The 131,784-nt window shown below is 41.7% G+C and overlaps 5 protein-coding genes, 1 non-coding gene and 1 pseudogene across 10 annotated transcripts; 3 read left to right on the top strand and 4 right to left on the bottom strand.

Moving 5' to 3' along the window:
- Nucleotides 1-10,709: 10,709 nt before the first annotated feature.
- EMC4 (ER membrane protein complex subunit 4) lies at nt 10,710-15,827 on the top strand. Its single transcript, XM_065871561.1, has 5 exons — nt 10,710-10,919; nt 11,255-11,369; nt 14,363-14,516; nt 14,835-14,995; nt 15,251-15,827. The coding sequence occupies exons 1-5, from the start codon at nt 10,834-10,836 to the stop codon at nt 15,284-15,286; spliced, it is 552 nt and encodes a 183-aa protein (XP_065727633.1). The 5' UTR covers nt 10,710-10,833; the 3' UTR covers nt 15,287-15,827.
- A 2,403-nt stretch (nt 15,828-18,230) lies between these two features.
- On the bottom strand, nt 18,231-103,365 carry SLC12A6 (solute carrier family 12 member 6). Of its 5 annotated transcripts, none has more exons than XM_065870835.1 (25): nt 103,095-103,365; nt 59,706-59,750; nt 43,042-43,136; nt 41,891-42,022; nt 40,974-41,120; nt 39,539-39,593; nt 38,920-39,050; nt 37,679-37,920; nt 35,367-35,581; nt 34,249-34,407; nt 33,973-34,071; nt 33,644-33,701; nt 30,655-30,829; nt 30,236-30,354; nt 28,922-29,020; nt 26,381-26,500; nt 25,273-25,377; nt 24,697-24,865; nt 23,182-23,377; nt 22,434-22,603; nt 21,372-21,503; nt 20,682-20,789; nt 20,297-20,481; nt 19,760-19,893; nt 18,231-18,566 (listed from the first exon to the last, which is right to left on the bottom strand). In XM_065870835.1, the coding sequence occupies exons 1-25, from the start codon at nt 103,363-103,365 to the stop codon at nt 18,475-18,477; spliced, it is 3,453 nt and encodes a 1,150-aa protein (XP_065726907.1). In that variant the 3' UTR covers nt 18,231-18,474. The 5 variants fall into 5 exon arrangements, with proteins under 5 accessions (XP_065726907.1, XP_065726909.1, XP_065726908.1 ...); XM_065870837.1 differs by lacking the exon at nt 103,095-103,365 and adding an exon at nt 85,547-85,670 and having other exon boundaries at nt 18,475-18,566; XM_065870836.1 differs by lacking the exon at nt 59,706-59,750 and having other exon boundaries at nt 18,475-18,566.
- On the top strand, nt 37,065-37,198 carry LOC136119595 (U4 spliceosomal RNA). The gene has a single exon (XR_010655576.1). It is a non-coding gene; the product is annotated as a U4 spliceosomal RNA (small nuclear RNA).
- On the bottom strand, nt 53,062-53,672 carry LOC136119354 (retinitis pigmentosa 9 protein pseudogene; annotated as a pseudogene).
- A 4,607-nt stretch (nt 103,366-107,972) lies between the features above and the next one.
- NOP10 (NOP10 ribonucleoprotein) lies at nt 107,973-108,717 on the bottom strand. Its single transcript, XM_065872236.1, has 2 exons — nt 108,664-108,717; nt 107,973-108,363 (listed from the first exon to the last, which is right to left on the bottom strand). The coding sequence occupies exons 1-2, from the start codon at nt 108,715-108,717 to the stop codon at nt 108,223-108,225; spliced, it is 195 nt and encodes a 64-aa protein (XP_065728308.1). The 3' UTR covers nt 107,973-108,222.
- A 2,035-nt stretch (nt 108,718-110,752) lies between these two features.
- NUTM1 (NUT midline carcinoma family member 1) lies at nt 110,753-120,672 on the top strand. Its single transcript, XM_065872032.1, has 7 exons — nt 110,753-110,768; nt 112,984-113,692; nt 115,737-115,865; nt 116,985-117,124; nt 117,634-117,920; nt 118,203-118,319; nt 118,669-120,672. The coding sequence occupies exons 1-7, from the start codon at nt 110,753-110,755 to the stop codon at nt 120,670-120,672; spliced, it is 3,402 nt and encodes a 1,133-aa protein (XP_065728104.1).
- A 1,054-nt stretch (nt 120,673-121,726) lies between these two features.
- LPCAT4 (lysophosphatidylcholine acyltransferase 4) lies at nt 121,727-129,407 on the bottom strand. Its single transcript, XM_065871189.1, has 14 exons — nt 129,175-129,407; nt 127,792-127,934; nt 127,029-127,249; nt 126,543-126,655; nt 126,359-126,419; nt 126,012-126,070; nt 125,779-125,813; nt 125,193-125,247; nt 124,982-125,064; nt 124,582-124,707; nt 124,118-124,250; nt 122,871-122,969; nt 122,368-122,533; nt 121,727-122,093 (listed from the first exon to the last, which is right to left on the bottom strand). Exons 1-14 carry the CDS (start codon nt 129,286-129,288, stop codon nt 121,939-121,941), a joined length of 1,563 nt encoding a protein of 520 aa, XP_065727261.1. The 5' UTR covers nt 129,289-129,407; the 3' UTR covers nt 121,727-121,938.
- Between the last annotated feature and the right edge of the window lie 2,377 nt (nt 129,408-131,784).

Below are 131,784 nucleotides of genomic sequence, written 5' to 3'. Positions count from 1 at the left end.
CACTGCTTTAGGCACTCTGTTCAGAACTCCCCAGGGCTACCTAAGTTGGGTTTAACGATATTTTTGCGGGCCCATCATGTGTCAGGCTGACATTGTACCAGGAGATAGCCTGGGGAAGCTCACAGTGGCTTGGACAAACAGGGAAAGAGATCATTCCAATACATTGTGGTGAATGCAATGATAAAAGGTATATCCTAGAGGCTGTGGGAGTTCAGAGCAATGGGAGGCCTGGCAGATAAACTAATCAGAGCTAAAATATCATTAGGTAATAATAACAATGTATTTTTCCCCTCTAGTAACAAGGTCCTTACTTACTTAATACAAAAAAATTAAGTAATGGTGAAAATTTCAGGCACTACTTTAGATTGATGGGAGAAATTTTTTTTTTTTTTTTTTTTTTGCGGTATGCCGGCCTCTCACTGTTGTGGCCTCTCCCGTTGCGGAGCACAGGCTCCGGACGCACAGGCTCAGCGGCCATGGCTCACGGGCCCAGCCGCTCCGCGGCATGTGGGATCTTCCCGGACCGGGGCACGAACCCGTGTCCCCTGCATCGGCAGGTGGACTCTCAACCACTGTGCCACCAGGGAAGCCCAGGAGAAATATTTTTAGGATATGTTTTGCATAAGCAATGCCTTTGCGAGCTTCTCAGATTGTACCAAGCACAAGCAGGCACATGCCGCTGTGTGGGGCCATGCCTGTCAACAGAGGGGACTGTTGAGAGAGTCCAGCAGGGTGAGTGAGTGAAGGGAGCAGAAGCCCTGGGTTCCAGTGGTGTGCAGTGTAGAACACTCCCGGAGTATAACTTCCACTAAGTGGGTGTGCTGTTTTTAAGAAAATAAAATTCAACACACATGGGTGAAGTCACTATCTCTCCAACTATTTCTTCATCACCATTGTCACAAACAGGAATTTCTCGATGACCCACTATACAAAAGGCACTGTGCTGGGCCCTCACCAGAAGAGGGTGAAGAGTCTAAGGAACAGTTCTTACCCTCAAGGAAGGCTGGGTGATGAGGTAAGACAAGTAACAGAGTCCTAGGACTCAGGGAATCTGCTGTGTTAACATAGAAGGATCTCAGCTCAAACAAGGTCCCAGGTTGTCTGAAGGCCAGAGGAGAACCTTGATGTTCTCATTTCTAGAGCTTCTTAGGGCAAGAGTCTCAGGCAGGTTCATCTTCAGACTCTAGTTCTGGGGTTTACATATCTCTGGCCCATCGTTCTCATGAGACTGCCAAATGTCAACATAACTTAAGGTGAAAATAAAGAAATTTGCCTTCATATTGCTATTTTTGAAATATATACCATTTTAGTGATGAAATGCAGGTCAGTTGTCTTCACTGATATTTTTCAGTCAATAAAGTTGAATTTTTTTTCCCCTTGGAGCGCAATCAAATTTTTGTTGTTGTTGTTAAGGGATTAAAAAAGAGTGCATTCCATACATATTTTTATTGTCCGTACACCACCAGCCCTTCACAGAAAGGTGGTTCCCCGCCAGCCCTCACAGTGGACAGTCTCCAAGGGAGTGCACCCCTCTAGCCATTCCCTCATTGCTTCCTTCTGACTGCCTTAGATATTCCCTCCATCTGAGTGAACAGGCAGCTGAATTAGCCTTTCTGCCCTACACTCCCCCTCTCACAGGGGTATGGACATCAGAGATGGTGTGTAGAATAACCCTGACTATAAACACCCATGTGAGAAAAGAACTTACATGCAAAGTTGTATGTACGCTTCTGAGTGGAGAGTCAGGGAAGGGATCATGCAGGAAGGCTGCAGTCGGGCCTGACAAGCTGGACAGGATTTTGACAGGCAGGGTGTTCCAGACAGACAGGGGAAGTACAAAATAAATTCCAGGACCGCCGTCTATCGCGGTTTGAATGGGGTGGGGAGAGCTCTGGGGAGTAGCAGGAGGAAAGACTGTCACCTGACAGTTGTGAATATCTGGAATAATCAGGCAAATGTGTTTGGGAAGGAAAAAAACTACTAGAAATCATTAAAAGTCTATTACTCACAGACAAGCACTGTCTCCATTCGAACATATGTTTTTTCAGATATTTTACTATGCAAATGTACCTACATTTAAGAAATGAGATCATATCCTTACAACTTTGTAAACTGCATTTTTATGATAAATATATTACATAGATCAATCCATGTAATATTAATTGAAATGCCAATCACTATAAGTGCACATAATAATATAAATGGCAGTTGAAACTTTAAGACACAAAACAACAAGGCATAGGCATTGAGCGGGGAAATGAGAATTAAATCAGTACTTTAGGAGGATTAATCTATCATCAGGATGCAAGATGACTAGTGGGAGGGAGGGAGCCCATGAGCCTTAGGTATGAAAATGTTGTCCTTTGGGCCGGAGGTTCAGGAAGCCAGAGCATTTACTGTGGTGATGCCATTCTCATCCCCTCAGACTGATGCCAGGCCTGGTAGAGGACTGAGCGTGAAGAGACGTAAAACACAATAGCTCATCCATTCCATAGCTAACTACATCTACTGCTCAGCCTCAGAGCCCTTGGAGAATTCCAGCTGACTTTGGCAGTCAAAGTGAGAAGTCAATCCCTTTTATTCTGCTCCTCCCTTCCCCACCTTCCTGTGCAGACTGTGGAAGGAAAGGATGGCAGTAGGGAAAGTTTCAGATAAGGCGATAGCAGTGGAAAGGAGCAAAGCTCACTCCCCGTTTGCAAGATTCATGGTCGTTTCAAATACAACCACGGTACAGATGCCTTGGTGGCAGAAGCAGCAGCAGCTTCCTAGATTTTGTTTGGCAGGTGGAAGGTGGGGGGCTGGGGGGGGGGACTGTTGAATGGTAGGGGATCCTCCTGTTAAAAACAGTTTGTTTTGGATGCAACTCTGTGGCACTTCGACAGCTGGAAAGCGGGTGATGGTATTTCCCTCCTTCCCCAAGTAGATTTCCTGCAATTACATACACTGTCACCTGGAAGATGGTAGGGGGCAGCATGTTAGAGCGGAAAGAACACTAGCTTTGGAGCAAGGCTCATCTCTATCAGAAGCCTTGATCACTGCCTTTGGGACCTTCTACACCATCTTTACCTTAACTGCAGAGGGAGGATAACTCTTCTCTTAGGGGATGTTGGGAAACAGGGTAACCTATGTAAAACACTCTAATAGTATATAGCACACTGATTGTGGCTGTCTCTCTGCAAAATATTCCCCACCCCCAACTTTACCTGTCCAGTGATTTTTCTAAGATAGAGAAGAACACAATTTGGTTGACTGCTGCCTTGGAAAAGCAGTCTTGGAACTAGACCAGTTCCAGGAGGGGGGCCAATGCTGCGGAGACAGACTCGCTGTGGTGCCGACAGCCTGGTAATCAGTATAGGGTATCTGAAAGTTATGACCTTTCACAAAACAAGTCCAGTCATGCAGTTGCTTGAGGGTTTGATACTCCGGGGCCCTCATAACAAACAGGCATAGCGGAGAGGAGTTCAAGGGCAGGGTGCAGGCAGGAAGGAAATGAAATGGGCAGGACAACAAGCATCAGAAGCAGGATAATGTCCTTGGGAAGGGGGCTTGAAAGGGCAAAGGAGGTCTACAGCCTCAAGAGACTGGAGCTACAGGAAGATCAATAAGACTGAAGTCCATTTCTTGGAGCCGGACACACGGTCAAACTACTCTGGCAGTAACAAAATTGAGTCTGACCCTAAACTGGCTATCCAAAATTAGCTGTGCTCTTCAGAACACCCGTTCTGCAAGATGTTGATACACTGAAAAGAGAGGGGAAAAGGGAGAAGAAAAAAAGGCTTCCTTGGCCAAAGAAGTTCAGTAACTGATGGATAAAACAAATATTTCTTTACTGTAGCATTTCTGAGTCTTTAAAATACTAACATTAATTGTGAATCTCTAAAAGAAAGGGAATTCCCTGGTGGTCCAGTGGTTAGGACTCCACGCTTTCACTGCCGAGTGCTCGGGTTCAACCCCTGGTGGGGGGAACTAAGATCCCACAAGCTGCATGGTGAGGTAGGTAGGTAAGTAAATAAATAAATAAATACAAATAGAAAGATAGAGCAGTGCTGCCCAAACTTACCTAAACTCTGAATCCTTTAAAGGCGAGAGCACACATATTCTACAGAAATAATCTGATCTACAAAGGGTAGCAGGACTAGTTCCAGTCCTGGGAAATGAGGTGTGGCTCCAGTTGTAGGCTGGTTGGGGAGGACTGCGGAAATTGGTGAGTGGCATCGTGGTGGTGCCTCATGATTGTGGCCAGAGCTGGATGAAAGCAACAGAAACTGAACATCTGGCAGAAGTATCAGAGTTTTTTTGAAAACTGAAAGATTCAGCTGGACTTTTTCCTTTGCCTTTTACAAAAATAAAAATATGGCCCTTCATGGAAGAGCATGTTATAAAACATATGTTAAATAAGTCAAAATATAAATCAAAAAATCTGGGAGAGTCTAAATCAAAATGTCCATGAAAATTATTACTGTTATCACTTTTTTGCATGGTAGGATTCGTTAATTCTCTTTTTTACTTATTTGTATTTTTTCATTTTATCTAATAAATGTCTTTTTTAATTAAAATAATTTTAAAAAATCACTTTACTAGGCTTCCCTGGTGGCGCAGTGGTTAAGAATCCACCTGCCAATGCAGGGGATACGGGTTCCAGCCCTGGTCGGGGAAGATCCCACATGCCGCGCGCGGAGCAACTAAGCCCATGCGCCACAACTACTAAGCCTGCACTCTAGAGCCCATGAGCCACAACTACTGAACCCGTGTGCCACAACTACCGAAGCCCGTGCACCTAAAGCCCATGCTCTGCAACGAGAAGCCACAGCAAGAAGCCCGCGCACCACAACGAAGAGTAGCCACCACTAGCTGCATCTAGAGAAAAGCCCGCATGCAGCAATGAAGACCCAATGCAGCCAAAAATAAATAAAATAAAATTTTTAAATCACTTTACTAATTTACAGCAATTAGGAAATTAAAATTGTGCAAATGTTTTAAAGTTTAGGATTTGATTTGGCAGCCTTGGCAATATTATTTTAGTATTTGCTATTATTTCCCACTTAAGCTAACCCTGGTTAGCCTAATTCATTTGAATGATTTCCTCTTTCAGAAGGAAACTTGTATTAGTTTCCTAGGACCATAGTAACAAAGTACCAGAAACTGGGTGGCTTAAAACAACAGAAATACAGTCTCTCACAGTTCTAGAGGCTGGAAAACCAAAACCAAGGTGTTGGCAGGGCCATGATCTTTCTGCACATTCTAGGCAAGAATCTTTCTTTCCTTGCCTCTTCCTAGCTTCTGGTGGCTCTGGCAATCGTCATCTTGTAGCTGCAGTACTCCAATATGCCTCCATTGTCACATGGACTTTTACCCCATGTATCTATCTGTGTGCCCTCTCCTCTGATAAGCATATCAGTTATTGCATTTAGAACCCACCCTAATCCAATATGACCTCATCTAAACTAACTACACCTGCAAAGTTCCTATTTCCAATTAAGGTCACATCCTGAGGTTCCAGGTGGATGTGAATTTTGGGGGGACACTATATAACTCACTATAAGACTAAAAATAATTTAGTCCACAACCTCTTAAAAGTGTAAATTAGCACATTTTGGAGGGCCTATTTTAATTTATTAATATTGTAACTGTATAACCTCTGTGGTAAGCAACCTTAATTGTATGACTCTCCTACAGAACTGTGTTGACAAATTACCCAGGGATGTTCATAGTAACACTTTTTTTGTAACAGTGACAAACGGGAACAACCTAAATGCCCATCAATTAGGGACTGGTTAACTAAGTTATCGTACATCCATGCCATGTATACTCTGTAGCCTTTAAAAAGAATGAGGTAGATCTGAGTGACAGACATGGAAGACATCCAAGATGGATTAAGTGAAAATACAAGTCAGTGCACAGTGTTTAATATGTTTCCACTTATGTAATAAACTTCTACAAATTAAACAATCCTACATTTATTTTATGTTTTAACGGATGACTATCTTTCAAAAGCACTTCACTAAACACAAAAGGTACTTATTGTTCTCCTTCAATTCTTCTGAATCCCACTTCATCCTTTTATTAGTCTGCTTGGGCTACCATAACAAAACACCACAGACTGAGTGGCTTTAACAACAGAAATTTAGTTTTTCACAGTTCTGGAGACAGGGAGGTCCAAGATCAAGGTGCTGCCTGATTCAGCTCCTGGTGAGACCTCTCTTTCTGGCTGTAGACAGCCACCTTCTCATTGTGTCCTCACATGGCAGAGTGACACAGCAAGTTCTCTTGTGTCTCTTCTTATAAGGACACCAATCCCAGTATGAGGGCCCTACCTTCATGACCTCATCTAACCCTAATTACCCCCCAGAGGCCCATCTCCAAATACATTGCGGGTTAGGGCTTCAACATATGAATTCTGCGAGGACAATCCTCCTTATAAAAAACTCAGGCTATAAAACAATGCTTTATAACGGAACCAATCGAGGCTTTTTAATATTAGCACGTAAGAAAAAATGCCACAAAGGACCTGGATTAGTCATTCAGATCCTTGGTGTAGAGACAGTTTAGCCCACCTCCAAGACAGCTGAAATTAATCACTAGCATGAATCCCGAGTAACTAAGTTTGAAGAAACATGTTAGGCTATCTGTGATGTATCATTATGACTTATGCTATGGTTGTCATTCTTAGCTTTCAATGGGATCTGTGGGAATGGCAATCCTCCCAGCTTCCTAAGCAAGTGCTGGAGGTAAGTGCTATAATGGGAACCTGTGAACTGCAGGTAAAATGTGAATTGCACAACAGTCTTCCTGAAATTAAAAAAAGGTAATTGCTAATGAAGAATGGTACTACTAACCAACATCTTTTCCCAGCACCATATTAGTTCATGTCACTGCTGACAGGAGCATTTCATGACACTGCAGAGCCATGAACCAGAAATTGAAAAATCTGTAATCTGCATAGAAATGGTGCAGATACCCAAGAGCTAGCAAGGTACGATCTTACTAAAAAAAAAAAAATTTTTTTTTCTTTTTTCACTAAAGAGGTTTGAAAATGCAAACAGACAAAACAGAGGAAAACGTTTCCTCTTGTTAAAACCCCATTACTGACATGGAATAAACTGCATCATGAATGGTGCAATAGGAAGGTGTTCCTTTTCAGAAGGCAATAATGATAGTAGAGTTAAATAACACAAATAAATGGAGATTGCAACAGAAGTCCATTTTATTTAAGCTGCCAAAAGGATTAGGAGCTTTTAGAGCACACTGGGGAAACTGGTTGGATGGCTGAGGATAGCCGAATAGATTTATTATAGGGACATTGTAAAATGGCAGAGACCAAAAACTTAAGACATAGCTGTAAAGCTTTTTTTCCTTTAAAGGGATCCATTCTCGCAAATCTGGTTGTGTGAAACAGAAATTTCTTTGTTCAAGTTTCAATCCAAATGCAACTGCTCTGAAGAGAATGGCATGAAGTATTAGAAATAGTCAGCTTCTCAGACTCCTAAAGAGGTTGGGGGGCGGGGTGGCAGGGGCGGGGAAGATATTTACAAAAACAAATACCAAAACTGCGCAGGTGGCACAAATTGTAAAAGTCAAACAAGGCAACTCATATGACCTGTGGAATCATGGTTTGCCTTCTCAGTTTCTTTCATTAAAATCATATTTGCTCAAAGCCACAAAGTAAAGGAAGTTTAACATTTATTTTTACAATTTCAGTATTTCTATTATTTTCTAATTCAAGTTTATCCCAGTGGGAGGCATAAAAGGAGGCTCTTAAAAACTAATGATTGCTTAAATTACTTTGTGTAAATTCATACCTTGTCATTTTAGAGCAACCAAACACTCCATGTCAGTGGTTCTCAGTACTTGCTGCAAAGGAGAATCACCTGGAGAGCCATACAAGAATACTGATGACCTTGCTCCACCCTAAGCAAATGAATTAGAATCTCTGTGGGTGTGGCCAAGGCATCAGTATTTTTTGAGGGCTCCCAAGATGAGTCTCCTTTGAATCCAGGACAGAACCATTCCACTTCTAGGTTTAGAATCATGTCATATTACAATTAATAACATTTATATTTCTCTAAATCCAAAAGTGGTACCCGCATAATGCAGAGAATTACTAAAAGTATGGGAAAGCACAATTTTAAAAAATGATATGAAATCCCATTATTCCTTAATGTGTTTATTCCTTAATGTGTCTTCTTTCTATGAATATACCATATATGAAAGAATAATATGCAAAATATGTATTCCAAAAAAATACATTTTAGAACTAGAAGGTACCCTAAGAAGTTATCTGGTACAAGTCCCTTATTTTATAGATGAAGAAATGTAGGCCAAGAGAGTTCCTACCTCTCTTAGGAGTTCATTTGGAGTCAGGATTAAACTATATGTTTCCCTTTACTTTTCTTACAAAACACATTTTTGTGCAAAAACTTGGATCCTCAAAAGTTTAATTCCAAGAGAAATGCAAATCAAAACTATAATGAGATATCATCTCACACCAGTCAGAATGGCCATCATCAAAAAATCTAGAAACAATGAATGCTGGAGAGGGTGTGGAGAAAAGGGAACACTCTTGCGCTGCTGGTGGGAATGTGAATTGGTTCAGCCACTATGGAGAACAGTATGGAGGTTCCTTAAAAAACTACAAATAGAACTACCATATGACCCAGCAATCCCACTACTGGGCATATACCCTGAGAAAACCAAAATTCAAAAAGAGTCATGTACCAAAATGTTCATTGCAGCTCTATTTACAATAGCCTGGAGATGGAAACAACCTAAGTGCCCATCATCGGATGAATGGATAAAGAAGATGCGGCACATATATACAATGGAATATTACTCAGCCTTAAAAAGAAACGAAATTGAGCTATTTGTAATGAGGTGGATAGACCTAGAGTCTGTCATATAGAGTGAAGTAAGTCAGAAAGAGAAAGACAAATACCGTATGCTAACACATATATATGGAATTTAAGAAAAAAAAATGTCATGAAGAACCTAGGGGTAAGACAGGAATAAAGAAAGACACAGACCTACTAGAGAATGGACTTGAGGATATGGGGAGGGGGAAGGGTGAGCTGTGACAAAGAGAGAGAGAGAGGCATGGACATATATACACTAACAAACGTAAGGTAGATGGCTAGTGGGAAGCAGCCGCATAGCACAGGGATATCAGCTCGGTGCTTTGTGGCCGCCTGGAGGGGTGGGATAGGGAGGGTGGGAGGGAGGGAGACGCAAGAGGGAAGAGATATGGGAACATATGTATATGTATAACTGATTCACTTTGTTATAAAGCAGAAACTAACACACCATTGTAAAGCAATTATACCCCAATAAAGATGTTAAAAAAAACACATTTTTATAGATTTTTAAACCTTAAAAAAAAAGTTTAATTCCAATCTGAAACTCCATTTCCATAAAGGATCTATTATTTCTAATGATATTCTAACAAACTTTAAAAAATATCAGTCAGATCTTTAAAGAGTGCCTTCTTCTTTCTCTTTAATTCTAGCACACATATAGCAAGTTGCCCTCTGTGTTCTATGGAACATTGATTCCACTGGACATTAACAGATGTGATAGAAAAAAAAAAAAGGCTTGTTATTCAGGCAGATTGGGAAACAAAATGAAAGGAGATTATTTACTGAATTATTTCTTGTGGTTTTAATGTTATACCAGTAGCACCGAGAATCTCTGGGATGTATGTGCAGAATACAATATCTCAAGCTTATCTGACCTTGGAACCTTTCCTCAGTTCAGTCTCAACATCTTCACGTTCTCTGGAACACGTTTTTAGCAAATAACACTATGAGGATTCCTAGAACAAAGGAATAAAAGACCTGGAGTACCCTTGCGACCAAAGAAACTTTGTTATAGCTTAAAAAATTTTATAGCAAGTAGGAGAGTACTTTACAAGGGAAGGAATATATGATTTGAATGGCAGTGACAGCAACATTGGTTATAAAAGGGAAAAAAACAGTACACAACTTAAAAACCCTATGATAGGTTTAATTATGATATAGGTATACAGTTGAATACAAAACCCGATCACCACGAATAATGTTGGAGATTAATGACATTAAAAAACACGTCATGCGCTTGTGGCGAGCACTCTATTCAACCTCAGAACAAGCCTCGAAAGCAGGTACATAAGTTAAGGTCTGAAACACAAAGAATCTAACTTGCCCAAAATCACGCAAGTAAGTAACGAAGCCAGAATTCAAACGGAGACCGTCTGGATCTTGAGCCCAAGAGCCTTAACATGCCCACTCTGCCTCCTAGGTTTGCTGCGGATCAGGGACACAACTATCTACGTCGCAGGGTTCCTGTGAGAATTAAATGAAATAATAGACATAAAGTTCCTGGTACACGGTGGACATTCAATACCCAGAAGCTACTAAATAACTCGCTCAAGGTCACACAATCCGTGGTGAAGCGAGGATTTAAACAGATTATTTGAATCTTGTGCTCCCGGGAACGGGTAAGAGCTCCAGACGCTTTTCAGGGCTTCAACCCCTAATGGAGAGTCAGTATGGACTTCCCTTTGTCCCATAAAACGCACCTCAGAGGTGAGGGAACACCCTGCAGGCCTTCTTCAGAAAGGAGGGAAGGCGCGGAAGACGCTTTAGGTACCTTTACATTCTTTTTTTCCCCTCCCACCTTCTGTAGCTCCGACCACACCCTTCGGTCAGACGCCTGACAATTTCCGGGACGGAAGTGACGTCTATAGTTACGCGCCGGACGTGGACTTGCAGAGTGAACCCCAGAAGTCGCGGACGCTGTTGGGCTTGAGGCCTGGCTGAGCTTTGGTCGGGAGCTCTGCAGCTTTGGGAGGCGGCCGTTGCCATGACGGCCCAGGGGAGCCTGGTGGCCAACCGAGGCCGGCGCTTCAAGTGGGCGATTGAGCTGAGCGGACCTGGAGGAGGCAGCAGGTGAGGTGCCTGGGCAAAGTTCGACATCAGAGCTCCCACCCCAGCACTACCCCAGAGGAATAGGACCTGAACCCTCAGGCCCAACTCCCTGAAAAGGATGGGTGGCCCAGAAACGACTCCTGGGGAGCTAGCGGCTTCTCTGCCACAGAGGTTTCTATGACCAAAGGATGCTTATTTCATTCCTCCCTACAGGCAACGGTCTGACGAACCCACGAGAGGGCTGGTCTAATCTGGGTAGATGCATGTGAGGATCTTTATTCCTGTGATTCGAACGGGAAATGTGGAATGTGAAGTGTGGAAGGCTGCAACCTTAGTTTCTTGGTTTTGGTCTCTAGGAGCCGAAGTGACCGGGGCGGTGGCCAGGGAGACTCGCTGTACCCAGTTGGTTACTTGGACAAGCAAGTGCCTGATACCAGCGTGCAAGAGACAGACCGGATCCTAGTGGAGAAGGTACAGAGGTATAGATGTCACTATAGTCCTTGGGCCAGTCCTGACCTACACACCCACCCTCTCCCACGCAGCACATGAATGTCTTACTGTAGATGGCCCTTATCCCGAATATTTGATAGCTAAACCGCTTGAGATTAGTGTTACATTAGTTGACATATCAGATCCAAAAGTGCTCAATAATTGTAAAAATAAAAGACGTTTGAACATAAGATATAAGGAAGTAGGTTGAAAATTAGCTACTGGTAGCAATGCGTTCCAGTTCAAGTCATCTTTTTCTACTGGAGTTCCCTTATACCACACAACCAACCAACACAACAGCCCGTTGCTTTTACCTTCAGAATAGATTCAAAATCTTAATTCTTATTGCTGTAATCTATCATCCTGGTCTAAGCCACTTCATCTTCTACCATTTTCCCCTTTGTGCACTCCTATAGTCAGAACGGCCTCCTTGCTGCTCCTTAAATATGCCAGGCAAGCTTCTATTTCAGGCTTTTTGTACTTGTTCTTTCCTTTTCCCCCAGATACCTTTATGATTTGCTGTCTCATCTCCTTTCAGTCTCTCACGTGTTACCTTCTTAGTGAAGTCTACCCTCATGGCACTCCCTATCTTTTCTTACTTTATATTTCTCCATATCATTCATATATATTTCTCCATATCATTCATATATAGTTTACTTATTTTATTATCTCTATTTTCACTCTTGTAAGCTCCCTGAGAGCAAGATTTTGTCTCCCAAGTCCCTCGAACAGTGCCTGGCACTTCCCTCTCAGCCTTAATATTGTTCAATATTAAATGAACTTTGATTCATGAAATGCAGTGATTTTCACAACATGAAAATGACAGAGCTGTTGTCAGTGATTTTCTTGATAAGTGTCCTGTCATTTTTCATCTTGGTACATCAAAGCATAATATGAATAATACATGATAGTAAGGTATTACTAAAATGGCGTGATTTTAAAGGCAGATTATTATAAAATATGTATTTTAGAGCAATTCTGTTGTATGGATGATTTGATATTTAAACTCTCAGATAGGGACTTCCCTGGTGGTCCAGTGGTAAAGACTCCATGCTTCCAAAGCAGGGGGCACAGGTTTGATCCCTGGTCAGGGAACTAAGATCCCACATGCTGCTCCGCAGGGCCAGAAAATTTTAAAAAAACAAGAATTCTATAAATAAACTCTCATATAAATGATCTGTGTAAATGACAGATAAGGGAACTGTTTACACATGGCCATTTCTTCCTTTATGTGAATAAACCCAAATGGACAGGGGTATATTATTCTGTTTATATAGATAGATTTACTTTAAATATTTTGTTAAGGATTTTTTTTTTTTGGCTGTGTTGGGTCTTGGTTGCTGTGCACGGGCTTTCTCTAGTTGCAGCGGTGGGGGGGCTACTCTTCATTGTGGCGCGCAGGCATCTCATCATGGTGGCTTCTCTCATTGTGGAGCACAGGCTCTAGGCATGCGGGCTTCAGTAGTTGTGGCACGTGGGCTCAGTAGTTGTGGCTCACGGGCTCTAGAGCACAGGCTCAGTAGTTGTGGCGCACGGGCTTAGTTGTTCTGTGGCATGTGGGATCTTCCCGGACCAGGGCTTGAACCCGTGTCCTCTGCATTGGCAGGTGGATTCTTAACCACTGTGCCACCAGGGAAGCCCCTAGGATTTTTGCATTTAGGTTCATGAGTGATACTGGTCTGTACACTTTTCTCATAATGTCATTGGCAGGTTTTGGTATTTATGAGGCCCCATATTACAGTAATGAATTCATTTTTTCTTCTCTGAGTTTGTATAAGATTGGCTTTATTTTTTCCTTAAATGTTAAGAATTTGCCAAGGGATACCATTCGGGCTTAATTATAGAGTTTCTTAAAGTTATAAGACTATTTAAATTTCCAACTTCTTATGCCATTTAGGTAAGTTGTTATTTTTTCTAGGAATTTAGCCATTTCCCCCAAATTCATAATATTGATCACTTTAATATATGGAAGACCTATAGAGATGTCCCTTTTTTCATTCTTGCTGTTGAATAGTTTGCTTTTTATTCATCAGGCTCACCAGTATTTTCTTAATCTTTTCGAAAAAACCTTTGGCTTTGTTGATTTTAAGAAAATTTCATTAATTTCTGCTCTCATTTTGATTTCTTTCCTTTCCATTTCCTTGGGTTTAATTTATTCTTTTTCTTACTTCTTGAAATAGATGCTTACTTTTATTTAGTCTTCTAATATGTATTTAAGGGTGTAAATTTCTCAAAGCTCTGTGTCCCAGTTTTAATATATGGTATTTGTTATCAGTTAACAATATTTGTTTTCCACTGAAATTTCTTCTTTGATTAGTGGATCATTTAGAGCACATTTTTTCACTCTAACACATAGGGGATTTTCTAGTTATCCTTGTTATTGATTCCTAGCTTAATTGCATTATAATCAAAGAATATGCTTTGTATGATTGGAGTTCTTTGAGTTATTGACACTTTCTCCACAGCTCAGTAAATTGTCAGTTTTTGTAAATGTCCTATGTGTGTTTGAAAAGAATGTGATTTCTGCACCTGTTGGGTGCAGTGTTCTATTTGTCAATTGGGTTAATAATATCATTCAGATCGTTCATATCTGGATTTGTCTGTTTGTTCTATTAGTTATTGAGGTATGCTAATCTACCACTATGTGGATTTATCTAGTTCTTCAGTTGCAGATGGGCCAGTGATAGATGCAGAAGTTTAAGAACAAAAATAGGGAAATCTTCTCTTTACCACAAGTCCTGGGGAAAAATGGTATTTGGGAAACCCATGGGGAAAAACAGAAATGGTGAAGATGCCTTATCTTTAGAAGAGCAAGCTTCCTGTGGCAAAGTGGGAGAAGGGCAGAGGTGGTGGAATTGAGGAGTCAGCTCACTCAGAAGCACGAAGTCGGGAATTGTGTTCATTTTACTTTAACACCAGTGATATAACGTAGGACTGAGGATAGTGATCAGAGGTTAAAACTGTGTTTGTTTTAGCGCTGCTGGGACATTGCCTTGGGTCCCCTGAAACAGATTCCCATGAACCTCTTCATCATGTACATGGCAGGCAATACTATCTCCATCTTCCCTACTATGATGGTGTGTATGATGGCTTGGCGACCCATTCAGGCACTTATGGCCATTTCAGCCAGTAAGTATTCTTGAAATAATAATCCTCCTTAAGCTTTAAGAATCAAAGGCAAATTCTTCGGCAGAACCCATTACGGGAAGTCTTTGGCACAGCTAGCTCTTGGCTAGTTGCAGTAGGAGTGTGTGCAGGGTGGTGATGGCAGTGGTGGTGGCATGGAGGAGGAAATGGTGCTTGTGGGTTTTTGTTCACCTTTAATGGTTCTATTTGTACTCTTACTATGGGACTGGACTGTCTGTGTTATATATATTAATATATGGCCTGATTCGTATTGAAAAAAGAAGTTTTTTTGGTTTTTGACACTTTCTGTTACCCCAACAGCTTTCAAGATGCTAGAAAGTTCAAGCCAGAAGTTTCTTCAGGGTTTGGTGTATCTCATTGGGAACCTTATGGGTTTGGCATTGGCTGTTTATAAGTGCCAGTCAATGGGACTCTTGCCTACACATGCATCAGATTGGTTAGCCTTCATTGAGCCCCCTGAGGTAAGGCAAAAGGAAAGTTAAATTTGGGGCAGATGTAATGTACAGTAAATAGTTGATCCATTTGATGGTGGGGGATCACAGTTGCTCTTAGAGCTCATTTCTTAAGAAATAAGATCCATTAGGAGTTTGGAAATTGTTATATTTTAAAGATAAAGCAAAGTAGAGCTTATGATTAAAGTATTAAGTACTTGATTCAGGAAGTTATTTCAGTTATTTCTCATTCACCATTAACCTATTCATTTTTTCTTTTTTCAGAGGATGGAGTTCAGTGGAGGAGGACTGCTTTTGTGAACCTGAGAAAGAAGCACGTGGTGCCTATGTATCTGGAGCTCATTTACAGCCGCCTTCATGCCCAGTGGCTCCTCCTCAGCATACCAACCTTTAACATTATCACTCACTGAAAAGGACCAAAAGGTCTCTTTTCTCCATGGTGAAGAGACAAATCCTAGAAAGACAATGTACATATCACTACAAACACACAAAAAAACGATACCACAACTCTTGACTGAAAATAAGGTAGAAAACTTTATTTGTTTCCAGTAGAGAGCAAAACAACAAATGAAACCATAACTCTGTAAACAAAAGAGTGGTTGCTGATAAATCAAGAGCTACAGCAGCATCTCCTTTTAATAAATTAAATGGTTGAGAACAGTGCTTTAAAAAAAAGTTGCACAAGTTTCCCTTAAATCTATCCTCCTTAATATTTCACTTCTGTCTAACACAAGCTGGGACATAAAAATTCTGTTGGAGATACTAGAGAAATGGGAGAAACTAATGCTGAATTCAGATTATACATGATGAAAAGAAAAATAAACCAGACCCAAAAAGCACATAAAATGCTTACAGTGTAATTGCTACTTTAATATCCACAAAAATGGATTTTTAACATGTTTAGGGAGAATGAGGATTCGCGGGATCTCAGGGGCCAAAGGAATCTGAGGCAACGGAAGATACAAAGTAGTGATCTTTCCCCTGCCAAAAGGAACTTGGCACCTGTCAGACAGATGCTGCAACTCAAACTTAAGCTTTTAAGATAGCTATAAAAGGCAGAGGGCCAGCAGTTGGAAAATGAATATTGTCATAACCTGCCCTGGTAAAGTCATAGCTAAGACTTAAAAGCTGGATCTCTTCAAAAGGCAGGAGGCGGTCTTTCCTTTCTCTTCCTGCATGAAACACAAAGCCCCTTCCCCTAAGGTGCATTCTCTCATCAAGTTTTCGGTATTGCTTTATTTGCAGTGATTAAAAGAGACAAGACAGTTTGCAGACAACATAAGCAACACATAGACATGAAATGCTCTAGACAGAGATGAGTTTAAATCTGGCCTAATAACCACTTCCCCATGTAACAGTGATTGTGTTTTAGGGCCTAAAGTAGGGGCTATATTAGTAGCCACTAATTCCATTATCCCTTTAAAGGATTCTTACAGAGCTCCAGCCACAAAAAGCTCTTCTAAAACTAACCTTACTTTCTGTCCATTTGGCCAGAGGTTTTGTGTAAATGTAAAGGAGTTCCTGGGCAAGCTGACCTTTACAGCATGGGTCTTTAATAGCTTGGGTCCTAGGGTACCTGTTCCACTACTGCTGGACTCAACTTAGCAATGGAGTGTTGCAATGAAAGTTGTAAACAATGCTTCTACCCTCTGCAGGAAGCAGCAGAAAAAAAAGACTTAAAAGATCTTGTCTGCCTTGCTACCTGACTGGGCTGGGACACTGAGAGAAGAACAAAGGGAATAAACCAAAATGACTCCGTTTCTTAAGCCATATTGAAGGGTTTTTCTCCTCTGTCCATAAGGGTCAGATGAATAGTCTGCAGACTATGGAGCAAGTCAGCTTGCTCCATATCCTACTGGTAATGAAAGAGTGGTACTATTTATCATTAATAAAATGAAATTCAAAAGCAGACATGAACACAGGCAAGATAGTTTCTTGGAATACCCTATCTATCCTGTACAATAAATGAAGATTTCACATATATGAAATTACCACTCAGTCACACAGGGCAGTTTCCCTATGCTCGAAAAGCAGGTGTTTTGTGATCATTAAGTTAGCAAATAAAAAGCTAAGCTTGCAGAAGCATTTCCTTGACACATTTAGAGCTTTCTGAAAACAAAACTGAAATAGAAGACTGTTACCTTGGATAATCTCTTAGTTCAGATCCAAGTTTCTGCAGTCAAAATGAAGAATAAAATTGAAAGGAAAAAAAAATGCTCATACTTAGTGCTGAGCTGCATGCCCTCAAGTCTTCATTACGGCTGGCTTTGGGAATGAGTCCACAGGTTTCCTAATGAAATAAGTTTCTTGAAATAGGCCAATGCCAATTGCATGCCACTTCAGTGAAGTAGGTAAGAAGAGTAGCAGCAGCTCAGTAACTTTGGCACTATGGAAGGAGTATGGCTATAAAGTTCGAATTCCACTGCTGGATTCTCCCTTTGAAGGATAATCCAAAGGTTTTAGCCAAGGATTTTAGCCAGTCTTCCTAGTGTGTGTGTTCTTAAGATTTTTGATCTGTGCCTATAACCCAGAGGGCATAAAAGGGAGAAGGAAAGGAGAACCTATTGGTCAATATGCATCATCATCTGCCTGTCTTAGATAACAGCTTATATATTTTGCCCATGTCTCATAGGTAACCACAGGCTGCATGTATGTAAATCTTGATAGCTACCTTTTGGAGTTCGCTTAGTTTGTCCATTTGCAAAGAACCTGAAAGAAATAATTTTTACTCAACCTTTTAAAAAACAGTTTCCATGGTAACAGTGCCTGTATTACAATCCTAACCACAGGATGGGTTTGAGAAATAGCTGAAATATACAACACAGTATGTGTACTTAAACATATTTTGGGGGAATCTTATTTTGGAGGAAGTAGGGGCTGCAGTTTCATGTTTCCATTTTTATATATTGGTACCCTAATGTAAAATTAGAGTCCTGGAGAGCAGTGGATACACTGACGAAAATTTTCATCTTGGCTTGCCATGGATGTCTCCACAAAGATGTTAGCTCCCCGTGTACTTGGCCATGAATTCTTTAGTATGATGTGGCTGTGTCTGGCTGTTACCCCCATGGTGTCATCATTGAATCATGACTTCTGAGACTCATCTGTAATGTTAGATGTGTACTTGTCTTTTGTCTTCAGTTGAATTTCTAGCATCCCTTTTGCCAATTCATTTTATTGGTTTAGCTTGTTAATTCTAACTTGCCTTTATCTGGTACGGGCATGGCTTGTAGGACTTGAGCGTTGTTCTGAGGTTGAGGGAATATCTGCTTCTTCCTTAAGGACAGCAGGTCATGTGGTAGCAAAGAGCAGATCTGTTTGTACTTTTCTGCACAAGTACTTGAGGCTCAGCTCATTAAGAGTTCAGCGTGATGTACACAGAACGCAGGTCTCTAGTTGATGGGAGTGGTAGTAAAGAGCTGGCACTTCCATGGAGGATGGAAACCTTTCTGGAAAGGTGAGGCCCAGCAGAGTCATTCAGGGGTAGATTATGAATAAATGGTGATCACTTCACTGCCACCACCTCGGACAAGAAGGACTCGCTCTAGTCCTTCAGTGAGCACTTCTAGGAACTCCATGTCTTCAGAATTTGTCAAGGAGACAAATAGGCAGAAGAGCACAATTTAAAACCTGGCCTCATGATAATCTGAGTTTATCTGACTACAAAGCTGCAAAATCAACATGCTTGTTTTAATTATTATATATTCAGAACTGGAGAAGTCTGAACTCTGGATTCAATCAAACTCTGAAGTAATCTGGGGATCTAGCCTCTTTGCATAAATAATACAAGACTCCCATTTGTTAGATTTTTTTTCTAAATGTTATTTTAAAATGGGGGAAACCCAGAAGTAATGTGTTATTACTACATAGCAAATAAGGCAGAAAGAAGAAAAAGCCACAACAGGGCAACTTGTAAGATTCCAGGAGAGAATCCCAGTAATTTCCAAGTGAACCTGCTCAAGTTAGATTTTTTTCTGCCAGTTCCTTTTTCTTTTTTTCTTCAAATATAGTTGATTTACTCTTTGTTTTCTTTTAACCTCTTTTCCTTAATGGTACTGGTGGGAATGGACCAGTCTGTGCCACTGCAGTGCTGAAGGGGTCCCATAAAAACAATCCTGGAATTAGGGTATGAAGAAGAACCTTATCTTTCCCCCTCAGAGGAGATTCCACTTCATCTGCCTCTCCCCTAACTCCATCCAAAAGAGAGAGGCTTTGCAAACTGGGACGAGCCTGGAAAGGAGAAGGGGCTGTGGGTGTTCCATCTCTAGGACTGTCAGAAAGGGTTCTATACACTGAATGTTGAAAGTCATGTTGCAAATATGCCACCTAAAAAGTCTCTTTAGGGTTCAGAGAGAACATCTTATACCCAACTCCCCTGAAGGAGAGTAGTATCACTAAGTAAGGATCCTTGCCTGAGACTTTTAACAGTCTTCCCTCCTCAAGAGAGGAAGTCATAGACAATAACTTTTACAGTTACTTAGTGTCCCATCTAAAACACAGGCTAAGGGCTTCCCTGGTGGCGCAGTGGTTGAGAGTCCGCCTGCCAATGCAGGGGACATGGGTTCGTGCCCCGGTCCGGGAAGATCCCACATGCCGCGGAGTGGCTGGGCCCGTGAGCCATGGCTGCTGAGCCTGTGCGTCTGGAGCCTGTGCTCCACAACGGCAGAGGCCACAACAGTGAGAGGCCCACGTACCGCCAAAAATAAATAAATAAATAAATAAAACACAGGCTAAGATTTTCCCTACTGGAAGTTTTGCTCTTGGAAAGGATACAGTTTTCATCACCCTCAGGGTTTCGGGGTGGCCCTGGCATATTCAACAAAACCAGCTTTGCTTCATGGGACTTGTTAACTATAACCTCATTGAGCTTCACTGCTGTATGCATCCGCCTCACATTGGACTGGTCCCTGGAAGGGAAGCGTGGTGGGGAAGAAACAGGGGGGTTAAGGCAAAGAGAAAACTAGGCATATCGTCAACTTTAAAAAACTTGAGATTTTAGAGATTTTTTGCTTTAACTATGATTGATGTAATGAACAAATGACTGATTGCCTTATAATATTGATATCATGGTTTTCTCATTCTACATTTTCTTGTTTTATACCAGGAACACAGTATGGACAGGAAGAAAGATGGTTAGCTTGTGTACAGTGTTAATTGGTAGCTGATAGGCATAGGCAAACAATAGAAAGATGGCTGGATTTGGGGTGAAATGAAGACTAGATTCTGTCCTGTGTATTCAGGCAGTGCCACACCTGTGGCACTAACTAGGATACTATGTTAAGTGATAAGCTTGTGAGTAGGAAAACTTACGGACGCATGTTAAGTAGGTCCTGGAATCCTTCCATTGACTTGGCCTTTTGCCCCCGGGATGCCATGTACTTGTCTTTCGTCCAGGTCATGTGCACCTTCTCCTGATAGGTCTCTGTCTCTTCATCCTCGTCAGAGCCAATGCTGGTCAATCGTAGCATTGAATTCCGATCTTTTACCAGCTGTGCCTGAGGAAGGCCCAACATAGCTGTGACTCTATACCCAATTTTCTCTCATGCTTCATCTTTAATTATTTTGAAATGTGGTTATAGTGGAATAACCAATAAAGCAATCAGGAAAGAATCTGTCATGCTGAGAACAATACTGTCATCCCTTTCAGTGACAGACTTCACAGGGCCAGGATTAGGTCAATGCAGCAAAATCTCACCTCTCTGTCCCGCTCTGTTTTGGATAGTCGCATGTGCCGGAGCATCTGGGACCTTTGCTCCATCATCAGGGTGCGCTCGTAAGTATAAGCTGATATGTCACTGTCATGCTGCCGTAGATATCACACGGAGTAGGCAATAAGCACAAACGAGAAAGAGCCATATATTTTCATTTCCACTTACTAAATTACACCAGAGAAAGTTATCACAACATCAACCTAGGTTTTAGTTTTTGTTCAGTCATTGAGCTATGTAAATATAATAATATTGTGGATTGTAGATCAAATCCAGAGCCCTGAGTCTTTTCCACAATCTAACCATGACATACGTGTTTCCTTGAAACACAAAACAAAAACCCCAGTCTTATTTTTTTTTTAATACTTACAAGTTGTTTTTTTAAAAAAGCTATGTGTGATTTTAGCACGAATATATGAACTGAAACTTAATAAAACTGTATTAAGCAGATAAGAATCTAGCAGAAATAGAAGGGCTATGGAACAAACAGGAAAGCAAAAATTTAAAACTACCACTAAATACACATCACATATGCATTGTACTTATCTAGATCAACATATGAGAGTTTTGTTGGAACTAAGGAATTAATCCACATTTGCAGCTGAGGAAATTCCCAAACCAGAAGAGGTTCTAGAATGACAGGGTAGTCTCTCCTATCTCAAACTCAGCTTTCTCACCATCTCCACCACTTCCACCTCTGCCTCAATGCGAAGGTGATACAGGAAGGTGGCCAGGTCCTTCTTCATCTGAATACTGTTGTCTTCTAGTTGGGCTACTGTGAAGATCCGTATGCTGCATTTTCGCCACACCTGAGAAAGTACCACATATACATGGAAAATTAAATGCAAGAAGGCAAAAAAGAGTTATTTCTTAAAATAAATGGCACTTTTGCCTAGAACAATCTTGTACAGTTTCAGGGTATATGTTCCTAGATTCTTACTTGCCATATTATTATTTATTTACTTATTTATTTATTTTACTTACTTGCTATATTATTGTTAGGGCAAAAGCTTGACCAAGGAACACACAAAATATAGTTTAAAGGAGTTCTTATTTCATGACAAGAAAAAAACTGGCAAAACAGAAAAGATGGCACATGATACATTAAGAGGGTGCTTTACTCAGATAGCATACTGATGACACTGTGCAGACTATAATATTTACTATTTTAAATTTCAGTCTTACCATAGGATGAACATAAATATGTATAAGATACACACACATCCTCTTAGGTTTCCAGTATTTTCGTCTTTTTCTTTTTCTTTTTTTTTTTTTGCAGTACGTGGGCCTCTCACTGCTGTGGCCTCTCCTGTTGTGGAGCACAGGCTCCGGACGCGCAGGCTCAGCGGCCATGGCTCACGGGCCCAGCCGCTCCGTGGCATGTGGGATCCTCCCGGACCGGGGCACGAACCCGTGTCCCCTGAATCGGCAGGCGGACTCTCAACCACTGTGCCACCAGGGAAGCCCCAGTCTTTTTTTTTTTTTTTAATTCACTTATTAATGTTTTTTTCCAAGGGCTCATATGGAGCTCTATTAATTTGCTGAATTTCCCTTGGAAATAGGTATCAACTACAAAGAAAACTATTTCTTATAACGTTGAATCTGGAATCACGGAAAGCCAAGAATAATCCCCAAGTTTTCCAAGCCCCAACACTATAGAATGAAAGGAAGACTCTCTGTCTAGTGAACCAGGACAGAAGTTAAGAGAGAAAGACTTTTTAAAAAAGGTGTCAGAATACCTTGTGCTGTTTCAGTAGGAATGGTAAGAGCATGAGCATCCCCCCGTCATGCACGATCCACCACACATCAATGTTGCCCTCAGAAAACTGCTCCACATTGCTGGGAAAGAAGGAGATGTTTTTAGCCACCAGCAGGGCCAGATGGGCAGCAGTTGTCACTCGAACTGTGCCTAGGGAGAAAACAGAGAGAATCAGGATAAGCAGAGATGAATCCTTAGGCTTACCTTGCTTCCTACCATGTCAGCAAAGAAAGGATAATGCCCATTGACAGTTCTTTGAGCAAGGTGTCCTATTTACACAGTAGGTTATACCAAATCAAGTAACGAAAATCATTAAGAAAAATTTGAATAGCTAACAGAATTAGACTGAGAACTATGATTTACATTACTAGGTGTATTCTGATTACTACATTTCTAAGTGGGGGATATGTGAATTGGGGAGATTTTGATGCTGACGAACAATTCTTCCAATTCCTGTGAGAATGTCAATGTGGGAGATCACACATGGAAATCTGGCAATTTCAGAGATAATTCCTAATGTAAGACTTGGCAAGATAAACAACTGATGAACATTATGTAAGGCTGGAGGGGGTGAAGAGAATCAGGTTATTACTAGCAGTAGTTATTTAGGTGCCCTTATGAGACTATGCTTCAGCAAGGACATCGTCTCTATTTTAGGAGGCTGGGGGGTGGGGTTAGGGTATATCCTCTATTTGAGCCCTCAGGATAGTATGAGAAATGTTTTGTACCAATAAAAGTCTTCCAAGCTCGAGCATCTTCACTCTGGCGCCAGCCATTTGGCCACCCCATCACCACTGTGTTGTGCTTCATGCCCCCAAGGCCACATGACTGGATGAGGTGGGAAATGCCCTCTCTCAGCTTGGCGGCCACCACCAGCTGGGAGAATCCTTTCACCTTCTCTGCCTCCATTAGATGCTTTATGGTCTGAAAGAGAGACAGAATCTCAACACTGAATTACTTCATCCTGGGTCTTTTAACTTCTTACTCCTTCTCTGTATTATATTCCCCTCCCCCTTCCAAACTCTGCATAAGATCTACAGAACAATTCAAAAAGTTTAATTTATCCCAATGAAATTTTATTATCCTTTGCCTTTTTCACTTGCTAAGTGCTTACTACATATGTAGGTAGTTGTCTACATGTACTGATAGTTCCTCTACCTTTTCCTCTCTTCTGCTTTTCTTTCTAACATACCAAACAAATTGAGAATAGGGATCGTCACAAAGTGAATATTCAATATTCCTTCTTAATTGCCCAGGGTGAGTGTGAACATAATCTCCTTCCTTCCTTAGTCCCAGTCTTGCCCTGACTCATATTACTAGAAATTCAATATGACGATTCAGTTTCAATTTAGAATTATCTCAGGTATGTTTTCTATTTTTGTTTTTGCTACTTCCACATCCCTTTTGATATTTTAATGGTGATTACTTGCGAAACTTGTATTTGTTTTACTATTCTTTTATTTATTCAAGCCAGTCTGGAGATAATATTTCATTTAGTCTTACTTCACTCTCTTGGTAGAAAGGTAGAGAGAATAATGGTGTAGAAAATGGATATGATTTTCCCAAAGGCACAGATTAAGTCAGCGGTGTAGCTAGGATAATTGGGGTCTCTTGATTTCCAATACCGTGCTTTTTATTTATTTTTGTGATCATTCTGGACTAATGTTTCTTCAGCATTTCTAGTTCTAGGGTTTCAAAGCATTCCAAAATGAAATCCAGTAAAATTTTTGAAATGTAACTGAAATTTCTCCAGGGTGAGTTCTATCATTTATAATAGAGTGAAATCTACTTTCTTCTTCAGGAAGAACTTTAATATCCCATAAGCTAATCAGAAGTAGCAAAGGAATCTTGGTCATGGCACCATGTAGATTAGCAAAGAGGAAGAAAATGTGCTCATCGCTCCTTGTTGTCACAAGATTGAGAGGAACCATCACCATAGTTCAAGGGATGATTTATTTACATGACTTCTCTTAGGGCTGAGTCAATGTCTGGAGTCTATTTGGAAATAGTGCTTAGCCTTGATAATCTTATAGTTTAGAAATGCTTTTTAAATGGGAAGAATAAATTATTATCTTCTAGTTCATCATAGTATTTGGGAGAATATGACCATTCAAGTCAGCACTATGAAGGACACCTCCTAGATCACTCAGGAAAGGGATTAATTTAGAAATCCGAGGTCTTATGACTCAACAGCACAAAACCATAAGCTAAATTCCACGAGGTCAATAAGCCTTGACTCTTACCTGCTCAGCAGCTAAAGCTTCACCATAGTTCTCCAGGAAGTTCCCCACGATGACAGAGCCCACAATAGTGAGACCCTTTCCTGCCTTAAGCTGTGAAGCAAAGGTGAGGAGGCGAGGATGCTTGACATGCAGGTCTTCATCTAGTTTCAGCAGTACAAGCAACTGAGGCCTGTAAAGAGGTTGGCGGGGAAGGGGGTGGGATGAGAAAACACTCTGGGGCTGGGGACAGAATGACAAGTCTACCCTTTAATTCAGGAGATCTGTATAAAACACGTACTTTGACAGAAGGAAGAGATTAGAGAAAATGATAGGGTGCGGCTGCACAGTTATTCTGAATTTTCCCAGTATTAGCTCAAATTGATCAGTCTTGAAGGAAGAATGAAAATGGTAGAAGTCTAGATCATATAGCACATGATTAAAAGGGAACAGAGGATCAAGAATTTAGAATCAGTCAAAGCATGTCCATTTCATGAATTCCTTGAGCCCCATGATTTCCTTATCCTGTAATCAATGAAGCACACCTTTCTGTGTGGTAACTCTGTGCCAAACACCACTAAGCTCTGTTGGTTTTTTTACCTCCAGTTTTTAGTGTGTGGAGGTCCTTCTTCCAGCCGAAGCAAAGCAAATCGGGCTGCACTGAGGGACAGCCCGCGGATACCATCACCCCATTCTTTCTCAGCTCTGGGAGAAAGAGGAGAAAAGAGCAGAGACAGATTTAAACCGTAAGTACAATCTCAAAAAACAGTTTACTTTTTCTTTATCTAAAAGTAACATACACACACAAGGTAGAATATTAAAGCTCATATTAATTATTTATATGATGCTCTCTATTAACATAATGAACCCACAGTAAGCAGATCAACACTACCCTTCACCAACACACTGCACTACACAACCGTTCAGAATAAAGGCTGGAAGGGTCACTTGACTTGTCCTGCGATGTAACTATTCAAAAGCAATAATGTAAAATAGCAATTTCGATTAGGAAGTTACTACAGATCCCAAGTTTAAATTATTTCAAAAATAATTGCAGAGAAAGCAAAACTCAATGTAATCTTCTAGATCAGAGTGTTATTTATTCCTAATTTGGGGACGTTGTTAGTGAAGTCTTAGTTGTTACAAAGTTATTCAGGACTAATTTATTTTCCATTTCAGACACAATTCCTTGCCTGAAGAGATAAGCAAGAATATTTATATTTGTGTTATACTTTGTTTTTTAATTTTAATTTTGTACTGGAGTATAGTTGATAACAATGTTGGGTTACTTTCAGGTGTACAGCAAAGTGATTCAGTTATACATATACGAGTATTGAGCAGAGTTCCCTGTGCTATACAGTAGGTCCTTGTTGGTTATTTTTTTTTTATTTCTACTGGAATATAGTTGATTTACAATGTTGTATTAGTTTCTGCTGTATGGCAAAGTATACTTTAATACTATCATTACTATTTCAGTACATCCTTTTAGTTATCTTTTCCCTGATCCATTCATACTTTCTCAACAGGTTCCCTTTATGATCAATGGCTTATGTCTGTAAGGTGACTAAGAGAATTAGGGGTACAAAATTTGGGTACAGATGAATGAAGTTTCCTGGATCCCTAATGCAATTTTCACCAGGCTGGCTCTAACCAAACTAGCCAGTTTCGATAGTTTTAGCAGCAATCAAGGTTGTATATCCAGACTTACCCTTGGTACTCGATGTACTTGTAGATCATACCAGCTATTACCATAGCTACGATGGCATAATACCAGGAAGAAATAAACATCAGAGCCAGACAGATACTCATTCCCATGAAAGAGAGGGCCCTAGAAAATTAAAAACAAAAAGAATTTTTTAAAATGTTTTTCTAAGCAGCTGCAAAAGAAATCTGTGCCAAAGGTGCTTCTTAAACTGGTGAGAAATTATTATTTTTAAAAATTCCAATATGTTGCAGATAGAACTTCTATAAAATGCAATAAAAAATGAATTACTAGAAAAACTGTTATATGCTTGGATGTTGTGACAATGTCAAATTGCTATAAAGTTTCTAAATGCTTTTTCTCAGTTTTTATAGTTGTCTTATCATGGACTAGCAACAATCAATAGATCTGCACTGAGCCCTGAACCACCCTTAGTGCTGATGTTTCCCATTGCTGGAAGAACATATAAATGAATAGGGTTGCTATGAAAGTCATCTGTAGTTATGAGGACAATTAATACCTACATGGGAAAGCAAAGATGGGACGTGTAGTCAAAATTATTAATAACTCTTTGATCTTTTTAAAAAAAGTATTTCACGTGAATATGACTAAAAACTTTATGAACATTTATTAACACAACTGCAGAACCCACTGGAAAAAATCTCCCATTAGTTTCTTTACTTTACATAAGGAACTTGGAAGAAAATAATGAAATTCTTGTTTTGATCAAATAGGTAGACAACTATGCTTACTGAAGTTGCTTTCTGTACAGAATGAACTTAGTTGTATGACAAATTTCAAAGAACAAATAGAACAGTTGTTAATCTGGAGAAAATTAGGATCTAATGAATGAAAATATAGAGTGTAAAGAGAAAGAGAAAAAGTAACAAAAGCAAAATAGTAACACAAAAAAAGTTCAGAATGAACTTTTTTTTTTTTTTTTTTGGTACGCGGGCCTCTCACTGTTGCGGCCTCTCCCGTTGAGGAGCACAGGCTCGGGACGCGCAGGCTCAGCGGCCATGGCTCACGGGCCCAGCCGCTCCGTGGCATGTGGGATCTTCCCAGACCGGGGCACGAACCCGTGCTCCCTGCATCGGCAGGTGGACTCTCAACCACTGTGCCACCAGGGAAGTCCCATAATGAACGTTTAACTAAAGTTAAAGCTAGAAAGAGGATTAGAGGTGTCAAGATCAGTTGAAGATCTAAATTTGTGCCAGATAAAGGTTACATCACTACCCACCACCGGTAAGTGAAACTAGAAAGGGATCAAGGAAAAAGTCGGCAAAGAGGAATGTAGCAACAGGTACATACAGGGCATATTAAAGAACCTCTAGCTGTGACAGAAAAGAAATGGAAAGAAATGGGATAGTAGCTAAAAACGTGGTGGCTCCTTTAGGACTGAGGAGACGTGAACACAACAGCAGCAGCTGTAGCAACATTTCATCGAGAGCTTTACTGTGTACCTGCACAGTGTATAGGCACTGTGCTCAGCGCTTTACATTATCTCAAAACAACCCTATGAGATAGATAATACTATTAGTCCCATTTTACAAATGAATAAAATGAAATTTTATGTGGTTATGTGCTTTGTTGAAAGTTACAAACTAGGAAATAGTAGAGCTGACACTTGAACTCAGGTCATCTGACTCCATAGCTCATACTCCTTTTTTTTAAATTTTTTTTTTAAAAAGTAATCAATTAATTAATTTTGGCTGGGCTGGGTCTTCGTTGCGGCACGCAGGCTTCTGTAGTTGTGGCACATGGGCTCTAGAGCACGCAGGCTCGATAGTTTAGGTGTGTGGGATCTTAGTTCCCCAACCAGGGATCGAACCCGGGCCTCCTGCATTGGGAGTGTGGAGTCTTAACCACTGGACCACCAGGAAGTCCCCTCATGCTCTTAACTAGTGAATGAAATCACATTAAGAAAGGGAGTCTGAGAATCAAAACTGATGAAAACTGATGCGAATATGAGGATAAATGGAAAGAAATGAAGCCCAGTGCTTAGCGAAGAGGGAAACAGGCAATCAGATATGCAAAGGGTAGGTTGTTTTAACCTGCAGAACACAGCAGCCTGGAAGTATTTATTTCACAGTTTTGATCTTTATTCTCAAGTGGGTATTATAAATTATTATAAAACCATATATAAAAAAAAAAACCGGGGCTTCCCTGGTGGCGCAGTGGTTGAGAGTCCGCCTGCCGATGCAGGGGACACGGGTTCGTGCCCCGGTCTGGGAGGATCCCACATGCCGCGGAGCGGCTGGGCCCGTGAGCCATGGCCGCTGAGCCTGCGCGTCCGGAGCCTGTCCTCCGCAACGGGAGAGGCCACAACAGTGAGAGGCCCGCGTAACGCATAAAAAAAAAAAAAAAAAAAAAAAAAACCACAGTAGGATGGTGGAAGTTCATGTGAGCACTGGAAGTTGCAACAGACAGTAGGAAATGGGTGACCAAGAAAAAATTGTATCGAGAACTCAGAATCTCCTAATTTTCTAGTTCAATGATGGGTTCTCTCCAAATGTGGTGAAGAAGAAGAAAAAAAAGCTGACTTACCAGTGGTAGTAGCGGAACCGGGGTCTCCAATTGGGTGTTCGAAGTAATGTTTGCAAGGCACATGCCAAGTTCACGAAGAGGTAACACATGAGAAAAAACCTGGCAGAATAAAAAAAGTAAGAGGAATGACTATTACTGTAAAATAATTCTTCAAAGGTTACTTTACATAACTCGAGAGATTTGCTATATTTAAGCCTTTGCTCTAGGCCACTAGCCTTTAATTAAGACTAGGGTGTAGAGGAACTTAACCTCCACACAAACCTGCTCAACCTCCGAAGTTCTCTCTCAGTGAAAGACACAACCACTCTTTCCCCGGTTCTTCTTGGGACAATCCCGGTTTCCTCTTCACTACTCAACCTTGTTCCAAATTCACTTATCAAGTCCTACGGATTCTACCTATTTACAAATCTCTAAACTTTTCCCCCCTCCTTTCCACCTCTACTTCTAAGAGCATAGTAGAGGCTCTCATTTCTTCTTTGTTGGATTAGTGAAATAAGCTTCCAGCTGGCACTCCCAGCTCAATTTTGGCCTCCTTCTAACCTCTCTTTTATACTGAATTGATCATTATGAAACAGAAACATGATAATTTTGTTCTCAAAGGATTACCCACTACTTTCAGGTAGAAGTTCCAGGTTCTTTGTGATCTGGCTCTACCTATTTCCCCGCTCTGCACCTCTCCAACCCGCAACCTCCCACTCGATCAAAGCCAAACCTTCACTTCTCCAGATGTGCTGCACTATTTCATCTCTCGGTTCCTTCACACACATTCCCTGCCTGGGATCTCTTTGACCCCTTCACTGATTAGCAATCCTTCAAGATACAAGTGTCACTTCTTCCAGAAAACCTTTCCTGAGTCTCAGTCTTTGGAGCTCATATAGTGCTCAGTATTCACCTTGACCACAGTACTCATCACACTAGACAGGGATCACTGGTTTCTTTATCTATCTACCACCAATTCTCTGAGGTTGTGTCTCAGCCACCTTATGCTTATTCTCAGCATACTGCCCAGTGCCAGGGAGGTAGTAAGTCATCAATAAGTCAATAAGTTGAATGACTAGTAGTAAAAGCTACAATCAGTTGATAACGAATCAGAAATGAAGGCAAAGAACTTTTGAAGTTATGCAGGTAGAAAGAAACCATGACAACTTATGAAGTTAGCCTTACATGAAAAGTCTCAGGAATATTTATTATTTAGGTGAAGTTACACCTATACTTGGTTCTCTCTGTTATCACTACTGTCACATGCCTGATGGAAATCAACATGTATTATACATCACATAAGCAAGAGTAAGTGAAAGAATAACTGGCTCTTACATGGAAAGAATTGGGGCCACAAGATCCAGGGAGGCAATAAGGATTCCCAGCTCTGCAATGACAGCAGTTAGAAGTAAAGCCCAGGTAGGTTCCCCATTGGCTTTGCTGTGACCAAACACCTGTACATAGAAGGGAAATATCAGACACAGGAGTGTGGGGAGGGTTTGAGTCAATGCTCCCTGATTCCTCTATGCTATGGTTTCACAGCTCTAAAAAATAATAATATTACAACTGTGGTAGCTTTTAAATGCCTTTACCCCACTCACATGTAAACTCATACTAGAGATTTAGAGGGTCTTGTGCTAAAAACCCACGTCTTCATATTATATGATCCAGTAATTCCTAAGCCTTATGAAGATCACACTGTTTCTTGTAAAACCTGGGAAAACAGGAAGAGGGCATAGGACAGGGTCACTCACCCTCAGAAAGGGTATGATGTTATCCTTGGCTATAGCCTGTAGCAGCCTCGGTGCACCTGTGAGACTCTGAAGTCCAGCCCCACACGTGGAGAAGAAGGAGCCAATAACAATCACCCACGGGGACGGCCAAGATAAGGTACCCACCACGAGATTACCTTTCACAGCATCCCCAAACCTGGGAGAGAAATCAGAGTGAGGAAATTTGACCTGGAAATAACTTTAGACGAAAAAACTAGACTGACATTCCCCCAATGTTTTCTATTTATAATTTTTAAAGAATCAAAATTGAGGTAGACATGAATAATAACAAATGTAAAGGTAGGTAGATCTGATCAAAAGGCACTAGTAGCCTATATTAAGAAAAAAAAATAACCTGTAGGGCCAGAAAATAAGCTAAGCTTTAATTAAAGCTTTCCCCCTCAAATTATCAAAATATCTACCCTGCAGAAAAACTGTAGAAGTATAGAAAAATACAAAAAAAGCAGGGAGGAAACCCATAATCATAACGTAACTGCTAACATTTTGCATACCTTGCATATTTTAGTGTTTACTGTTTTTAAAAACATAGATGAGACCATACTGCACCTATACTTCTGTACTCTTTTTAAAACTTATAAGCAATTTCCTATGTCATGAAAAACTCATGAATAAACATTTTTACACGTTTCTTTACATTATCATAATTTACATTATCCATTCCTCTAGTGTTGATTTTCTACTATAGAAAATACTGTGATTGACATCTTTATGCACATGTCCACATTCACATTTCAAATTTTTTTTCCTTATGGTAGATTCCTAAGAGGGAATAACTGCAACAAAAGGGATCAACATCGTTAAATATTTCAAAGCACTACCAAAGTGCCTTCCAGAAAGGGTATACTGGATTTATTCCCACTGGAAGTAGATGAAGGTTCATGTCTTATGGCACATACCTATTTCACACCAGCTCTGAGTATTAAAATTTTAAGTCACTGCTAACTTGATGGGTAAAACATGGTGTCTCATTGTTTAATTATTTATGGTTTTAATGATTTTTTACAATGTATCACACACACAAAAGAAATGTACAAAAACTAAATGCATATTTCAATAAATTTTCACAAAGCAAACATCCACGTAAAACATCCAGTCAAGAAACAGAACACACTGCCAGCACCCAAGATCCTCTCTTATGCCCACTCACCAGCTCTTTCTCCCTCCCCACTCTCCTAATTTTTAATGCTATATAGTTTTACCTGTTTTTAGACTTTAAATAAATGAAACAGTATATATCTTTTGTGTTTGGTTTCTTTGATTCAACATTGTGAAATTTTTCTTTTGGTACATAGCTGTGGTTCATTAATTTTCACTGCTGTATAGTTTTCCATCACATGAATACATAATTTATTCATTCTACTACGGATGGACATTTGGACTATTTCCAGATTTTGCCTCGTAAGAACAATTCCACTGAAAGAATCCTTGTGCACACTTCTTAATGCACACATGTATGCATTTGTGTTGGATATACCTAGCAGTGGAATTGCTGGTTCATCAGGTATGCATATGTTCAACTTTAGGAGATAATGTCCAACAGTTTTCTGAAGTGGTATTCTAATTTACACTTTCTATAATTTTTATATTATAATTTACCAAAGCTCTATAAACCCATTTTCAATCACAATCATATAGAAATAATAAACTGTGTTACTTATTTATTTTTGTTAACAATATTTATATAGCATCTATTAGAGTTCTTGTCCTCAAAGAATTCAATCTAGTATAGGGGACAGAAATATGAAATCAAGTAGCTGCAATACAGTATTTTAAGTGCAATAATACAATATGTTCAGTAGAGTGGCTGAACAAAGGGAGGAGCGGTTATCTATTGCGTGAGTCTGGGAAAGCTTCACAGGATAAAGGACACTTAGTCTAGTCTTAGAGGATGAATATAAGTCTGCCAGGTGGGAGTAACCCATCCTAAGCAAATAACATTGCTCCCACAAATATGTGGCTGGATGGAGAGTTGAAACAACAATATTTAACTCTGTGTTATGGCTGGAGCTTAGGGGTTTTTTGAGGGAACGGTGGGAGATGAGATCAGAAAGAGGTAGAGAGGGCAAGACCAAAGTAATGAGCATTAAGGGGCTTTGGCAGGCTCTGAGCAGGAAGGTTCTATGATCAAATTTTGTGTTTTAGAAAAATCATTCTGGTGACAGTGTAGAAGAAAGATTAGAAGGTAGTAAAACTGAAAGGGAGAGTATTACAATAATCTAGGCAAAAGATCCTGAAGGCCTGTACAGAGTGATGGGGATAAAGAAAGTGGAAAGGATGAGATCTAGAAAGAATGAAGGGTGAAATTTATAGGGCTTAGAAACCAACTGGATGAGGGAATTGATGGAAGAAGTCTAGGATGACACCTAGGTTTCTGTTTTGAGAAAGGGATGAATGGTAAGGCTATTAACTCCTTAAGATGGGGAAAAAGGGAAGAGATATAGCAGGTTTTAGAGGAAGAGTTTTCTAGAAATCTCTTGCAAAACATTTCTCTTTTTTTTTGTATTCACAGATGAAAGGAAAAACACTCAGCAGCCTTCATGAAGAAAATGAAGAAAGTAAGTTTCAAGATTTTATTTAGAATGCCAATCAGACACACTTATGTCTCATAGAGGAGATGCTAGAAACAATTTTTTAATTTTTATTTTTTATTATTTGCCCTCCTTTACTGTTAGTTTTCCAACAGCTCTCTTTACTGTACATAAAAGTCCTCATTATTCAGACAAATTCACTGCTTTATGAAGTCCTATATCCACTGCATCTTATACAACAACATACTGGCCCTTATTATACAGCTCCCTTTTGGGGACCTATATACATGTATTTTCTAATTGTTAGTTGTGATATATATCTCAGGTGGGTTTTGAGTTTATAACTGTCTTGGGGCTGTTTGGGATGATCAGACATAATGGAAGATAGACACACGATTGTTACAAAGAAATCAACTACTCACTTGTCTCTGAGAACAACACCTTCAATACATGCACCAAAAAGGACAACATTGCTTAAATCTATGATATTGAGAGTCAAGGAAACTGATGTTCACCTTCTAATATGAACACAAACACTCAGGAAACTTCTTCTATCAGTAAAATGAGTGGCTAAATTCACTTATCTCATAAATTCTTTCTTGAGTTTTAGAGATGAGGTGGGTAGATTATCTGATGTGAAGTGAGGTGGTAAAAAGCAGATATCTTTATTACCAGGATAAAAATACTGATCACCCTTGTTCTATGGCTGTTCCTATGACTAAGACTCAGACTGGATCCATCAAAAGGATACAAACAAAGGAGGTAGTCAGGATGGCGAGGATAGTGCCAATGGGAATAGACTTTTGAGCGTCTTTCAGATCTCCAGATCTGTTTGATCCAGCCATGATACCTTTAGAAAAGGAAAAAAGAACAAGTTAACTTCTTCAGTTCCTGGACACTTTTGATATTCACATTGCTATCAAAGACTACAGGCAAATCTGGGAATCCTGAGAATATAGTTTTGTGTAAGAAAAATCACTCCCTGGGTCTGATTGTTTGTAAAATAGGCAACAGCCCATCTGCTTACCTGTGACAGATGGAAAGAAGATCCCCACCAGAAGAGTGAAAGAGGTGGTAATGTCAACAAGGACATACTCATGGTTTAAGCTGCCTAAGACATCAGAAGATTTGGCTGAGGGCTTTTCAATAATCTCTCCCTTTGGTATATAATTACTCCAAAGATTCTCTGCAGTGGGAAAAAAGGGTATATAAGCAGCAGCACTATGGAAAGGACATAATTAGATAATGTTCTAGCCAACAACATTCTAAGTCAGATTCATCATTTATATAGCTTTTAAGGGTATGTTTGCTTCTACATGAGCACAGATATATGCACATATATATCATATAACAAAGCACACATAAATAAAAACCTAATGCCTTTTCTCATCTGGTTCAAATGTAATTTGACAAAATACTTTGGTACGTACAAATGCAGCTAAGTTTACCAATGCAAATTAGTAAAAGTTAAGCGAACTAAAGCTGAATGCCTTATAAAACCTATTTTTTTAAAAAAAAATTAGGCATCAATGCTATTTTGAACACCTTAGTGTAAACTTGCTTACGTGCAAAGAAATTTGTGGGCCAAACAGTTAAAATAGGAGTCACTTATGGAGAATTTCAGAAGTTTAGATGAGTTAGGAAAACATACATGTGGATGTGATGACATTAAAATAATTCTAGCTGTCACTGTGGAAAAACATTGGCAATTTTATAATAACACAGAGAATACTTTATTATCTTAAGTTAAAAAGTCATTTGCTCAGCTCTGCATTCAAGAGCAGTACATTTTAGCAGACAACACTGCAAGGGAGTCCTGAAAAAGGATAAAATCACAAACAGAAAAGCAGAAAGATGTTGAATTAAGAGCTGTGTGCTGAACTTAAGAAGGGAAGTGGCACCGTGGCAGTATTGATGGACAATAGATGAGTCTAAGATGGCAAAGTCTAGGGACTTCCCTGGAGGTCCAGTGGTTAAGTCTCCGTGCTTCCAACGCAGGGGATGTGGGTTCGATGCCTGGTTGGGGAACTAAGATCCCACAAGCCGCGTGGCATGACCAAAAAATAAAAATAAAGGCTCAACAAGATGGCAAAGCCCTCCTCAGAGAAAAATTTTAAAAATGTGTCCCCAATCCTCCCAACTCACCTGTAATGACACCGCTAGCCAATCCAGGGATGCCCTGGATTGAAGTGACATTATTGTGAACAAAGTATTCATCACAGGTGGCATTGAAAAACTGACTTGAATTACAGAAGAAGCCCCATAACTTTGACGGTACTGTCATGTTGTTAATTTCCTTAGTCTTCGAGCAAATATCAATGTGCCTTGATGAAAGGGTGCGGTTGCCCAGCATGCAGACCCTAAATGAAAACAAACAGGGAGAAGAAAGATGAAGCAAGGGGAAAAAAGTATTTTAAAAAAGAAAATAGGTTAGAAACAGGTTAGTATATAGGTATGCTCAAGAAAAAAAAATCTCATCTCTAAGAGTTTTTACTGTCATAGATGGTTAAAGAACTAATAATGACTAGCTCTGTGAATGGTGTCTTACGTTTTCTGCCAGTGTAATCCTTACAGCGACCTCACAAAATATGTACTAGTATTTCTACATTGTGGATGGAGGAACTGAAGTTTAGGGAGAAAAAGGAGTCTGCCCGAGGTCATACAGGTGGTAGGCAGTAGTGACAGAATTCAAATAGGAGAACTGTCTGAAGATGCTGTTCTGAGTCATCTTCCAGAATTTTTAGGTTATCAACCAATTGTTAGGTCTTAAAAGAATCTTAGAGTCCGTTTGTTCTTCTTCCATACACACACACACACACACACACACACACACACACACACACATACACACACACACACACAAATCCACCCCTTTCTCTTTGGCCTAAGAAAAAGCCTTATGTTCATAACAACTCCCTTGAAAATGTTATGCTAAAGGTCAGAGCTTCTGTCTTCTGTTTCAAGGAAGACAGCTTGGCTAGAATTAGGCCATCCGTCTATGGCCTAATAAAAAACTTTTTGAACTTAAGCCCAGACCCAGTAGGGGTGAGGGTAGTTAAGGATAATACAAATACAAACTGCTGATTTTATTTTTTTTCATTCACCCAGAGATATAAATATGAATAAAGGAATAATACACCCACAGTTAAAAATACCTCTCAGGAGGAAAAAAGCTTTTCAAATCTGCAAAATGATAGCATACATATGCAATAAGCCATGTACCCATTACTTAGCTTCAACAACTCTCAACATTTCCCAGTACTGTTTCATGCATTCCTCTAGGTTTTTTGGCTTGTTCTGCTGAAATATTTTAATGAAAATACCACACATCATGAACTTTTGCCCACCATAAAAGAGGAAAAGCATCAAAGGAGAACTTGAGGCAAAATGGAATTTCCCAAGTTAAGATACAGGCAGAATGTAGCCTTCAAGTGGGTCTCCAGTTGCTTGGCAGCCCCTAGACAAGCAGACTGAAAATTTATGATGGAATCTATTACTGACATCATTTAGCATAGCAGAAGAAACACTGAACTGGGAATCAGGAAATCACAGGATCCATTTTCTTGCTCTGACAATTATTAACTTTGGGGCAGGTCATTTAACTTCTATGGACCTGTTTTTTCATCTTCAAAAATCTATTTTTCTGTAATCAGGTTAAATCAACATAAGACTGATGAGTTTGATCCCTGAGTGATCAGGATGACTCTTCAAAGACAGTCACTGTAATAAGGTGACAAACACTCAGTGCCGTCTAGTCCCTATGCCACTAGTCAAATGGAAAACAGGTGAGCCTGTGAGTCACGCAGCTGTACAAATCCATTTCTACTTCAAAAAGTATACCTTAGCTTTGCGCAGTGGCAGTATCGTAGCCAATGAGGTTTATCTGAGGCGCGATTATTGCTAATTGAAAAAATATACCTTAAGGTACCTGTACTACTTATGGTATGTAATATAATATATATATATAAAGATATATATGCAAAAGATGTGACATTTATTTCCCTTTATTTTATGACTAGAAAGTTCATTACTGTACTAACAGCAGAACAAAAAAATTTAATTATATTTAGGTAGGAATCTAGGTTTCCTTGATCTCTTGATTCTTCATCAATAAAAGGAATCTAACCTTTAAATACTTTATAAAGGTTGCTGGCAAAACTACGCTGTTTGAAAAGGCCTTTATGAATAGTTCAAATATGCATAATCATTATCAGGAGGTTTTGAAAACCCACTATCTATATCCAAATGACTGCCGTGGCTTCCAGTTGTATACTTGGGACACAAGGAAGAGGATCAACACGACACAATTTGCTGGGAGGCTTCCCGCACAGATGCTAACTGGGCTTATCCAAGAGGGAAATCTCAGAGAAACTGTGAGATTCTGACTTGAAATGATCACATCACCAGGTACTGTTAATGACTACCAAATAATGATGGTTAGTCAGAGAGACACGTACGGGAAGTGTGGAGGGGCAAAAGAAGACTTGATGGCTCCAGCATAGATGGCCAAGATGGACACAATGACACAGGCCAGAAAGAGCGAGGCAAACTTGTTCACATAGCGTACACCGATGAATACCACCAATACCATGAGGACCAAGAAGGCTGTGCCATAGACACGCATGTTATTTAGCATGGCTGCTGACTCCTTGAGTGCATCGTCACTATGAAAGATGGCAGCTTGGGGGACAATATATACCTGTTAGGCAAAAGAAGCAGAAAATAAGGTCATTTCAAAATAATCAAATAAAAGGGCTGTTATAGTTTGCATTTACTTTCACGAAGGAAAGCAAAACTGAGACAGAAAATGACTGGAGACATAGCCTAATTCATATCTCGATCTAAAATGCCTACAGAAATGAGATATCATGGATTTTTTTTAAAGTCTACATGCCAGGGCTTCCCTGGTGGTGCAGTGGTTAAGAATCCGCCTGCTAATGCAGGGGACATGAGTTCAAGCCCTGGTCCAGGAAGATCCCAAATGCTGCGGAGTAACTAAGCCCGTGCACAACTACTGAGCCTGCGCTCTAGAGCCCAGGAGCCACAACTACTGAGCTCACGTGGCACAACTACTGAAGCCTGCGTGCCTAGAGCCTGTGTTCCACAACAAGAGAAGCCACCGCAATAAGAAGCCCGTGCACTGCAACGAAGAGCCAATGCAGCCAAAAATTTTAAAATAAATAAATAAATAAAATAAAGTCTATGTGCCATTCTGAATACTTACACTCCCAAATGGAAAAACAAGGAATGTGTTAATAATTTATTTAAAGTGTTATACAAAATAATTGTAATGATTATCTTGAGTCCTACTTCTGCTATCGTTACTTTAAATAGTAAGAAATATATCCTAGTGAATAAATAAATGAAAAACATTTTGTTTCATTGGGATAAAGACATCAAAAGAGATAAACTTTCTTTTACTTTTCCCCCACTAGCCAAAGTCTTGCCTCTGAGACTTTAACTTTTTGGTTGAGGTGGCAGGGTGCTGGTGATTTGGTGGAGGGGAAGGAGTAGGCAAGGCAAAAGATAACCTCAACCTTTCTTACTCATTCACAGTACAAGGTCAATAACAGGTTAGCAGTCAATCACTTGATTGATTCCTGTAGCTGATTTCTCAGAAGCTTTGATATCCAATGGCAAAATAAATCCAAATCTATATCTTTTCTATACTTTAGACCACAATTAAGTCATTACTCACCAGAAAAATTTCAATGGCACCAAGGATATACATGGCTGCTGCAAATGTGGTACCAAGATAAAAGCAGAGGCCAACAGCCCCACCAAACTCTGGGCCCAGTGCTCGGGAAATCATAAAGTATGAGCCCCCAGCTAAAAGGCAAAACAGAAGGTGAACAGGATAAAAAAAAAAGTATGTAAGTAACAGGAATGTAAACAAGTCGCATAAAAGGATAAATGTTTCAGGCTTTTTGAAAACCCTGAATATGATAAAAAGTAGATTTCCTGGTAGGGAGTAAAAAACGAAACCTGCATACTGCACATCTAATGTTACACATAAATCAGCACAATTTGTCAGTATTACTTAGAAAAATATCAGAGGATATTTACTACAGGCATGAGATAGATGAATAAAATATATATTCTAAGTAAAAGAAGCTAAGAATGCAGTAGAAATTACGGATTCTAGCTTAAAACATACAGAGAGTTTTAAAAGAAGGTATTCTAAAGTCAAATAGTGTTAGTGCCTGTGGCCACTAACTAAATAGTATTCTGTGCCTTGGAAGTTTGCACCTCTGGCTTTATAGTAGAAATATACAGTAATCAATGACAATCCCTGAAATCCAGCCTTAGCTACTGACCTGGCACCACTCCATTAGTGGCAATGGCACTCATGGAGATAGCAGTCAACATTGTCTGTAAAGAAAGAGAAAGGAGAAGACTGTTACTGTATAAAGACGACATTTCTGTACTACTTTCCCATCTGTGGACCTCAGAGCACTTATCAAATATTTAATTCTACCTACTTTTATGGAGGGAGTTGCCTGTCATACCAAATGGTATGCAAATGAGATGTGCTTCAACACGCTACACTAGTCACACTACTGGTGACTTGAGGACTCTGTTAAAACGCTCCTACATCGTAATCAGTAGGTTAGGTGCTATTGAGAACCACTGATCTCACCCTGGTCTCCTAGTTAAAAACTTGGTAAACAGATTGGAAACTGACTAAAGACTGGCTACAATAACAAGAATAATATTCAGTAAGAAGGGGAACCACTGAAGACTTCTGAGATCATGAGAACTGTATTTTAAAAACATTACCTGATAGCAGCAGAGTACAGAATGGATTGAAGATAGGAAGTAGATGGAGGCAGAGTGACTTGTTAGTAGGCTATTGTGGTAGTTCAGTGAGAGGTAAGGACTGCAGTGGTAGAAGTGGGAATATAAAGACAGCGTTGAACAAAAGAGATTTCAGAGGGAGACCTGACTGGCTTTGATAGCTGATGAGATATGAGAGGCAATCAAGGAGCCAAATACGGCCTTGAAGTTTCAAGACTAAGAAACGGGGGGAAAAAATGGTGGTACCATTAAGTTATTAATGATATGGACTATGTCCTCTTACCCTGCGTTACATGGCACTCAGTTGAGCACAGGGAGTGTATAATGGTGATAGTAATAAAAGAGGTCTGTAGACGGCTTAATAATAAAATAAAAATTTTTATAATAATCTATCAACTTACAATAAAATTGAGAGATGTGGCTGGGATACACAGATAAGAGGAGTTTAAATTAAAGGAAGACCAGAACGTTCTCAGTATAATGGAAAGAAGAACTGGAAAGAACACCCCAATTTCTGGGGAAGGGATAACGGATGAGACTGCAAAACAAAACGAATACCTCTTACCCGCAAACAACAACCAGCTTTGTTTATTGGTACCACACTGGAGTAGCACATCACATTTTCTAACATACTTTCTGTCACAACACTAGTGTTATCGAGTTCAAATGGTTTGTATTCTGAATTTTTTGAAGTCAGGGACAGTATCTTCTACTTCCTACAGAAGTCTTTCCTTGTAATTTTGAGTACATCATATTACAGATATAAGCAGTGAATAACTGACACTAAATAACTGAAAATCCTTTAGATTTTAGTATCAAAATAATCTCCCCTGTTGAGATCATGAGTCTTTCCCCAGTACGTATTCTTTCTTTTATGCCCAAATAGGTTAAGCATGATACTCTTGAGCTCTTGCAATGTTCCAGGTGATCTTCAGGGGCCAACTCAGGACTTACACAACAGCAGCAGATAAGGACAATTGCAAAGGCCTGCAGAACTCCAGCTGTGCCCACCACCCATGTAAGGCGTAGAAACAGGATCACTCCAAAAATATTTTGTAGACATGGGAGGTAAACACCCATGAAAGTACCCATTTGGGGGGTCTGGAAAGAAAGATGTTGACAAAAGAAAAAAATCATGTAGTCATCTAGAAGAGATGATTCATCCCTTTACTTTTATATAAAAACTTGTACCCTATCATTTTAATTGCAAAGCAGAGATGATATGTTTATGCAGCATTTTTAAATAGGCACATATAAAATCTCCATCTTAATAAATGTTTATCACCATACTTTTTATTATTCCTAGAGATATACATTTTAACTTTACATAGCTCTCCACATATTTTTACATAAGCATCTGATCACAAATAAACTTTTAAGTGCATCCCCAACAACTTAAAAATTTCTGTTCTTCAGGCCAATAGCTTTTTCTTTAAAAAAAAAAAAAAAGGATAATGATTTGATGGAATTCCTTCAGAATTTGGCATAAATCTTTCATAGTAGTTGGTAAACGTAGTTGATAAAATACATCTGAGGGTCGTTTTACTCCTGAACAACCAGAAAGCTTACTTGTAATATTCTTCCATATTTTCATGTTGAGAAAAACTGATATTTGGTCTTTGAAAAACCCAACAGCTTCACAACAGAAAGATGGCATCAGTAGATGGGTGTAGACACTTTTCTTTTGAAGTGCTATTCCCTCTCCCCGGAATGCCTGTCTCCCAGCTGCTAATTACACAGCTCACTCCCTCACGTGCCTGGCATATACCAAGCGTTCAGTAGTTCTTGAGCACAGAGCGATGCCCTGGACATTTCCTCCTTTCTTGTATATGGGGCTCTTTTTATTTGTCCTTGTTATTCCAAGGCCTCACCTTGGTGGGCTTCTTTTTCCCTTCAGTGATGTTCTCTGCCTCTTCATGTTCCTTTGCTCCTTGCGTCAGGTTAGTGTAATTGGCCAAGCGGCTGAGGAGAGAAGACACCTTTGGTCTGGTGTCCATTTCTTCCTATAGAGCCAGAAATAAGAAAGAAAGAAATACTGAAGAACACTGGGAATAAGCATCAAAATGATCCCTCTCCCAGAAAACTACAAAGTAAATAAGAAAAAATTTCACAGGTAAACATTTTAAGAAAATTTATCAATGAGACGTTATTCTCCCCCCATATTATAATATGTAATCAGGGCTACACACATTCTTATAAAATTCTTAAATGAAAAGCTTTATGATTCTTTCTAATAGCTTAACTTTACAGAAAACACAAAACCACACTGGCCCCTACAGACAACTGTAACCTCATAAAGAACACTGATAACATAATCTTTAACTACAGTACTACTAACAGTCTACTAACATTTATAGCTATTATTTATAGCACCAAGCATGGACAGGTCAATGAAAATCTTTTGTGACTGAACCAAATATTCACCTCAGACCTTTTCTTGAAGAAAGTTAAGAGAAAATATCATTTAAAAAATAGGAACACTGAGGAAAGTGGCACTTGAATCACTGTCAAAGTAAGACAATGCAGTGCTGGACTAAACCAGGCTCCTTTCAACAACCAGGACACAGATCCCCTCAGAGTCCACGCTACCTTAGTCGGATGAGACATTCAGGTCCTCTTAATCCAGCAGCCTGCTTCCCACCTTTATTTTTGGTTAGTAGTTCTAAGGTAAATGACATTCATCCCAAACACAGAGTCGAAAAATTTTGTACTTAGTAGATTATTACAACACAGAGATTTAAATACTAGTTAAATTAGACAGCAAGGTTATCCACATGCCTGTGATGTCAACATTCCTCTTTATTTCATAGAAATTTGACTCAATGGTTATTCATTAATTAGCAATAATTAGGTTATATAGATTAAATCAACTACAATGACAAGCTATAGTAAGTACTGTATTTTAACAGTTAGTTATTAAATTATCCAACCTGTACTGTTTTAAAACTAAATGGGGTGGAAAACAGCGATCTTGAAATTTCTGTTCCTGAAATCTCTGCCCTAGTTTTCTCCCAAATATTACCTCAAAGAGTGCCAAATTTTTATCAAAATATTCATCTCCTTCTTCATAATTGGAATTGTTAAGATAAGCATTTCGAGCTTTCTTATGTCCATCATCTGGAAAAAAATGTAAATCAAGTTAGTTTCTCATTGGTACTGAAGAAGCATCAGCACCAAATGTTCCCCCTGTAATGACAGAACCCATTTTCATATTCATATTTTCATCTGAGAATGGCAGAACTCAATCAGCATTGCTTGGAGAATGTGACTCCCTCTTGAACAGGAGCAAAAGCAAATTTCTAAGAAGTAAACATGGGTCATTCCTTTTCTTAACAATACGAAGACCTCTAGAAACACTATTCGTTTAAGATCCTAGCCTATAGAGACCCTACTCTTAATGTCACCCAAATCTAGGATGAAAAAAAAATAGTCACTGAGTACCTGCTCAGTGTACAACACTGTGCTAGACAAGGGCTACTTTCCACACTGTTGCTGTGGATAATGGCAATAAAAGCCCTCTGCCTTCAGGGCTATCTGACCTTTTATAAATGACATTTTTGTACAAACATTTGCCACCTATCTTTTTATGTTAAAAGAGGCACCCCACAAGAATTTGGTGAACCTGCTATAAGGAAAAAAAAAAAAGAGAGAGTGAGATTGGGTTCCCTAAAACAGTAGAGTTTCTGTTGTTTGAGTGCTTTCTTAACTTTGGTTCTTTATTGTAAAAGTTACATAGTTCTAATTGTCTGGCAGAAGAGAAAGAGAGAAAATTTTTAAAATTGTGTAAATGTCATTAAAAACTAAGATTTTAGGGACCTCGCTGGTGGTACACCAGTTAAGAGTCCGCGCTTCCTCTGTAGAGGGCATGGGCTCGATTCCTGGTCGGGGAACTAAGATCCCGAATGCAGCACGGTGCGGTCCAAAAACAACCCCCCCCCAAAACCCTAAGATTTTAAATATTGAAGAAACAGAGGTCAATACAAAAATTAAAGAAATTAATTTAAAGTCCTATAACCTTAAATATGTAAGATGAGCTTGGGAAATAGCCAACAAGCTATCAAAATAACTGAGTCATGTCAAAGGACAGAAGAACCAATCTGAAGGGGTTCTCACTGGCTAAAAATGGGATAATGTGAATATTAAAAATATATAATGCAATGAGGTCTTCCCTGGTGGCGCAGTGGTTGAGTCCGCCTGCCGATGCAGGGGACACGGGTTCGTGCCCTGGTCCAGGAAGATCCCACATGCCGGGGAGCGGCTGGGCCCGTGAGCCATGGCCGCTGAGCCTGCGCGTCCGGAGCCTGTGCTCCGCAAGGGGAGAGGCCATAACAGTGAGAGGCCCGCGTACTGCAAAAAAAACCAACTAGTCCCCTTCGCAGAGTTGCTATGGAAACAACATCGAAGTCTGAAAAATAATAAATGTAAAGAATTAAGCAATTATCCTGTCTTTCCTGTACCAACTGTATTTCACAGTAACTAAAGAAATTTTCATTATAGAAACATTCTGGCGAATAAATGCAGATGGAATGATATAATTAGAAAAAAATCACCCATTTTCCACCCCTAATAAAATAATGGTTATGAACAGTGATCATCAATGGTTGCTAAAACCATTAGGTGAAAAGCTGAGGCATAACCCACTAATCAATCTGGAACCCACTGATCAACCTGGAACTCACTGATCAATCTTAACATCACTAAAAGTGGGACAACACAATCTGCTAATGTAATACAATGAAAAATACACTGTGCAACTTATGATGTACTCTTACCCAAAGAATGGAAGCTGAATTTAACCAAGCCTCTAAATGTAACTACCAGTTCACATAAAAAAAAAGGAGGCACATATTAAACTTCACCACAAAGATGTAGTCATCAAATTCAGAATGTGGAAGATTCCACATGACAAATAATCTGATTTTGTCAACAAATAAATGGCATAAACGAAAACAGGCGAACTCATAAATTAAGAGACTTAAGATGACATACCACATCAATCGCAAGGTGTGAAACTTGTTAGAATCCTGACTCAAAACAAACGTCAGGAAACAGAGGAATATGAATATGGACTGGTTATTTTTTTAAAAATGGGTAAGTAAAATCATATGATGTCTGGAATTTTCTTTAAAATATTCTGGGGAAAAATCTGGTGGGCGCTTGAAAACAGATCTGCAACATTGCTGAAACTGGGTGGTGGGTTCACGGACGTTTATTATGCTATTCTATTTACTTTTCTGTACCTCTGGTAATTCCCATAATAAAAAGCCATAAAAAGAAATGCAATTATTTTCCTCTCTAATGCTTCCAGAAAATTCTAAAGAGAATCGCACAGCTAAAAATTATCACTTTTGAATAATTCATTTATTCAATTAATTCAATAAGTATTAAGTTCTCATATGTTGGGCACCACAACAGTAGACAAGGTAGTTAAAGACTGTACTTTCATTGTGCGTTTACTGAAGTCACGGAAGACAGAAAATAACTTTTAAAAAAGTGAAAAAAAAAAAAAAAAAGAATAATTGGGCTTCCCTGGTGGCGCAGTGGTTGAGAGTCCGCCTGCCGATGCAGGGGACATAGGTTCGTGCCCCGGTCCGGGAAGATCCCACATGCCGGGGAGTGGCTGGGCCCGTGAGCCATGGCCGCTGAGCCTGCGCGTCCGGAGCCTGTGCTTCGCAACGGGTGAGGCCACAACTGTGAGAGGCCCGCGTACCGCAAAAAAAAAAAAAAAAAGTGATAAGTTCCGTGAAGAAAATCAACCATGTACTGGGATAGATTATGACTGGGGATGGGAAGGACAGACAACTTTCGGTAAGATCTTTAGGGTGCTGGTAAGCAGGCTCTCCAGAATTATACTGATTTATAGTATTTGCCAATTTCTGTGGTGCAAATACTTACACATGCTAATTTCAAACTACTAATGTGAAGTCACTGAACGTGGTTTTGGGGAGAGATGCACGTAATTGGCTCTCATGAGCTGGTATGAGCTAGCGGGCTGCAGCATACCCTTGGCACAGGGTGGTCAGGAAAAATCTGCCTTTCAGGCAGAGGGACAGCAATTTTAAAAGATCCTAAAGCAGAAACAATCTTAATGGATTCATAAAACAAAATAGATAACATGGCTGAAATAGAGCTAGGAAAGGACAGAGTGCTTGGAGAGATAGGAAGAAGTCAGATCATGTAGTTAGCAAATGGATGGCTCTTCCGAATCCATTTATTGAGTAGTCCCTCCTTTTGCCACCGACCTATTCTATATAACACCATCACCATGGGGGCTGGGGCCGAGGAGAGAGTGATGTGAGAGTGTATTAATGTTATTTCCCTTATTGGGGGGGACAGGGGTATAGACATCATTTTTTCCTAAGTAAGGGATTAAAAAAGAAACAAAAAGTGGAAAAAACTGCAAACAACTTAGGGTGACAGAATAGTTCAAATATATCAATAATACCAATAATTATAATAAGGCAAACGGACAAGATTTACAAGTTAAAACATGAAGATTGACACACTGGATTAAACAACAAAATCCAGGCATACAGTGTTTACAAGAAACATAATATGCACACACAAAGGCTGAAAGTAAAGGAAAGAGATATATCAGGCAAATACTAACCAAAATAAAGCTGACACAGTTTTATTACTAGCAGATAAATTTTTCTTTGAGAAAAACTTTATTAGGGATGAGAGGATAACCATATAACAGAAGACTTAATTCACCAAGAAAGTATATAAATTTTAAACATACATCTATTGTTTATAGTTATCTCTTTCTGTGTAACAAATTACTCTTAAACACATTAAGCCACTCTTAATGTGGCTTAAACAACACATACTTATCATCTCAGTTAGTGGGAGCTAGGAATATGCACATGGCTTAGCAGGGTCCTCTGCTTCAGTCTCCTGTCATGGCTGTGGTCTCATTGGAAGGCCTGGGGAAGATCCTCGTCCAACCTTACTTACATAGTTGGCAGGAATCAGTTTTTTCAGGCTGTTGGTCAAGGGCCTTTCTCAGTTCCTTGCCACATGTGACTTTCCCTAGGGCAGCTTATAGCATGGCCACTGGATTCCCTCAAAGCAAGCCATCAAAGAGCCAGAGAGGGAGTACAAGACAGATGTCACAGTCTTTTTGAAAGTGATGTCACTTTTGCCATATTCTAATAATTAGAAGGAGTCATAAAGTCCAGCCCTCACTCAAAGGAGAGAGGATTACACAGGGCATGAATACCAGGAAGAAAGGATCAACAGAGTCAGTCTAAAAGGCTGCCTAGGGAGTTCCCTGGCAGTCTAGTGGTTAGGATTTGGCACTTTCACTGGTGTGGCCTGGGTTCAATCCCTGGTCAGGGAACTGAGATCCTGCAAGCCGAGGCGCAGCCAAAAAAAAATGCTGCCTACCATATCCACCCATCCATCCATTCGTCCACCCACCAATCCATCCATGCCTCAAAATATTTGAGGCAGGGGCTTCCCTGGTGGCGCAGTGGTTGAGAGTCCGCCTGCCGATGCAGGGGACGTGGGTTCGTGCCCCGGTCCGGGAGGATCCCACATGCCGCGGCAGCGGCTGGGCCCGTGAGCCATGGCCGCTGAGCCTGCGCGTCCGGAGCCTGTGCTCCACAACGGGAGAGGCCACAGCAGTGAGAGGCCCGAGTATGGCAAAAAAAAAAAAAAAAAAAATATTTGAGGCAAAAGGGACAGAATTATACCAAGAAATTAATAAATCTACCATCATACAGGGAGATTTTTAGCATACTTTTCTCAATAATTGATAGATGAAGCAGACAAAATAGCAAAGGTAAAGAAATCTGAATAACACAATGAATAACCTTGGCCTTAACGGAGATAGCATTCTGCATGCAAAATTAGAGACTATACATTTTAATCAAACATACGTGGAAAATTTACATATGGAAAGTTATCATGTACTAGATCTTAAAGACTGAACAAATTTCAAACAGGTATAATATAAGCCATGATCTTGGTGTATAACAACGAATTAGAATTTAATTACAAAAAAATAAATTTAAAAACGTTGTGAATTTAGAAATTAAAAAAAAACCCACACACTGCTTAACAATTCAAGGATCAAAGATTAAAACACTTAAAAATTGAATAACAATGAAAACACTACCTATTGAGACTTGTGATGCAACAAAAGTAGCACTTCAAAGGAAAGTCATTGCTTTAAAATTTTACATTAGCAAAGTAAAAAGAATAAAAATTATATGAGCCATGTACCTATTTTAAGAGGCTAGAAAGGAGAATAAATCCTAAGACAATAGAAGGAAAAAGATAATGATAACTATACCAGCTGTCTTTTGGTTAAATGTCCTTTTCTGTCTCTCAACTTTCCATTTTTCCTGGGTCCTTATGCCTTAGGTGGATCTCTTGTAAACAGCAAGTAGCTGTGTTTTTAAAAATTTGACAATCTGTCTTTTTAATAGTCAAGTCTATCGACCTTAGCAATTGATATATACAGACTGAACTCTACCATCTTTTTATTTCTCTTTGGCTTTCTTTCTCTATGATTCATTCTCATTTTCTCTCTGGATTTTCTGGTTTGTTTTCCCTTATTCCATTTCTTGTCTCTCCTCTCTTGGAGTTTCCACACTCTATTTCTATTCTTTTAGTCAGTTCCAACTCTCTCCTCCTGACTTACATAATATTACTATCTGACATTTCCAGGAGTCTTTTTTTTTTAACTACACAAACAAGACACTGAAATTATTTCATATTGACAACATTGACTTGGGTCAAGGTCCACATTTACCATTTCATTTGTTCAATATTCTTTGTTACATTTCAGAATACTAGTCTTCTGGGATCATTTTCCTTTTACTTGAAGTACATTCTTTAGAATTCCTTTAGAGGAGGGTTTCTCAAACTCAGTGCTGTGAAATTTCAGACAATATAATTATTTGTTGTGGGGGATTGTCCGGTGCATTTTAGGATGTTTAAGGGCATCCTTGGCCTCTAGTCACTAGATGCCAGTAGCATCTCTAATAGTGACAATCAAAAATGTCTCCAAACATCCTTTGGGGGACAAAATTGTCCCTAGTTGAAAACCAAGAGTTTAGAGCAAGTCTCACGGTAAAAAGCATTGTTGGCTTTTACTTAACTACAATTGTCTGTATTTTCCCCTTAATCCCAAGTGTCTTGCTAAACACAATTCTAGGATAATAAAATTTTTGCAAATACTTTAAGACATTAGTTTTGTTATCTGTTTGTTGAGAATTCTATCATTCTGTCGTTCCTTTGATGATCTGTTTTTTTTCTCTGCTGCATTCAAGATCTTTTCTTAGGTGTCCTGCAGCTTCATTAAGATACGTCTAGGTGTAGTTTTCTTTTTGTTCACAAACACCCTTCACCTGTTACTAATCTACTATTTAACACCTTCTTTTTTTTTTTTCTCAGTACGCGGTCCTCTCACTGTTGTGGCCTCTCCCGTTGCGGAGCAAAGGCTCCGGACGCGCGCACAGGCTCAGCGGCCATGGCTCACGGGCCTAGCTGCTCCGTGGCATGTGGGATCTTCCCAGACCGGGGCACGAACCTATGTCCCCTGCATTGGCAGGCGGATTCTTAACCACTGCGCCACCAGGGAAGCCTTTTTTTTTTTTAATGTAACCATACTTTTAATAAAATCCCACTGAACACCACCATGCATGACGCATTGTGTTAGAAGGTGAGCCTACAACATGAAACAAGATGGTCTCTGCCCTGAAGAATCTTCCAGACGTGGACAGGCACTAATTACCACAAATGTAGTGGCTTAAAGCAATATCCATCAACTTCCAGTCTCTGGTCTGGCATGTAAAGAGATTAGAAGTCTTCACTCTGTCCTAACCAGTAAAAAGCTGAACAAACTGATCATCAAATCTTCTTAAATCCAGCAGAGAATTGAGGTTACAGGGCAAACCGCTGACCCCAAAATTAGAGAGATGGGCAGATACAGAGTCAAAACTTACTGGAGCAGAAACCTCTGTGGGAATCAATGCCAGGATAGGATACTTTGCTGCCTGCCAGAAAAAAAGCTCTGGTTTTAAAATTCTCATGTGAGGGCTTCCCTGGTAGCACAGTGGTTAAGACTCCGCCTGCTAATGCAGGGGACACGGGTTCGAGCCCTGGTGCGGGAAGATCCCACATGCCGCGGAGCAACTAAGCCCGTGCACCACAACTACTGAACCTGTGCTCTACAGCCTGCGAGCCACAACTACTGAAGCCCACGTGCCACAACTACTGAAGCCCACGCGCCTAGACCCCGTGCTCCGCAACAGGAGAAGCCACCGCAATGAGAAGCCCGTGCACCGTAACGAAGAGCAGCCCCCGCTCGCTGCAATTAGAGAAAGCCCTCACACAGCAACAAAGACCCAACGCAGCCAAAAATAAATAAAAATAAAACAAATTTATATAAAAAAAATCTCGTGATTTGGTTCAGATCATCCAGTCACCGTTAAAAGGGCAAACTATCTTTTAACGTAATCTAATCACGGGAGTAAAATCCCTTAAAGTAACAGTTCTACAGGTTTGGTAGGAAACCTTGGGGCTATTTTATAATTTCGCCTACCACAACCATGATGGCAGGCTGAAAAGATACCTTGGTAAAGGGAGGTCTGGTGGCTTCTTTTGACTTCCTTAATAGTAGAGAGTACTGAGTTTGAGGAAAGAGGTTTTAGGATGAAGGAATTTGATTGACAGCGTTATGGGCTCAGCACTCTGGGAATTAGAGCAGAGGAGGAGGAGTTTGGTTTGAGGTTCTTTTGGGTAAGCTGGGCAGAAAAACCACAGGTCAAGGGAGATAACAGGCTTAACTGATGGACCACAGAATGTAGGCCAGAAATAGAAGACAGAGAAACCTGGAGTGAGGGAGAAGGGACAGGAGTTAACTCGCAGGGGCTACAGTGGATGGAGAGATTCTCATTAAAGCAGAAAGTGGAGAAAGGCTTTAGTAAGAGGTTAAACATTTAAATCAGTGGTCCTTCAAATCTGGTCCCTAAACTGACAGCATCAGCATCATTTGGGAACTTGTTAGAAAGGCAAATTCCACAGTCCATTCCAGAATTAGTACAATAAATCAGAAATTCTGAAACTAGGAGTAGGGCACGGGAATCTGTTTTAACAAGCACTCCAGGTCATTTTAATGCAGCATAAGCTCAAGAATCATTGATATTATTCTTCCATATTGTAATAGAATATGTTTATCATGAATGGGACTCCAGCAGGAGAAAGAAAATTCCTGGAAGGAGAATTTTCTGCTGCATGCTGAGCTAGAAATGCCAAGGATAAGTGTAAGGCATTGCTTGAACTAAATGGACTTAGGGTTTTCAGGAAGAACAAGTCCTGGGCCATTCCAGCCAATTGTGTTATCGAGATAAACTTTCCAAGGCCAAGACTAGGAGCTGTTACTGAGGAGAACTGGGAAGGAGTCAGCCTGGCCCTCATCGGTTATTCTTTAAAGAGGGGGGAATCCAACCCCTAGGAAAAAAGGCAGGAAGTGGGGACAGTGAGTTCCTGGGACCCTGAGTGATGAAAACAGCAAGAGACCCTGGTGGAGAGGGAAGACGCTTGCTCATGAGCAAAATCTGGCTCCACTTTGGCTCAGCAAGAACAGACGCCCTCTCCTAGATGCAGGAACCATCCCAACCTGCTGAGCTGCCTCAGCTGCAGCAGTCCAAGCCAGAAGTTCCCGTGCAGGCTGTGCTTAGCCAACAGGATGAGGATATATTTGGGGATGTGGGTAGCTGACCCAGTACAGTGATTCCTGTACCCTTATAAGTTTTCTGAATCAATTATTCTGGGAATAATAATAATCATGGGACAATGGCAATAAGCGCTAAGGAAGTTAAAGACATGATTGTTCATTGTTATTATAGGGTAGCCCTTCCCCCTAAAAAACTCCACCAAACATGACAGGGATTTATGAACTCAAGACTCCTGTGTGCAACAAAGATCAACATGCTTTACACTGCTGATTTAAAAAATGAAAAAAACAATGCAGACAAATGTGTATGGTATGCTAGTATTTGTGTTAAAAAAGAGAAAAAACATTTGCCTGTGATACACAAAACGTTTCTGTATGACTTCACAAGAAACTGGTAAAATGGATAGCCATTGGGAAAGGGAACTCAGTATCTGGGGAAGAGAAAAGGAAATTTTTTCATGATTAAACCTTATATACCTTTTATAATTTTTTTTTTGACCGCACCTCGTGGCTTGTAGGATCTCAGTTCCCTGACCAGGGATTGAACCTGGGCCACGGCGGTGAAAGGGCCGAGTTCTAACCACTGGACAGCCCAGGAATTCCCCTTACATACCTTTTAAATTTGGACCATGTAAGTATATTATTATGATTCAAAAATAAATGAGTATTTTTGTTTGTTTGTTTGTTTTGGGGTTTTTTTTGCGGTACACGGGCCTCACTGTTGTGGCCTCTTCCGTTGCGGAGCACAGGCCTCCAGACGCGCAGCCTCAGCGGCCATGGCTCACGGGCCCAGCCGCTCCGTGGCACGTGGGATCCTCCCAGACCGGGGCACGAACCCGTGTTCCCTGCATCGGCAGGCAGACTCTCAACCACTGCGCCACCAGGGAAGCCCAATGAGGACTTTTTAAATAAATAAAATAATGAGCTTTTATCCTTAGCAACAGAGGAAAGTCAAGCCTGAAATCTAAGGGCATTAAGTAGCCCCACCATGGAGGGTAGAAGCTGTGGCAGCACCTGGAAGAGCTTCCTCAGAGATTCCCTTAGTCTGGCCACCCTGCCAGAGGCATTTCTAAGGAATCATGACCCACAGTGATCTGCAGGGAGGAGAACGAGAAAAGCTTTCCAGCCCAAAATCAGCCGCTGTCCAGAGCTAGCACCTGGCAAGATACAACTCACTCTCCTGTGGCGATCACATCTTTACTGGAAGGTAGGTGAGAATTCACACCTGTGACACCAAATCTCCTCCTCTCTTGGTATTTCTCTCTCCTATTCCTCGCTGATTCCACAGTCCTCCGATCTTTGGCCACAGTGTTTGATTTTTGGGAAGAGAGTGTTGAACAAGCCAAGCTCTTGTCATTCTGAGTCTGAACTCTCATTTGGCTTAGACTTATGCTTTCATTTTTTCTTATGCTTTTCTTTCTTCTTTTTCTTGTGTTTCTCTTTACATTCTGAGGAACTGGAGCTGCTCCCATCTTCATCTGATGTTGAATCCTCCAGTAACTGTTTTAACTGTTGTATCCTTACGTCCTTTTCATGTCTTTTATTCTCTTGTATGATGTCATACATGGGATCTTCATGTGCTACTCTGAACTGTTCTAACTTTTGGTTGCCTTTGATTAAAAAAAAGGGCATTCTTTGTCGCCTGTTTGGTGACCATATCGTTTACAGCACCAACACTGCATGACTTTGACTTCTTTCCCCAGTGGCATCCAAAGTCCTTTGGTTGGTGCGTGGGCCACAAATTCCCTGGCATGTTCATTGCCTGGGACATCTGGTATACAGTCTTCTGGCTTAGTCTCATCTTCCTTGGTAAGCCCAGGAGGAGGTTTTTCATAAAAGGACTCCAGGTGCTTGAGCCGCTGCCACTTCTGCTCCCGGCGCAGCCTCAGCTCCTGCTCTGGAGGCTCCTGCGGCCGCTGTGCGCCCCCGGCCCCCAAGTCGTCGCACCCGGGCCGGGACGACATTGCGGCCCCGTGTGGGGCCGCGAAGACTTCATTTTTAAAATATCAGCAACTATTTGTTTTCCTTCGCTTTAAACAGTCTTTCATTCCTGAGTACCATGCTCATCTTCCTGCATCCTTCACTGATTTAGACATTTAATAGTGTTATATCCCAGACTCAACAGCATTTCATCCCTCTCGAGGGTTACAGGAGGAAATGAGGCCCAGCTTCAGCATATTACTTCCCTGCTGTTCAGTAGCACTATAATATTGTTGTTATAAAAATCTGACTTTACAAACATCCTGCCCCATCCCACTGCCCGCTGGTCTAAGCCACCTCCTCACAGCTCTGGCTTCCCTTGCTGCAGCCCCTGAACCTCTATGTTTGGGGCTTCTCTAGTCTCAGGTTTCAGGTGCAACTACCCTAACTTTCAGACACTTTGGTTCTGGAGGTTTCTGGCCCAACTTCCACTTGCTTGCTTGCTTAATTTTGGGGGGTGTGGGGGAGGGGTGGAAGAATGTCCCTGGAGATTTTGCCTGCATTTATGAAACCAGTGATGCCCTCCAGATTGTCTTACCCAGGGTCTACTTGTGGTGGTGTTTTGGAATGGGAGGGTCCAATAGACCTCCTGCTCAATTAGGAAAGGTCAGGGTTTTCTAGGCAAGGAGCAAAGCTCTCAACAGAAAGGCATGGATCAACCAGGTATGAAATCAGCAGTGGTTATACTGAAGGGCATGGATCAGTTCTTGGTCTGAATATCTTGGAAATCATGCTGCTTCCGATGTACAGCCTTCAGAAGTCTGGGTCACTACTATGACCCCAGGAAATCCCAAGTGGAATGGAAATTCTGGTTTCTGAATAGCAAATAACCCTTACTCTGCAAGAACTAAAAACCAAACCCATATCCTAGGGCTGTTTTAGAATTATGCAGAATCTTAAGATTCCTTTGGAGGATACCTACTGAGACTGGCCTCAGTAATGCTTTGAATTAAACAGCCCACCAGATCACTATTGTGCTTCTTTTTTCTCATTTTACCAACCATATAATGCTGATATTATTGGGAAACTTACTGGTGTTTCACTGTACAATTCAAATGAAACCTGATAGGAGTGCCACTGGCTCTATTGAACATTTCAGATTTCCATTTGTTATGGCATACTTTTTTTGCAAGTTGAAAAAGGGTATATACCAAATGTCTTGCTCTTTATAAGCATTTTATTGTTGTGGTGCTATTATTTCTATAATGTTGCTTTTTTTCAATTACCACTTATGCTACAACTTGGGCTTAGCTAAGATAAACCTCAGATTCCTCCCTTAGACTCCTGAACTTGTCTAATGGCCTTTGTTGGTCTGAGCTAGGCAGAACAAGAGCAGTAAGTGTACTTAATCTCCCTTGGCACAGGTTTGGGTCTGAACTATGTGACTAAGTGAACATGAAAGGTTGTCTCAAATGTTATAAATTATATTTTTGATTTTTAGTTTGGATCAAAAGCCAAATAAGAGGGCTACCCTGGTGGTGCAGTGGTTAAGAATCCACCCGCCAATGCAGGGAACACAGATTCAAGCCCTGGTCCAGGAAGATCTCACATGCCACGGAGCAGCTAAGCCCGTGTGCCACAACTGCTGAGCCTGTGCTCTAGAGCCCCTGACCCACAACTACTGAGCCCACACGCCACAACTACTGAAGCCCACGTGCCTAGAGCCCGTGCTCTTCAACAAGAGAAGCCACCGCAATGAGAAGCCCGTGCACCGCAACAAAGAGTACCCCCCGCTCGCTGCAACTAGAGAAAGCCTGCATGCAGCAACGAAGACCCAATGCAACAAAAAATAAATAAATATATATATATTTTTAAAAAGCCAAAGAAGAGGCACGTTACAACTGGTTGCTGTATCTCTCAATTAAGTCTACTGCTTTCTCTTTTTCTTTGCAATTTATTTGTTGAAGAACCTATGTCATGTGTTCAGTAAAGTTTCTGATGGTCTCCATTTTAATGAGCATCCATGTGATGTTGTTTAACATGTTGCTCTGTTTTCTTCTATTTCCTATAAATTTGTAATTGGGTCTAGAAGCTTAGCCACATTCAGTATTTTTATGGGGGAGGGAGGAAAACACCTTCAAAGTGGTATTTTGATCTTCCATCAGGAGGTACATGTCATCAGGTTGTCTTTCTTTTTGAGATACTAGCAACTGTTGATGATTAATGCCTAGATTCATTAATTTATGAGGAGTTACAAAATGGTGATATTCTGTTATTCTTCCTTAATTTATTAGCGGAAATATTTTTATAAAGAGACATTCCCTCTAATTTACTATTTGGTTACCCGTTGGTATAGTTAAAAACAAGATAAATACTTCATTCTTTCCTTTTAGACCAATTCTCAGAATAATAAATTGGTTTACTAGAATACTCCAATGGTGACCAGTTTTTTATGAACTCATGAATTTAAATACTGGTTATGTTTCAAATCAAATCCTTTTTCTGCATCTATTAAGATAATTATATGATGTTTTTCCTTCAATATGTTAATATACTAAATTATATAAATTGATTTTTAATGATAAACCAACTATGTATTTTTAGCAGAAACCCAACTGGTCACAGGAGTAATTTTTAAAAATACAGTTGACCCCTGAATAATGCTGGGGGTTAATCGAAGTATAACTTATAGTTGACTCTCCGTAACTGAGGTTCCTCCTCTACATCTGCAGGTTCAACCAACCAGGGACTGTGTAGTACTGTAGGATTTACTATTGAAAAAAATACAAGTATGGGCTTCCCTGGTGGCGCAGTGGTTGAGAGTCCGCCTGCCGATGCAGGGGACACGGGTTCGTGCCCAGGTCTGGGAAGATCCCACATGCCGCAGAGCGGCTGGGCCCGTGAGCCATGGCCGTTGAGCCTGCGCGTCCGGAGCCTGTGCTCCGCAACGGAAGAGGCCACAACAGTGAGAGGCCCGCGTACCGCAAAAAAACAAACAAACAAGTATAAGAGGACCAGTGAAGTTCAAACCCACATTGTAAGGGTCAACTGTATATTGCTTGATTCAAATTGCAAATATTTCATTTAGGATATTTGTATCTGTGTTCATAAGTAAAATTTGCCTATACTGTTCTCATACTGTCATTGTTAACTTTTGGTATCAAGGTTATGCAAGTCTCAAACTGAGTTGGGAGTGTTTACTTGTTTTTCTGTTCCTTGAGAGAAGCTGTAGAAGAGTGAAATGGTTTTTAAATTGAAAATTATACACACATAAGAGTTCATAAATCATAAGCCTACAGCTTAATTCTTTATCATGACTGAGTTTCACCCTTCTATACATCTCCTCAGCCTGACCCTGAGTTTTGCAAGAGATCTGATGAGTCAGTGGGAACAGTAGATACATTAAAATAACTTCTCTCTGCTGACAGGAAAAGAAAAGCATTTAGAAGGTTTAAAAGATCCTATTATAAACTCCCTTCAGCAGGCAAGGCAACTGAAGCAGTTTTTCAACTACTGGGCCAAATTATCCTAAATGAGGTTTTTACAGAATCTGGCAAGATTTTAATTCAAGCTACCAAAGCTTTTTCCGAGGAACTATAAGATGATCAGAAAATATAACAAAAATTATCTTTCACTCTTTTGCAAACTCCATATTTTTAAAAATAAACCAATAAGGGGAATTCCCTGGAGTTCCAGTGGTTAGGACTCCTCACGTTCATTGCCGAGGGCATAGGTTCAACCCCTGGTGGGGGAACTAAGATCCCACAAGCAGCGTGGCGTGGCCAAAAATAAATAAATTAATTAAAAATAAACCAGTAAGGATTTTGAGGCTGTAGTTAAATGTACTTAGGATGGGAGACAGAGGATGACAGTTATTAACAGCATGAGAAAAAAGAAGAATATAATTTGACTTAATGAACCTAGGAGACAGACAGGGTAGCAGGATGAACTTACCTAAACTGGATAAATCCCCAGGTTTATTTAAAATTGAACTCAATTGTAGGTTGCCAAATGAGATTAATGTCTGGAGTAGTCTTTTTGTAAATACTAGGGTTTTTAGCTAATACTGACTGAGAGAATTCTTCACGATCACATACTATTTCTTTTTGCCTACAATTAGTTAATCTACTATCTTTTACTACAAGTGCTTAATTGGAAACAAAACCCAGCTTAGTAACACTGGAACAGTACCAACTCCCCTGACTGTCCATTTCATTAACTAAGTCCTTCCCTCCCTCCATTACACACATGTTCCTGCTCAGACGATGAACCACTCTCCAAACATCTCTACCTATCAGGCATGTATCAGAGACAGAAGCAATTTAACAGTTTAGGGGGAAATCTACAAAAATCTTTCGATGAAATCTTAACCATTCCTGGTCCAAATATGAAATTTTTATACAGAGAAGACGAATTTTGAACAGTTTAAATAAACTATCCAATACAAAAATATAAAAAAGAGAATAGTGACAGCCTCAATACCACAAAGCTAAGACCCTGGTGATCACAATTCTAGCTACATGTTCATGTCAAATCATTTACTTAACAAATATTTATTGAGTGCCTAAGGTGTCAGTGTTCCAGCACATAAACTCACTCAAAGGAATGAGAATTAAGACCAGAAACTTAAGTCCTTAACATACAAAGAGCAAAAAAGGAATATCCCAGTTTCTTCAACTAATACTCTGAACCTATAATAAACAAACAAGTCAAGTACTTTCTCTATTTTGGACTTTTTGATACCTTATATTTCCCACAGCTGCTTTGCATATATTCTAACCATCAAAAGTTCAACAATGAATAAATCAAAATAAATTTCAAATCAAAAGACAGACACATAAAATAGCTGTTACTATATTTAAAAGTACTTAATTCACTCATAATTAAAGAGGTACAAATAAGAACTAGAGATGCCATTTCCACCTACTAGTTAAAGAAAAAATTTTAAGACTGATAATATCCACTTTTGATGATAGGGACCTGCGTATGCTTCCACATTCTTCATTGGTGGGTATAAGTTGATATATCTTCTTGAAAATATATATACCTTTTGACCAGGGAATCCCACTGTTAGGAATTTATCCTAAAAATATACTGGCAATGAGAATGCAAGGATATATGCACAAGATGTTCATTGCAACATAATTTGTAACAGTAAAACACCTTGAAATAACTTAAATGCTCATGAATAAAATTACAGTGTAGGAATAAATGAAATTCTATTCTACTACAAACAAAGACATGAGGCAAATCTTTATGTACTGATATGGGATGTCCAAGATAAAATATTAAGTGAAAAAAAAGGAAATCACAGAACAGTCTGTATAGCATAACTCCACTGATAGAAAAAGGAAGAAAGATAGTCATAGTATATAATACAAAAATGTGTAATAAAAAATTTCTATAAGAATTCACAAGAAAGTGTCAATAGCAAGTACCTTGGGGGAGTAGAAGGGAGGTCGTGGGGAGAAGACATACTTTAGAAGACCTTTCCTTTTTTTTATATGTACTTTTTGTATTGTCTGAATTCCTCACCAGAGTATGTTTTATTTTTATATTTAAAAAACTCATCAGTTCTGAGATGTGGAATTCTTGTCAAATTACAAGCTTAGTGCAATTTAAATAAATGATACCTAGAAGAAATCAATTCATTTCCATAACTTATTTCACAGATAAGGACTGGAACATCAATTTCTTGGGCTCGCTGAATGTTGTGCTGTTTATGAAGTACTTTCAGGAATGAAAATGAAGGTGATCATAAGATATTATAGAATATTATATCTTCTTTTCAAAATTATCTGGAAAAAAGAAGCTCTAACTCTTACAGACCTTTTTTTAAACCATAGACCATGTAAAATTACTTTTTAATGTAACTAAATTGAATCTTCACAATCAACTGCAGAAGTAGATTCCTAAAACTTACCAAGTTGGGAAGAGAAACAGCAAGAAAAAAAGCTGAGGAGGGAAAAGTAGAAAATGGGTACAGAAAATAGAATTAGAGAAGGGAGTAATGTCTCTTAGTATAAGCAGGAGAAGGGTGACTTTAGAGAGAGTCAGTTCCCACAGGAATACTATACCTAACAGCTGGCTGTGTTCCCCTGTGATGGAGTTCTGACTCGGGTCTGAAAAACAAACAATTGAAAAGAAAAGAAAAATGAATGACCAAAACAAATAATTTCTTAAGAATCAGCAACAAAAGTCAACCAAGGAAATAAGCAAAAAAAAAGTATGATGCTCAAGAAACATTAACGTAAGGATATTAAAAATAGAACTATTATAAAAAATAATTCCACAGCTTCCTCAAAAAATTAAACAACAGAATTACCATGTGACCCATGGTATACACCCAAAAGAATTGCTAACAGGGACTCAGATACTTGTACAACAATGTTTACAGCAGCATTATTCACAATAGTCAAAAGGTGGAAATAATCCAAGTGTCCTCCAAAGATGAATGGATAAACAAAATGTGGTACAGATGGTCTCTGACCTATGATGGTTTGACTTAAGATTTTTTGGTTTTATGATGGTGAAAAAGCAATATGCATTCAGCTGAAACCATACTTTGGATTGTGAATATATACACACATATTTATGTGTGTGGATATATATATACACACATATATATGTATACACATATATATACACATATGTATACACATATATACTGTTTTTTTTTTTTTTTTGGCTGCACCGCACAGCATGCGGTATCTCATTTCTCCAACCAGGGATCGAACCCTTGCACCCTGCAGTGGAAGCGCAGTCTTAATCACTGGACCACCAGGGAAGTCCCTAGATTTCAAATTTTGATCTTTTCCTAGGTTAGTGATTTGTAGTACAATACTCTCTTGTGATGCTGGGCAGTGCAGCGAGCTGCAGCTCCCAGTCAGCCATGCAATCAGGAGGATAAACAACCATTACAACCGTTCTGTACCCATACAACCATTCTGTTCTCTAATTTCAGTATTCAATAAGTTACATGAGATATTCAACACTTTGTTATAAAATAGTCTTTGTGCTATATGATTTTGCCCAACTGTAGGCTAATATAAGTGTTCTGAGCATGTTTAAGGTAGGCTAGACTAAGCTATGAAGTTCAGTAGGTTACGTATAGTAAATGCACTTCGACTTAATATTTTCAATTTAGGAAGGGTTTATCAGGACGTAACCCTACTGTAAGTCGAAGAAGATCTATCTATACATACAATGGGATATTATTCAGCCATAAAAAGGAATCAAGTTCGGATACATGCTACAACATGCATAAACCTTGAAAATATCACACTACGGGAAATAAGCCAGAAGCAGAACAAATACTGTATGATTCCATTTATATGAAATATCTAGAAAAGGCAAATGGGCAAACTTATAGAGACAGAAAGTAGATTAGAGGTTACCAGGGGCTGGGGAGTGTGGGGGGGAAATGGGGAGTGGGATGTTATTGCTTAATAAGTTGTAAAAAAATTTCTCAAATAGAACTGGAGGATATAAAATGGCGAGTCTCATCCATGTGCCCTCAGGAAGACAAAATTGAACTAAGAGGCTGATTTCCCATAAATGCCTGATTTATAGAAACAAAATTTTCTTAGATGATGGGGGGTTGATCTGAGGTTGCCTCCTATCAAACTTGGTAAGTTTCGCCAGAAGCATGAACAAGAGATGGCCCGGGTTGGGTTAGTCTCACAAAGTGGGCTGAAATGAGCCTTGTTTGTGTGACTAGACTGATTCTGTCTGCTCAGGAAGTTTTCAAGGCTGGTCTCTGTTTGTTTTTGATTTTAACTGACTCAAACTGAACTCTCCCCTCTTTACATTCCCTGCCCATAAATACAACCTACCCCAAACTTTCACCAGACTCACCTGTAGCTTGCTACAGTTTGCTTGTCCCAAATTGCAATTCCTCTGCTATTCCTGAATAAATTCATCTTTTCCAGCTTGCCTCAGTTTACCTCTTTATTTAGGTCAACAGAGAACAGACTTTCTGTTTGGGGTGATGAGAAATTTTGGAAATAGTGGTAATGGTTGTACAACATTGTGAATATAATTACTGTCACTGAATTGTGCACTAAAAAGTGGTTAAAATGGCAAATTTTGTGTTATATATATTTTATTACAATACAAAGTTAAACAAGTAATCACATAAATTTGGCCAAGCAATATTAGTTCCATAAAGTATAAGGATGATTCAGGGCCTATGACATGAATTACATTTTGTTTTTAATGACAAAGGAACATGTGGCCAGAGCAGTTGCAAGTCAAGACATAAGTAAAGCACTCATTACTACTAGCAGATATGTTATGATTTGACTTTCAGATAAAATGACTAAATTGGCTTTTATAAATATCTCTTTCTTCAGCAATCTATAATAAAATTAGTGACAATAAACCAAGTTCCTAATCCAAGATATACTGACAGTCACCATTTAACGACCAATCACTTGCTTATTTTAAAGGCTTGGAAAGCATTAAGGGCTAGATATGGAAAAGACTCTGAGCTGCACTTTCCTCAAAGAGTAAATCTCGGTCTTCCCTGGTGGCGCAGTGGTTAAGAATCCGCCTGCCAATGCAGGGGACACGGTTCAAGCCCTGGTCCGGGAAGATCCCACATGCCACGGAGCAGCTAAGTCCGTGCACCACAACTACTGAGCCTGTGCTCTACAGCCCGTGAACCACAACTACTGAGCCCGTGTGCCACAACTACTGAAACCCGCGTGCCTAGAGCCCATGTTCCTCAACAAGAGGAACCACCGTGATGAGAAGCCCACAAAATGCAACGAAGAGTAGCTCCCACTCGCCGCAACTAGAGAAAGCCCATGCGCGGCAACAAAGACCCAACGCAGCCAAAAATAAATGAATAAATAAATAAAATTTTTAAAAAAGAGTAGATCTCTTGAGATACTGAGGATTACATCTGGATTCCTTGAATGTGTTTAAGGAATATAAATAATTTTAGACTGGGGGTCTATGAACAATAGAAAAAAATTACATTCTCATTTTCACTAACCTCTAATTGAAGTTTAGTATTTTCTCCAAATATGATGTAGGCAACAAATTACATAAAAGTACCGGTGATTTTGTCAACAACAAATATCTGATATTTTCCTATCACATTATAGTTGTTGCATATATCTCATAATATCTTTTAGGTTCCACACTATTTTGAAATTATGGTAGTTATTAGAGGGGCTGCTAGCTTTAAGCAGGTTTAAAGACTGCCAAAGAGGTCCAAAATATAAAAAAGATTAAAAATTACTATTTGAGGGCTTCCCTGGTGGCGCAGTGGTTGAGAGTCCGCCTGCCGATGCAGGGGACACGGGTTCGTGCCCCGGTCCGGGAAGATCCCATATGCCGCGGAGCGGCTGGGCCCGTGAGCCATGGCCGCTGAGCCTGCGCGTCCGGAGCCTGTGCTCCGCAAAGGGAGAGGCCACAACAGTGAGAGGCCCACATACCACAAAAAAAAAAAAAATAAAATTAAATTAAATTAAAAATTACTATTTGAAACAAAATTCAAATAACATTTTCCGTGGTGTTTCTAAATATAAAATATATAAATATATATAATTAAATCTAACACTTTAAGCATCCCAGACAGAAAGAACCAATCAGAATACAAAACAAATTCTGATTTCTGATGTATATACTCTATATTATAGTGGAAGAAATAAGGTAAAAACCTGATTCCTATAACTAAAGTTTTAAATGCTATGTGAACATTTAATGATATATTTTTAGAAGATTTTCTTCATCTTAATTTGGTTTTAAAAAAGAATAATTCCAAATTTTTAAGATATTTTTGCCAATGTACTAGGAAAGTGAATTCCCAGTTTTTAATTTAAACTAGTTTTATTTCCTATCTAAATAAAGAATATAGGTTGTTCTTGTACATAAAACAAAAGTAGGACTAACAGTTGTATAGCATGTTAATGTATTAGATCGCTCTCTCTCTCTCTCTCTCTCCCCGCCCCCTCATGTAGGGGGAAAATTGGGCCCTATCATTATAGAGAAACAGGTACATAATAACATGAAAGGAAGAGCACAGAAAGAATCATATAAGTTCAGAACCAGATGAAACTTGGTCATCATCTAGATCTACTCCAGTGATTCCAAAGGCAAAGTTGCAGAAGAGTTATCAGCATCATCTATTCTCCCTAAAACTATACCCTTCTCAAGATTCTGATTCCCAGATACTGTCACTAATGGGAATGCCTTTATCTCTCAGGTGTGCTTTCAGAACAAAGTTGAGAACCTTGGATTTTAACATCTAAAGTTGAGAAGAATGCTTGGGTTAATGAGTGACCAAAGACATATCACACTACTGACAAAAGAGAAAGGTTGGAGATAGAGTCTTCATGTTTGAGAACCTATGTTCGTGTTTCTCAATACTCTGTAATTCTAATTTTTCTTGCTCTAAAATACAATAGCCTAAAACAAGTTATCTGGAATTGCCAGGGAATGTATCTATGAAAAAAAATAGAAAAACATCTCAGATAACTCAGACAGAATAGGTATGATTTTAGAGGGGGGTATATAAATGACTATTTTTCTTAAAAAGAATTACCATCTTCTTTTTTTCTTTCTTTTAATAACTTTTTCAGGGCTATTGTTTTTTAAAATTTTTGTTTATTTATTTTTGGCTGCATTGGGTCTTCATCACTGCGCGAGGGCTTTTCTCTGGTTGCGGCGCACGGGCTTCTCATTGCGGTGCCTTCTCTTGTTGCAGAGCACAGACTCTAGGAACATGGGCTTCAGTAGTTGTGGCATGCGGGCTCAGTAGTTGTGGCTCACGGGCTCCAGAGCACAGGCTCAGTAGTTGTGGCACATGGGCTTAGTTACCCTGTGGCATGTGAGATCTTCCCGGACCAGGGCTCGAACCCATGTCCCCTGCATTGGCAGGCAGATTCTTAACCACTGCGCCACCACGGAAGCCCAGAATTACCACCTTCTTTACTGTATATTTCCTTGCCTTCTGAGCTGTGCATACATGATGTATGTGCATTTTCTAGTCAAGCCAGGACTCTTCCTTGAACACTCTCCTATACAGTCAGTCCTCTGTTTCCGGGGAAGTGGAACCCATGGATTTGGAGGGCCTACCGTACTACGCCATTTTATATAAGGGATTTGAGCATCTGCGGATTTTGGTATTCAAGGGTGGGGGGCAGTCCTGGAACCAAACCCACCTGGATTCCGAGGGGTGACTGTATTTGAGATGAGTAGAAATAAGTCTACTGTATAGTTCCTCACAAGTTTTTTCATTTATTATAATTAAAGGAACGCAGGGCAATCTTTACCTGATACTTATTTGGTTATATGAAGACTAACCTCAAGGACCTGCAAATAAATGCTTCATTAATACATGTAAAAGCTGAAACAAGGGCAAATTTAAGCTCATGAACCCACCAGGATGAAACTAGCCATGCCTGTAAAAAAATCACAATTGGTAAATGGGTTTAAGTTGAAGGGCGTTTCTGGGCCCGCAATCCACATTGTGTATTCAACATGATAACAGTGCTCTGAGATGTGTCTGGGCACCTCCCTATCGTCCCATGTCTGAACTCTCCCATTTAACATTTTTCCTGCCTGTGTCACTAATGAGGGCACACCCAAGTTTGCCTAATACTGGGTGTTGGCCTAAATATTACTCAAAAGGATACTTGTTTTAACCAAATTACTTCCTGTAGTGGGAACAATGTGCCAATAATGTGACTATTTTAACCCTTTGATGGCCTTCCTAAATTAAGCCACTCCTAGGTCATAATACAACCAGATTATATACAAAAGCCTGTGATACTCTACAGGCAAAATGGTAGTTCAAATTAAAAATAGAAACATACACCTTTTCACAACAGGTAAATGCCATCAGAAAAATGAACTGAAACTATTTCCTCGTAACAGTAATGATATGGTAGTTTTACAAAATGGGCACTTGTTCAATGTATTTAGTTTATCCTGGGCAAACGGTAAAGAACAGAGATTTTATTTAATTTCTTGCCATGTGCCTTGGAGCACAGAGAGAAAAAAATGATTGTGGGTGGTATTCACTTGCAAAACTGCCTCTATAAATAGTTTTTCTGAAGAGCCTTATTATCTCCCTTAGTTTCCCCATAGCAATAGTCTTTTTCTGAATTTCCTTTGATAATCGCTTCATCTACTATTCTTGGCAGAGAATTTGAAGCAAATAAAGCTAGCCTATATCTTGCATCTAAAACTCAGTGTAAAAGGTTTAAGTCTTCATTAAAGATAGATCAGTAATTTCATTAAAATAATGCAATCAATAGTGGAAACTTTTGCCTAAACGTTTAGAAAAAGAAGTAGGTATGACCAAGGGCATATACATCAGGACAATTCGCTTATTATGCTACTGCCTATATTATCTAGACACACTACAAAAACTATTTAAAGATACCAGGACTTCCCTGGTGGTGCAGTGGTTAAGAATCCGCCTGCCAATGCAGGGGACACGGGTTTGAGCCCTGGTCCGGAAAGATCCCACATGCTGTGGAGCAAATAAGCCGGTGCGCCACAACTACTAAGCCTGCACTCTAGAGCCTGCAAGCCACAACTTAGAGAAAGCCCGTGTGCAGCAACGAAGAACCAACGCAACCAATAAATAAATAAATAAATAAAATTTAAAAAGAAAGAAATAAAGATACCAAATACCTGAAATCACCAGTCTTAACACATTTCTAATTTTCTGGACTCCAACTTTAAAAAAACCAAAGCAGCATCATCATAAGAAGCCACTGTGACTTGGAATTAGGCAAAGACGATTAAAGATGGAACCAAAGACAATTACTCTAACATTCACATTTATTAGATTCTGCCTCTCTATTATGAGTAGGTTTTAATTTTGGTGGGAAACTTAAGAGGGAAAACAAGTTGAAATAAGGTAAAATCGGAAAAGCTTATCCTCTTTACATAGATTTTTGAACTGACTGCAATGAGACTAGACAGACCTAAGAAAATTTACATGTGAGCAACTGGGTTTAAGTAAATAGATATGGGTGAAAAAAATCAGGCAATTTGAGGCAAAGTAATTAAGCAATAAGAAGGAAATGTAAACACTGCATACAAAGTTATTAAATCATTATTTATTTATGCTTCAAGCCTACGCCATAAAGGAAAGTCAAAAGATCCTTATTTGAACTTTTAATAGGAATATAATTTTTAAAAGGTATTTAGAAGTATCTGTCAAAAAAAGATAGTTTCTGCTGGAATTTATAGTTTAGTCCAAACTATCTGCCATGTAAATGATTTGTGTAGACAGCTAACCATGGAGAGAATAAGCAGGGGTAGCAGCACTGAACCATGGACTGTACTTCATGTATGGTGCATATTCCTTATTATTAATAGGGGTTTGGGGAGAAAATTATTTGGAGCAGGAACGTTAAATAAATTTGGCAAATCTATTTAATAGTCAAGTAGATTTCTATGTTTAATTTCTCAGACCCTCCAATATGCTAAAGGCTACCTATCTCCAAAGAAAAATATAATATTCATCATTCCTAAATATATCAGAAGAGATACCCTGCTTTTCATCAAACATCTTGCGTAATTAGTGTTCTACGGTATACACTTTGGGAAATGTTCAACTAATTCATATCAATATACTAAGGTTAAAAGAGAACTCCCGGGCTTCCCCGGTGGCGCAGTGGTTGAGAGTCCGCCTCCCGATGCAGGGGACACGGGTTCGTGCCCTGGTCCGGGAAGAGCAGCTGGGCCCGTGAACCATGGCCGCTGAGCCTGCACGTCCGGAGCCTGTGCTCCTCAACGGGAGAGGCCACAACAGTGAGAGGCCCGCGTACCGCAAAAGAAAATATATATATATAACTCCCTGAACCATCACTCCCATTTACTCATTCATTCACTCCGTAATACTCCCATTAAATCAGTATTTTCCAGATTTGCCTAGTTAAAAGAATCATCTAGAATATTTGTTAAACTACAAATCCCTGGGTCACATAACTAACCCTAATGACTTGATCTCATGGGAGGAGGCTGAGATTCTGCAGATTTATGAAGGGCCCCAGATGACTATTAGAAAGCTTCATTCATTCAACCATCCATCAGTTCAAATATCTGAGTGATTAATAAGTCCCAGGCATTGTTCTATGTAATAGGGATAGAGCAGTAAGTAAAAAAAGACAAATGTCCTATTCTCACGCAGATACGGGAAGATAAAGTATAAAAGAAAATTAAAATGAACTTATTTACAAAACAGAAATAGAGTCACAGATGTAGAAAACAAACTTACGGTTACCAAGTGGGAAAGCGGGGGAGGGATAAATTGGGGGCTTGGGATTGACATAGACACACTACTATATATAAAATAAATAACTAATAAGAACCTACTATATAGCACAGGTAACTCTACTCAATACTCTGCAATGACCTATATGAGAAAAGAATCCAAAAAAGAGTGGGTATATGTATACGTGTAACTGATTCAATTTGCTGTACACCTGCAACTAACAACATTTCAATCAACTATATGCCAATAAAAATTAATTTTAGCAAAAGAATAAAAGAAAATTAATAATCCAGATTATTTTCTTTATAACACTAGTCCAAAATTAAGGAGAGTGAATGGAGAGGCTATTTTGTTTTGTTTTGTTTTTTTCTTTTTGGAGAGGCTATTTTGGATTGGGTACACAGGGAAGATCTTTCTGACGAGGTAACCTTTAAGATGAGATTTGTATATAAAGGAGACAAACATGTGAGGATCTCGACAGAGACTGATCAGGGCATAAGAATAGCTACACAAAGGCCCTAGAATGGGAATAAGCTTGGCGTGTATGGGAAACATTAACATGGCTAAAACACAGTGAGTAGGAAAGCGGTTTTAAAAAAAAAGAAAGAAAGGTTAGCAAATTATACTGCAAATACATCTTGCAGTATTGCAGACCATGGTAAAGAGTGTGAAGTTTACCCTAAAAATGATATGAAATAGTTGGAAGGTTTTCAAAAGCAGTATGATAGGTCTGATTAATCTTTTAGAAGATGGAGACTGTTGGCTGAAGAGTGGATTGTGGAGGGAGAGAGAGCAGAAATGGGGGAAACAAGCAGGAGTCTACTGCAGAAATCTTAGAAAGATATGATCATGACTGTAGTGAAGATGGTGAAAGCTGAGAGGTTGATGATATCTTCTGGAACAAGAGCTCATGAGTTAGTCTTCGAAGCTAATATCCATTTTACTTTAAAATTTGTAGTTCTTTTCATGTTTTTACTCAATAAATATTTTTTGAGCACCTTCTACATGTGAAACACTGTTCTAATTACTAGAAATGTAGTAACAATATCCCTGCCATCAAAGAGCTTACATGCTAGTGGGGAAGAGACAAACAATAAACAAACAGCATACGTGTTAAGAGTAATAAGAGTTATAAAACAGAAAAAGAAAAGCAGAGTAAGAAGACAGAGGATTAGTGGGGGCATGGTTTGTGTGCCTATTTATAGTTTAGACACTGAATCTAAAAAAGATCTCTCAGCTCATGTGATAATTTGACCAGAAACTTGAAGTGAGGCCTCTAGCCATACAAATATCTGTAGGAAGAACATTGCGGGTAGAGGGAACAGTTAGTGCAAAGACCCTGGGGCAGGTACATGTTGGCCTGTTCAATAAACAGCAAGGAAGCTAAGTTACCAAACAGAAGAGCAAGGTAAAAGTGATAAGATGTGGGATAAGAGATGAATGTGTGTGTTGGCGGAGGGGCACAGATCATATGGGGCCTTGTAGGACATAGTAGGGACTTACCATTTTCCTTTGAGTGAGCTAAAAAGCCACTGGAAGGTTTTGATTTATGTTTTAATATGACCACTCTAGCTGCTGTCTGGAAAATAGATTGCAGGAGGCAAGTGAGGAGGTAGAAAATAGAAGGCTTTCACAATGGTCCCAGAAAAGATAATGGTAGCATGGATCAACTCAGTGGTAGTGGAGGTGCTGAGAAGTGATTAGATGCTGAGTATGTTTCAATGGAAGGATTCACAAGATTAGTATGCTGATGGATTGGATATGGGGTAGAGGAGAAAGATAGGAGTCAAAGTTTTTTCCAAAGCAATTAGATGAACAGAGATGCCATTTTCTGAGCTGTGGAAGACTGGGAGAAGAGCAGTGCTGGTGATGAGGAATGCAGGTGGTGAAAGGAGGTCCTCTGTGATAGCTGTGCAGCTGTTCCGGAGAAAACACGAGGCATAAAGAAAAGACAACACAGGATTTGGAAGCAGATAAAGCTCAGGTGAGATCCCAGCTCTACCACATGTTATTCACGTAACTCTGGGAAAATGATATAATTTCTTAGCCTTAATTTACTATCTATGCAACGGGAATAAAACTACACCACAGAAAATTACTGTGAGGATTAGAGACAGTAGATACGCATTAAATTCTAACTATAAAGATAACTGAGATGAGCCATGGAATGATCCTCAAGAGAAATAATAAAAGTTGTAACGCTGCAAATAATCATGGTAAAAATTAGAATTTAGGTAGCTGGAGATATTTCTTGGAACTTTAAACATTTTGCAATTGTACAATAGTACTGAGGAAAATATAGAAGTAATGCGGGTGAACCCTTGGGTTCACTGGCTTAAAATTGTATGGGCACATGGTATTAATCGTTTGATTCACCCAACTTATTTCAAAATTTGATACATTTATAGTTTGGACTAAATATGCATTAACACATGATTTGAGATTTTTAGATGAGTACAATAGTAATTACCCAAGAGTGCCTGTACTACATTTCCCATACAAGTTTATTAATGACATCAACTCAAACAATAATAATTTAATTCAGTAAGTTTTAAAGATACCTAAAACTGTTAGATACTGTGAGGAATAAAAGAATGAGTATATTTCCTGACATTAAGACGCTCATAATCTGGTGGAAGAGTCAAATTCAACATAAAAAACTATGAAAGAGGGACTTCCCTGGTGGCACAGTGGTTAAGAATCTGCCTGCCAATGCAGGGCACATGGGTTCGATCCCTAGTCCAGGAAGATCCCACATGCCGCAGAGCAACTAAGCCTGCGCACCACAACTACTGAGCCTGCACTCAAGAGCCTCTGAGCCACAACTACTGAGCCCTCATGCCACAACTACTGAAGCCTGCACACGTAGAGTCTGCGCTCCGCAACAAGAGAAGCCACCGCCATGAGAAGCCCGCGCACTGCAACGAAGAGTAGCCCCCACTCGCCACAACTAGAGAAAGCCCATGTGCAGCAAGGAAGACCCAACACAGCTATAAATTAATTAATTAATTAATTAAAAATACTATAAAAGAACCCCTCCCCCACTCTGGGCATGAGAAAGTAAAGAGAAGCCCATGCAGTTATGGACAGAGTCAGGGCTGAAAGGGTAGAGATATCAGGAAGAGATAAAGATCACCTACCTAGGATGGTAAATATGGTTCCATTTTTACTATTTGAAAACGTTTAGTAACCACACTATTTCACTTTCTTTATTTTGATTACTTCTGTAAGAATACAAGCATTCATAAATATTTATCATAATTTTACACTAAAAGTTGATTAAAATCATTTGTTCTAAACATCTTGGCAGGTTTTTTTTGTTTGTTTGTTTTGTGATACGCGGGCCTCTCACTGTTGTGGCCTCTCCCGTTGCAGAGCACAGGCTCCGGACGCACAGGCTCGTCGGCCACGGCTCACGGGCCCAGCCGCTCCGCGGCATGTGGGATCTTCCCAGACCGGGGCACGAACCCGTGTCCCCTGCATCGGCAGGCGGACTCTCAACCACTGCGCCACCAGGGAAGCCCTCTTGGTAAGTTTTTATAACTGTGATTTTAGATTATCAGGACGTGATTCCACCTTCTCCCTACACCCCTACCATTAACCCTGTTACCCGGGAGTTAAAGCAGTTTATCAAATAGAATTTTCTTATGTCTGTTCTAGAATATCTGTAACATCTCTTCAAAACTCAACGATCTCTTTTTTAACAGGCTCAGAGCCTCTGCTTGGCAACAGTATCTAGCAAGATTAAAATCATTTATATTACATCTATTTTTAGTTTATATTTTATTTCTAGAGTGGCAAGCACTGCTGGTATTTCATTTGGTGACAAAGTTTCTTATATAAAGGAAAGCAGAAAAGCACTGACAGTGTAGGGAAAAAAAGAATGCAAAAATGATACATAAAAATGGAAAGATTATAAAGATAGTCTTTAAGTGGCTCAATTTAGGGAATTTTTCCTACTATCATCATACCAAACCTATACAACAACCTTGTGAGGAAGAATTATTCCCATGTTCCAGAAGAAACTAGCTCAGAAAACGGAAATGATTTGCCCAAGCTGATAACCTGTGGTATTGCCTTTAGTGCTGCAAGGGTCCAAAGGAGAAGAGTAACATGGACTGAGACAGCAGGAGCTTTAAGTAAAACTTTTAAAAACCTTAAAAATCATGGAGAACTCAAAATCATAGGAGAGGAATAAACACGGCACATGTCTGGGATCGTCTTGGAAGAGCTGGGTCCTATCAGGAAAAGTCTTGACATCTAAGGAAGATGAAAAACAACTAAAATTCTCTGTGTGGAAGTCTAAAAATAAAAGTGGTATTTTAGGTAAGAAAATAAGAGTGTAATATGTGAATGAAATGAATTCCAGATTTATCAGAGATCAGCAGGCATGATCATTGCTAGGCCACTGTAGTTTTTCCATGTGCTAACACGCATCTCTAGCATGGTCTGTCTCTAGGTGGTTGTTATTATTAGTATTAGTTCAACCAATACTCTGAAAGCCCACTCTATGTCAGGTGCTGTGCTAGGCACTACAGATACCAAAAGAGTAACCCTTTGTTCTCAAGAATTTCGAGAGGAAATATGTAAATAATTATGAAAATAAAAATAATTGTTATAGTATAGGTACAAATACTGTGGGAATCAAAAAGGAAGTTAAACAAAATAAAGTGGTGATCAGGGATGATGTCAAGGGGATAACTGAGCTAAATCTTGAAGGATGGGTAGTTTATCAAAAAGCAGAATGGGTGAGAGAAAATGGACAAGGGGAGACATTCTAGTCAGAGGGATTGACAATGAGGACATAGCTACTTGAGAAGTTCTGGAGATAACATAGGAAATATACACATAATAATATACCTGTATACAATATTAGGTATATATTATACCTAATACATAATGGTATATAATGTTATATTAGTCTATAATACCATACATATAAATAAATGTATTGTACCTAATATATAATATATACCTAATTGATAGGAAAGGAGATTTTAAAAATTGATTTAAAAAGTGGGTAAGATAAGAAGCAGAACCAGTCAGCATATATGTTTCCAACTTTTGATTCTTCCCCTTTCTCATTCATCAATTGTGGCTTCCACACCAACTCTTCTTTCCATTACCCCGCAACCATTTAGAGTCTCATTCTTCACACCTTGGACCATTAAAATAGTCAATTATTCTCCCTGCCACCGATTCTCCTATCGTCAAACAATCCTGCATTTTCCTCCCTAATAATTCTGCCTTTATCAGGTTGCTTTATTGTTTTAAAAATAAACACTTTCAAAGATCTCCAAGTTAAAGTGCCAGGAGTGCCCAACCATTTTGTGAAGAGACGATCATTCTCACTTCTTGTTTATATATATCGTGACATCATGTGTGGGGTACTGATTCAAGTCCCTCCACGGAAAGGAAAGGGTTGCCTTTGCAGGCTCTGTCTCCGCTCCTACTGTCAGTTTTCAGGCTGGGAGTAGTAGTGGTAATGGTGGTGGTAGCAGAGGCTAATGGCTTAAACAGCCATAAATAGATCCCGGTTTACTTGTTTGAATCCCTTGGCTTATAGGATGAACTCCAAAAACCTAATCCTGGCTTTCAAGTCCCTTTATAATCTAGCACTAGTTTACTCCTCTCTAACCTTATCATTTGCTGTTTTTAGTCATGAACTCTCTGCTCCACACTCTCTGGAATGCTTTGAGCCTTGATTCTAGACGCATGCATCTTTGTTTGTATCCCTTTTTCATTGAAAAATTCCCTCTCTTTTGTCTCCACTTACCTGACTGCTATATCTTTCAAAGGCTCAATTCAAATGCTTCTTCTTCCTTAGCCCCACCCTGAGGTTTAATCTTCTAAAAGGTTTAATCTTCCTCTGAACTGTTGGGTATATACTGCCTTGTATTGTCTTTTAATTAACAAACCTATTAATTCAACAAATAAGTTTTGTTAAAACTCTTCTAAAATATATGGGAGTAAATCCACTGGAAGTTGAAGGGCTCATGTGAGATGAACATGGTTGTGATTTTAATGCAGTTTATAACACTTGGAAGATAGCAAGAATAATAGCAAAAAGCAGATTTAATGAAGCTCACAGTATAAAGATAAAGACAGTTTCTTAGACCAAATCCACAAACTGATTAGCCAAGAAAAGTATAAATGACAGAAGAGGGCAGTACTCACACAGTTAAAAATCATAGAAAAACATCACCAAGAAGTACAAAGAGGAAAAGATTGTTTGGGGATTGTTGCAAACATTCAAGAGATCGTTGATACCTCACGTCCTTCTTTGGCTTTATGGATGATCCAAATTATTTTTCACGCACTGTAGACAAACATATTTCATGTTTTCTTCATTTTACAATAAAAGATGGTTTTGGAAGGATAAGGCCTGACCATATAGACTACCTCCTTAACAAAAAGGGAAGGGAATTGACCCAAACATTCAAATTCTAAGGAGCTACAGAGCTAAGGAATTAAGAAGCTGAAGCTTTGCATTATGGGGACTAAGAGGATATGGTAAACATTTCTGATATTTTAAGAGTCTTTATTGATTTTATGTCATTGGTAAAAGGACAACTGCTTAATGCAAGCTGAATTTAACATTTTCTAGATTTTCAAACATACAGAGAAATTAAAATAGAAACTACTGTACATGCTGCAATTTAAAAAGTCTGTTTCTAGTGTGTATGTATGTGAATATACATATGAACACATACATATATGTGTTTTGATTAGTAAATGTGTAATGATCTTCTATAATTTAAAAAATATATATAAATATGGAATCTTACAGTATGTAACCTTTTATTTTGAGACTGGCTGCTTTCATTCAGCATAAGGCCTTCGAGATTCATGCAAGTTGGTTGTATCATGTACCAGTACTTAGTCCCTTTATTTAAAAACATTTATTGAGATACACTTTACATACCATATAATTCACCCACTTAGTGTTCAATTCAATGTTTCTTAATATATTCACATTGTTGTGCAACTATCACCACAATCTAATTTTACATTTTAGTTCCCCTGTCCCCTTCCAAGAATGCCTGTACCCATTAGCAGTCAATCTCCATTTCACTCCCACCTTGCCCAGTCCACAGCAACGAAGAATCTACTTTTTTTGTCTCCATAAATTTGCCTATTCTGGACATTTCATATAAATGAAATCATATGTGGTCTTTTGTGACTGGCTTCTTTCATTTTGCATAACACTTTCAAGGTTCTTCTATATAGTAGCAATGCATCTGTATTTCATTTGCTTTTACTGTCAGATAATACCCCATTATATGGATATACCACATTTTATTTATCTATTTATCACTTAGTGGACATTTGGGTTGTTTCTATCATTGGGGCTATCATGGATAATGCTGCAATGAACATTCCTGTACTATTTCTTGTGTGGACATATATTCTCATTTTGAGTATATACCTAGAAGTGGAACTGCAAGATCATATGGTAACTCTATATTTAACTTCTTGAAGGACTGCCAAACTGTTTTTCAAAGTGGTTGCACCATTTTATGTTCCCACCTAAGTATATAAGGGTCTCAATTTTTCCACATCCTTGTCAACACTTTTTATTGTCCATTTTTTTTTATCAGAACCATCCTAGTGGATGTGAAGTGGCACCTCACTGTGGTTTTGATGTGCATTTCCCTGATGACTAATGTGCTTACTGGCACTTTTTCCTCTCATCTCCATTTGGAAAGCTCTTACCTCTTTTTCCTCCCACAATTTTGAGGTTTTGCTTTGACTTATTTAGTACTTTTACATCATAAATATTATTGAATTGTTCCCTGAAGTATGTCCCTTTTGATTAGAGTCCTTACTTAGCATTCATATAACATTCCCAAAGAGTCTGTCATTTTCCACTTTTTCTATCCCTTTCATTTTTATTTGGTTAAAAACCTTTCTTAAATATTCTCAGAGAGGTTAAGCGGGTAATACACTCTCTAAAGTTACATTTATGACGTAGTTCCCCCTTGTAGAGGGGATGATATCTTCACTGCAAATAGGGATTTCTGATTATAGCCTTTTTCTCTTGGTAATCTATGGATACTCTTCCACTGTCTCCTAATTCCCAGTGTTGTGGATTAGAATTCTGATGTGAGCCTTATACTTTATAGGTATACCATGTTCTGTCTGGAAGCCTCCAAAATGAATCCCTGGAGTTCAAAAATTTTACCAGGATAAGCCTAGGTGTGTTTTTTCCAACACTGAGGTCTTTCCTGGAACATCAATCTGCATAATAAACTCTTTCTTTAGCTCAGGAAAAATTTATTTATTTATTTAATTACTGCTTCTCTTCCATTTGTTCCTTTTTCTGTAAATTATATTAGCCACGTTAGGTGTCCTGAATCTATTCTCCAAGTCTCTTATTTTTTTTCAATCTATTGGTATTTTTGGCTCTGGGCGTCGACTCTTCCAGGCCATTAAATGATCATATTCATTCCTTTATTTAATAATTATGTACTGGGTGCTTACCATGTGCAAGACTGTGTTCTAGACATTGGGCATTGACGAAAGATCAGCAGGTATATGAGAGAAAATATTCCTGCTCTTATTGTGCTTACATTTTAGTGGAGAGTTTTTTTTAAGTGTATGTGCATGGATTGAAAGTCAGGTGGTAATAAGTATTTAGATGGGAAATCATGCTTTTGCTCCATAAGTTTTTTTTGTACTTCACTTGAACTTCCTTAAGTGCTCCTATTGTTTATTATTTTCATATTCAAGTTACCGTCTCCTCTGGCATTTCTATTTAGTTGGTCTACTGCATTGTTTAAGTGCTTTTTCTCTTTCTGGTTGCCTGGCTTCCCCAGATGAGTACTTTTTCTTTGTTACTTCAGAGGGGCTTAGGTTTCATTGTTGGAGGACCACCGGTAGGAGCAGTCTCAAGAGAACAGAAAGGCAAAGCAGCCTCTACCCCTGTAGATGGGCAGGGCAGCAGGCCAGCTGCCAGCCCTGTGGAGGCCCAGGAGGAAGGCTCCCGGCTCTCAGGTCTCTTTACATCTCCCATCCTCAGGGATAGGGAGATAGCAGTCCCTGCCTCTTTCCCTTTCTCCCCACTAGGGGAGTCCATGGATCTCTACCAAGCCAAGCTCTTTTCTGGATCTGCCATTCTTATCCTCACTCTGAGGGTCTTCCAGCCCTTGAGAAACAAGTCCTGGGTCAGCTCTCCCTGATAGAGCTCCCACAGAGCTCAGGCCTCACTTGTTCATCAGGTCCAGGGGTCATCTGGCTCAAGAGTGGCAGATACAGGCTGGAATTAGTAACAGAAGGATAGGGAGATTTCACCTTCCCAGAACCCTCTCTGAAAAGTAAGTCCTGGTTACAGACTAATCCTAAAAACATTCAAATCTTGGCAAAGAAGTCAACATTTTAAAAAGCCTCTGCGAGGTCCAGAGGGTTGTATCATGTTCAGCTACTGTCCTAAATGTTAAACTCTGAGAAATAAGGAAGACCTTAATGTTAGTTGGATTTAAAGGATATTGACTGGATGGATGAATCTCAGTTACGTTTTATAAAAGCAACCAGACAAAAGAAAGTGCATACTGTATGATTCCATTCATATAAAATTATGGAAAATGAAAACTAATGTACTATAGTGACAGAAAGCAGATCAGTGGTTGCCTGGGGGCCAGGGAATTAGGTGAGTGGGTTATAAAAGGGTAAGAGGCAACTTCTAGAGGTGATGAAAATGTTATCTTGACTATGATAATTGTTCCAGGAGTGTTATGTTAAAACTCATCAAACTGTACACTTCAAATATGTGCAGTTTATTTTGTCAATTATACCTCAATAAAACTTTAAAAGAAGTGGTTTTTTTGTTTGTTTGTTTTTTGGGCTTTTTTTGGCCATGCCCTGTGGCTTGCAGAATCTTAGTTCCCCAACCAGGGATCGAACCCGTGTTCCCTGCAGTGGAAGCGCAGAGTCCCAACCACTGGGCCACCAGGGAATTCCCAAAAGGAGTACTGACTGGGAAAAACATTTGTAATTTACATCACTAAGGGCTGATATCCCTAAATATAAAGAAAATCTAAAAATAAAGAAAAACACTAACAGGTAAGAGAAAACAGAAAGTTACTGAGCTTTTGAGAGTTTGAAATTTTCCATAATAAAAAATACGTATAATTTTCCAAAAAATATTAAAACACTGTCCCTCACCCTCATACAATACACAATACAATTGAAGAGATACAAATATACTTACAAAGCTATCACATGTTTGGAGCACACTGCAACGTATATTTGAGTGGTGATGAATACTGAATGATGAAATGATCAAAGCTGGGGTAGAGGATCAGGCAAGTCATCCTGGAGGAAATGAGTATGAGCCTAGTCTTGAGGTAATGTGGGTTTGTGTAATTTTTTAATGGCAGACAGGGAGTAGAAAGCAGAAGAGAGTTCATATGAAGAAAAATATATGGACAAAGGCAATGTGGTGGTGGAAAATGAAGATAGTTTCTGAAAAGGACTCGGTTCACCATTTCTAATACAACCATGTAAATCTCTTGTCACAAAAAGGTTATATGATGCAGTGTAAAGAACACACAGGAAAGGAAATAAGATCCAGTTCAGTGTATGAGGGTTTGGAATGGATCAAAATCATTTATGTTATTTATGTACCACATTCAATCTTGGCCATGTCTATGCTCTACCTATATTAGTATTTTTCTTTAAACAGACTTGTGTTTTTATCTAGATTCATTCTAAATAAGATCCACGAAATGAAATATTACAATTTTTTCTAATACACTAAAATAAACACATCTTTCATGGCTTTAGCAGATTTATTCTTAAAGTTATATTAAAATTTAATTCTTTCACTTACTCCATATGCTCATTTTCCTCCTCACCAATAACCCTTAGGTGCATCTCCCTTGAAAGTCAAGGAGTGGAGGGCTACTAAAAGACTGTCAGATTGAGCCAGGTTCCTTACCTGTTCATATCTCTCAATTTTTAGCATCATTTGATAGAATATCCTACATTTGGAAATATTCTACACCAAATAAAAAAGCAATCCAACACATGAAACTTAGAAGCAACAAGTAACTTTCAATTAATTTTGAAAAATCCACGAAGACAAAAGAAATAGAACCTAAGAAGCATTAGTAACTACTGAGAAAATAGAGCAGCCTACTTCAGAAAACATAACATGTTTAAACGTGTGTTTAAAGTAGAGAGACAGTGTGGTGTGATGACAAGAAAAACTGTTTTAAGGTCACAGAGACCTTACTTTGAATTCCACATTTACCACTTAAACAAACTACTTAAATTTCTTGGCACTTCGCTTTCTTCATCTCTAAAATGATGATAATAGTTACCTGTCCTGGTTGTTGTGAGGATTAAATAAGCCAATATTCGTAAAGCATCTGTAGGTGGTCAACAATTATTACTATAGTACTGATGACATTTTTACTTGTTTCCTCTTTCAACCTGGCAAAATCAAGAGATGCTACAGTCTTTAAACTTACCAGCTTATAATCAATTTTGTAACCTATGCTGTATGTCCAAATTCAGTTGGAAATTTGAAAACCTTTTGAATACTTTACAATATGCTAAAATTACACTCAATAAGTTTTTATAATCCTAAACTAAATGTTGCTTTGAGTATAGAATATAAAAATATTAAGCAATATGTATGTGTATATATTATGGAGAAATTTTATCTTTATCAATTTAAACCGGTTCTACTCTGGTATATTTCCGTTTTTTTTTTTTTTTTTTTTGGCCACACCACACTGCATGTGGGATCTTAGTTCCCTGACCAGGGATGGAAACCGCGCCCCTTGCATTGGAAGTGTGAAGTCTTAATCAGCGGACTGCCAGGGAAGTCCCTGGTATATTTCCTGTGGGGCAAAGCATGGAGTCTTTTTTTTTTTTTTAATAAATAAAATAAATAAATTTATTTAAAAAAAAGAATACAAACATACTTTTATTTTCTCCCATTCTTTAAAAAAACAAAACAAAAACCTCTTGTCTTCCACTTGACAAACTGGGAACAATCTGAATATTGAAAATAATCATTATCCTAACTAATTGTAATATAAAACATAAATAAAAACCTTAAGCCCATAATGATACTCAAAAACAAGGAAGAATTAAAACAAAACAAAAAACCCCCTTGGTCACTACTGTGGCACCTACTCCATAATTATTTATTCTGAAAATACAGGAAAATAATTAAGGTTTATCCAGCCTGATTAAGATGAACTTCAGCTCAAAAGCATGTAGTGTTAATCACTGGGCCGCCAGGAAAATCCCTGGTATATTTTCTATGCAGCACGAGTAGCTGAGTACACAGAGGGTCAGTATGTTAAGCAAGAAAAATCTGGGGAGTGAGAGATTCTAAAAAAATCGGTGATAAATTGTGAATCACTATATTGTACACCTGTAACTTATATAATATTGTACATCAACTATACTTCAACCAAAAAACCCTAAATAAACAAAAAATTGGTGACAACAGTATTGAAATGGGGAACGAAAGTGTTGTCACTTTCATTGTCTGTGCATAACATGAATATGACAAAGAAGGGTTAACGATCTAACCAAAGTTTTACGATGTACAGAACTGAAGGCAATCAGTCTCAAATTTGTATTGTATTAAGGTCTTAGATAGAGTTAAAAAAAAAACATGGTGAAAAGAATTGGGAAGATATTTCGGGAGCTGTTAGTCTTTCTGACAATGATGGAATATTGGGGGGCGGGGCAGGGGGCAGAAAAACATGCCTCATGAAGCCGAGTTTAAGGATAAACTTTTGACCCCTGAGATTTTAAAATATGCAGATCTGAATTTCTGTTAGTTGTGTTGATAAAAAAAAAAAACCCATGTGAATAGTTAAAAAGCTTTTAAATCTTTACTACAGAAAAGATCTTTTTATCAATACAAAGAAGCTCTTCAGTTGTCTATTTCAACTTCTTTTAATATTAGTAAATAAAAAGGTAGACATATCACCTTCCTTAGGACATAAACTTTCACGGGTAACAAGCAGAACTAATGTTTAGGTAACAGTTTAACATCTTGAGGGTTCTTAATAAAATTTAAACTCCATTTAACATGAAATCTCTCTCCATAGTATGCACTCATGCCATTTGGATTACTAAGAGTTAATGTTTGGAGATGCTGTTCAATATAAAGTTCCCTTCTTTTCTGTTATAGGTTCGTCTCTGAAAATTTCCTTATAAATCTTTCAATCTGCTATCTGTATCACGTGAAGGCAAGTCCAGCAGTTAAAATCTGCCCAATCCATAGACACTATAAGATCTGATGAGGGAATTCCCTGGTGGTCTAGTGGTTAGGACTCGGCGCTTTCACTGTGGAGGCCCAGGTTCAACCCCTGGTCGGGGGACTAAAATCCCACAAGCCGCACAGTGTGGGGTAAAAAAAAAAAAAAAAAAAAAAAATCTGATGAATGAGGGAGATCTGGAACAATTATTACACAGAAATATTTAAACTCAATAAATATTTAAATAAATGAATGAATGTAACATTTATACCTGATTAAGTAAACGCAATAAACAGTAAAACTCTTGCATTATTCCTGTAAAAAAAAAAATCACAGGGCTTCCCTGGTGGCGCAGTGGTTGAGAGTCCGCCTGCCGATGCAGGGGACACAGGTTCGTGCCCTGGTCCACGAAGATCCCACATGCCGCGGAGCGGCTGGGCCTGTGAGCCATGGCCGCTGAGCCTGCGCGTCCGGTGCCTGTGCTCCACAATGGGAGAGGCCACAACAGTGAGAGGCTCACGTACCGCAAAAAAAAAAAAAAAAATCACAGATTTCATAATGTTTACATCAAACAGTATGACCCATGCACATTAAGAGATAAAGCAACTTTCTCTTATTTTTCAAAAGCCAGGACTTGGCATCATGGTGAGATGGGAAGCACATAAAATTTAGTAATTTTGAACACAGGCTCTGCTACTACTCACCATGTAGCTTTAGGCAAGTTGCTGTCAACAGCCTCAGTTTCGTTATCTCTGAAAAGGTAATAACAGGGACTTCCCTGGTGGCGCAGTGGTTAAGACTCCCCAGCTCCCAATGCAGAGGGCCCGGGTTCGATCCCTGGTCAGGGAACTAGATTCCACATGCATGCTGCAACTAAAGAGCCAGTGAGCCACAACTAAGGAGGCTTCATGCCGCCACTTAGAGCCGGCTAAATAAAATAAATATTAAAAAAATAAATAAAACCACCACAACAGGGATTTTAAAAAAAAGGCAATAACACCCACTATCCCACAGAATGGGGAGAGGATAAAATTGATTAACACTTCACTAAGTAGCCTCATCCCTTAGCTCTCTTTACCACATGACCATGTGCTAACTACTTTAAACTTCTGTTTCCCACATGCTCTACACCTTCCTCTTATTCCTTCTAATTGTTCCTACTGCTTGCAATCTCCTTGTCTAGACCTGCCTTCAAGAATCAGTTGTGTCCCATCCTCTGAGATACCTGTCCAGGGTCCCCTCTGGGGAATATTATAATCCTCTCCAGAATGTGTGATCCAAAACGGTTTCCTTTTGTTTTTATTAAACTATTAATCACAATATAATAAGTAAACGGTAGCTCTTATTTTTGAGTGTTGTGTCACACACGTGTTAAGTGCTTTATGTTCATTTTCCCATTAATTCACAACCACCCCGTGAAGTAAGTAGTACTGTTATTCCTTTTATCAATGAGTAAAGTAAGGCTTAGAAAAGTTAAATAACTTGCCCAAAGTCACTCAAGTAATAATTAATACATATTATCACTGCTACTAATTAGTAATAATTAGTAGGACTGGGATTCAAAGCCAGGTGCATGGCTCCAAAGCCATTCTGCTGCCTTTGGTGGGGAACTTATACTTCCTTTGCCTTCGTAGCCTTAGGAAAAAAGTACACCTGGCATGAACATGTGTTTAGTGAATAAAAAAAGGAAAAGAACAAGTCTGTACACTGAGTTGCCTATTGTGTGTAATTCACCTGGACGTGGAGGTACAAAATTATCCAACAAGATCTCTACCCTCAAGCAGCCTACGGTCAGTCTATCTGGGAGAGAGACTAGTGAACAGGTGATTGCAATACCGTGTGGTACATGCTATTTCTAAGGACAGGCTTCAGAGAAAACATAGGAGAGGGCACCTAAACTGGACGGGAGGAGGAATATAGTCAAGAAAGATGTTAGGTTAAGTCTGAGTTTCTGCTTTTCCCTTCAAAACCAAAATTAAGTAGGATTTTACTAGACTGGCATTCTAGTAGCTAGCATGGTAGGGATGAATGTACTTTTTGTTAAAACTGAAGTATAGTTGACTTACAGTATTATATTAGTTTCAGGTGTACAACATAGTGATTTGATATTTTTATACATTACAAAAGGATCACCACAACGTACATCTTTTTAAAATTAGTTTAGATTACGTCTACATTTATATTTCTATTTTATCTCAAATTACCTGTCTAGTTCAAATAAATATCATCTTCTAAAAAAACACATTTTAAAGGATGATCTGCTTTCTAAATATGTTCAATTTATATGACAGTACATCATATTTTTCTCTCCTCACAAAGGAGAAACAATAAAAAAAAGGGACTGGTTCCATAACTGGCTAGTATGAGAAGTGCTTGCAACAAAACCACAATCCATTTAGGATTTTTAACTCAGAAGAACAAGTGGATACAACTTATCACATCTCAAGTAACTGCTCCAAAACCACTATCTATCCTCAAGAACATTTTACTAAGCAAAAACCAAACCAAAACAAAACAAAAACAAAAAAACACAAACAAAAAAAACTGAGGTTTTCCCCATATACGTTTCCTTCCTTTCCCCCCCCCCACCCCGTCTAATTTAACCCTACAATAATGGTATACAATTTAGATAATGGATTTCCATCAGTTGTTCACTTACCAAACAATAGTTCATGCAAGTGGATACTTTCTGGGCTGTCATGGAAAACGCCAAAATAAAAGGCCTTATTAAATTCGAGTTAGATTATATCTGTCACTTCTTCCTTGTCCAAAACAATTACTATGAAAGAAAATAAATTAAGCCTAGCACCGTCACTTATTACAATGTTGGTTGCTATAAAATTTTTTTTCCAGTTTTCTAGGTGGTTACTAATAGATTAAATGATTTCAACACTGTTCTAATCTGAAGAAAGCAGATTTCCCCAAACATTATGAGACCAGTAAGGATGAAATAATAAAATAAAGTAGAGGTGATAAGGAATGCACTTGTTTGCGTTTTGTGGGATTAGTGAGACAACAGCAAAAACAAAAGCTTAATGGGATTAAAATCTAAGGACAGCAAACACAAACAATCAAGAAAGTGCAGCTTCGAACACACAATCACAAAAGAGAACCTAACTTCTTTAACCTAGAGTTTGCAGAGAATCGGGTTCAAGTACAAAGTAGGTTAACCTTCTTTTCTTTTTTTTTAATTGAAGTATAGTTGATTTACAATGTGTTATTTTCATCTGTACAGCACGATTCAGTTTATATATATATATATATACACACTTTTATATGTATTCTTTTTCAGATTCTTTTCCCTTATAGGTTATTACAAAATATTGAGTATAATTCTCTGTGCTACACCGTAGGTCCTTGTTGAGGTTAACCTTACTTTCAACTTATCACCCTATTTATTTAGCAAAATGAAAAATAACCTGGTGGGGAAAAAAAATAACCTGGTGGACAAAGTTTCCACAAAACCTTTCTTATCTTCCCCTAGTAAATTCTCTCACTAAAAGGAAAAGATAAACGGAACTTTTCTTGATAAGCCTTATCTTTAAGTTACAGATTTTTAAAAATTCATGAATGCTTGCTAGGACAAGAGAGGGTCAACAGCAGTTTACAGCAAAGAACTGTGATGTTACTTGCTACAGGGGACAGTTACAATCATGAAATCCAAAGGAATTGTAAGAGATTTTTATTCCCTTAACCTTTATTCACGCACTAGAAGAGTTTTCGACAATTTATGAAACTTACAGACTTAAAATATAAAGGGCTTCAAACTATGGCTGTATTTAATACCATAATGTTAACTCAGATTTTAATGGCATGTTAAAAATTCAAAACCACAATTCCCCCCAGTAAATGTAACTATTACCATTTAGAGAAAATAATAGGGATAATCACATTTGTCAAATTTATTAAACCTGAAGCTATGTTAGTCACCATAATGACCTACTGTACTTTTGTTCTTTCATTAAAGAATTCTCAGACCATTCACTATTGAATTACTGTTTAACTGGGAAACTGAGGCAAAATACTGAATAACTTGCAAAGTCACAAGTGCAAAGTCCACTGTACAAAACTACTGAACCAGGCTCCCTGTTTATGTACTCTTCCAGATATAATTTAAACTGAGCAAAAGATGAATTCTAAATTCCGCATAAATTGCCTCTAACTGTGCCTTTCTTTTTGCTTGAAAACGCTTTTCATACATTGCCACCGATTCAGTTTCACCTGTAGGCAATGAACACAGAACTCATTGTGGGGAAAAACAAACCAGAATGTGAAAAAAGTAAGATAAGTTATCAGATATACAAGGGAGTGAAACAGTTGATTGAAAAGTACTTTAACCACAATACCTTTTCTCCATTCTTAAAAGAGGCATTTTGAATATTTTAGTTACTATTTCTTTCAAGAAAACCCCCAGTTTCCCAGTGCTCCCACATTGAGTACTCACCTGATTCATCTGAAGGCTGAATCCGGGCTTTTATTTCTGCTAAGCTGGGCTCCCCCTCTTGGGAGACCGATGCTGCTGCCCCCTCCTCTGTATCCTCTACCTTAGTCACGGTGAAGTGCGGCATTGCTGTAGTTAGGAACCCGTGCTCTCCCTATATTTAAGCTTCCTTCCAGTCTACCTTCCCTGCCTACCTCTTCCTTGCTGTGCCCTTTCCGACTCTGATCACTGTCCACAGGAGACCTAGTCTGGGAATCGGGAAGTACTTTCAGCTCACGTGACCTACAGCCCCAAGGGAGTGGAACCTAGAAGACACGCCTTCCACAGTGTTTACCATTCACTTAAAAGGATTAAGCACTCCACCTCTTGCTTATTATTATTAAACTCTAAGAATCCCAAGAACTGTTTAGGCTGCTTTCCCAGAGCTGCCAATGGCTGGAGAGTGGGCAGAATGCATGGAACTCCGCCCACTCTGTGCTCACCCTCCTGTTTCCTTAAGTTATTTGCACGTCAGTATCTCAACCTCTACTCTCATATCTCACAGGAGAAAGAAGATTAAGGAACAGTTCATTTTGTAAACTTTTCGTTTTAAAGAAAGACTTACATTAATTTAGAAAATCAAACTATTTGTAAGCTTCTGTTGTTGCTTTATTTCAAAGCATACTGAAACTACTCATACAAATCAATACAAGTTTTTTCTTATCTTTCAGATAAGAACATTCACTTGGCAAGTATTTAATGAATATCTATATATTTTATACAAGATATAGTTCTAGATGCTATAGTGTATACAAGGACATCCAAGAAGAGACATTAACTTTCCCGAAAGTCCAAGTTGTTTAAAAGAGCAAAATATTTTTAAAGGGAAGAGTTCAGAATTTTTTGTACTGTACAGAGTTTAAACATTGTGTTTTAAAGAAAAAAAAACAAGAAAATCCCTGATTAAGAGGTGTACAGTTCCTTCAGCACACACTTAAAATAACATACTTAACTTTATCAGATAACTGTGTTCTCAGTTGATGACTTTAACTACAGGGTATAAGGCCCTATCTCTGCACCTAGACAAGGGAGTTCAGTAACTTGAGCTCCGTGCTATTTTCCATTAATGATGTAATATGAGGGCTTTGTTGTTAGTAACACCTGACAAACAAGACTGCACTAAATTTAAAGAAGAATGATGGTTTATAATCCCCATTTATTCCAGTATATACCACTTCTTAAAGAGAATGAAGCCAATAGTTGTTAAAGACCTACTCTGTGCTCTGCATTGCACTAGAAACTTTCTGTTATGATCTCATTTAATCATCACAGCAACAGAAACATTAGGCTAGGAACTTGCCCAAAGTCACAGAGTTTGTAAATGGTGAAGCCTCACTTAAAAACCTCTAATACTCTTGTTGGTAGGCAGCATAGAAGTTTCATAGAAAGAAAACTCATATACACTTACCTCATTTTATTTCATGGGCTCCTGTTTAACACTGGTTTGTAATCTTGGCAGCACCATTGGTATCACCTGGGGAGATTTTAGAACAACTAATGCCTGGTCCCATCCCAGCTATTCTGATATAATTCCTCTGGAGTAGAATCTGGGCAATAGGACCTGTAAAAGTTCCCTCAGGTGGTTCTAACAGGCAGCCAAGGTTGAGAACTATCAATACTATAAGAGAAACGTTTGTCACTTGAGAAGCCTTTGAAACTGCTTTTTATCTCTGATAGAAACTAAATCAGGTGTGGTAGTGCCCTTGGTGATTTTTCCATATTTACAACTCAGGTAGCTACTCTGCTGATTTACTCAAAGGAACTACCAAATTGTCAGAGTTCAACATTATATTCTAGGTTCCAAATTTATTAATACTTTAGTGCCATTGGATATTTCCAATGGGATCTTACTTTTCATATTTAATTTATTAAGAGAGTTGAACTGTGGCTAATCTTTTATAGTCAGTGGACAGAAACAATGACTCATGCTTATAAATCTATGTACAGCTTGTACACATAAGCCTATGTACAAATGTTATCCTGTCACCTCTCCCCTCTAAAAAAAAACCCCAAACTAAGCAAGTAGGAATGTAACAAATTCCTGTTAAAATGATGAGTAATTTATTTACCAACTTAAGAGAGAGCCAACTTACCAATAGTTCTCTCCTAGACTGGACTGTAGATAACAGTGCAGGGGCATAAAATATTCAAGGCAAGTTTAAAGTAATATAGAAAACGTTGGGGGCGGGGAAAGTGGCAAAGAAGAGATGTGTAAGTGCTATATAGGAACAGTGGTTAGACAGAGAAGGTGGGATATAAGAAACAGCTATTTAAAGTACAACAAACTACCACAAAGAGTATACCATTCCACAGCCACCATGATGGCTAAAACTGGTAAGACTGACAATTTTGGTGAGAATGTGGAATGAAAGGAACTTCCATACATCGTTACTGGAGTGTAAATTGGTTCACCCACTTTGGAAAGGGGTCTGGTACCTTCCCCTATAATCCAACAATTGCACTCCTCGGTATTTACCCCCCTGAATGAAAATAGTATAAGAATGTTCACAGCAGTTTATTAACAACAGGCCAAAACTGGAAACCCAAGCGTATAGCCACAGGAGAATGGATAAACTCTGATATATTCATACAAAGGATTACTATTCAGCTATAAAAAGGAATGAACTAGTGTGATACCTACAACAATATAGGTGAATCTCAGAAACATTATGCTAGGTGAAAGAAGCATACATAAACAAAAGTTTTTGTTTATGTTTTTTTTGTTAAGAGTACTTAAACAAAAGAGTACATAATATATGGAGCCACTAATAGGAAGTTTTAGAGCTGGCAAAAGTACTGTGGTGCAAAAACAACAGGATAATGGTTGCCTTTGGGGGAATGGAAGTGGAGACGGGGCATGAGAGAACTTCGCAGAGTGATGGTAATATTCCACATCTTGATAGAGTTTAAAGTTCCACAGGTATATGCATTTGTCAAAATTCTGCCAATCTTCACTTAAAATTTGTGTATTTGGGCTTCCCTGGTGGTGCAGTGGTTGAGAGTCCGCCTGCCGATGCAGGGGACACGGGTTTATGCCCCGGCCCGGGAAGATCCCACATGCCGCGGAGCGGCTGGGCCCGTGAGCCACGGCCGCTGGGCCTGCGCGTCCGGAGCCTGTGCTCCACAACGGGAGAGACTGCAACAGTGAGAGCCCTGCATACCGCAAAAAAAAAAAAATTGTGTATTTCATGGTATGAAAAGTTTAACTCAAAAGAAAAAAAGCTGCAAACAGATACTGAATTCTAACTAACAATCTGATTTTGAAGTATTTGGGAAAAATGAACTGATATCTGCAATTTGAACCTTGAAATCTTGAAATGCATATACTAAGATAAATGGATAGATATATGACAGGAGAAGTATTATAAAATACTAATGATAGATTCTGGGTGGTGAGTATACAAGTGTTCACTCTAAGTCTTGCAATTTTCTGTATTTCTGAAATTTTTCATAATAAAATGTTGAAAAAATACAATAAACTGACACCATTATGAAAATGAATAGGCAAGTCAAAGACTGGGAGAAAATATTCATAAAACATATGCTTGGGCTTCCCTGGTGGCGCAGTGGTTGAGAGTCCGCCTGCTGATGCAGAGGACGCGGGTTCGTGCCCTGGTCAAGAAAGATCCCACATGCCGCGAAGCGGCTGGGCCCATGAGCCATGTCCGCTGAGCCTGTGCGTCCAGAGCCTGTGCTCCGCAACGGGAGAGGCCACAACAGTGAGAGGCCCACGTACGGCAAAAAAACCCCAAAATCAAAAAAACATATGCTTGACAAAGGACTTGTATTTTGAGTATACAAAAATCCCCTACAAGTTAATAATAAAAAGACAACTCAACAGAAAATGAGCAAGGGCTTCCCTGGTGGAACAGAGGTTAAGAATCTGCCTGCCAATGTAGGGGACACAGGTTCGAGCCCTGGTCCGGGAAGATCCCACATGCCGCGGAGCAACTAAGCCCGTGCACCACAACTACTGAGCCTGCGATCTAGAGCCCATGGGCCACAACTACTGAGCCTGGGGGCTACAACTACTGAGCCCACATGCCACAACTACTGAAGCCCGTGCACCTAGAGCCCATGCTCCATAACAAGAGAAGCCACCACAATGAGAAGTCTGCACACCGCAACAAAGAGTAGCCCCTGCTCGCCACAACTACAGAAAGCCTGTGCGCAGCAACGAAGACCCAACACAGCCAAAAATAAATAAATAAAATAAATTTTAAAAAAAGAAAATGAACAAAAGATTCAAACAGACAATTCACAAAGGAAGCTATACACATGGCTAATAGCACTTGAAAAACTGCTCAGTGGCCATCAAGGAAATGCAAATTAAAATCACAATTAAAACTGTTGGCAAGGGGCTTCCCTGGTGGTGCAGTGGTTAAGAATCCGCCTGCCAATGCAGGGGATATGGGTTCGAGCTCTGGTCCGGGAAGATCCCACATGCAGTGGAGCAAATAAGTCCATACACCATAACTACTGAGCCTGCGCTCTAGAGTCAGCAAGCCACAGCTACTGACCCCACGTGCTACAACTACTGAAGCCCGCACGCCTAGAGCCTGTGCTCCACAACAAGAGAAGCCACTGCAATGAGAAGCCCACGCAACACAAAGAAGAGCGGCCCCCACTTGCCACCACTAGAGAAAGCCTGCGCACAGCAACAAAGACCCAACACAGCCAAAAATAAATAAATAAATCTATAAAAAAAATTGTTGGCAAGGATGTAGAGCAAATGTTGGTGTGATGACTTTGGAAGAATGTCTGGCAGTTTTGTGGGGGTTTTTTGCAGTACCCGGGCCTCTCACTGTTGTGGCCTCTCCCGTTGCGGAGCACAGGCTCCGGATGCACAGGCTCAGCGGCCATGGCTCACGGGCCCAGCGGCTCCGTGGCATATGGGATCTTCCCAGACCGGGGCACGAACCCACGTCCCCCCTGCATCGGCAGATGGACTCTCAACCACTGCGCCACCAGGGAAGCCCTGGCAGTTTTTTAATAAGTTTAAACATACACTTACACTATGACCCAACAATTCCTTTTTTTTGTTGTTGCTTTTTGTTTTTTGCGGTACGTGGGCCTCTCACTGTTGTGGCCTCTCCCGTTGCGGAACTCAGCGGCCATGGCTCACGGGCCCAGCCGCTCCGCAGCATGTGGGATCTTTCCAGACCGGAGCACGAACCCGCGTCCCCTGCATCCGCAGGCAGACTCTCAACCACTGCGCCACCAGGGAAGCCCCAGCAATTCCTTTTCTAGGTATCTACCCAAGAGAAATAAAAGCTAAGTCCACAAAAAAACTTTTGAACATGTATGTTTTTAGCAGCTTTATTCATAACAGCCCAAACAGGAAAGAGCCTAGGTATCCATCACAAGATAAACAACCTATAGTATATTCATACAATAGACTATTACCCAACAATAACCAGGAATGAACTACTGATACATTCAACAACATGGTTGAATCTCAAAAACATTAGAAATTATACATCACACATTAATTATACGCACACTGAAGTGCTTAGGTGTGAAGCACATTGATGTCTGCAACTTACTTTGAAATGCTTCAAAAATGGATGGATCAATGGAAGGAATGAATATGTGATAAAACAAATATAGCATGGATTTCCCTGGTGGCGCAGTGGTTAAGACTTGGTGCTCCCAATGCACGGGGCCTGGGTTCGATGATCCCTGGTCAGGGAACTAGATCCCACATTCATGCCTCAACTAAGGGAGCCCGCCGGCTGCAACTAAACTAAGACCCGGTGCAACCAAATAAATTTAATTACTTAATTAAAATGTGGGTTTTTAAAAAAAAAACAAATATACCACAATGGTTTTTTTTTGTTTTTTTTTTTTTGGTGGTACGCAGGCCTCTCACTGTTGTGGCCTCTCGCGTTGCGGAGCACGGGCTCCGGACGCGCAGGCTCAGCGGCCATGGCTCACGGGCCCAGCCGCTCCGCGGCATGTGGGATCTTCTCGGACTGGGGCGTGAACCCGTGTCCCCTGCATCGGCAGGCAGACTCTCAACCACTGCGCCACCAGGGAAGCCCAGCACAATGTTAATTGTAGCATCTGGAGGCTATGGATATGGGTGTTCATCATACAATCTTTCAACTTCTGTATATGTTTGAAATTTTTCATTAAAAAATGTCAGAAAAAAATACAATGAACTGAATGAAGTTTACTGAAATCTAAAAAACTTTGGATCTGAGTATAAAACAAGTCACTTATGGTCAAATTTCACTTCACATAAATTCAGGCAGCTGCATAAATGCTTTTCCTGATTCTAGAGTGTTGAATATTGTTTGAAATGAGAGTCATCATACAGGCTTGAAATATTTATAGTTTCACATTAAAAAAAAAAAAAAAACCCAAGGAATTCCCTGGGGTCCAGTGGTTGGGACTTCACGCTTCTACTGCCAGGGGCCCAGGTTCCCAGGTTCGATCCCTGGTCGGACAACTGAGATCCTGCATGGCATATGGCCAAAGAAACAAACAAAAACAAAAAACAAAAACAAAACAAAAAACCCCACCACAACTGAATCACTTTGCTGTGCAGCAGAAATTAACACGAGATTGTAAATCAGCTATACTTAAATAAAATAAAATTTTAAAAAATCTATGGTATTTTGAAGCAGTAAGATATGAGGCCAGCCTACGGCAAAAAGGGCATTTCTTATAGTATTACTTCCACAGTGCTTTATACATTAGGCTAAATATTATACATATTATATTTATTTTATTAGTCTCAGTAAAACACTTGTGACTATACTGTGTCTGTATTTTTAAAAAAGCATGCCCATTCTTTAAAAGAATGTGTCTACTTTGGGTAATATTTTGAAAGTACAATTTACCATTCTACACTATTCTATTATTAATTTTTAATCATGGCTAACAATTTAATTTTTCATCATGGCTAACAATTCATGATAACCAGCATTTTATTTTATTCAACCCATTTATTAAAAAAATGAAGACAAACTAGGTTCAGTGAAAAGACTGAAACAAGGGAAAGTCAGTGGGAAATTATTTTCGACATAAGGATTCTCTATCAGTTTTTAATATTTTGTTATATGCCATCACTAAAAACCATTCAATTTTAAAGCAAATCATATATGTATTTCCTCTTGGTTTGCAGAAACTGAGAACTGTATTGTACAAAAGTTATGCAAATTATCTAGAACCACACAATCTCATTGCAAATTATCTCTGGTAAAGGACTATTTTTCTCTAAATTTCCAGTTCTTTGTGGGCTAAAAATTTTGAAAAAAAACCCAATAATAATTTTAAAAATTACTAGAAAATGAAAAATATACAAAACACAAATTCCAATTTTTATTATTAGATTCAATAGACATAAACCTGCTTTAACAAACTGCTATGCAAGTTTCTAAAAACTCTGAATTTCTGAACTCATCTCCTCACAGACATAATAAATAGCTCATGGTCCAGCACCGTCTGCATACAACACTGAATGGCTCTGTTAGAGAATGATCTAAACATTCTGCTAGAAGAGAATGAGCAGTTCATTACCTAAATTTAGAGATATAGTTGGAGCCTGAAAAGTATACAGATTCTCATTATGTATATACAAATTTCCTATTTACCGTATTCAGCAAAACCTTTTTCTCCTTCAGACACTGGGACAGTAAATATTAATTTAAAATATAAAAATGATCACAAACTAAATCTTGCCTTACTATGTAGACAATTATAAAAAGACTTAAATGAATCAATTACTTTGATGAGGACCAACTATCATGGATAGTAAGGACTTAAAACTTCTAAATCTCAAAATTACATAAAATTGTCTATGAATAGATTTTTATAAAATGGCATGAATGATGAATAATGTATTTTGGGACTAACGACTGAAAGACAGTAAATACATAAAAGACATTATTTTCTAATGGATTCGTAATATTGTAGGGTAAGGATGACAAAGAGTTCTCCAAATCAAAACATCAGAAAAATCTATTCTTTACTGAGGCTGAAGGAATCATGCATTTATTCAATATATATTTGAGTGTTCACTATGTGCCAGGAAACAGGAATACAATGGAGAACAAGACACTGCTCCTGCCCTCAAGGAGTTCACAGTCTTATTATCCAATTAACTACACAATAAAAGGCAATATAAAACAATATACTGTAATACAGTATAAGCATAGAAAGAATCTTGAGAGCACAACACAGCACTACCTTGCCCAGTTACTTCTACAGGGACCTAAAGTTGTGAGTCTTCACTAGAGGAAAGAATGTAGTAGGATAGTTGATAGCTAGCTAATTTGCTAGCTACGCCTTCCATTTTGGCTACTGATCCAAATTCTAAAGAAGACATTATCAAAAGCCTCTGAGTACTTAGAGCCCTCTGCTTCTACTGTTAACTTTTTCACAATATTGCAATTCCCTGTATAAGACTGCTCACCTCAATGTCATCATACCCTAGGTATGATAGGACCCAAGAATCACCAACCAGAGGTAGCACTGGCAGCTACTAACATGGACTACTCAGTAACTCAGAATCTCATTTCTGATGTATGACATTTCATTCTTTTACTATGAAATACACTGTATGGGCTTCTAGTCAAGGCTACCAATACTGTATAGAAAATTAAACTGATGTTAAGCACCATACTGTCAAAACTTAGGACATATTTCTAAAAAATGTAGAGAAAGGAAAATGAAAACATAATTTGAAACAAAATTTCCTTGTTAATTTTCACCTCAGAGAACAAGTATTTTTATAAGTTATTGCTTCCTTCCTCCCCTGAAACAAAACTCCATTTTAAAATAGATCTACTGAGACAGGGGTCAAAATATGAATATTCATTAACTTTAGGTGGACTAATGTAACTAAATCAGTAACTATTCATGTAATTCAGCACTATTATACTGCCCTAGTTATCTGAGATCATTTGTGTAAAAGACAGTAAAATACACATTGTTAGGCCAGATTTCTTGTTAGGAACACAGAACCTTAAGTTATTCTGGAAACATGTCATTTTACTACTTTTTTAGAAAAACCATTTTCTTTCATGCCCCCAATCCCAGGCAAAATAATTGCAAAAATGTACCCAGAAGATAAAGACTGCATTTCCTTATGCTTGCTCTATTATACATTTGAAGCTGAATAAATGTTTCAACAGAGCCAGCCACCATTAGCAGAGGAAGTGTAATGACAATAATACTGGTGTTAGAATCACAAACACTGGGTTCAAATCACTATTCTTCAATTTATTACTTGTATGACCCTGGGCAGGTTACTTAACCTTATGAGCTTCAGCTTTTTCCTGGAGAAGAAATCCACCTTAGCTCAGAAGAAAATGACTTTTTTTTTTTTAAATGAAAAAGTATCAGAACTGATGATTTTTCAGCAAAGGAAAGAATTAACCTCATCTAATAGGCAAGCCTGTTCTCTATTTCCTATTAATTCCTAAAATTTTACTTGGAAATTAGAACACTGCTAAATTAGAAAAAAAATAAATCAGGGGGCTTCCCTGCTGGCGCAGTGGGTGGGAATCTGCCTGCCAATGCAGGGGACACGGGTTCGATCCCTGGCCTGGGAAGATTCCCACATGCCGCGGAGCAACTAAGCCCGTGTGCCACAACTACTGAGCCCGCGCGCCTAGAGCCGGTGCTCTGCAACAAGTGAAGCCACGACAATGAGAAGCCCGCACACCACTCGCTGCAACTAGAGAAAGCCGGCGCACAGAACAAAGACCCAACACAGCCAAAAATAAAAACAAATAAATAAATAAATTTATTTTAAAAAATAAAAATCAAAAGCAGAATTTTTTACATGCACCTTGGGATGTAAATTAACTGTTGTGAAAATAAGTATTATTTCTGGATATAAAAAAACGAGCTTAAATATTAAAAGCAAATGCTCTCAAAATAAAGATAAATTTCAGTTGATTCAATTATCATAGCTCCTCGAAGTGAAAAGGTACATGTGTATACAAGAGTTTTAAACTTCTTAGTGTTTTCTTTTTGTAAAATTAGCAATATGAAAAATGAATACCCTTACCCCAAAAGGGAAAACAGTCTTGTCTGGTAAAATGGAAGAAATTTAGGCGCCACTTTGCCAAAAATTAAAGCTATCTACCAAATGGTTCCAACTGTAAACAGATGAATGCTATCAACTGAATATCTTGCACGGATTTCTCAAGGCCATATGAAATGTAATAAGGCTTAGCAATGCAGTAACAAAAATACAAAGCAGAAGACTGAAACCCAGCTCTCAGTTAAAATAATACGAAATTTTAAAAAGAAAAAAACAAAAAACTAAAGTTAGGATTAAGACCGAAGTATACCTGCCATTTCCTAACAACTTAATACAGCTTTTGTTTTCTATTTCTGTCCTTTCCAAGTACAAAAACTTAGATTCTAAGGAAAAAAAAAAAAGTTTTAGACCTTACATTTTTTCAGTTAAAACATCCAGTGGTAATTTCAAATTTTCAAGTTTTACATAGCCTCTCAGATTGACTTATTAATTGTACAATATTGGTTTGATTCTGAAATCTTGTTAACTGTGAATTCCACCCGTGATTTTACAGTAGCTTAAAATTCTTCAAAAGTAAAATGCACTTGAATATCAGAAATGTTAAAAATATGACATGTACACCTTAGAACTGAGCAAATATGGTAATAATATTTCCTATTAATCAACTATTAAACTTCTGCAGTTAAAGCAAGGTGCTGTGTGTGTGGTATTGTATGTTCTTCAGTCTTGTGCTCATATCTTTATACATAATTGCAGGGATTCTACAAAGTACACCAAAGCATTAATAACAGGGTTTTAATGGGGAATATCTTCTTGGTTTTCCATATACTTAAAAAATTTCATTAAAATAATACATTGTTTTACACAATCATAAAATAAAATGCTTTCATGATTCCTACAATACGGCTCTCCAAATTTTCATACCTACTGCTAAGAAACACATCACCAAGAACTTAAACACATAAAATCTGCACTATTCTGAGTCAACAAGCCCACCAGATGCAGCTGTGCAGATTACATCAGACCAAAAGGGCAAGAGGGTTGGGGGAACTGAAATCCAGTTTGCCCTTCTCCAGTGAAGCTTGCAAGGGGTCTGGCTGGTCCAGAAGTATTTATTACGCAGAGGAGGCAAAAGGAGCACCACGATTCAAAAGTTTACAGCAAATATCGTCCTTCTAGGTCAGTACAAATTGCCTTAAACGTCAGTATTAGAAACGTTCCCCTTATTCTAAGAGACTTAACATTAGAAAAGCATGACTTTTATAAGATTCTTAGGTACCCAGGAGTGTCCTCTTCCTTCTTTTCCATTCCAGTACAGGTAATATCAAAGCAAAGTTTATGAGAATCTGGGATCAAGAAACATGCCTCTGACAGGAAAAGAATGAGGCCCCTCATGGAAAGAATTAGTGAGGATATAGAAGAGACCACCCAAGATAAAAGACAATAAGTTGAAGCAATCACTCTTCCAATCACTAATATTTAATCAAATATCTAGAGTATTCTAGGACAGAATCTATAAAAGAAAGTCCTTTCTATTAAAGTAGCTTTCTGGGGCTTCCCTGGTGGCGCAGTGGTTAAGAATCCACCTGCCAATGCAGGGAACACGGGTTCGAGCCCCGGTCCGGGAAGATCCCACATGCCGCGGAGCAACTAAGTCCGTGCGCCACAACTACTGAGCCTGCGCTCTAGAGCCCGCGAGCCACAACTACTGAAGCCCGCGCGCCTAGAGCCCATGCTCTGCAACAAGAGAAGCCACCGCAATGAGAAGCCCGCGCACCGCAACGAAGAGTAGACCCTGCTCGCTGCAATCAGAGAAAGCCGGCGCGCAGCAACAAAGACCCAATGCAGCCAAAAATTAATAAATAAATAAAATTAATTTAAATAAATAAATAAAGTAACTTTCTGGGTTGCAGTCCAACCTTTTAAAAGCTTGTATTACAGATATTTTCAAATATACACAAAATCAGAGAAAACAGTAAAATGAATCCTCATTAATCCAATTCAACCAATTATAAATGTTTCCCAATCGTATCTATCTCTCCTCAACTGTTTTGTGGCGTGGGGGGAGGGAGGGTGGAGTACACTTCGTTTCACCTGTAAATATGTCAATATGTATCTCTACAGATAAGGGCTTTATATTACCACAATGTCAAAAATGTACCTAAGAAAATTCACAATAATTCCTTAGTATTTTTTAACACCAAGTACGTGGTCAAATTTCCCTGATTTTCTCAAAAGTGGCTTTTTACAGTTGTTTTGTTCACATCTGGATCCAAAGAAATTCCACACATTGCATTTGGTTGATCAGCTTTTTATCTGTAACAGCTCCCCCACCCCCACCCCTTTGCTCTCTCCTCCACTCCATGCCATTTATTTGTTGAAAAGTCTAGTTATTCAATAAAAGTTCCCACATTCTGGATTTAGCTGATTGCTACTTGTGGTGTAAAGTAGTATATTATAAAGTTTAATCATTGGCTTTGCAGTATGGAGGAGAGGGGGAAAAAACAGATGTGGTCTGTAACCAAAACGCTTCACACAAGTGCTACTTGTCTTTAAAAAAAAGTAGGGGGAGGAATCGAGCTTGGAAAAAAAAAATGTATCAGAGGATGCTATCAGGAAAGCTAAGAAGGTGCCAAATCCATGTGTTTTTACAAAACTATCCATTTTACTATGTTACACAATGTTAGTTACAGCTCTCTGTTAGTGTGTCAAAGTGAAATGGTAGTATTCAATAACCATATAATATGAAAGGTATATTTAAAAGAAAGGTAATAGTCACCTGCAATTGGCAATACAATGTAATTCACTTATTTTTGCTTGGGGCAAAAAACTAGAATTTTTTTCCAAAAGTATAAAAAGATTGCTTGGTACTTTGAAACATGCTTTTATGAAAAATAAAAAGATAGCTTTGCAACATTATTCTGATTCTTAGTCAAACGTTATTTAACCCTAGCATGAGAGATTGATGTGTCCTACGAATAACCCACAGAATTGGTAGACCAGCAGAGTGGGCTAAACGTCCATGTGTACTATAATGGCACCAAGTGCAGATAAATACTCTGTAAGACCTACTGGCATTTAAGGAAAAGCCTGCTGGGCCTTGTCCACTTGGTGAACTTCTGCTTACCCTTTGCAACCCACCTCAGGTAGGAAAGTTCTTCCCATGCATATAAGATTAATCCCTCTTCCCTTCTGAGCTATGGTCTCCAACTCTGGCTGAAGAGTTTTTAAATACTGTGGACAAAGAATGTTGCCTGCCATATCAGTGAACAAAGGATGTTGAGGCCATCGAGCCATCAGTCATTGCAGCCACCCACCCGCAATGGTGCACCCTGAGGGAATTCAAGATGGAGAAAAACAGGATACTGGCCCTAGATAGCTAAGGCTCATCTTAAAGGAATAATTTCAATAAGCCCAGAGTCCTGCATCTTCTCATACACAGAACAGCACTAAATTCAATAACTTGAGATGTCTGGTTTTCTTTAATTAGCAGTAATCTTTTGATGTTTCCACGACTTGGTATTTTTTTTGCAAAAACTCCTGTATATCCTGGCTCCTGCCTTACATCTTCACAACAGTCCCTCAGAGCTGTATGAGAGGTTGTCTTATCGAGGGCTTAAGTCCTCAGTAAGTCTGTCAAGTAAAACGTAATTCTCAACTTTTAGGTTGTGCATTTTTTTCAGTCGACAGCATTATGCTATTCAGGTCCCTGTCCTCAAGAACCTACAGCCTAACAGAGGAAGATAATATGTAAACAAACAAATAAAAAAACAAAATTCAGTGAAATAGGTGCTCTAGTAGTAGTCTGTATAAGAGATATAGGGACTTAAAGAACTGATCTGATCTATCTGGGTGTCGGGTTGAATGAGAAAAGGTTTCAGAGGTGGCTCCATGAAGGAAGGGCTTATCTAAATAATTTTTGCATCTCTACCAGCTAACATCCCTCAGTAAAACTTGGTGACAGCCAGCCTCCAAGTTGGTACACTTAGAGGGCCTGACTCAACTGGCTTTTATTTTTACTCCACTTCAGAAACCCACTCCCAAGGAGGCACACTCGAACATGTTAACACTGGAACTGCCCCACCTCTGAATCCATTAACCCTAACATTCATCTATCTGATCACAGTCTTCAATCCCTCTACATCATTCACTATCACTTTTACCTCGTCAAGTCCTCCAGTCTCTCGGTGTCTCCATTTTACCTCAGTTCATCATTTTCCTTAACTATACTTTTCTACCGTATTATTCTAAAATTGGCTGTATTTTTCTTGTTTTTGTATTTTGATGTATACTTCTATTCCTGCACTTATCATACAGCATTATAATTTATATGAAAATTTGTTTGCTTTCTCTATTAGATCAAAACTTTCCTTAGAACAGTAATTGGATTCTTTTTCTCAGTCCTGCATCCTTAGCACCCAGAACAGAGCCTGGCCCATAATAATTGATCAGTAAATGTTGGTGCAAGTGTTCTTGTCATTTTCACCACTATTGCCATGAGCGCTCCAAAGGCAGAACCTATATTTTACCTGAGCATTTCCTATAGTTCCTACTGGAGTGCCTCACACACATCAGAGCCTCAGGGAGCATTTGTTGAATTGTAAAAGGTTGAAATGTTATTAGAAAATGTATAAGACATATAAAAATATGTTCTCTTCTCTATTTTGGTATTATTATTTTAACAATCATTTAAGTTAACCAAATGGTTATGAGGCAAATGTAAACAATGTTCATCATGGCAGAGGCAAAATGATGTAATGAAAAGCCCTGGACAGAAGTCAGGAGGCCTGCATTTCAGTCTTGGCTCTGCCACTCATGATCTACAAATAACTATCTCTGTAAGCCTTAGTTTCCTCATTTATTAAAATGGGCTTTGACCAGAATTTGATTCTTGATCATCTGAGGTTCCCTAACTAACATGCTATGGCTCATAAAACTTTTAAAATTACAAAAGTGATACACTCTCAATATAAAAGATTGTACATGCCCTACTGAATTGTTTAGATAAAGGAAAATTCCCACTCTCCACCCTATTTTCATAACTGTCCAGAGGTATCCACTCTCAGCAGTTCCTTCTGTACCTTTAAGGCATTCTTCGTGCATAAGCAAGTACAGTGCTAAGATCGCTGATTTTATTTACCAACTTGACAGTCTCATAAGTTCTAATGGAACCTTGACAAAATGAAAAAGAACTATAAACACTTTGATAGCAGAAAGATAATTACTACTCAAAAGGCCAACAGTAGAAAAAAATTAAAACACAGATAGAAATAAATATTTAAAATTTCTTGTGTTACCCCACCTTGGTTGTGCAATGTAATGTGAATAAAAGGTATATGACACGATAAGAAACTTAAGGTGGGAAGAAATGTGGGAGGCATGGGAATTGTGGGGAAAGGAGAGAGAATGATACCAATGTCACAACCACTGAAGGATGTAAAAAGGGTCCCCCCACCAAAAAAAAAAATCACAAAATTCTAAATGGTAAAATAGCAAACACAATTCTGAAATACATTATGAACTTAAGGATAGAGTCCACTGTAGAAGAGGAAGTAGTTGTTTTCCTATACTAAATCCAACCCAGAGACAAATGTAGATTAACACGTCCTTGATTTTCTTGACAACAGCATCCTTTGAAGATCAACATCTAAGTCCAGTAAGGGTATCTGCATATTACAAAGCCATAGGTGAAATAATTACATTTCTAACCAGTTCCCTCTGATGGTGTGGAAAATATATCACAGGATGATCATCATAAGAAATTTTTTAAAAGACAATAAGAGAAAAATAGGTCATTGGGAAAGTAGGAAACTTGATTCCCAAGAATACTCTAGGGAAAAGTGCGATCTAATGGCTGGATTGTTAATTTCCCTTTCTCTAGTACCAGAGACTATTTAAACATTAAGGAAGATGTTAGGTAGAGAGCCAAGCTTTAACTTCTGTACCCAGCTAAACGAGATAGATTTTACCTACACACGTCCCCAGTTTTACCTTATGGTGTAAAGCAATACCACTCTAGACCTTAAAGAATGCTTATAGATAAGGACAGAAGCCTAGACAAGGATCCCGTTTCTGCAAGGCTAACTAACACATTACTGAAATAAGTCCACTTTTAAAAACAGAATAAAAATACAATTCCATAATATATAAGTCACAAACCCAACAACATTTAACTATAAATTACCTAATGACAATTACAGCATTAAAAAAATTAACACTTACAGTCTTATCTGGTATTTTTACAACCTAAATAGAGTATGATGTGTAAAAACTAAAACTACAATTTAGAATTAATTTGTAAGAAGAGAAAATGATGAATTATTATTTATTCCATAATGTAATTTTAACACCATGGTACCTAGTGTAAAGTCTGCCAAGAAGTTGAAAATTGTTAAAAGTCCAAGAATCGACCTGTAATGTCTTCATAAAAAAAAAGATTAGCCAAGGATAAGTGAATTCCAGGACTATAAACTTTACCAAATCTACCTTGTCTCCAGACATTAAAAAACAGAAATAAGGAACTAAAATCATTCTGGTTTCCTGCACCCTTTAGGTTACGAGGAACAATATTTCCTGACACCGGAAAATGGCAATTCAGTGGCTGAAGCTACGGTTTTCAAGAAGTTTTCATTACCTGACAGATCTACGTTAGTTAGAACATAGCATAAAACTAAATATATAAAGCAGTACGGCACTTCTCAAACTTTTCTACTTCAGAGTCCGAAAAATGTTATGACCTCTCTGTTTTATCTCATCACCTCTTTCTCACTAAACCCAATGAAAACCTCCAAGCCCGCAGACACAAATTGGTTTAGGAAGCTGAACGTCTGCAGTGGTCAATATAAGTCAGAAGTAGCTTGTGTGCTACTTCCTGACTACAAAGTCTCAGCACTCAGTACATTCCATCTAAGCTTCAAAGTGAAGAAATTATGTGGGAATCAGAAATCTCCATTTGACAGGATAGCCCCCTCAGATCTACCCAGCCTCACCCTGAGTGAGCTGTGCTACTCGAACCACTGTCTCTGTAAAATATAATTTTTTAAAAAGAATTTTGTGATACAGTATCTGAAGTCTTTACAGGAAAGCCAGTAACTAAGATATGATCAATAACTACTCCTCATAACTGGCCTTAAAAGCAAACTGTAACAGTTGGAACCCCAAAGACAACTCTCCACTAAATTTTACAATTTAGGATTCTCCATGCTGGAAAATTGTTTAATTCTTTGATATTCATCCTTAACCAAAATACCCATTTCAATTCTAAGAATACAAGAATGAGGAAGTCAAAACATACATCTACTTTCCTTCTTGTCATATACCTTCGCACACGCCAAATTACTATTGCAGAGATCCACTATAACCATTATTCCAAAGGGTTCCTAAGCATCTCAAAAAGAGGTACCTTGGTTCCTGATGATTATTCTATAATGGAAAAATGATTTCCCAGTATATTGTCATCCTGGACAAATAAGCCAGTAATGGAAATATTTTGTTGTCTGTGTTTCTACTTACCCTCAGTAACATCCTGGTGGTTAGAAGTCCGGTCACTAGCTGGATCCAGTGCAACAGTCGCCAGTGAACTGGTGGCTCCAGACATCTCACTTATAGGCTCACTACGGCTTGTTTCAGGTACACTTTCCCGGGAGCTAAATCTTACCCGGGAACTGGATCGAGAACTGAGGTCCGGGCTGGTGTCTGACAAACCTGGAATGTCATCGATCTTTGTTGGTGTCACCATGAACCGAACTGAAGCCATCTTGGTGGTGTTTTCTGAAGGATGCATTTTTCTTTTTCTTTTCCTTTATAAGGACAAAGAAAAAAGAAAAAACCCTGCAAAACCCTTCCTCCTATGCTAGCAATTTTGGTTGCAAAAATAGAAAAGATAACTTAAAAAAAAAAACTCTCAATTACCTTGATTTACACCACACAAAAAGCCACTATATATGACTCCTTCTACTCAGAATTCAAGCCGCCTGTCCTAAAAAGTGCACTACCAGCAGCTGAAAAATATTTAAGGAAAAAAAAAAAAGACAAACGATGACAATCTCGTGTAACTTCGTTCCTTCAGAATGAAGAGCTATCTTAGTCATCTCGCCTGGTCCAGGGATGCGGGCAGACAGCCATGGTCTCAGAGAAGCAGGTGACGAAGCCTTTCTCTCCTCGACCTTAAGGTTTCTGCCGAGGTAGTTAGTCCCTTATCTGTAAATGTCCCACGACTAGATGAGCAAAGTGCGCAGAGGCCCACCCTTATCAGGCGAATATAGACAGTATAGATCAGATTGCGAAACGGTGTACACCCGACCACCTGTTGTGTATCAGGTGAATACCCCACAGGTCTGGCTGGGAGGAAATGTGTGTAGAGCCACCCGATGTTTTTGAGGCCGATAATCCACTTGGGTCTGGTGGGAGAGGTGAGCATGCATAACGGGAAAAATATCGCACACTATGGATGGAGGAGAATGAGACAAGGGTGAGGAGAGGAGGTTGCAGGGTCAAAGCGGATTCCTGCCTCCGAGAGGTCTGCGGGGGTGGCCCTCCCGCTCTTCTGGCAGAAAGGTCCCTGGGATCTGGGAGGAGGCGGCTAGCGGATCGAGACTCCGCGGACTGCAGTTCAGGGTCGTGGCAGGTAGCTGCTAGTCCATCGAGCCCCCGATCGGTTTGCTGGGTTTCTCCTGCGTGTGACAGGACGAGCCACCCCTTTGCCGGAGACGCTTTCCTCCCCTACCAGGGCCCCGGCGCAAGGTCAGCCCCTTCGCTGTTCTTCCTTCGGGCCCTAACAGAAGAGGAGACGGCCTCGCAGGCTGGCCCTGGCTGAGCAGGAGGGAGCGGCGAGGATGAGGGTAGGAGGAGGTCGCAGGTGCGGGATCCCGGCGCCAGCTGATTCGGATGCGCGCGCAGCTGTTGTTTACCAGCGGGTAACTGTTTCCGAGCCGCGGCGGGCGCCGGGGGGCTCGGGCTGCCGGGGAGGGAGCCTCCTCCCCGGTCAGATGCCAGAGCAGCAGTTACGTGACCTCGCCGCCCCCGGCCCCGGGCCCGGCGGGCTGTGCCGGCGGCGCCGCAGCCCCTCCCTTTCCTCCCCGCTCGTTCCTCATTCGAGGTTAACGGTCTGAAGAGAAACCTGGGGGTGCGGTCGGAGGGCGTTACAGTCCCACGAGCACCCGAAAGCCCCGCCCAGTCTCTGCAGCCCGCGAAGTGGCGGAGAGGGCTCCGCGCATGCGCTCGCCCGGGTCGCAGCGGGACTGGCGGACAAGGGGCGGGGCCGAGCGTGGGAGGCCCGGAGCATGACGGGAATTGTAGTTGGGTATGGGGTCCTGAGCTGCCTTTATCTGAGAAAACAAACGCTTTTCGCTCTTGGTCCTGCTGTGTTGTGGTCTTGCTGTGTTGCACAAACTCATTCTGGAGGTAGGCGATGCCCCTCAGACCCTCAGAAACCATCTCTCTTTACTAAGAGTGTCCCTGAAAATACCACTCATAATTTCTTTAAAAATTACAAACCTCTCAATACCATATATCTCCAATATATGGTATATATTGGGTATGACCCTCATTGGAGTTTTTATGTAGTGGTCTATTATAAAGCATTGTATGCTCAAATTTATACATAGTTTGGGCTACCTTTTTTTTTCTTGTCCTTTAAAAAAGTGCTGTTTCTTTTTACAATGTATACATTTATCAAATCATCACAGTTGTACACCTTAAATATATACAGTTTTGTCAATTTTACCTCAAACTGGAAAAAAAAATGCTGTATTCATTTTCTAGTCAGACTGAAACCTTCATTAAAGAAAGCGTCTTTAATTTTAGACCTGGAGAAGCCATTGAGATACTTTCTCTTGACTCCATTCAGTGTTTTCCCTACTACTGCCACCAGAATATTTTTCTTAGAATGTTTATTTAAAGCATGAATAGAGGTGTTCAATAAATTTGACTCATCAATGTTTTGTTTGAAAATTATTTCCTAGAGCTTTGATCAGACATTAATTTTATTTTTTCATTGAATTACAGTTGATTTACAACGCTGTGCCAATCTCTGCTGTACAGCAAAGTGACTCTGTTATACACATAGAGACATCCTTTTTTTAATATTCTTTTCCATTATAGTTTATCAAGGATGTTGAATATAGTTCCCTGTGCTATACCACAGGACCTTGTTATTTACCCAGACATTTAAATTCAACAATCTGGGCCCTGGCTTTGTCTGGGTCCTTGCTCAGCACAAGTGGAAATGTTTAAGATCATCCCTAGTAATAGATCACAACTGTATTTAAGATGTGAGCCAGTAAATTCCCTTTTATCAAATGACACACAAAGTCCAATGTCCGGTTTAAAAGATCCAGGTAACAGAATGGAAACTAAATTCCTATTTAAAATGTAAATCTCCTCAAAGCTTGATTCGTTATAAAGCCTGTGATTATTCATTCAGCCTTACAGCTTTCTTACTTGAGGAAGGAAGACATTTACTGAGGGATCAGTTTTCTCCTCAGGCATGCCTGCTGTTCATTCAAATCTTACAGACTTTCCCTTCATTTAAAAAAAAAATCCTGGATTTCTACAACATCGAATTTTGTTTCATACCACAGTGTATTTTCATTCACTTTATACTATACTTCTTAAGACTCTTCTCCCATTTCTGAGCACATCACACAATGTGCTCAGACCTAGGAGATCTCTTAAGGAAAAAAATTTTTGGTATATTCACACCAATTTGCCTTTCCATTACAGTCTACACAATAAGTAGCATGGAAAATGATAATCCTTTTTTTGGTGGGGGGGTAACTTATAAAGACAAAATCACAGTCAACATTTTAAAAAAATGATAGCATTCGTTTACTGACTTCGGTTCTTTTCTTTTTTATTTTGGCCATGCCAGATCTTAGCTCCCCGACCAGGGATCGAACCTGAACCCCCCAACAGTGGAAGCTCAGAGTCCTAACCACTGGACTGCCAGGGAACTCCCCTGACTTTAGTTCTTAAAAAAACTTCCATAGCAGATACTTTTCCTAGTCATTTGCAGAATTTCTAACATTTCTTTGATCATTAACCCCTAATAGGATAGGATGACTCTTTAAAATCCCTCAGATTCTATGCTAAGAACCTTGTTCAGTGAACAGGCTAAGAAATAAAAAATTGCTTGACAGGAAATAATTATCTCATTTCACCATTCTCATAAATTTAAGTAACTGATTGAAAATCATGTCTTCTATTAACTATGACCCAAGTCTAGAGATGTTTTTTTCTCAGCAGTCAACAACTATCCTGAACTTTTCTGCCAGGACAGTCAGACATCAGAGTCCATGAGAAACATATTTACTCCTTTCCAGGGCCAGTCTTGATAAATCAAATTTGTGCTGATTTAAGTTACATCTGCTTCTGGAGTCTAGAATCTTTGATATTGTAGAAAAAGAAGATTGTATCATTGGAATGCAAACTTCAGAAAGCAATTTAAAAATCAGTGGCACTAAGCAAACATTCAAATTCAATGTCAAAGGCCATGAATGAGAAGACTGGGAAATACTGACTTGATTAACTTGATAAGGAAAGGAAGAGGCTAGCATTTCTTGAATGCCTATATATGATATTTTCCCTCATCTTCCCTCTAATATGAAGTAATTGGATTAAAATTTTATGGGTGCTCCATAATAGAAGCTCAAGTCCTAAGAAATCTTCCAGGATTTAAAAAAAAAAAAAAAAATTAACCCCCAAGAGTAGTTTGAAAAACAACAAAAATCCCTGCTCGAATCTCTCATACCTCATCTTCTAAATTAAAATCCATGTAGAGTTCCACATACCAGCTAGCTACCAGAAAGAATATAAAGTTAGGTGTACATAAGAGAGAACTAAAAGCCTGGGAATATTTCCAGAGGGGTGGTAAATAAAGGCATTCCTATTCACAACGGTTGGACAAACACTGTAGGTACATTAAGCTCCACCACTGAACCCTATCAATATTAGAGTTAAAAGAGCAATTAGAAATGATGAGAAAAATGGAACTAAACAGATTGACTTTCTCAAAGGTATTCAGAGAGGGGAGAATCCTGGTCTCCTGGCTTCCAATTCAATGCCTTTTCTCTACAATATAGCTGCTGTTATTTTTCAAGCAACTCTTCCATTTTCAGTCAGATGTCATTTCAACGGACAAAAAAATTACTTAAGTGAGCACACACGGGTATTTTTAGTGGATGCTGACAGCTGCACAGGAGTCTTTCTCAAGCTCTCTTCCCCATCCCCAGCACGCTTCTAAGACTCAAAGCACAGCACTGCTCCTGCTACAGAAGCCACCAAAGTTTCTCTTCCAAGTGGTCTTTTGTACCCCTGGGGCACTCTTCCCTCTCATCTCCCTCGTTTTCGTTTTTAAACCACTCCTTTCTTCCCACAACATACAAAATAAGAGCTCTTTCAAATCATTTTAATAACCTGGCAGTGATTCAAAGTATGCAAAGAAGATTCAAACATCTTCCCTTTAAAGGGGATGCTACCATGATGGCCTCACCACAAGCATAATCAAAGGCAAGGATGAGACCGGATGCAAGGAGCAAGGGTCGTAGCAAGACTTCAAGGCTCACAGATGGAAGAGCTTGGTTTCAGAAAGTCTCCTGAGGGCTAGCAGGCGGCAGAAGAGACGTGAAATTTCAAGAGATCCTCAGAGGACGGGGCGCGGTTGCTGGGTCATGAGCACCTTGAAGCGTTTCTTGATGGTGACTCGGTGTCGAGAGTATTTGTCGTCTGGGGAGAACCGAGCAGGGTGGGCCGAGCAGGTCTGCTGTCCCATAGGGTCAAGCTTCTGCTCGAGGAGGAAAGAGAGAACATAATCTCAGTACTGGAGTCGTGGGAAAACCCAATCACTGGCGTCGTGAGGGAAATGGAGGCTGGGATGGGGAGGAGGCCGCGCGAAAAGGGTAAACATGAAGACAGGAGCCGCGACTGCTCAGATCAAGAAGCCACACACTCCTGCCTCTACCACGCCTGGCTTCTGGGCTTTCCGGTCCCCCCACCCACCTCGGCAACTGACGGGCTCGTCTCGACCGTTCCTCCCAACGACATTTCTCGCCATGTCCATATACAACCTGTTTCCTCCTCTCACCTTCAGCGTGTAGACCCGGTCTCCTTCCTCGTTGAGGTAATACTGGAGAAACATGACCACACAGAAGCGTGAGCTTCTCATTCAGTTTGCAGCGCTTCTTAACTGAAGGCCTCACGTGTCAATTTCCTTCCGGGATAGCCGGGAAGTCTCGCTCTCAAAGCGCGCCGGGAAATGTAGTCCAGTTTATGCCTTTCTCCAGCAGGTCAGAATGGGGGCGCACTAGCGCAGGAGTTGGCCGGTGGCAACCCAGTCGCAACCTTGCGGGCGGGCGTTCTAAGACACGTGGAGTGTGCCCACTGTGTGCCAGACACTTCTAGGCATTGGAGGGGGGTGGGGATGGACACAGATTGAACATTAATGAATAGAATCTTGTCTTTATCTCAAAATTCACACCCATTTCAGAGGCAATGGGTTTCTAGCACCTGGAGAAACCGGGACTCCAGGATCCAGAGCCCCTCTTACCTCAGGGAAGAAAGAAGAAGCGTTTCTTCCCTCCCCGATTTTACATCCGGTTCCCTCGCCCTATTTCAAAGTATTGGCGGCAAAGAGTGCATGATGGGTATTCAATATTCTGTACGAAGAAAGCGTGAAGTTATTTTGTGAAACTCGTGAAGTATGTTTTAGTGGTCGACCTAGGATTCAAACTCAGGTCTCTACCACAAATTCAACGTTCTTTCTTATAGTGGTGAGTAGCTAATAATAGCATAATAAGATGCACCTCCTAGAGGTATTGCGAATTTTTAAAAGAACGTACAATTTCTCCTTATAGGACTCTAGTTTAAAGAAATGAAAATTGGAACCCACATATCATTAGAAAGGTGATCATTGCCGTACTATTTATAACGGCAGAAACATTGTAACATATATTAATTTTATTAACAGAAAAACCGGAAAGCTTTTTTTTTTTTTAAGCGTATAGCTTCTGTTTACTTGTAGTTGCATAAAATACCTCTGCAAGGATTCAGAAGAAATCTGGTTTCCTCTGGGATAAAGAACTCGGTTCCAGAGGAAAGGAGTGGAGGGAGACTTGCTGTGTATGCCATTTTGCGTAGTTTGACTTTTTAACCGTGCTGATGTATTATTACCCGTTTAAAAAATTAAAATTATTGGGCTTCCTTGGTGGCGCAGTGGTTGAGAGTCCGCCTGCCGATGCAGGGGATGCCGGTTCGTGCCCCGGTCCAGAAAGATCCCTTATGTCGCGGAGCGGCTGGGCCTGTAAGCCATGGCCGCTGAGCCTGCGCGTCCGGAGCCATGTGCTCCGCAATGGGAGAGGCCACAACAGTGAGAGGCCCGCGTAACACCGCCCCCCCCAAAAAATTAAAATTATTTAACAAAAATTTAAAACAACAAAAATAATTTAACAGACGAAAAGAAGGACATTTTGGTCTTGAAATTTTAGGCTGAATGGCAGCCAAGGGTAAGGCTAAGCCTTCTGTGGACTGCAGAGCTCATGGTAGTGGTTTATTTGGGAACTGCAGGACAGCTTTCCAAGGAAATGATATGCATACAGTAATTCAACACCCTTGATCTTCTGAGACAACCCTAATTTCAAGCATTCTGTTCCCTTGATCCTTAAATATACAGACTAGGTACTCTGAATTTGGTTTAGAAAATACAGCCAACATTGAATTGTCAAGAGTTTGCCACAACCTGCTATTAATAGGAAGTCAGGTACCAGAACTGGGTGTAATTGAAAGGCACAAAACTAGATATATTGGTAAAGAATTGTATAGGGGACAGGGATGTAAAACTGTGCGGTTGGGAATCTGAGAAAGAATTTGCAAGTTGTCCTAAAGAGATACACAATTGGGTTGCCATACTCTGGTTTGGAGGGAATTCCTGGTTACTGCCTACATACCAGAGCCCTTCATGGAATATCTCCCTAACCTCACCCTATATTCCCCCTCCCCTACCCCACTGCAGAATGCCTTGAATCCTAGATTCTAGTTCTGTTTTGATCTGATCTTTACCCTCCCTTCCTTGGATCCTTGTGTATCTGCTGGAGCCAGGTTACTCTCTGGGTCCTGTACCTGACTGTCTCATTCTGGAGGCTTCCAGACAGCCGCGGTTAGTGCCCAAACCTGAGAGGATGTCTTCAGATGGAGGTGAGTCTGCAGGTGGGGGGAAGGTCCCTGCCACCTGCTCCCCCCTTGGAGATTCAAAACTTGACACTTTACGTGGGGACCAGCTCTCTGGGCTGACCTCGAGGGATGTGAGAACACTAGACCCCGTCAAAGGCATCACACTTGGGGAGGCTGGGGAAGGAGATCGTGCCATTAGGACTATGGGTTGGGGAAGGAAGAGGGCCTCCTGGGTGGCAGATCAAAGTGCCTCAGAGGAAAGTGCTGAGTAGAGAGAAGGGATGGTAGTTAGCAACTTACTTCTCTGGAAGAGGGATTCCTTCAACATGTGTTTGTGTGGCACGGGCAGGGGTGTGTGGTACGAGGGACACAGAGGGTTTCAAAGGGAAGACCCAAGTTCTGGTGTTTTCTTTAGGCAATTGGAGGCTGCTCTAGAATTTTGCCCTGAGAGAACTGAGCTGGGGCTGCTCTCGCTCTTATTGGGTGGGGGGGAATGGAAGCCTTGGCTAGAAAACTCTTCAGTGGGGTCATCTGTTGCCAAGTCTGTAGAGAAATGTCCTCTCGGAAGGTAGACCAGAAGGTGCTGTAAGTGCCTCTGCTTAGAGCCTCTTGGCTCCTTGCAGCCCCAGCGAGGGCTTCTCTTCTAGTTCAGGGAGCAGTTTTCCTTGCTTTCCCAGGGCCAGGGGAAGTGGGTCACTCCAGCAGGGATGAGAACTGGGGCTTCCCTGAGATGCTGTGTCTTTCTACCTTTTGTGGAACTCAGGCCTTCAGACCCATTTCACTGTGTTCCATACTTCCGGGAGTATTCCTGGCCCTCTGCTCTGTGGTTGAGGTGAAGGGTTTGCTCGTATTCCATGTCTCCTTCATGAACAGGAAGCAGTGGAAGCTGAATATTGTTAGTTTGCCAGTGGAATATACTTTATAAGAGGGGGAGGAGAGTAGCATGAAATTAGGCAGATGATCTTCTACTACTATTATTAAAAGTCCTGGGCTTCCCTGGTGGCACAGTGGTTGAGAGTCTGCCTGCTGATGCAGGGTACACGGGTTTGAGCCCTGGTCTGGGAGGATCCCACATGCCGCGGAGCAGCTAGGCCCGTGAGCCACAACTACTGAGTCTGCGCATCTGGAGCCTGTGCTCCGCAACAAGAGAGGCCGCTATAGTGAGAGGCCCATGCACCGCGATGAAGAGTGGCCCCCGCTTGCCACAACTAGAGAAAGCCCTGGCACAGAATTGAAGACCCAACACAGCAAAAATAAATAAATTAATTAATTAATAAACTCCTACCCCCAACATCTTAAAACATAAAAAATAAAAATAAAAAAAAGTCCTAGGAGACACACATCCTGATTAATTAAGTACACGTTTTATGTATTTATCCCTGGTGTCTTTGACTAGAGTCCACATAGCCCCTGAACTGTGTTTCAGACTTCATTGTCAGTGCCTTGTTCAAAAGTGGACCCTAGGGCTTCCCTGGTGGCGCAGTGGTTGAGAGTCTGCCTGCCGATGCAGGGGACACGGGTTCGTGCCCCGGTCCGGGAGGATCCCACGTGCCGCGGAGCGGCTGGGCCCGTGAGCCATGGCCGCTGAGCCTGCGCGTCCGGAGCCTGTGCTCCGCAATGGGAGAGGCCGCAGCAGTGAGAGGCCCGCGTACCGCAAAAAAAAAAAAAAAAAAAGTGGACCCTAAATTTCTGATATTAGGTGTTCCAAGCAGAAGGATCACAGATAACGTTTTAATAGGTCCCGCATCTCCTTAAAGCTCTGGAAACCTCCTCCCCACACCGCCTTCCCCTTACCCATTTCCTGGCTCTTATCTCTAGTCATTCCTGGCTGTTATGTAACAAAATTCCTGGGAACAAAACATCTAATGCACACACACACCCTTCCTGGGAACAGTGCTTCTGTGCCTGGTGGCAGGGACCACAGAGCAGCTGGGAGCAGAATCCAGGTGGTGTGAGGGTGTTTGGAATGTACCCGTATGCTGGGTGGCATGTGTTATGGGGTATGAACTTGTGGGCCCAAGGGTCCTTGCAGCTTGCTTCCCTAGCGCACTAATTCTCAGCAGGGAGTAAGGGACATCAGAAATACTTGGGGGACATTTGCAAACTATACATGTCCCCCCTCCCTTACCTGTTGGGAATCAGGGCTCTGATTCTTCAGGGACTAGGGTGGAACACAGATGACCTAGCTTCTGGTCTCCTCTTCTCCTACTCCAGCCCCTTGTTTTCTTTGTCTCTGCAGCGTCTCCATTGCCAGGACCCGACATGACCATGAAACCGGGCGCTGCCCTGTCTCCTTTCACTGCACTTCCCTTCCCCCAGCCTGGTCCTGGACCACCAGACCAACCACCCTGGGGGCCGCCCTCGCAGCACCCTGTGCCTTCGGCACTCTCTCCAGGCAACCCTCTGGTGCTCTCTGCATTCCCCAGCCCGTTGTTGGTGACAGGGGATGGGGGCCCTGGCCCCAGTGGAGCTGGAGCTGGCAAGGTCACTGTCAAAGTCAAGACAGAAGGAGGGCCAGCTGAGCCCTCCCAAACTCAGAACTTTATCCTAACTCAGGCCGCCCTCAATTGGACTGCCTCAGGTGCTCCCTTCGGGGGCCCTGAGAGTCCTGCCCCCAGATTCCTGACAGCCTCTAATGTGAAGACCCTTCTGCCCCTGAAAGCAGTTGGGGTGAGCCAGGAGGGCCTCCCAGGCCTTCCTACTCAGGCTCCATTACCAGCTGCCCAACTGGCCCCCATCGTGCCCCCGGAAAAGGCTTCGCCAGGGCCGCATGGGGCAACTGGGGAAGGAGGTCCTGCGGCTGCCCGATCCAAGCCCTCACTGGATGACCTCTCTTATACGTCCAAGGGTGTTTATGAGAATTTCCAATGCTGGCAGCGCTACAGAGCGTTGGCAAGGAGGCACTTATCCCAAAGTCCTGATGCAGAGGCCCTTTCCTGCTTTCTTATGTAAGTGGAGAGACCTGAGATTCATTATTCTAGAGGCTTTTAAATAAGGAGGATTTGGGGATGGACAAAAGAGGTTAGGCTATTTAGGAATACTTGAGGGCAGGTGATGAGGGTGCTGGAGATGCTATGATAATGAAAATAATAACGACGACGGCAACAACGATAACAAGCCTCTTTACCCACGTGCCAGATGATAACGAGCTTTCAGGTGTCTTCTCTCAAGTGATCTTCACAACCCTGTGAGTTCAGGCAGGCATTTTTATGGTCATCCTCATTTATGGATGAGAAGACAGAAGCTCAGAGCAGTGATTGGAACTTGGGCCTCTGATACTGAGTGCCAGGCCCCTCCCGTTCTATTTTACTACCTTTTGACATGGAGTTGAGCTGTCCAAACCGACCAGGATGAGGAGTGCTGGGAGGGGAGAACAGTGCGCAGCCGGGCTGAGGAGCTTGTGTGCCACCCTCTCTACCACCCCACGTTTTTTTGTTTTTGTTGTTTTGGCCATGCTTCGCGGCTTGCGGGATCTTATTTTCTCAACCAGGGATCGAACCCGGGCCCATGGCAGTGAAAGCACCGAGTCCTAACCACTGGACTGCCAGAGAATTCCCCACACTGCCCCCTGTTTTATTCAGGAGAATTCAAGTTGAAATAGGGAGATGGTAGAGCTTGCTTAGTGGTCGAGGACCAAGGCCCCACCACTCACTAGACTTGTCATCCTGGGCCCTGGCATTTACTATCTTTGCCCTCAGTTTTCTCATCTAGAAAGGGGATGATGATACCCACCTCAGAGGGTTGCTGAAGAGATGAAATGAGTTGATGTATGTGAAGTACTCAGCAGAGCGCCTGGCACAGAGAATGCTTCATTAAATGGCAGCTGCTATTGTTATTATTAAAAGGCAATCTAGAAGAGGAGAAGAGCTCACAAAGGGCCAAAATGTCTGTGTGAGTGGATGCTTGGCCTGGGAGCCCAGGGTCATAGGCTGTTATGTTTATAAAGCAAAGTCATTGACCATCTGGGGAATTTTCTTCCCACCAAGACCCTCCGTCTCTCTCGACTGCATTGTACTCCCAGCATTCTGTGTAAACCACCGTAGAACGCACGCCACATCTTACTGGACTTAAAAAAAAGCAACTGTACCTGTTGTTCCTCCGGTGGCTGAACCCCTATAGGAATCCCCCCTTCCATCCTGACTCTGGAGTGAATAAATCAAAAGGCTCCCCCAAAGTCCTTGGTGTAGATCACCGTACCGACTTCCCGCTTTCTGCAGACAGCTCTGGGTTCTCTCTTGGAGGCTGGCAGGCTGAATTTCTAACTCCTGGCCTATTTCTGTTCTCCACGTTCAGGGGCTCTGGGCAGGGTCTCCCCCAAAGTGCGGTCCAGACCCTCTGCCACAGTCACCCGGGAGGCTGGTAAGACGCTCAGAACTGGGATTCTGGGGCGCTGGAATCCATGGTTATAACAAGCTTCCCCAGGTGATTCTACACAATAATGATTGAGGACTCATGGGAAGTCAGAAAGGCAAAAATGCATCATAAAGAGCTCAAAGAGTATTGATATTTGCCTGTGACGGGTATCCCAGAGGTAAAAAAACACTTAAAAACCAACAAATAAAAACACCACACAGCCTTTAATTAGATTCATTTGGGTTAGGGAGTGCCTTTTTAAAAATGTAAGAGCCATTGGGCAGGGTTCAGCCTACTTTACAATGAATCCCACTAATTGAGTAACATGAGTGCTTTCTTCCTCGTGTTTTGTTGAGGACAGCACTGTGAGAATTCAGGGTAGTTGATTTTAAAGGGTGGGAAGACGAACCGTCTGATTTTGTGCGAGGTTTGTAAATTTCAGTGGGAAGAAAGGCCAGTGCGGTGAATGGATGGATGTGAGGTTGGGGGTCTGGGATCTAATCAGCAGTGGGATGTGACAGGGACCGTGGGGCATGTTTGATCTGATGAGGGGCCGGGGGTGTGCACTGAGGTGGGTGTCAGGGCAGGTGGGAGGGGGGGTACACTTGTAGACTGTGACTGACCCAATGGGGGTTTTAGCCCAGTGCTTCGTTCCCCGGCCCTGCGGAAGCCCACTATGACCGTGGAGGAGGGACTGCCAAGGGCTGTGCAGAAGTGGGAACATACCAGCAACTTTGACCGGATGATCTTTTATGAGATGGCAGAAAAGTGAGTCCCACCAACCCTCATCCTCCCCAGGGGGGCTGTGTGGCTGAGGGGTGGGAGCAGGTAAGAGAGGCTTGGGTCTGGGATGTGGATGGTTACTATAAGGGATGCTGGAGGAGAGGTGTAGACTAGCATAGGGTCTCCTGGATCCTCACTGCTTCTTCCACCATCTTGACTCTTGGGCTTTTCTATCCTATCTCCTCTTGGAAGCTCTCCCTTCTCCAGACCTTGAGTTGTATAGGGGCCTTGATATTGAAGCTCTTAGGATGGAATTGGAGCCCGGTTGGTGTCAAAAGTCCATGCTGAAGGGACCCTAGCAATGAGGAGGTAAGCTCTACTAGGCAGGTTCTTTCCTGTCTCGCAGACCAGGTAGCAAGTGACTACTGATGCAGACCTTGGGGCCACCACTCCTCTGGAAATAGTTTAGCCCGTCCTCTTAGGGAGGGGCTGGTTCTTGAAGAGGTTTGTCAGGGCAAGGTCCTGGATACCCAGAGTGGTCTTCTGGCTCATATCCCCCATTTCTCCATGATAATCTCCTCGGTTAAAAAAGTAACTCAGGAAAATGAACCCTTCCCTCCAAGCTTAACTATCACTTTCTCCCCCAAATCTGGACCCAAACCTCCTAGATTTACCCTTCCAAGACCCCAGTCCCAGCCTCAGGACTCCTGGATCTCAGCGCTGCTTCCTGGTGGGAACCTGCCTTAAATTGCAACCCAGGCCCTGCTTTGGGATTTCAGGCATCCTTTATGGTTGTAGGCAGGGGCAGAGGAGGCCTTGAGGAGCGGCCCACGTGTGGGATCTTGCCAGGTTGTGGCATAGGCCTGACTGAATTCAACAAACCTGTATTAATCGCTGCTGTATACCCTCACCGATGCTGGGTGAGATAGCGTATGAAGAAGCCATGCATAGCTCTGTCCTGTGAAGCTTACAAGCTCTAGATTGTTTTCTTAACAAGCTTCCTAAGTGATGATTGCAGGTAGGGGGGCTATGTGGAGACCTTGTGAGTTTTCCCCAGAACTGTTATTCGGCTCTCTGTGAGTAGATACCCTGGGGTCTTGTGTCTGGGTTTCGAATGGATCTTGGTCTTCTCAGCACTGCCTGGGCCTTCGGCACCCTCTGCAGGTTCATGGAATTTGAGTCCACGGAGGAGATGCAGGTTCAGAACACACAGCTAATGAATGGGTCCCAGGGCGTGCCTCCTGAAACCCCTCTGAAGCTTGATCCTCCAGGGACCCCAGCCCCCGAGGTTTGCCAGCAGGCAGGTAAGGCCGCCCAATTCCAACAGGAACCGTGGGCCAGAAGCTCAAAGGGAGGTGTGCAGAAACCAGTCACGGATCAGGGGAGGCATTGCCTGTGCTTCTACCAGTTTCCCTCCAGGCAGGGGCATTTGATGTTCCAAACAGGACATACATAGGAGACTGAGTTCTCAGGTTCCCTTTGTCCCAAACTAGGTATTGATCTTGGCTAAGTAAACCAACGACTCTCTCTCAGAGACTGTAATTGAGGCACGTGATACCTCATCCACCCAAGAAATGAGGGCTGGATCAGGGGGCTCTTTGGAGTTTCAGGGGTTCTGAGATTCCTCATCCAGATTCTCTCTCAGACCCTCCAGCTCCTAAATATCCTCCCCTGGCTGGTACTGTGTCAGGTCTGCCTGCTCCAGTCTGGAACTGTCTCAATGTGCCCAGGTTGCCGTTACAGATGCGGGTGAGAGGCAGAAGCCGAGGCCTTGGTGCCGCTTCCCATTTCTCCTTCCTGCTTCACCCCTCAGTGTACATTCCCAAGAAGGCAGCCTCCAAGGCGCGGGTGCCCCGCCGGCAGCAGCGCAAGACCCAGAGGCCTCCGGCTCTTGAGGCACCCAAGGAGATCCCACCAGAGGCGGTGAAGGAATATACCGACATCATGGAAGGGCTGGTGGCGAGCCACTTGGCCACCGAGGAGTCGGATGGAAAACAGGAAGAGGAAGAGCAGCAGCGGCAGGAGGAAGGGATGTATCCAGATATGGATCTCCTGAGTTACATCAATGAGCTGTGTTCTCAGGAGGCCTTTGTCTCCAAGGTGGGCTGGCCTGGGTGTCTGGTTTCTAGCAGATCCTGGGGTGGGAACTCCAGGGAATCAAAGATCTAGGGTTCTGCCCGAGGCAGTGGGCGACTCAACTGTCTTCCGTGCTGAGGAATATGTGTGCATGGGCGCACACACGTGGATGCGTGAAGCTGGTGTTTTCTAAAAGCCCAGGGAGAGGGTGGTGAGTAGGGAGGTGAATGGCTGCTTCTCTAGAGCCTCTTGGCTCCCGTTATCTCCTGTCAAGAACTCCCATCACTTTTCCTTCCATTTCCCCAGGTGGAGGCCGTCATTCACCCTCAATTTTTGGCAGATCTGCTGTCCCCAGAACAACAGAGGGATCCCTTGGCCTTAACTGAGGAGCTGGAACAAGAAGAAGGACTCGGTCTTGCCCAGGTAAACCTGGGAGGTAGAGAATATCAGAATGAGAGGCTCCCATGGCTTTACCTATCCCTGCACTGTCTTGGATGGTATGGCTCCTAGAGACAAACAGCTTCAGCAGTCAGCTTTGGGTGCAGAACAAGTAGGCAAGGGACCGTGGAAACAGGAAGCGTAAGGGCTCAAAGCATGGGAATAAGACCCAAGAAGGTGGAAAAGAAGAGCTGTGGTTATCTGGCTTTGAGGCCATTACTTAAGCCACTTGCTTGCGTTCCCTGCCCTGCCCAAGTATCATCTACTCAACACCCAGCCCGCCACCCCTTCTCACAACCACATATAGAACAATATCTGTCCATTTTCCTTCTAGCTGGTCCAGAAGCGACTCCTGCCCTTGGAAGAGGAGGAGGATGCAGAGGTACCTCCAAGCTGCAGTGGAGCTCTATTGGACTCACATCCTTCTGTTTCTGATGAGGATGAAGATGGGGCTGGGCAGCCTCGGCCCTCACCTGGGCTTTGGATGGCTGGAGGCACCATCTGCCTTGGAAAGTCTGCTTCTCTGGGAAAGCGGGCAAGAGAAGTGCCTGCTGGGCAGGAGCAGGACTTAGATGGCCTGAGGGGGATGTGCAGGGATGGGAACACTCTGCCATCCCCCAGTGGCTGGGACCTGCAGCTAGAACTTGCAGCTCCACAGGGAACGCAAGGGCCCTTGGGTATAGAGAGAAGAGGTTCTGGGAAGGTTACAAACCAGATAGCCCCACTTCAGGATGGCCACCTGGGAGGCGCTGAGTCCCCTGGGTGCTCCCGGGTGGGTGATAGGACTTCTGAGGCTCTGCCCCTTTGCTGGCAGGAAGGCCCCCACTTCGAGATAGTTCTCAGTTTGGATGCTGGACTTGCAGAGCTGGCTCCTCTGCAAGGACAGGGGTCCGGAAAGCAGGCCCTGGGGCTGCAGACTGAACGACGGATAGGGGGTCTTGGAGTGGCTCCCCAGGAGACGGAGCCATTAGCAGTGCCCCAGGAAGGCTCTTCAGGGGCCATGTGGGGAGATGACAGAGGTCCTCCCACGGTTCAGCGTTCCGACCAGAACCCCTCCCCTAGAGCAGCTGGGGATAGGGGCGGGGACGGGACCTCCCTCAGTCCGGGAGTTTGCCTCAGCAGTGAGATGGATGCCGTAGGCTTGGAGATGCCCTTACAGATCGAGGAGGTCATAGAGAACTTCCAGGATTGGGAATGTGTCACTGAGCACCAGCAGGGCGGCCAGGCATTGGGCTCCAGAAGCAACATTTCTCTGGGTCCCAGAGAAAACACAGCACCTGGGGATGTGGGAAGCAGCATAGTTAGCTGTGGAGGCACAGATGCCACAGCTACCCAAGAAAAGAGAAACTACTGCAGCTCGTCAGGACCTCTGAGGGCCAACAGCCCGGCCTCAAGCCTTAAAGAAAATAGAGAGCAGAGCCCTGAGACTCTATGGGTTCCCAAGCATCTGTGGGTTGAAGGTTGCCCCCCGTTGCTAGAAAGCAGAATTGGTGCCTCTACACTGGGGTCTTCTGAAGAAACCCTCCTGCCTGCAAATCAAGGCAACAACCTTATCCTGGGGACCCAGGATACCTCCTCCTTCCCTGAGGCCAGCCCAGAGGCAGGGAGCGGAGGCAATTCCACTTCTCCCCTGGTGGAAGCCACAGATCAGGTCAACATACTAGATGTTAGGGATGCCGGTGGCCTCCAGCTAGGGGTCAGTAAGGATACCTGCCCACTAAGTTTTAATTCTTATGACCCCCAAGGTGAAGGCAGGGAGGATACTGATTTATCTGAGCCTAAAGACCTTGCTCCCTTACCAGGGGATCCAGAGTCTTACGCACATGGGACGCCCAAATCAACAGCTCCCCACCAGGGTCTTAGAAGCACTTCCCCTAGATTAGTTCTGAGAGAAGCCTCTCCTGTCAAAGAAACATGCAGCTCAGCAGATGGGGCCAAAGGCGAGGAGTGGGGGGACGAGGAGGACGAGGAATTCTCCAACTTTGCCCACCTCTTGGCCTCTAAACTTAGCCTCTCACCAAGGGGGCCTCCCCTCAGTTTTCGCCCTGCCTCAGGCCTGTTCTCCTCAGGGGGTCGGGGGGCCCAGAGAGCATCCCACTCCCTCGTTGCTGAGGCAAGAGGCCTCAGCCAGCCTCCGTATCCTGTTGCCAAGTCTGGGAAGCGAGCTCTAGTTGGCGGCCCAGCCCCTGCTGAAAAGAGGCCCTTCCAGGGAGCTGAACTTGGGGCACCTGGGAAGAAACCCCTGCCTCTGGGAGTGGTTCGGGCCGCACAGCCTCGTAAAAGAAGGCGTGATGGTTTCCTCACAGGTAGGAGGAAGAAACGACGTCGTACCCAGTAGGGGGCAGTGGGACCGTCCTGTCGCACCTGCCAGTCCCTGCAGCTGGGGGGCCCAGAGTAGATCTCACCCTGGGGGCACAGCAACTGTTGTTCTCAGTCCTAAGTTGTTTTGTTGTTCTGCAAAAGTGGCAAGCCTGGGAAAGGGCTAGGCTAGAGGTGGTGCCCTTGGTGAGAGGTTGGGGGAAGTACCTTTGGAAGTTGTATGGGGAAAAAAAAACAAAAATAAAGATTTTGTTGTTGGAAAATGCTTTCAGTGTGCCCCTTTGTATCACGTCTTTGCTCTAGATGGGGTAAGATGCTGAAAAGAAGAAAGGAGGTGAGGGCGGCCTCGGATTTGATGGATCCAGGTGACTGTCCAGCCTCATCTAGGCCCCCTGACAAGCCCTGGCGCTGAGGGTCCCCCGTGATTACTTTATGCCTCCCTCATCAGAAGCCTGGATGTGGTGTTGGGAGGGCTTCTCTGGATATCCTACCAGTATCTGTTTCTCTTTAAAAAAGTCCACAGATGGAAAAGCCCTTCTTTTTAACCTGTCAGATTTCTGGGATAGGTATCTATTTTCTAAATCTAACTAATTTCCATAATTGTGCCTAGACACAGCACCTTCTTTGGGGTGGGGCCTTTTCTTCTTCCTTGAAAAGCAGCTGGACAGAAGGGACTTATATGTCCCCAATTCATCCTGTGGCAGAAACCCCCTGGGCTGCAGGCAGGACGGTTAGTTCCTAACACAGGTCTCTGTCCCTACTATGGCGGGTGGAAACCAATCTCAGTAGGATTATTAAACATGAAATGGTAATTAGCTATTTTTTAACCTCTAATGAGGACAGAACAAGAGGGAATAAGCTGAAAAGAGGTTTGTGAGGAGGCCCGTTAGAGGGTATGACAACAGGAGGGAGGATACGAGATCTGCATGCTCCGTCTGGAAGTGACGAGGACTCATCCAGCTGTGGCCAAGAGGACTGACCTTGAGAACCTCTGGGATCTTCCCATGGGCGGCCTGCAACAATGAGTCCCTTTCCTTCCCAGCTAATGATACCGCCAATGTGACTGAGCTTCATTTTTTTTTTTAAATAGATATAGATATATATTTATATATAAAATAGTTTCTTACAAAATAAGACCAAACGAACAAAAAATGAAAACCAACTTAAAAAAACCAACAACGATAACAAAAAGTCAAGCAGGACAGAGACGGGCTTGAGGCCCAGGGTTGGCCTCTGGCGCTGCCCTGAGTCTGTGGGCGGGTGCGAGCTGGGGAGGTCGAGGTGCTCAGTCGCCCTTCTGCTTGGGGGCCTGCATGGCCCCGTTGGCCAGAGCAGGGGCGCTGTCTGGGGAGGAGGCGTTTGGTGTCTGCGAGGGGCGCAGGTAGGTGCCGAAGAGCTTCCCGTGGAGCGGGTGGTGAACGGAGAAGTCCTGGAACTCACCTGCATGGCAAGAGCGAGACGGGAAAGTAAAGACCTGAAGAGGAGAGGAAGTGGTCCCCAACCCTCTTCTCAGAACTGGTATGTCCTGTTCCTCGCATCTCAGCCTCACTGTCTCAAATCCAAGTTGACATCTTCTGCCTCCCCAGCTGGTTCCTCCCAGCCTTGCCCCTCGGATGTCCTGTTCCCGCAGGCTGGCTGCCAGTCCTGTTCCCTCCCAGCCCAGTGCTGGTGGCGCTCCGAGTGCCCGCAAGGGGCCTGGGAGGCCATGACTCACAGAGGGAGAGGCCCTGGCGGGCTCCTGCCTGGCACAGCTCGGCGTGCAAGGTCCTGGCGGCAGGGTGGGGCGAGCCCAGCAGCAGGTGCAGGATGGTGCTGAAGCCGTCTTTGTACAGCAGGCGGCCGGGCCCCTCAGCTTGCTTCTCTTTCTCCTCGGCAAAGAGCTGGGAGGGAAAGGGACGCAAGACAAGCTCTCTCCTCGTGCCGTCGCCCCGCACTTCTGTCTGACAGGCTCCTCCTCTTCCAAGAGTGTGGAGCCCAGGCCTCCTGCCACCCCCACCCCACCCCGGGCCCTTTCTGAATATAATCGTCACGGCTGCTGCCTTCTTCCCATTGCCAGTGAGGCCTCGGCAGAGACGCTGGGGCTCTGCGGTTCAGACAGTGTGGCCCTGGGACACCGAGCGCCTACCATCCGGAGGCACCTGGAGACGGCACACCGCACAGGCCTCCGGGCGGGGTGAGCACAGCCTCCACGTGCCTCCCACCCCAACGTCCTGATACCTCAAAGGCCAGGCGAGTCAGCTCCTCCAGGCTCCTGCCCCCATCCAGAGCTGCCAACGCAAGGGCCACATCTCGGAAGTCCACCAAACCCCTGGCATCCTGGAGGGTGGAAGATAAACCAGGGCGATGCAGGGACCAACCCCGTGTCCCCCTTCCTGCTCTGGGTCTCAGCTCCTCCCTCTTCTCGTCAGGCCTGGGGGTGACCCCTGCCTATGTCCACTTCCCTCAGAACCGTGAGCCCTAAACTCTCCGGGATCTCGGACAGTCCTTTCGGGGCATGGGTTTGCCTGGTGACAAAGCTCTCCTATAAAGGGATCTCCTAGGAACGATGGAATCCCTCAGGTATGCTGAAGTTACCATCAAGTTTCTGATATACTATCAGGGCATTCTGGACCCCAAGCTGGAAAAACTGGTTCTCTTCTGACTTGGCCTATGTGGGAGAACGGGTCCAACAAACTAACAGGGGGCCACTGGCGTAATTCCTTACCAAAAAACTCCCTGAGGATACCTGCTGTGTCAGATCTATGTGGGACTGGGGCACCTGGGTTTTGGTTCTGTTCTTCTACAGGCTATGATGGGAAGCTCCTTTCAGGGACTGTCTGCCCCAGTCCAAGGACTCAGCACACCTGGATCACTCTTTGTTCCCTGAGAGGATGTTGAGAACCATGGTCTGCATCTTAGGTCAAAAAGAAGTCCTTGGGACCACTGGGAGTTGTTCATAAATATTATGAACCTTCTGGGGTTATTATAATTGGACAAGACAACCTGGTTAAATCCCAGGAAATATACAGCTCACCAAGATTCTTGAGAAGGTTCAGGAATCCCCCAGAGAAGCTCTGGGATATGTTTTAAAAATCTGCCCAAGTATTACACATACTTCTGGGTCTCAAACCCCTAACTGTCTAACCTGTCCAATATTGTCTCCTCTGTATGTCACCTTCCCACCTAACCCTCCCCCAGTGCCCCACAAGGTCATATGATCCCCATCTCTGCCGATCTCCAAAATGCCTCAGAAATTTATGGACCTCATTGACCATCATTTCTCCATTGTTCTTCCCCACAATGAGTAAAACATTGCTGTTCAATGCACTGGACACTCTCTATATAAAAAAATGAATCTCCCAGCAGACCTCAGAAGATGTCCATCGAACAATAGCTGTTAGAGCGTCCAGCCCAGACTCCATATTGGCCATCCACACGGCCCCTCAGATACTGTACTTAAATCTCGAGCATCCCAGCCCCTTTACCTGCTGGAAGTAGCTAAAGGCACCAGCCACCATCTGGGGGTCAGAGAGCTGTAGCTGCCTGGCAAACTCTTCCTGGCTGATCATTCGACTCCGGCCTGGCTCTGCCTCAGTGTCCACACAGCCAGGGGACAGCCTACAAGGGAATTGTCGAAGGTGCAGAGCTGACTCAGTTTCCTTCTGGACACATCACCCAGCAGGATCCTGGCCTCAGTGCGGGTACATGTGGTGTTTTTCTAAGATGTACTCTGACTCATAGTCCCCGGAGAGCCATTCCTACTTTTGTCACTGGGGTTATTACGTATCTTTCTTTTTTCCTCCTTCCTTTTACCCCATTATCTTTTAAAAAATTCCTCTGTCTTCCCACTTTTTCTTTTTTTCTTTTTAAAGACTCTTCTTCCTCCTACCCGTTCTCTTTTTTCTTCTTATTTTCTCTTGCCCATACCCTCATCTTCAAGGTCACTTACCCAGCCTTCCGAAGCACCCTTCCCAGTTCCCAGAGCTGCGGCTCCAAGGCCACCTTCAGCCGGCCAACCACAATCACCGGCAAGCTCCCTACAAACTCACACTCGGTGGCTGGAATGCCCAGGGCCCTACAGGATGAAGAGGGATGGAAAGCAGGGGAAATGAGGCAGAATACTCGCCTGTGGGTTCATTACTGATTCTGGCCTGCCGACTACAGGCCCCTTTGAGAGATCAGGCCCCTTTCACTCTCCCCTCCCCCACCTCAGCTGTCCAATAGCCCTTCCCCCTGCCCTAGCCGTTCCCCTCCCCACATGTGTGCCTCAAAACCCCAGCCCTCCTTCCCCTCCTGTGGTTCCTCTGCCCTGTATATCTGTTCTAGGAAATACCCTGTGGGACACTTACTGTGCCATAACCCTCTGGACGTTGTTGGCATAGAGGGTGGGGTCCCTGCTTTCCTCCCGGCTGGGGCGGTACACAGGGAGGAACTGAAACACACACACACAGACCTCTCATCAGGATCTCAAAGCTAGGGGTGACCACTTCCACCCTCTTTCCGCAAAGCTTCCGGGCTCAGCAGATGCCCACTCTCCCACCCAACCCACGGGGGTCATACCTCCACATCCACAATGCTGCAGGGCTGAGAGGCTGTGAGCCAGAGGACTTTGAGTCTAAGAGAAAAGAGACCTCAGAGGCTCAGCAATCTCTAACTATGGGCTCCCCGCACCCCAAGGATGGGAGTGGCAAAATACTGTCCACCGATATAAGAATAAACTACTAGCCATACAGTCAGCTGGATGAGCATACAGCCGGGAGGCAGAGGGGCCAGAAAGGCGACAGGATAAGAGAGAGAACGCTGCAGGTCTAGGCCAGGGGAAGAAGTGCAGGCGAGGGTTTTCAGTAACCGGCAGAGGAAAAGAGGCAAGCTGGGTGGTGCGGACCACCGAGCGAGAAAAGCTAGGAAAGTAAGTCAGAAGTCACTATGATTACAGCAGGAATGATTAGGTGGGACAGCTTAAAGGCACTCCCAGATTATAGCAGGAGATGGGAACAAAACAGAGGGACGGGGCATCCCCTTCGCTAGAGTTCTCTCAGTCCCAGGACGAAGAAGGGCTATTCACCTTGTCTGGAAGGTGGAAGATGCACCAGGAATTCTGTGGGACCCCACTTCCCACCCTCACCCCAAGAACACCACTACTCACACTCCAGGGCCCCTCCATGCCCAGCTGGTGGTATCCTATGTGGTAAGCAGAGGTGAGGGGAGAAAGGCATTATTTTTCTTCCCCGGAACTGGCCAATCCTTTTGGAGCAGAGGCCCTGACCCTGACCCTGACCCACCCCACATGCACATCCCATGGTGGCACTAGCGGTTTTCACTGATTCCCATTCAGGGTGGACTTGTGCTCCCCGTCCCCCCTCTCGAACTAAGACTCACCAGACTGTTGGGGTAGCGGATGAGGACAGGCTGCACAGGCACCCCCGCGATGAAGGCTCCTAGATCCCGTTTCCACCCCCACCCCCCAGGCAGAGGTTAGAGAATGGAGGTAGCTAGAGGGAGTGAAGTATAGGCATCTGGATCAGCTCTACAATGAGATCTGGGCTTGCTCCATTTCATTTATAATTTTCTCTGACTCATGGAGACTCTTCAGTGTCAGCTAGGAGGCTCCCCGTCTTCCTCCCACCGCCCCCCACCCCTCCACTTCTTGGGTTATTCCAGAGTCCCTCTCCAAATCCTGGGCTCCTTTTTCCTACAGCCCTACCATCCACTGCTGTTTTATTCACCTGGTTTGAATTTAAGCAAAGCCTTCTTGTTGGAACAGGTGCCCTCAGGAAAGAATAGTACCTGGGTAAAAAAAAAAAAAAAATCAAGAGACCAGAATGCGGTGGGTGGAAGGGGACGAGAGGAAAAAGAAGCCTCTTCAGGAGCACATAAAAGGCGAGGAAGTCTGAAGACCCTTTTACCCACCTGGGGCCACTTGCCTCCTGAGGTAGCCCGCCTTCGTACCTCCTCCACAACCCTGCGCCGAGAAGCCGGGTCATGCCTGGACACTAGGATGGCTTGGTTGAAGCGAAGAAGGGCTGGGATCCGGAGAGGATACAAGGAGTCACTTGGTTCTTCCCCAGGGGTAGTAACACCTGCAGCCTCCCCTTCCTCAACAGTAGGAGATGCTTCCCGGGTTATCTCTTTGCCCTGGGGACCCTCCTTTCCTGGTGTGTTATCCCTTTTAGGGAACTGACCAGAGCTCCCTGCTCTCTTCTAAGCACGGAGCTCAGAGTCGAAGAGGTTGCTTTTCACAAGTGGTGTTAATTTGCATTTCATTTGCCAGCATCAGGCAATATCCCTTCTAACTTCTCCCTCTCCCCTTGGGGCCAGTTCTCTCCAGAGTCTCTGATTCCTGTCTCCTTCTCCCAGAGTGGTCATCTCCCCTCTTCACTCCTCTTAATCTCTCACCTCCAATGACAGGAACAGAAAGGTTCTCAGCTCGAGACACAACCTTGGGCAGGTCACAGGGCAGCAGAACAATGGGGTCAAAGAACGTAGAGTGAGGGGCAGCAACCAGGACGGGAGCTTGAAGGCGGGAGGCCCGCTGGCCCCGAACTCGAATCCGGAGGAAACCAAGCAGGAAAAAGAGCAGGCGGCTAAGGCCCAGCACCCCATTGTGGCACACAGTCCTGCAAGGCAAGGCTGGGCATCAGTGGAGACCGTGATCCTGACCTTCACTCACCCCCAGGCTCAGACACCCAGGAAAGCAGGTGTCCTTCTTTTGCCCTCTATTACCTGGCAAAGGGGCTAAAGTCTCTGGTTACTTTGGGACATATCAGGGTGCAAAATTTAGAGTTGAGGTCCTGGGTACCAGGGACTGGGCCTGGCTGACTCATCTCACCTACCCAGGCTGGGCATCAGCGGAGACTGTGATCCTGACCTTCACTCACCCCCCAGGCTCAGACACCCAGGAAAGCAGGTGTCCTTCTTTTGCCCTCTATTACCTGGCAAAGGGGCTAAAGTCTCTGGTTACTTTGGGACATATCAGGGTGCAAAATTTAGAGTTGAGGTCCTGGGTACCAGGGACTGGGCCTGGCTGACTCATCTCACCTACCCAGGCTGGGCAGGAGAGCTTCGGAACCCTCCCTCCTCCTCCTTCAAGAGGGAGCAGAATGGATAGCAGGGAAGAGGAATGAGAAGCTGGGTCTCTGGGGGCTGGTTCCTCACTTACTTTCTCCATCCTGTAATCGGCTCCTGAAGCTGCTCCTCAGTAAGACCAGCTACTTGCAGCCAGGCAAAGGGCCAGAGGAGAAAGAGGACGATAAAGGCCAGAAGCACTCGGATGGGGGCCAGCAGTGCCCCCAGGAGGCAGAACTGCAGAGGGTGGGAGAGGAGGCCACTTCAGGGCTGAGATGCTCCCTCCAGGCTTCCCCTCTCCCACAAGGATGGACCCAGGAGCAGAGGGCCATCACCCCTGTATACCAGGAGACGAGTTGTGTGGGAACAGGAGATGGGACTGGAACCCAAGGTGGGATGAAGACACCAATGAGGGAAAGAGGATAAAAGATTAATGGGATCAGGGGCCTCACTTTCCCGTCTTTCAGCTGGTGCCCATCACACCAACAAAACTGAAAGACTGTTAAGAGGATTCAAGGATAACTAGTGTGAAAGCGCCCAGCACTGTGCTTGATGTAGGGTAGGCTAGAGATAGTTCCTCCTCCCACCACCACCTTCCATAAATAGCTCCTACGTCTAACAGAAACCAGGTGCATAGTTCTGTCCACTTCGGGTCTGGGAGGCAAAGGGGTGGGAAACACAGAGAGGTCTACTTTTCAGACCCAGGCCATTCTCTAGTTCTGCCCAGGAGCACTTCCCCAGTACTGGGGGCGAAAAGAGATCGGCCCTACTCCACAGGGTAGGGGTTGCCAGGAGCCAGGGTGACACCATGGGCTGCCCTGGGGAGAGTGCAGGTAAACAAACCGAGCCCCAGGAGCCGGCCTCAGGGGAGGTGAAGGCAACAGAAACCTCGGACACTCCCTTCTCATACCACTCCCCAGCCTCCCCAGGCCGGCGCAGCCCTCCACTTCCTGTAGCCAACCCCCCTCTCCATCTCCCTCCCCCCACCCCAGCGGGAGGTGCTGCAGTACATGGGGGGTGGGGTGGGTAGTGGAAAGGAGGGGTTGCTGGAAGAGCACGGGGGTTCAGGCTCCGGGCCCAGAAACCTCTTCCAAGTCAGAGCCTCCTAGAAGCACTCAGCACGTCCCTGCCCGCCCCCCCCATCCGTGGCCTCTACCTCCATCCTAGCCCATCGGCCTCCGCAGGATGTAATCCGCAGTCTCCAGCGTCCTCCACCTCCCCTACCCCTGGCTCCCCTGCAATCCTCCATCCTCACCTAGTCAGTTCTCACACACCTTCAGCTTGTCTGTCGCCCAAGCCCGCGTCCTCCCCAGGACTCCTCGACCATCCCCTGCCGCCCCCACGTGCGCACCCCCTGACTCCCGCCCCGCTAGCCTCTCACCGACCCCTTTTCGGATCCCCATCTGTATCAAGGCTCCAAAAGGCCTCCTTTTTCTATCTCCACGAGTCCTCCCGACGCCCCCCGCCCATACCTTACCTTAACCCTCTGGAGGCGGGAGAGGTGTAACTCATGCACGAAGGGGTTGGGGGGCGCCGGGGGTCCGGGGGTGGGGTAGAGGGGGGCCCAGTCCCCCGGACTTCCCTGGCTCATAACGGCGGGAGAACGTGGGAGGGAGGGCACCCCAGCCCGGCCCCGGGCCCCTCTTTGCAGAGCAGCAGCTGCAGCTGCAGCAGCGGCGGCGGTGGCGGCGGCGATCTAGCCCCGGCCCCGCCTGGTGCGGGGCGCCGGGGGGCGGGGAGCAGGCTGCGCGGTCGGGCCCGCGTTGTCAAGGAGCCGGCCGAGGGGCGGGGCTTCCAGCGTCCCGGCGCCCCTGCTCCTCCGCGCCCGCCACAGCGTCCGCAGCCCCTCGGGCCATTGTTACGAGGCGGCCGGATGCTGGAGCGCGGCGCCTGCCTGCGGGCTGACCCCGGGCCTGCGCCTCCGGGCGTCCCTCTCGGAAAACCCGGCCCGCGCCTCCCCGCAGGCCTCCGGCTCGGAGCGAGTTTGGGGCGGGCGAGGAACGAGTGGAGCTGAGAACGCCCTCAGACTCTGCCCGGGCGTCGAGGTCACCCTGCAAGCACAAATCGGGGTGGGGCCCTCGGGCGGATGAGAATGGAAGGGCGGGCACGCAGTGAGCGGAGGTCCGCAGCTCGCGGCCGAGGCGGGGCCCACCACCTCTCGGAGGCCGACCACCTTTCCTTCCTGGTTGGGTCGACGCCATCGCGCGTGGACTTGAGGCGCTCGCGCCCTCTGGCGGCCGTACTGTGCCTAACAGCTCTCGGCATCCGCGTCCTGCCTGAGCTAGGCAGGGCTGCCTGTTTTGGTGTGAGGACTCCATCAAGGAGTAAGGTACCGGCAACCATCAAGACGCTGGTCGTACATTTACCAGGGCTCAACTAGGCCTGGACGGGCAGTGCGAACCTGAAAATCTGGGATGACCCCGGACGCAGCCCTCTTTTTCCAACTAGTCTCTTTTTTCTGTCTTTCTGTTTCTTTCTCTCCCTCGCTCCAGTGTGTAAGAGGACAGTAATACCCCTCATCCCCAAATTCCAAACTGTCCTAGAAAGCACATAAACTGGTTAGACCCTGGTCGTCAGGCCATGGTGAGATCAGGGAACTGGCTAGGTTTTGAGATCCACAGCCAGTAACACAATCAGAAATAGTGACAAAAAGGAGATAAGAGCCTCGTTGCTTGTGGAAAGAAGCTGCCTTCAGTTCACCTTGTTTTACTTCTCTCTTCTGCATCCCTGTCAGTCACCATTTCCTGAGGGTAATGGAAACAATGGCAGATCAATGGGCTATTGGGTCATGGGTACCATTAATCTTTTATTGGAAGGGGGACCAGGCAAAAGTCAGAAGTCACTTTACTTCTATCTAGACCCCCTTCCCTCCTTCCTTGCCCCATAATTTACCCACTTATATTCCTGCCTATATCCCTAAGAGAGCAGCCAGCATTCTCAGAGAAATAAAAGGATATCCTAGTCAGATTTATTTCTTAAAGATTTTTAGAGAAGATTCCATGGCTCTTTAATTTTAAAATTTAATTTATTTTTCCAGCTTTTTTGAGATATTATTGACATATATGTAAATTTAAAGTGTACAATGTGATTATTAGATACATGTATGTCTTTTTTTTTTTTTTGCAGTACGCCGGCCTCTCACTGTTGTGGCCTCTCCCGTTGCGGAGCACAGGCTCCGGACGCGCAGGCTCAGCGTCCATGGCTCACGGGCCCAGACGCTCCACGGCATGTGGGATTTTCCCGGACCGGGGCACGAACCCATGTCCCCTGCATCGGCAGGCGGACTCTCAAGCACTGCACCACCAGGGAAGCCCCAGTCTTGGTTCTATATTTGCACTAATCCTTCCTGGAGATAATGGTATGAATTTGAGTTGCCAGAGTGAGATTGGTTCAGAATAAAGTAAACAGTCTTGAATTTGGCACCACAAAATAGTTCATGGGACTGTTGTCCAGTAACTCCTTTGCTTGGGGCATATACCCACCCATTCTTTCCCATGTCCCCTCTGTCTAATGTTAGCTGCCCCCACAGCCACTCCCTTCTACCATTGCTTCATCCTGAGCTTTCCGGTTTTCTGGTGACAACCAAAAAGTTCTGTTTCCTGCCTTCTGCTTTTTCACTAAGAAATACCATTTAAATTTTGATGAAATATCTAAGAATTAGCAGTGATTTATGGGAGAGAACTAGGTTAGGGGCTGTGTGAGGTGGTGGTGGAATGTGTAAAGAGGCAAAGCAAAGCATGTATTCAAGTATTATCATCTCCATTAGGCCTAGCACAGTGTCTAGCAGAAAGTAAGTGCTTCATAATTATTATTGTTGGCTAAATGCATAGTAATATTTATTGCTTTTTTATGCCAGAGTTCACAAAATTCTCTTGTTGGCTCACAATCAGAAGACATAAAATAGAATATAAACAGGATCAAAGAATTAGCAGAGTAGGAATGGAGATGGCAGGGTAGGAAGACACGGAACTCACCTCCCCCCACAGACACATAAAAAATCCATCTGTATGTGGAACAATTCTTACTGAAAACTAACTGGGAACTAGCAGAAAGCTTGCTTGCTTCCAAAGCAGGGTGGGGGAATTCC

This window comes from Phocoena phocoena, chromosome 2 (genome assembly GCF_963924675.1).
Source record: "Phocoena phocoena chromosome 2, mPhoPho1.1, whole genome shotgun sequence".
In the NCBI taxonomy this organism is placed as follows: domain Eukaryota; kingdom Metazoa; phylum Chordata; class Mammalia; order Artiodactyla; family Phocoenidae; genus Phocoena; species Phocoena phocoena.
The sequence above is the reverse complement of the archived record's forward strand: the minus strand, read 5'-3'. Positions and strand labels throughout refer to the sequence as shown.

Coding starts and splice junctions, on each gene's coding strand:
- EMC4 (XM_065871561.1), top strand. CDS start 10,834: ATGACGGCCCAGGGGAGCCTGGTGGCCAACCGAGGCCGGCGCTTCAAG. Junction 10,920..11,254: donor GGACCTGGAGGAGGCAGCAG/GTGAGGTGCCTG, acceptor TTTGGTCTCTAG/GAGCCGAAGTGACCGGGGCG. Junction 14,996..15,250: donor CCTTCATTGAGCCCCCTGAG/GTAAGGCAAAAG, acceptor TTCTTTTTTCAG/AGGATGGAGTTCAGTGGAGG.
- SLC12A6 (XM_065870835.1), bottom strand. CDS start 103,365: ATGCATCCTTCAGAAAACACCACCAAGATGGCTTCAGTTCGGTTCATG. Junction 26,501..28,921: donor CGGTTCCGCTACTACCACTG/GTAAGTCAGCTT, acceptor TTAATTTTCTAG/GGCCCTCTCTTTCATGGGAA. Junction 24,866..25,272: donor CCACACACTAAAAACTGGAG/GTAAAAAAACCA, acceptor ACCTCTTTACAG/GCCTCAGTTGCTTGTACTGC.
- NOP10 (XM_065872236.1), bottom strand. CDS start 108,717: ATGTTTCTCCAGTATTACCTCAACGAGGAAGGAGACCGGGTCTACACG. Junction 108,364..108,663: donor ACCGGGTCTACACGCTGAAG/GTGAGAGGAGGA, acceptor CTCCTCGAGCAG/AAGCTTGACCCTATGGGACA.
- NUTM1 (XM_065872032.1), top strand. Junction 117,125..117,633: donor CGAGGTTTGCCAGCAGGCAG/GTAAGGCCGCCC, acceptor TTCACCCCTCAG/TGTACATTCCCAAGAAGGCA. Junction 117,921..118,202: donor AGGAGGCCTTTGTCTCCAAG/GTGGGCTGGCCT, acceptor CCATTTCCCCAG/GTGGAGGCCGTCATTCACCC.
- LPCAT4 (XM_065871189.1), bottom strand. CDS start 129,288: ATGAGCCAGGGAAGTCCGGGGGACTGGGCCCCCCTCTACCCCACCCCC. Junction 126,420..126,542: donor CAGGAGGCAAGTGGCCCCAG/GTGGGTAAAAGG, acceptor TTTTTTACCCAG/GTACTATTCTTTCCTGAGGG. Junction 122,094..122,367: donor CCGCCAGGGCCTCTCCCTCT/GTGAGTCATGGC, acceptor CTTGCCATGCAG/GTGAGTTCCAGGACTTCTCC.